Genomic DNA, 129,376 nt, shown 5'->3' with positions numbered 1-129,376 from the left:
GCATAGTTCCCTACAGTTTCTGATTATCTCAGAGCAAGGACTGCAGAAACTGTTTGTTTTTGTGTGCATATATATCGAAACACATTTGATCAAATCACAAGGTTCTTGTCTTGAGAGTTCAACTATATATACACTTCTGTCTGTATTGGTATACTTCTATATCTTGATATTGATGTTTGATAGTGACATGATAGTGAATTTTTGGATAACCCATTAAATATGTGGACAATCTGCTGTATATTATACTGTTACATAATATTTGAATAGCAAACACCACGCCTTACCTTTTCTATACTCTGCTTGCACTGCTGCCGCCTCTGCCTACCCCCTTGCTGTTGCCCCCTTCCCCTATCACTCTGCCTGCCCCCCTTCTCCCCACCACTCAGGCCAATCATCTGTACTCCTTTCTGCCACTCTGAAAGAAAGGATTATGACAAAGGTTACCAGGTCTCCTTACATTCTCAGCGCAGGAGTGCATGTACTCTTTGCAGTGGGCCGATTTGGACCTCGAATGGGCCCAATTCAGCCCATTTGGGCCCAAATTGGCCTACTGTGAAGCACGGGAACGCTCTCAGGGCAGCGTGATGATGTCATTCCTGGGAAATGATGTTGTCACACCACCTCAGGACATGCCAAGGAGGCCTGTTCCTGTGCCTTTCCCCCCACCAGCCAGGTTCGTGGTGGCAGAGGGATGGAGGGTGAAAGTGGGAGATCCCCCCACTACCACTGGGGGACTGGTATGGGCAGCTCCTGACTGAGGTATGGGCAGCTCCTGCCCTCTCCTGCTTTCCTGCAGCCAATGACTCTCACATGTGCTGGGAAGTGTGGATGTCACCAGGCCAGGAGAAGGAGCGTTAAGTGTGAGATAATTTTTCATTATGATCACCTCAGCCTGGAAAGAATCAAAGCAGTTATGTATGTTCTATGAGGACAAAGTTTTCTTAAGCTTGACCTCCTCTTCTAAGTAACAGTGTGATCCTAAAGAGACTTCCAAGTATATTGAAGTCAATGAGCTAAGGGTGTTACTGTTCTTAGGATTGCCTTGTATGGAGAAATGCTTTTTATTTGTAGGCTTGGACTGTGACAAAACTTCTCCCCATCAGTTTAAAAAGCTTACGTTTCCAAGTGTATGTGTTGGGGGGCAGAGTCTTGGAGGACTAAAATGCTTGCAAGGTTTCTTCCTGGAGCCTCCAAGAAAAACAACTCTGCCCAGCAGGTGGGCAAAGTGAGAGAATAAAACCTCCTAGCACAGGAAGGAGGGTCTTCTTGGCTGACTTGAGATGGAAGCTGAAGGAGCTGAGAGCTGGCCCCTTGGTGGCCATTGACCATGTGGCAGCTGGAGGCCTGAGCCATGAAAGGTATGGGGACACCTTAATAAACTGGAACTTTATAAGATAGAGAGCTGCCAAACAGAAGATCAAAGCTAGGCATGTACAGAAGGAGGGACAGAGGAACTGCAATTTTACCCATTCCTTTTTAAGTTCCCTTGCTTGCTTTGGTGGTGTGCTTAGAAGTATGAGTGTGAACATTTCCTTTTTTCCCCTTCAGTAAAACTTTTTAAAATTCTTAAATGCTGGTAGCTGTTCTCTGTTCAACATAGATTCCCACTGCTCAACCACACTATCTAAAACTGGCACCACTGGCAACTGGCTGATTCCCCAGAGGTGCACAAGTGCTGTAAGCTGTCCCTGTGATGACCAGCTGCTGGGCAGCAGGAGACAGGGCACAAGGCAGGGGAGTGGGAAAGCTCTTGTCCCTCCACACAGGCAATTCCCACAAAGGCCAAGTGGCTGTAGTGGGTGCAAGTGAGAAGGAGCAAAAGCCCCTATGAGGGTTGAAGGGGCACCATATGGGTAGCACATGCCAGGCAGAGACTTGGATTGCCACTGGTGAACCCCAGACACCCCAGAGGGCAAGAAAGAGCAGTGTACAGGGGTTGGTGGGGCGGTTCCACCACACCTTGTAAAACAACTCTTTTCAGCAAATTCCCCCACACTTTTTGCACTTGGTACTCACATCCCCAGGAAAAAGTCTGACATTCCATCGATTTGTGAAGGCCTTGGAAGATTAATTTTCATTTAACTCAGAATCCAGAAAGCGTTTTAGTTCCTTTGTGTTGTGTTTACTTTATACACCAGGGAAAATAGGGGCCAGATGGCGTTCTAGGTCCCCTTACCCTCCTAGCAGGAGAGGGGAACCTGGCACTCACTTTTGGAATGTTCTCACACACATGCTCCCAGGATGGTGACATCACTTCCAGCAGTGACGTCATCGTGCAGGCCCTGGGAATGCTCCCGTGCTTCATGCCAGGCTGATTTTTTAAAGAATTGGCCCATTTGGGGCCCAAAAGGGCCTGGCCTGAAGCATAGGAGCACTCCCAGGGCTTGCATGATGATGTCATTCCGGGGAGTGTCATCATTGCACTGCGCCAGGACTGCGCCATGGGAGGCATGTTCCCACACCTTTCCCTGCCCCCTGCCAGCCAGGTGAGTGGTGGCGGGGGTGGAGGCTGGAAGCAGGGTATCCTCTCCCCCTACCGGGGGACTGGCAACTCTAGAACCAGAACATCCTGATAGACCTTCATTTACATATTGTTTCCCAAAGGCCAAAAGACAAGGAGGCTGACTTTTGTCCATCAAATTACAGCCTGCTCTTGAAAGTTAAAAAATGTAGAAGAAAAACTATAAGAATTCATGCTATAATAACACTGACCAGTAGATGTCTCCTCTGAGACTTTTCCTTCACTGAAATCCAGAGGGAGAATCCTCACATTTTAGGCATTCTGTGTTCTAGAAAAAAAAGTCCTGTGAAAATTCACAAGTGGATATCATTTATTTCCAGAAAATTCTGATCTTGGAACCTGTAAAGCTGGCAGCATTGTTACTCTGATACAAAATCTATGAATCAAGACATGGGTTCCAGACCTGACTCACAGTTGTGCATTCAAGTGAGGACTCGCTTTTAGTCATCTCAGTTTCTCCATCCGGCTGCAAATGCTATGTGGGAGAGGGGATGGACATGTGGTCCCAGATGAAGGGCAAAAAGGGAACCCTAGATCTATTTCAAGTGGTAAAATGCCACAGGATGGAAGTCCAAAGCTCTTTCCTCCCTGTGGCCCATTAGCAGTTGAATGGAGAAATAGAGACATTTTTAATGGTGAGTCCTGGCTTGAATGTGAGTAGGACTGGGAACCTGTGTGCTGACTCTTGAATTTGTAATGTATTTTGGTCCTTTTCAGCTTCATATCAGGACGGAGTAGACTTGGAAATTCACACAATTCAGGAGCAAGCCAAGTGGAGCAACTACCATGGCACCAGCTGTACAGCACGGGCTATTCAGCTTAGACCTAGCTGGTGGCAGTGAGGTAGGAGACAAACAGCAAGAAGGTGCCCGTCATTGTTAATGCTAGCTGGGTGTCAAATAAGCAGCTCCAGTGGCATGAAGTTTCTCTGTTTGAGGACAGCCACTTTTAGGTTAGCAACGGAATGTCCTGGAAGATTAAAATGTTCTCTCACTAGTTTTTGAGTGCTGCGGTTTCTAATGTCAGATTTATGTCCATTTATTCTTTTGTGTACAGACTGACCTGTTTGTCCAATGTAGACGGTAGAAAGGTATTGCTGGCATCTGATTGAATATATAAAATTGGAAGATGAACAAGTGAATGAAACTGAGATGGTATAGCTGGTGGTGTTAGGTCCAGTGAGTGTGCTTTCAGAGTAAACATGGGGCCAGTTGGCATCTTGGTTTATTGCTAGCTCTGGTACCAGAGTCCATGTGGACAGGAGCCTAAAGAGCTGGGGGAAGGCTTCAGATGGGGAAAGCGCCCCTAGAAACAAGCTAGGAACAAATGAAGGTGAAGAGTTATGTTCTGGCCAAGCTATGGGTTGGTGATTATCTTCTGGAATTGACAATGTAAAAGAAATAAACCATTGTAAGTGCAAACTTCAGCATTCTTGTGTGTTGCCTCCTCTTTGTCCTCAAGGAGAAAAGATGTCTTCTTCCCAGGGGAACATGGCCCAGGGCCCTGGAGGCTTCACTATCTCCTAAAATAGAATGGTGCTGCAAGTAGCACTTTCATAATCATTAATCCTCCATGCCCACTGGGGTCTTATAAGCAGGAAACATTTCTGTTTTCAAAGTATGAATAAGCAGATAATAATAACTGTGCTTATACCTGACTCTTCCAGACAGATTAGTGCCCCACTTAGAGCAGTGAACAAAGTCAGTATTATTATTATCCCCTCAATAGTCTGGGTCCTGGAGCTAAGAGGAGTGGCTTATCCAAGGCACCTACTGAGCTCATAGCAGTAGTGGGATTCAAACTGGCAGAGTACTGATTTGCAACCCAACCACTTAACCACTATGCTACAGCAGCACCGGTTCATCAAGATAAACCTCAAGCGATGTGTCAGATTCAGTACTAGAAGCCAGAATCCATGACAGGTAGTGAAGTCATGCAAACTTGTAACTGTTTTGCATGGACAAATTCTTTTAATGGTTTCTGCATACTTGTATTTCAAACAGCAGTAACTTTAGCAATAAGTTCTGTGAGCATGGCCACAGGATCAGCTGCCATAGTTTCTCCTTTCTTTGCTCCCATGTGTATAAGAATTATGTCTGTTCAATCTTCCCTCGTGCTGCCAGAAGATAAGGAAAATGCAATCTTAAGAAGGCCACTCAACCCAGCTGTTCTTGCCTGGGATGCTTGACTCTTCAAAAGTCCATAGGAAAATGTTTTCATATAAACCTTGTATTTTACACGGTTTTGTTTATTCTTGGCCTCATTCTTGCTGTTCTTTTAACTGAGAGAAATAAGAAAGAACCCCTCACTGCAGAACTTGCATTTGTTTCCCATGAGTTGATCTCTGAATAGCTGTTGTACAGAGTTGGCACGTTTTTTGAGTTTTACTATTGCTCTGCTTCAATTGCGCAGTGTGTATAGTCTGTAAGAGAATGTTAAACCATATTTGGAAAGAAGTGAGTGGGTTGTTTATGTTGACTTGTAGCTTCTCAGTGGAATGAATTGCATTATATCTCAGAAGACTGGGGTCAGGAAGGATAAATAGTTGTCATTCATGGAATTACAAGCCGATTTCTACATCTGGAGAGTATCACACTAAAGGAAATGTCACAAATGTTAAAGTCATATTTGAGGGTTGTTTCTATCAGTTTAGCCAGTTATACCATATCATAAATACCAATGTATATATTTTACTGAGATGCAAAATGTGATTTAATTCTTTTTCATCTGACAGACCCACAGGATGGTTCATAAAGAAAAATGTTCAGTCTAACAGTGCAATCCTAAGCAGAGTTACACCCTCTAAGTTCATTGAAGTCAAGTGTGTAATTCTGTTTGAGAGTATACTGCAAAATGATGAATTGTTATATAGCCTACTCTGTACTAAGGGACATGTTAATTCTTTATAGGAACATCATGTGACTACATCAGTCCTCCCTGTATCTTCTTCAATCTTCTGTTCTTATATGAAGGCCTGGCTGCAACTATAATTCCTTCCTTCTTTTTTACTCCTTCTCGCTCCCTTAAAATTGCCTAATGCTTCTTTTACCTCCAACTTTCCTACCAATCCTCCTGCCTTCTTCCATGCCCTCCCTTTCTTCAAGTCTCATTCAAGGCCAGTTTCCTTAACAAATGGCAAAATCCAGCCAAAGTAAAGCAAAGTTGGAACAGCTGTGCATGTGAGCTTACCCCTTCTCAGGGCTTTTTTTCAGTTGGAATGCAGTGGAACAGAGTTCCGGAACCTCTTGAAAATGGTCACACGGCTGGTGGCCCCGCCCCCTGATCTCCAGAAGAGGGGAGTTTAGATTGCCCTCCACGCTGCTCCAGTGGCATGGAGGGCAATCTAAACTCCCCTCTGTCTGGAGATCAGGGGGCGGGGCCACCAGCCATGTGACCATTTTCACCAAGTGCGATTTAAACTTTTAAAAACTCCCCCCTTGTTCTAGCTGACCCAAAGTGACATCATTGGCCCTGGGAGCATGTGTGCACTTTGCGCGTGCACATGTGGTACCAGGGGCACCACCTCCTGCCAAGAGTTGCCCCCTGTACTGGCAACCCACTGAGTTCCACCATCTCTTTTCCCAGAAAAAAAGTCCTGCCCCTTCTTGAAATCAATGGGTAAAAAGCAGGAGTGGACTGGCCATTAATCTCACCATGACAATTCCTGGCAGGCCTCTGCCCTAGCGGCAAGGCTAAAGTGGTAATCAGTAATGGCAGCCAGCAGAGGCATCTAAAACAAAGTGTGTCTGGGGGCAACTACCCCAAGCACCCCAGACTTGCCACAGACCCCTTACCTGCAGACTGACGGCACCCCAGCAGCAGACGCAGAGAGCCTAGAGGAGCTGATGCAGCTCCAGCCAGTGGAGAGGGAGGGAGGAAAGGAGCCAGTTGGAGAAGCCAGCCAGGCACATGCTGCCCAGCCAAGCCTTAAAGGGCAAGAGGCACACATGCCTGACTGGGACACTGACGCCAGGACAAATGGGCTAGATGCCCCTGCCCAAGTCCTGGGGGGAACCAGCAGCCAAGTTTACTCCGGGGAACTGGCCAGAACCCAGGAGGCCAGGGTGGCTCCTCGTGAGCAGATGTTGCCAAGCTGCATTGCCTAGAAAGGCCCTGCCAGCCCCATCCTGCAGGAAAGAATAACCCAGGAGGCCAGAGTGGCTCCTCGTGAGCAGAGGCAGCCAAGCTGCATTGCCTGGAAAGGCCCGGCAAGCCCCATCCTGCAGGAAAGAATTACCCAGGAGGCCAGAGTGGCTCCTCGTGAGCAGATGTTGCCAAGCTGCATTGCCTAGAAAGGCCCTGCCAGCCCCATCCTGCAGGAAAGAATTACCCAGGAGGCCAGAGTGGCTCCTCGTGAGCAGAGGCAGCCAAGCTACATTGCCTGGAAATGCCCGGCAAGCCCCACCCTGCAGGAAAGGATAAGGGGGCAAGGAGGAATGAGAGGAGGGGCACCTGAGAGTGCCACCAGCTGGGTTACATCTAGCCCCACCCTGCAAGGAAGAATAGGAGAGCAGGGAGAGACTGGAATGAGAGAGGAAACACCTGAAGGCATACCCAGCTGGAGGGCATCAGGGCTCAGGCAGAGCCTGGGAGGAAGGGAGGGGGATAGGGTTGCCAGGTCCCTCAAGTCTCCCAGTGGGAGACTGGGATGCTAGCTCTTACCCTGTTGGATCTCATACCCTCTGGATCTCTCCACTGCGTGTGCAATGACATCACTTCTGGGAGTGATGTCATCATGCAGGGTCAAAAGGTGCCCCGTGTGACAACGTCACGCATGCCAGGGAGGGGCAGAGAGAGCAGGCAGCTCTCTCTCTCTCTCTTGCCGCCACTGCACCCCTTGTCCCTGCCGGCGCAGGCTGCACAGGGGCGGCCGCAGCAATAGAACGGGCCATGGCCACCACAGATTGCTCTCTTGCCGCCGCCACCGCCACGCCCTTGTCCCTGCTGGCGCGGGCTGCACAGAGGGGGGAGGGTGGCGGCAAGAGAGCAGGCTGCGGCAGCAGCTGCAGTGGTGGTGAGAGTGGCCTGCTCTTTCCACCACCGCTGCCCACTCTTGCAGTGCGGAAGCAGGCCCCGCACCCGGGGGTGCTGCACCACCCAGGGAAGGGGCACCCCAGGGAGTGCACCTGCCTGCTGGCCAGGTAAGTGGGTACAAGGGGGGAAAGGGCGGGATCAGGGGATCCCCCGCCCCAGGCGAGGGGATGGCAACCCTAGAGGGGGAAGTTGGGAGAAGCCCTATTAAAGGCAGGCTCAGTAGGGAGCTTGTGGTGGGGGTTGTGTAGGAGTGGTGATAGAGAGGTGGAGAGTGGTGAAGGAGTGGAGAGTTTAGGAGAGGATGCGAGCAAAGAGAGATGGACAGAGAGACAGAGAGAGAGAGAGAGGAGGACAAGGGTTGGAGGCAAGAAGCAGAGGCAGAAGGGTGCTCAACAGATTGAGCAGCCCTGCTAGTTATAAAGAGGGCGGTCCCTGGAAGTGCGCAGAGTTTCAGCACGTGAAAGAGTTTGTGGGAGAGTCGGAGAAATACCATCGTGGTAGGAGAAACCACGCCCCGTGAAGAAGTGCTCATGAAACAAGCTTGAGATACCCGGAGGCTTGTCGGGCGGGGAGGTCCCCCTCAGGGGGCTCCCGGTTGCTGTTCTCCACCTGCACATTCCATTCTCCTCCCAGTCTTCCAGCTCCTTTCCACTTTGTCCGGAGGGACTTTTCATCTGCCCCAGCAGTTTCAGCGGGAATCCTCAGTGTACTGACTGAAGACAGCTCATAAGAGAACTCTTGGGATTCTTCCCTTTTCTGAGGATACACATGCTACTCGGTGTTGTAACACCTTGCTGTGTGTGATTGATTGTGATGATATTATAGTGATTATGATGTTTTAGAATTTCACATGTTGTATTCACTCCTGTTTATTACTTTCAAATTCACTAAATTATTTTTGTGAACATTGTGTGAAGAATTTAGTTCACTGTATCAGTGCTCATTTGTGTTTTTTGGCAAGTTATAAAGAGGGAGCAAGTGTGATGTATACCTCCCCTCCTTCCACAGAGCCTGTGTTGTCCCTGTCTGTGCCTGGGAGCTGTAGTTCAGGCCCACTGGTGCTCTGCACAGCTGCACCCATGCCAAAGCCTGACAATGTGCAAGGAGAGAAAAAGAGACTAGCCAAGGGTATGGGCTCAGGGAGGGAAGGGCTGTCAAGGTCCCCTTTCAATGGCAGATTCTCCCACTGTTTCTCAGGGCTTCTTTGGCAGCTCCAGCCTAACCCAGGTTTCTTGGACAGAAACTTACTGCTTTTAAAGCAATCCCAAAATTGCTATTTCTCTAGTGAGTATGCTGTGTTTAGGACTGCGCCCGGCACTGGATGCATACATGGTGGTGGAAGGTGCCGTCAAGTCAGAGCTTCCTGCCCTGTAGGGTTTTCAAAAGAAGTGGTTTGCTATTGCCTGCCTCTGTGGACTTGGACTTCCTTGGTGGTCTTCCATCCAAGTACTTAACCATGGCCCATTCTGCTTCGTTTCTGAGATCTGAGAAGACTGAGCTGGCCTGGGCCATCCAGGTCAAGGCAATACATATTTATACAGAAGTATAGAATTCCCATTGCAGTCAATGGACTTTACTCCCTGGTAAGAGCACATAAATCATCTCCCTTGATGCGGCGAGAGAAGGATCATTCTTTATTCCTGGTGCAGTGGGTGAATTTAGAAGTGAAAGTAAGCCAATATCTTTCTCTTCCCCCTTTGCAAGAGAGAAAGAGAATCCGCGATGCAATTCTCCACTGAGAAGAGCGGTGGGAGGGATTCTCTCTCTCCTTTTCTCTCTTGCAAAAAGCTGCCCTGAATTTCCTGCCTCCTGTTACGTCCCCCCTCCCCCAACCCCCGTAAGCTCCTGGAGGAAAACTCATGCGGAGGCTTTTTGCAAGGACAGAGAGAGAATACCTCCCATTGCTTTTTCCCAGGTGGAGAATCACATCAAGCAGCTGTTCTTTGTAAGACTACACTACCCAGGGAACCTTGTGGGACCCAACACGTGAAGAACACGTGTTGAGCATCTCATTAGTTTGGCTCAGAGAGAGACAGACAGACAGACAGACTTCAAGACAAACTGACAGAACTTTTTCCCTCTGGTCCTCTCAGTAAAATTTGCAGATCACTTTGCCCCCTAGCTAACATCCAATCAGAACATACTTCACTAACCCATCCAGCCCTCTTTTTCTTACTTCAGAGGCCTACCTCCATTTATCCTCACAACAACAAAACGGTGAGGCATGTTAGGCTCAAAATGTGTGCCTGACCCAAGGTCACCCTGTGGCAGAGTGGAGATTTGAACCTGCATCTCCCAGATCCTCGTCTGGTATTCTAACCACCGCATCATGAATTCTGGTTCTTCTACAGTTTATGATATATTGTTGCATTATATGTTCTGCGGCTGATCCACACAGTTTATGACTTACCAAGCTAAATGCAACCCACCAGTCATGTTTTGGGTCTTCTAACTATTTGTCAGCACCAGGCAGGTGTCACTAAGTTCCTAATCGGGTTCATTCAGCTTGAGGAGTAACAAGCAGTACAGGGCCATATTTCAGAATAACTTCTTAAAATCTGTCAGACAAATAGAAATTTGAAGAACTGCAACAGACTGCATCATTTACTTTAAATAAAATGGCTTCTTTAAGTTAAGGCAATAAAATCCTTAGTGCTGCATCAAATAATAAATGTAAGCAGTCCAAGAGAAAGCAGGAAACATATGTATCCTCTTGCCATTGTAATGTTTTTCTGCTTTGGCCAGCACACCATACGTTCTCTGCCAAAAAATTGTTGAAAGAGTCTCGCTTCCCATACACTATATAATATATTGTTGTATGATACATTGTTTGGTTGTTAGAGGCCTAGAACTTTTTTTTTCATTTTAACATATTTCAAAGCCTTTTCAGAGATTCCAAGAAGTTGTGATCTAAATACTTTCTGAGTTAAAAGTTTTAACCACACTGCTAAAACATGGTAGTAAATCAGCTTTACCACCTCATTACATCTTTGGATAAATGCCAGTATGAAAAGATCCAGTTTTAGCAAGGTATTGCAGGGTTGCCCACAACCTGGAGAAAACAAAATCTTGTTTCTTTAATAGAGACTTAGACCTTTTCCGTATCGGTTATATAGCCCAGGTTTGATGCTGTTGGGAAGTTGTTTTTCTCCCATTTACTGCCAGCATTGTGGTGTATTCATGCATCTCCTGGGTTTTTCCTGATCTTTTAAAATGTTCTTTGCTGCAAAGTATTGTGAAAGATCACAGCAATGTCTGGATGATTGTAGTGTGGGCAGGAATGTCTGGATTTTCCTGGTCCCTCCCAACAGGTAAAACAGTGGCCATCCAAAACTTTATTCTGGGTGAGAAGGCTGACCTGGCATGTGTCACAGAGACCACTCATAATTATGTACTTGGTGATGCATCAGCGTAGGCCTGGTGGGCAGGCAGGCAGTGTTGCTGTAGTCTAGTGGTAATCTATCCCTATAGCTCGATGCCCTGTCTAGAGCTCTGCTTGATTTGAGAGTGAGTATCTAGTCTTGGGCATGAGAGAAAGATTGGGATTCTGTTGTGTACTGTGTACCCTGCTGCTCATCTCCTTGCCTGAGCTGGTGCAGGTGGTCTCCGGAGAGGTGTTTCAGACTCCTAGGCTGGATGTTCTGGGGGACTTCAGATGAGGCTACCTTTTGGGGAGCAGTTCAGGTTTTCATTCTCTCAGAGCCAAGCTACAAGTGACGCCTGACACAGGTTGGACACTTGTCAGCTTCCCTCAAGTTTTGATGGGAAATGCAGGCATCCTGGTCTTGCAGCAGTAATGGAGAGCCAAGCTATAAAACCAGGACGCCTACATTTCCCATCAAAACTTGAGGTAAGCTGACAAGTGTCCAACCTGTGAAAGGCGTCACTTGTAGCTTGGCTTTCAGTGAAAACAATGGGCCTGGATCAGGGAATAACAGGCCCAACACATTGTGCAGGTCACCCTCTTGATCTGTTCATTTGCTCTACATAGGAAGAAGATGATCTGAAGGTGGGGTGATTAAAGATGGTCCCCTTGTTATGGACAGATCACAACTTGCCGCGGTTTAGACTTCACAGGGGTACCAAAGCTCTGCAGTTGTGGGGAACCAATTAAGATGTTCTGCTCCCATAGTCTGATAGATCCAATGGAATTTTCCTGTTGATATGCTTGGCACTCCTGTCAATACCCTGGTTGACCTCTACAATGAGGAGAACCGGGGCAATTGACACAATCACTCCCAGGAGCTGTCTTACAAGCCTAAGAGCCCAGGCAACCCCTTGGTATATTGAAGGGTGGTGAATAATGAAAATACAGGGGAGATGACTAGAGTAATAGTAGAGAAGGACTTGGGATGACAAGGCATGGGCCTCAGTTCATTTTAAAGCCTACTCCATAGTGGTGATGATGGCAAAGAAAGAATGTTTCTCCACTGCCATTGTATCTGCACAGTGTAGACCTATGGAACTTTTCCGGGTGAGTTCTGGCATACAGGAAGTGATGGACTGCTCTTCAGCCCACTGCAATGATTTTGTCAAACACTTTGAATCTGTTCTGACTTGGACTCTGCCTTAGCAGTGATAGAATCAGATTGTCCCAGGGTGCCAGTTTGTCCAGTTGTGTAGTATACCTTTCAGCTTGTCTAGTGGACAAGATTCTCAGAAGTTTGAGACTACCACCTCATTGTATAACCCTTGCCCATTCTGGCTCTTTAAATTTGCTGGAAGGAGCTGGTGGACTAGCTCTGGGGGACAGTAAATGCCTCCCTGAGAGAGAGAGTGGTTGCCCCTGCCTTGAGTGAGCAGTGGTAAAGAAACTTACTCTGGACCCAGGAGAGTTGAATACCTACCCTCCAGTCTCAAAAGTACCATTCCTGAGCAAGGTGATTGAAGAAGTGGTGGCTGGGCAACTTCAGGGATTCCTGAATGAAGCGAATTGTTTGGATGTGTTCCAATCTGGTTTCAGGCATGGTCATGGGATGGAAATGGCCTTTGTTGCCCTGTTGGATGACCTGTGTTGGGAATGGACAGGGAGAATGTGACACTTTGAGTTCCTCTAGAAATCTCAGTGGACTTTGATACCATCAATCATGGTATCCTTCTTTTGGAGTTGGGACTGGGAGGCACTGTTTTGGGGAGGTTTTGATTCCACCTAGAAGGTGTGTTTTAGAGTGTGGTGCTGAGGGACTGTTGACACTTAACCTCTTGCCTATGAGGTTTCACAAGGTTCTATCTTGTCCCCATGCTTTTCAACATGTATGTAAAGCCACTGGGAGTGGTCATCACCGATATATGGGTGATACTCAACTCTGACACTTTCAGTAGACCTCAAAGAGGATATGGAGAACATGAACAGGTGCCTGGAGGCAAATTTGGGATGGATGAGTGCTATCAAGCTGAAACATATTCCCAACATAATGAAGGTAGTACTGGTAGGGAAGAATTGACCCAGGAATAGGGATATCTCCTGTTCTAGATGGGGTTGCACTCCCCCAAAGGTACAGATTAATAGCTTGAGAATGTTGCTGGACCAAGGCCTCCTATAGCAGCAGGTGGCAGCAGAGTCTGGGGTGCCTTTCACTAGCTGTAACTGGTGAGCCAGTTGTGGCCCATCCTGGGCAGGAAAGATCTTGACACTGTGTTATGTGCCCTGGTAACATCTAGATTAAATTACTGCAATGTGCTCAATGTTGGGCTGTTCTTGAAGACTTTGGTACAGATTGCTGCATCTGGAATGTTGACTGGAGTGGGTCATAGGGACCATATCACCCCAGTTTTGTTCCATCCGAGTTGTTTGTTATGGCAAGTTCTACAAATTATCACAACTCTATAGTAAAAATCTATGTTGATTCCTACAGCTACCATTGTCATTTCCAAGTTGTACCCAGAAGTGATGTGCTGGAGACGAGCCTGGAGCCCCCTTCTCCCCCCTTTTTTCTCCCACCACTATTTAGAGTAGTGATGGGCAACAGATAGAATAACCAGAAATTTGACTACCATATGCAGAAAAATGGTAAGCTTAGTTTTCATACATATTTTTATATAAAATTGGGTTTGGAATTAGAGGTGGATGTGATCCACTGATATGTATCTAATTCTATTTCCAAATGAATGACAGGTAGGGCTGTGCTCCAAGAAAGTTTCCCTTTCAATTTTGGTTCTGGGTGTTCTGGAATAATTTTGTTCCATTACTGGTTTGTTCAAGGTCAGCCAGTACTGGCTCAGAACTGATGTTTGTTTGTTTTTTTCATTTTCATGACATTCAGCCCATTTTGCATGCATTGGCTGCACATGTGCAAATGTATGCTGTTCTTTTCAAGAGAGGGTAGGGAAACGAGGTTGATCCAATGAGTTTCTCATCAAGTACATGAAAACTCAGACAACGATGGACCCCAAAGAAGGCGAGTGTTGGTGGGTGCACACAATGACGGGAAACTTACTGGCAAAGTGGCGCTAGCACAGCATGCCAACTTGACTCACAAGCATTCCGTTATCAACCAGTGCAGCAATTTTTAAAAAACATTGTTTCTTTATGACAGCAAAATCAACAAGTCTGCTGTTATGCCATGTTTCCCTGTGCCTTGTAGTTTAGTTTCCACAATTAGAAGTTATGGATGGATCCTCCTCACCCTAACCTGCTTTGCAGCAGCCCAGGACTCCCTGTTTAAACCCGCCGGATACATAAAAGTGCTCAGAAAGGGAGGGCTAGATGTTGTTTCTTCCTTCATGGGATGGGAAGTAAAGGGAAGATGCCCCCCCCCCCCATTTTTTACTTGCTTCCAGTCTCCCTTTACAACTAAAACTGTTAACCCAGGGTTGAATGAAAAGGAAAAATCACCAGAAGACAAGAAGAAAAAAGTCTGATCAGACTGGCCCTTCCACATGAAGTACTGATTTGGAAAGATGTGTGCATGTGCGAGTGTGCAATACACATGCCATCATTTAACGCTGGGTTAACAGTTTTAATCAGAAAATCCCCAAAGCCTGAAGGCTTTCTGGGCCAGATGAAATTCCTCCTAGTGCTCATCAACCCCCTATCTTTAGAGGCCTTTTTTAGTCACAGGGATATCCCTGGCACCTGAGTGAAGGACAGCAGCAGCAGAAGGCCACTGAATGGGTATGAACCAGCGCCACATACCTGGGACCCTCTGGCTCTCCTTTAATAATTGCTTTTCTTTCCAGTTTTCACACTAATCTGTGTAACATGAGCCTTTGCACCAGCCAGAGGCTCAGAGGATGAAGGAGACCCCTCCCTCCTCAAACCCATGTGTGCACACCCACATGGATATTGCCAGGCCAGCCTTTCATTGCATTGTGTGTAAAAGCCCACAAAGAGGGATGGCAATGGTGACGTTGGTACTGATGGCACCATGCCATTTGCTGCTCCCCTCCCCAGTGCAAAGCAAAGCAAACCTTTGAACCCTACAAGCACTCAAAGCCAATGCCATAACCCCATTGCCCAGGAAAAAGTGCATTCATGGGAGCCATGCACATCCCTTTCCCACCAACAGAGTCAATGCTAAGGACTCAGTCTCTCCCCTTTGGAACCAATTGGTTGCATGTGCAGACAGACTTGCCATTAAGGAAAACAAGATGCTGCCAGACGGCCCCTGACTGCCTGGCCTGCCTGTGTAGCCTCTGCACGGTAAGTACCAAAACAAAACTCACAAACTTTTTGGTGGTTGTCATGTATGCCAGCATCCATGCCACTGTTGTATTCTGCATCCATGCCCTTGTTGTGTTGTATGCCATTATTGTGTTCTGCAAGCATCCATGCCATTATGGTATTCTGCATTTTATACTGAGAGTGATAGAAGCATCCATGCCATCATTGTGTTGTGCATCTTACACTACTTCTTAAACTCATACTGATATAATGCCAAAGTTCAATACTGTATCTTATGCATTTTATATAAGTTATCTGAAGGTGTCTAGATTGCTAATACTAATTTCTAGAGGAGCAAGTGGACTCTTTGTTATCTCTAAGAAATATACACTTTTGCTTCTGAGTGGCCTTGGGCTGAAGCTGCAGCTGCATACTGAAATGTATCTTTTCACAGGAGGGAATGATTCCACTCTGTACTTTGTCTAGACTAAACTGTTTTGTTCCCATGTAACTTTTGGGTTTTCGCACCTGAATGCGAAAGGGGCAGGAGAACGTTGCCCTATATCAGCAGTCCTATTGTTTGACTAATTACTTCTGCCAACTTCTACCTATGAGTGCATACCTGAACTGAATAGATCTCTAAATAAAGTTTCTTCAACCAATGCACCTGCTTGCTTGCTGTGAGAGACTTAGGGATCTAACTGCCAGGGACTAACACCCTAGGACTGACAGTGTGTGTGGGGGGAGTCATTAACAGCCTCATTTCCTGGATTTGGTTGAGCATTCCAGAAGCTGCTTTAATGAGCTGAAACATTGAGTTATGTGTGTAATTTTGGCTCATTTTTCTTTTATGCACATCCCTAATGACGGGTTCTGATTTTGAATTAATTTATCCCAAATTATTCTGCATGCAGATTTCAAATAGGATTGCCAACTCTAGCTTGGAAAATTCCTGGAGATTTGAGGGTAGTACCTGTGGAGGGCAGAGTTTGGGCAGGGGAAGGTATTTAGTAGTTATGTGATGACATAGAGTCTGCCCTTCAAGGCAGCCAATTCCTCCAGGGAAAATGACCTCTAAAGTCTGCAGAGCAGCTTTAAGTGTGGAAGAACTCCTGGCCTCACCTTTATTTATTTATTTATTTATTGAGCTTTATCCTGCCCTCCCCATGAGAGGGCTGAGGGTGGGTTACAGAAGTAAAACACAAGTTACATTAAAATTCACAATAAAAACATAGAATCTCCATAAAACATCACCCTCAGACAGCAACCTTACAACCCACTCCAGCTAGTAATACACAGAGGGATGAGAGAAGAAGGGGAACAGGGCATTCAGTTTAAGTTGTCACTTATGTTGAGGTGTACAGATGGGGGTGGGGTGCCACAAGCGCCAGAAACCCTGGCGCCAGCAGTGGTCAGGATTCAGAGGTCTCCAAGCAGACTATGGCCTAGGTTTGCAAGGTTGCTGGTCATGGAGGTCAATCTCCTGCCCATATTTGCTCGACCCTTTTGCCTGCTCTCACAGCAGAAGAAAAGTGGGGGGAGGGGAGGGGTTGACATCATAGACTTGTCAACATCACTTCTAGGTACCATATCCATTGATGCTCTAGGAACGCCCACAAACTTAATGGTACTTAGAGATTAGGGGAATTCCTAGAGTATTGTGTGATGTGGTGACTTCACTTCTGAGTCTTATCACAGTATCACTTAACTCTTTTTCTCCACATGCCTTGCCCCCAAGTGTTCTTGGAACTCCCAGGCACAGGTATGACAACCCTACTATGGCACATGCAGCGGGATTCAAGGGACTGGTCTTTCCACCTCTGAGTGCAATTTGAGGTGAACTGTAGCAATTATACAGCAATTGCTGGCAAGTGGATTCTCCTACAAGGACAAGGCAATCTAGGAACAAGAATCACACACTGACGAAAGAAAGCTCAAGTGCTTACCAGTTCTCATGATCATCCAATAGCTGCCTGTTATTGCAGCCATAGAAAACTCATTTAAATGAGGGCAACCAGTAGCAAGCCTTGCTTTACTTGTCCCTCTCACCTTCTGAAAAGTTCAGCAGATGCCAAGGAAAATACTGACAAGTCTCATGGCACTCATGGGAAACATTGCTTGGGGAGCTGTAAACCACAGAATGATTTAAAGGAAACAGTGTTTGGTTTGACCTGTCTGTTGGTAAGCGCGAGCATGTCTTCTTTCCCCTACATAGTTCTGGATCCTGGGTCTCTTACAATCTCAACCCCATCTCTGATTGTATCTCTGGTCTTCCCCACCCCACTGCAGTGGTCTTCCCCAATTACTGCTCCCTTCCATATAAGCTACACTGTTGGGAATGGAATGGAAACGGTCCTTTTAGCTCCTGTTTGGGGATGACGGGCCTCATGCCTAACCACAGGAGCCAGGAGTTCCCAGTAGGCAGCCAACTGAAAGCCTGCCTGGCACCTGGATGCCTACCTGCCACATTGATTTCCTCTTTTATGGTGCTTGGAAGCTGCAGAGGAGGCTTCCCAGCAGCAATGACACTAGATGTGGCTGCCAAAGTGAGTAAAACCATGTCCAAATTCTCATCAGAAACACTAATCTTTATTATTTATTTAGTCCCAAAAGTTTGTCATGCCTTTCTGCTCTGATCAGGGCTACCAAGGTGGCAAACAGATTAAAAATATACAAACACAACATTAAAACACTTAAAGCCAAGTTAAAATACACATGCAGTGCAATAAAATACACATATAAAAAAACACCAATAGAAAGCCAGAAGAAACAAACAAAAAGTCTTTACCCACTGACAGAAAATAGCAACAGAATGGGATAGTCAGGCCTCTCTGGGGAAAGAGTTCCAGAGTTTTGGTGCCTCTCAGAAAGAAGGGGCACCTGAATTAGGGAATGATTGTAGCAGATAGGAAGGTTTGCAAGTGAGTAGGTGGTCCCAAGCCATTAAAGGCTTTTAAAGGTCAACACCAGCACCTAAAATTGTACCCAGAAACAGATTGGGAGCTATTGTAGATGGGACAAGGCTGGAATGATATGGTCCCTACAGCCCACTCCAGTCAACATGCTGGCCCCAGCATTCTCCACCAATTGATGTTTCTGCACACTGTTCAAGGGCATCCTCACTTAGAGGGCATTGCCATAATCTAATCTAAATGCAACCACAGTGGCCAGATCTTTTTTGCTCAAGAAAGACCACAGTTGACTAACCAGTCAAAGCAAGGAAAAGGCACTCCTGGCCACAGCTGCTATCTGCTTATCTAGCAATAGACTGGGTCCAAGAGCATCCTCAAACTATGGACCTGTTTCTTTGAGAGTAGCACAGCCCCATCCAGAACATCTGACATCTTATGTCCCAGGTCAGACCTTCCTCTCACCAATAACACTTACATCTTGTCAGAATTAAGCTTCATTTTATTAGGTTACATCCACTCAAAAACTGCCTCCAGGCACCTTTTCAAAGTTTCCACAACATATTTGGGATCAGCTGAAAGTGCAAGATAGAGCCAAATGTTATGCACATATTGGTGACAACCCAGACTACATCTTCAGATCATCTCATCCATTGGGTTTATGTAAATGTTGAAAAGCAGAGGAGACAAAATGGAGTCATATGGGACCCACAAGGCAAAGGCCAACACACTGAGCAGTGGTCCTCCAGCATCACCTTCTGAAACCTACCCTCCAGGTAGGACCAGAACTGGACCAGAAACACCACAAAATGGTGCTTCCCAGTCCCAGCCTGGAAAGATGGTCCAGAAGGCTACCACAATCAATGGTACTGAAAGCTGCTGAGAGGTACAGGAGAATCAACAGAGTTATACTCCCTCTGTCCATCTCCCAGTGCAGGTCATCCACTACGTTAAGCAAGGCTGTTTCAGTCCCATAACCAAGTGTGAAACCAGATCACCTTGCTCCAGGATGGAACATTTAACATTGGTCAATAGTTACTGAAGTTTCCTGGATCCAGGGTTCTTAAGTAGTGGACACTCCACGACTATAACAAACCTTTTGTGAGCATTTGGGAAGATGAGTTCCGACTCTTGCTCTAACACTAAAGGATTAGAGCAGAGAGGGGGAGCCAGTCCTCCTTCCCTTTAAATTTGAGGCCTTGGGTTGGCTAGCAGAGCACTGTACCGCATCCTCCAAATGTGGGGCAGAGCAGAACGGGTGACTGTGTCCGGGGTCTGGGTCCCAGCCCCCAGACTTGGTAGGAGGGAACAGCAGGTCAGCCGGGCTGACGGGCAAACAGAGGGGGCAGCCAGCAGACAGCAGGTCAACTGGTCAGCCAGCAGACAGCAGGTCAACTGGTCAGCCAGCTGACAGCAGGTCAACCGGTCTGACTGGCAGGCAGAGGGGGCAGCCGGGGGACAGCAGGTCAACCCCTCCCATGGGCAAATGGAGCCAGAACCTGCCGGTGCCAGGGGCAAGGGGCAAAAGCCCAGGGCCTCAGGAGGCAAGGGGAGACAGAGAGAGGCCAGCAAGTCCCACTCCCCTAGGGAAGGAAAGGGGACTAAGCAAGGCGGAAGGGGACAAGGGCAGAGGGATTGGGAGCCCAGCAGTCACCCACCCAAAGACCTTACCTGAGGAGGAAAAGCAGCAGCAGCCCCAACAACCCAAAGCCACGCCCCAGCTAGAAAATAGTAGCCTGGCCCAGGAGTTGCCAAAAGCCAAGCCACTCCAGGTGGGGCTATTGGAGGCACTCTGCAGGAAGCCCTGGGCAACCAGCCAAGGAGCCGCAGCTGGACCCACCTTCAGCCATCAGCTCAGCCAGGGAGGCCGGGCTGCTAGCCAGGGGACTGCAGCTGGACACGCCTTCAGCAATCAGCCAAGGCAGGGAGGCTGGGCAGCCAGGGAACAAGGCACAGCTGGTGCTGGTCAGTGGGGCCAGATCAGCTACCCCAGCTGCAACTGCTTGGTGCAGCCCAAGACCAGGCTGGAAGAGGGGTGGGGCAGTAGAAGGAAGCCCTATAAAAGCTGGCTGGGAAGAGCTCTGTGGTGGTGGGTGTGAGTGAGGAGTGATGATGTGGAGTGAGAGCAGTAAGATGCAGGGGTGGAGGCTTGGAGGAGAGTTCTGGAAGGAGGAGATGAAGGAGGACGCAGAGGGTAAGCAGGCCAGGTTGAGCAGGCCAGTGAGTGGACTGAGAGGGAGTCTGGGTGAGGTATACCGCTCCTCCTTCCACAGAGCAGGGTCCTGCAGAATCCCTGGCCCCCCTATGACATCAGGAGCAGACCACCCAGTGCCATGCCCAGCGTCAGCGGCGGCAAGCCCTGACAAGTTGGTGGCCTGTACGGGGAGAGACGTTCTGATGCAGTCACCAGTCAAGGGGTGGCCTCCCAAGGCCGCCGCTCCAGCGGAGCTTGGACCGTGGCTGGAGGAACCCCTGGATGGGATGTGGGGAAAGTTGGAGACAGCCTACCAAGCCGCTCCGGCAGAACTAGCACAGGCAGTGGACCCGCAGATGCAAGACGGCGCACTCATACAGCCCTTGCCAAGGGTTTGCGCCCTCGTTTGGGAAAGTAACCCACCACCTGGCAAGCAGGTGCTGAGTCTATGCGCCACCGTGAGGATAGGCCGGCTGATCCTACAAGCCCTGTTGGACTCCAGGAGTGCAGTCTCAGCAATTCGGCCCCAACTCCTCCCAGCTGCCGCCCCAGTGCACCGCTGGATCCCGGTGACGGATGTGATGGGCCGCACCCAGTTGTACCCTACGGCCCTAATCACGGTAGAGTACCTAGGGGTCTGCCACCAAATGGAAGTTGCCCGGGTAGCTCACCTACCCGTGCCAATGCTGCTGGGAAGAGATGCCCCGGGGTTTTTCAGGCTCCTCCAGCAGGCAGCGGAGAAATTGGGAAGAGACGCCCCAGGGATCGCCAGGCATCGGCTGGAGGCGGCAGGGGAATTGACAGACCCACAAGTTGCCACCGCTCTACATGTGGAGGAGGCCGACGACCCGGGAGAGGGTCCCTCCATCAGACCAGGGGCAGAACCACGGACTGAAGACCCAGCTGGACCCCCGGCAGACCGCCCATTCCGTGAGGCCCAAGGGGCAGATGAGTCCTTGCAGCGCTTACGAGAGACAGCCGCCCGTGAGGAGGAGCTAGTGCGGGATGAGCGGAGGTCTCATCGGCTTCCTCGCATCGAGAGGCAAGGGGGTGTGTGGGTCCGCCTTGCCCATGCCCCGAATGGCCAGGGAGAGGTCCGCCAACTACTTGTGCCAGCAGCCTATCGGGCGGAAGTCCTCCGCACGGCCCATGAGCACGCTTGGGCCGGGCACCTGGGGCACCACAAGACCCTGAGGAAGGTTCTTGAGCAGTTCTTCTGGCCCTCTGTGAATGCAGATGTAAAGGCCCACTGCCGCTCGTGTCCCACCTGCCAGCGGGTGGCAGCCCGCCGCCCGCCGAAGGCCCCCCTCTCCCCGCTGCCCGTCATGGAGACGCCCTTCCAACGCATCGCAATGGACTTCATCGGACCGCTGCCACGCACACCCCAGGGCCATCGCTTCGTCCTGGTGATTGTGGACTATGCCACGCGGTTCCCCGAGGTCATCCCGCTGAAGACCATGCAGACCCTGGGGATGGTACGGGCCCTGTCCAAGTTTTTCACGATGGTGGGGCTGCCAGACGAAATGTTGACGGATCGGGGGGGCCCGTTCCATGCCACAGCCATGCACCAGCTCTGCCGGAATTTGGGGATCCAGCAGGTGTTCACCTCGGCTTACCACCGTCAAACAGATGGTTTGGCAGAGCGGCTGAACCAGACCGTCAAAGAGGCCCTGAAGAAGATGACGCGGGACAAGCCTCACCAGTGGGACTTGTACATCGACCCGCTCATGTTCGCCCTCCGGGAGACCACGCAGGCCTCCACCGGCTTCAGCCCATTCGAGCTGCTATATGGGCGCAAGCCACGGGGGATGCTCTCCCGGCTGACGGAACGCTGGGGGCCCCGGGCCAGCAGCCCCGCGCCCCCCATACAGGGATACGTGAGCCGGCTCCGTGACCGGGTGCAACAGTCCCAAGCGGAGCCAAATCGCAGACTGACTCGCACCCAGTCAAGGCAAAAGGCCGCCTATGACTGGGGTGCGCGGATGAGGACTTTCCAGGCTGGAGAGAAGGTCCTCGTGCACCACTCGGTGTTCCCAAGAGAGGAAGGGGACCCATGGAGGGGTCCCTACCAGATTCGAAGGGTGCTGGGCCCCACCACCTATGAAGTCCAGTGTGGGGTCGGCCGGCGTTGGTGGAAGACCCTGCATGTGAACCTCCTAAAGCAGTGGCACGAGCACCCAAAAGAGGAGTGCGGCATGGCTGAGGACCCGCTAGAGCTCCCTGACAGTGTGCTGCCTTGGACCACTGATGCCCCGGAGTTCGAGCAGCCCAAGGTGGACCCTCAGCTCAACCCAGCTCAGAGGGCCCAGCTACAAGACCTCTGGGCCCGGATTCCCGGGGTCTTCTCCCGCAGGCTGGGCAGCACGAGCCTGATCCAACATGCCATTCCAACGGACCCGGGGCAGACAGCCCGGGCTACCTGGCGCCCCATCCCCAGGAAGCGGTGGGAGGCAGTGGAGAAGGAGACTGATGAGATGCTCAGGCTTGGGGTAATCGAGCCCTCGCGAAGTGCTTGGAGGAGCCCGATAGTCTTGGTGCCCAAGCCGGATGGGACCACCCGATTCTGCATTGACTATCGCGAACTGAATAAGGTGGCCCAGTTCGATGCATACCCCATGCCCCGAGCAGATGTGTTGGTAGACCACCTAGGGTCCGCCTGCTACCTGTCAGCCCTATACTTGACGAAGGGCTACTGGCAAGTGCCCGTGCGGCCAGCGGACCGGGAGAAGACAGCCTTTGCCACCCCACGAGGCCTCTTCCAGTTCAAGAAGATGCCGTTTGGTCTACACGGGGCGGCTGCCACATTTTTGCGGCTGGTGGACCAAGTGCTGGGAGAGTGCCGGGCGTATGCAATGGCGTACATAGATGACATCATCATCTTCAGCCCAGACTGGCCCACCCACCTCCAACACTTGGAAGCTGTCTTGAGGGCCCTCCAGCGAGCCGGACTACGGGCTAACCCAAAGAAGAGCCATCTGGGGTTCCAGGAACTCCAGTACCTGGGCTTTGTGGTCGGGGGAGGCCGAGTTCGCCCACCACCAGACAAGGTGGCCTCGATAGCCGATGCCCCACAGCCCCGGACCAAGAAGCAGGTCCGACGTTTCCTGGGACTACTGGGGTATTACGGGAGGTTCATCCCCCACTTCGCCTCCCGAGCCGCCCCCCTGACAGACTGCTTAAAGAAGGGGCTGCCCAACCAAGTCCAGTGGACCCCAGCGCTAGAAGCAGCTTTCAAGGACCTGCGGTCAGCCCTCTCTAATACCACAGCCCTGTGGAACCCGGACTTTGACCGACCCTTTACGCTGGCCACAGATGCTTCTGACACCGGCCTTGGGGCGGTCCTGACTCAGGAACGTGACGGAACTGACGTCCCCATCCTCTTCCTGAGTTGGAAGCTGCAGCCCGCGGAGAGGCGCTATGCAACAGTGGAGTGGGAGGCCCTAGCGGTCAAGGGGGCAGTGGGGGCCCTGCAATACTACCTGACCAATAATCCCTTTGTCCTACTAACGGACCACACACCCCTGCAGTGGCTCCACCGCATGAAGGCGCACAACCCCCGTGTGCTGCAGTGGTACCTCTCCCTCCTCCCCTTCTGGTTCACCATCAAGTACCGCAAGGGGGCGCAGCATGTGGGTGCGGACTTCATGTCCCGCATGTTCGAGTCTGACCCTGACCCCCACAACTCAAAGCTAAGTGGGGGTGTGTGTCCGGGGTCTGGGTCCCAGCCCCCAGACTTGGTAGGAGGGAACAGCAGGTCAGCCGGGCTGATGGGCAAACAGAGGGGGCAGCCAGCAGACAGCAGGTCAACTGGTCAGCCAGCAGACAGCAGGTCAACTGGTCAGCCAGCTGACAGCAGGTCAACCGGTCTGACTGGCAGGCAGAGGGGGCAGCCGGGGGACAGCAGGTCAACCCCTCCCATGGGCAAATGGAGCCAGAACCTGCCGGTGCCAGGGGCAAGGGGCAAAAGCCCAGGGCCTCAGGAGGCAGGGGGAGACAGAGAGAGGCCAGCGAGTCCCACTCCCCTAGGGAAGGAAAGGGGACTGAGCAAGGCGGAAGGGGGCAAGGGCAGAGGGATTGGGAGCCCAGCAGTCACCCACCCAAAGACCTTACCTGAGGAGGAGAAGCAGCAGCAGCCCCAACAACCCAAAGCCACGCCCCAGCTAGAATATAGTAGCCTGGCCCAGGAGTTGCCAAAAGCCAAGCCACTCCAGGTGGGGCTATTGGAGGCACTCTGCAGGAAGCCCTGGGCAACCAGCCAAGGAGCCGCAGCTGGACCCATCAGCCATCAGCTCAGCCAGGGAGGCTGGGCTGCTAGCCAGGGGACTACAGCTGGACACGCCTTCAGCAATCAGCCAAGGCAGGGAGGCTGGGCAGCCAGGGAACAAGGCACAGCTGGTGCTGGTCAGTGGGGCCAGATCAGCTACCCCAGCTGCAACTGCTTGGTGCAGCCCAAGACCAGGCTGGAAGAGGGGTGGGGCAGTAGAAGGAAGCCCTATAAAAGCTGGCTGGGAAGAGCTCTGTGGTGGTGGGTGTGAGTGAGGAGTGATGATGTGGAGTGAGAGCAGTAAGATGCAGGGGTGGAGGCTTGGAGGAGAGTTCTGGAAGGAGATGAAGGAGGACGCAGAGGGTAAGCAGGCCAGGTTGAGCAGGCCAGCGAGTGGACTGAGAGGGAGTCTGGGTGAGGGTATACCACCCCTCCTTCCACAGAGCAGGGTCCTGCAGAATCCCTGGCCCCCCTATGACGTCAGGAGCAGACCGCCCAGTGCCACGCCCAGCGGCAGCGGCGGCAAGCCCTGACAGACTTGTCCATACAATAGCTCCATTGACACCAGGAGCTATAAAGGGGCAAGACAATTCATTGCTGTTTCTGTGGGATACTGCCTTCTTCAAATGCCCAATTCACTATGAAGTGGGAAATCAATCCTGTGTGTTCAGTTCTGGGTGGCTCCTCTGCCAAGCTGTGAGCCTTCACAGGTACCCTATGCCACCCCTGGCCCTCCTTTGGATGGATATGATGGGAGTTACATCATGGTAGATAAGAATGGAGATATGTTATTGCATTCATGGGGGGACTATTATGTACCATTATTTTAAAGAACTTCAGCCAGATATTGCATAGATGAAATTACTATGTTTGAGTGACTCCTGGGGAACTACTGGCAAAGTTCAAACATCACATGTACCTTGATTAGTGTAACTGTGAATGCAGACAGCCCCATTGATTATGGTTAGTTAGGGTCAGTCAAATCAAGATTTGAAACCGTGGTTTGAAGTTGCTTCATTTCCTAGTTAGTCTTTGATTTCGCACAATATGTGAATGCAGTCATCCTAGTTTCATCCTTGTTTGATCCCTGGCACTGCCCTCTCTGGTTACAGAATAAATGCAAGGAACCTGGCATTTGTCAAGATAATCCACATTTGAATAATTTATCATTTGTGTCTGTGAGCTGCATTCTGGTTTCACAATTAACTATTGTTAAAATACACCATGGTTTCATGTTGTGTCTGAACTGAGCCTCTGAGCCTTGTCTCTTGGTAATCCTGGTTTCTATAAAATCCCAGTAGATGTACTGAGTCTATGAAAAGCTCAAAGGGAATATTTGTCCTCTGGCTGCAAACCTCTCACTTGCCTTTTTACAATCAGCTGGTTCATTAGAAGTCTGACACTCCCTGCAAAACCATGCAGCAACGTTCAAAAGAATTTGCCATCTTTAAGGGTATTCAAGAGGCAACCCGAAAAGGTATCAACTTTTCCTTGTTATTATGGAACTTCTGAATGCATGTGTGGGAGCGATAAAAAAAACTTTTACTAGTAACACCTTGTGAGAACTGAGGACACAAGGTCTAGCATAGACACACCTACTTCAGATGTAAGCATGTGTTCACACAGGGCAGTATATATATATATATATATATATATATATATATATATATATATATATATATATATATATATATATATATATATATATATATATATATATATATATATATATGGTGACCCCACCCCCACTCCATGTAGACAATGTCATTTGATAAGCGATCGTAGGATAAGTGGTCAAATTTCTGAAGCCGCCAAACTGTTATCCCAAGTGGCATAGTGGATGGAGTGTCATACTACAATTGGAGATACTCAACACTCAGGTTCAAATTTCCACTCTGCTGCCATGAAGCTCACTGGATGACTGCGGGTCAGTCAAACTATTTCAGCCTGCCCTAATCTACATGACAGGGTTGTTATGATGAACTGGGAACAACACCACGTGTGCTGACTTAAACTACCTGAAAGAAAGACGGGATAAAAATCTAATACATAAAACAAAATTGGCTATTCCAATCTCATGAGAGATGTGAGTTTCTTCATCTTCCGGCAGAGCCTCTTTGTTGATATCCCACTTTGGAGCCTGGCCCTGGCCTGTAGCCACTGAATTCATAAGAGAGATTGGAATGTTGCTGCTGCTGCTGCTGTGTGGAGTGAGCAGCAGGATCTGTGCATCAAACACAATTCCTCTTTCAATGAGCTGGTGCCCAGTTACACAGGGGCTTACGAAACTTGGCAAAGCAGCCATATTTCAGTCAAATAAATTAGAGCCAGGCCAGCTTTCTTTAAAACAAGATACATTTTCAGGCTTGCTTACAGATTTTTCCACCAGTTCTGAAATAAATGCATTCACATCGTTAAAATAGAAACTGTAAATGGTAATGTTTCCACTGTTGACCAGCATAGACCAGTTGGTGAGAGCTGCAAATGTACTTAACTATTGTTAGGTAATACAATATAGTTTGGCTGTCATTATTCTTGAACTTGTTGTTCCCTTTTAAACCTCCCAAATGCATTCAAAACATGTGAGTTCTACTTTTTAAACATCTTCCAAAAATGCACGGGTGGCTTAAAGACAGGATGTCTCAGAAGCAGCAGGATTTATTCATTTTATTCAGAAAAAGTCCTCCCTAGAGTTAGAAGGGGTGTTTATGTGTATAGATGTGCGGGTCATCTGATTGAATTGGAAGGACAGGACTTCTAGGCAAACAGACTTCTGTCCCCCTGGGATTATCTGATAGCAAACTAGGGCCAAAGTGGAATGCAAAAGTGAACAGATAAGATTTAGCCCTTAAGAGGAAGCTTGTTTGTGTGTCAAAAGTCTCCTACATCAATTAAAAATATGGTGTCTAACATAAAGTATTAGAAGAAATCTGCTCTTTTTTTTCATTTTCAGTTCCCCCCCCCCAACAAACTTAATTGGGTTTTATTAAATTAGTTATTTCAGCCGTTTGTATTAGTTCAGTTCTCACTTCCACATGCTTCAATGGGAGCGGTATATAAACAGTCATTGTTGTTGTTATTATTATTTTCTGTCTTCAACATTACAGTATGTAGTAACAAATGGGGTATTTGTGGATTTGCATGCGTCTACCCATTTATATGTAACAAAATTCACTGAAAGAGTATTTTTTCAACAAAAAATTGAGCATGCAGATGAAGGGAACTAAACTTTGCTCCATTTCACACCTTATCTCACTATACTCCAACATTTTTCTCCCAGCCTAGCTTATTGTAGCCAGGATGGAACCACAATGTTAGAAAAGAAATGCTGAAAGTGAGATAGGACATGGGAAGATGCAGAGTTGAGCTACTCTCTCTCTCACACACACACTCAGCTCAATAGATCTTGTCCATGTTTTTTTTAATGTGTAATCACCTCTAATTTGTTCATTCATTTAACTAACTAAAGCAGATTCCTAGTCTTTTCCCCTGTCGGGGCTTAAAAATGGGGGAGGGGGTCCTTTAATTTACTGTATTTACTCAAAAAACGACCATGAATGTAAAACAACTCCCTTTAAAATGTTATATACAATTTTTGCTCATTATTGAACATCATTATAACTTCTATACAAATGTAAGACAATCCCCCTTTTGTTGACATATATGTGAAAAAAACTAGTCTTTCATATGACATATGCAAGACAAGTGCATATTTAAAACCAGGGCTTTTTTTCTGGGAAAAGAGATGGTGGAACTCAGTGGGTTGCCCTAGGAGAAAATGGTCACATGGCTGGTGACCCCGCCCCCTGATCTCCAGACAGAGGGGAGTTGAGATTGCCCTCCATGCCGCTCAGCATTTGGGGATTGAATTAATGGCCGCTATTGCAGATGGTCATAAATTAACTGATATATTATTTTAAAGCTGCTATTCATGCATATTACAGTATTTATTTATGCTTAAGGGCACTTTTTTTGGGAAATACTTAAATATATATTAATGGTTATAACTGCTATATATGCACATTGACACTTTTCTAGATATACTTGAATTTATAATGTTTTATGTCTTATATAACTGGAGATCGTTGAGCTTCATTGCTGTGAGTTAAAGAGAATAACTTTACAATTTCAGAAAAGACCATAGAGTTTAGAAAACACACATAAAATTTTAGAACACGATCTGGTGATTTTCAAAGATGAAAATTTTTTAAAAACTTTTTGATTGAGGAGGTAGAGAATCACCCGAGAAAGTCTAATTTAAGGGTTAGCACTCTTAAGGAAGGAATGGAAGGAAAGAATTTGGTAGAATATCTCACAGAGCTCTTTACTGACTGTTTAGGCTCTGAGTACACCAAAGAGATAAAAATAGACTCTGCTTTCAGAGCCAATAGTAAAATAGCCACACGAAGAAACCTGCCCAGAGATATAATTGTTAAATTTGCAAATGAAAAGATTAAAAATAAGATTTCTAAGACATTCAGAATTAATCCTGAGTTAAAGATTCATGCCAAGTATTCTGATACCATCAGTTTATTGCAGAATCAAAAGGTAGTCAAGAAACTGAAGGAAGAAGTGGTTATATCTACTAGAGGTGTTGAAATTGTTTGGATGGGGTAATAATTTTTGTAGATTGATTGAGGTGCTGTACTCAAAACCTACTGCAAAAGTTCTGATAGGCAATGTATTACTCAATGGCCTTTCATTTACAGTTAGACAATGAATTATCACTTCTTTTATTCAACCTAGTTATTGAAATGTTGGCATTACAAATTCACCAACACAGGTACATTCAAGGAATCCAGTTAGGCAGTATAAAGACTCTTTTATATGCTGATGGAGGCATTCAGTGGAGGAACTTGTAATGGTTTTAGAATCATTTGGCTGGATATCTGACTATCAGATACAAAGTTAACACATTTAAATCAGTCCTACTGGGTATGCAAGTGGATCAAGAAACTAGGAAGGAAATAGTGATATTTATTGGTTCAGTTTGGATGAGAGAACAGATTAGATACTTGTGTGTGGGGGGGTCTCTTTTCTAACAATTTGAGTAAGCTGATAGAACAAAATATTACTCCATTTACAAAAAACAAAGAGTAAAGTATTAAAGCCTGGATCAAATTTAAGATCTCATGGTTGTGACAAGTTGCTGTTTTAAAAATGAAAATATTGCTAAGAATTCTGTTTCTTCTTACACCTTTGTCATTATTAGGTTCAATCATTACTGAATAAATTACTGTAATTAACTAAACTAATATGGAATAATTAAAAAACGTAGGATTCAAGCTAGAGTAATAAACCTTGGCAAGAGGAAGGAATCGCTGCTCTAAATGTATCAAAGTATTACTCTGCTTCTTGATGAGCTCAACTGGATCAGGAAACAGGAAGCCAAGGTACTTTGAAAGGTGGAGCAGCTAGGGAATGAAGTCCCACTAAATATCTGGATTTGGAGAGACAAATATATTTGATTAGACAAAAGAGAAAGTATGATTGGTTCTGCATCAGTATAGATTTGGGACAAATGCAAAGATGTACTGAAATTAAAGTATTTGATCTGTAAACCTGCACTATAAGGAAAGGAATTCATACACCATTTCGATATGGGAAGATTTAACACCTGGACTAAGGCAGGTTTGATAAGATCAATAGATTTTATACTTGAAAGGAGAATCCTGTTGTATGCTGAAGTCTCTAATAAAATGGAGGGAGGGAGGATCTCCAATTTCCTGTATTTACAGAGCAGAAATGCATTGTGGGGGAAATGAATATTTTTTGGCATTTTAGTGATTTCAAGAGAATATTGAATGAACCTGAGAAACAGAGGATATTGGCAACCCTATACAGATTATTACTGTATAGGGTGTATAAGGAAGAAGTGTATAAGGAAGAAGTATAGGGTGTATAAGGAAGAAGTGCTAGATTTATAAAGTAAAACTCCAGTTCTCCAGATTAGAGTCCTGCTACTCTTAGCCACTACACAAAACTGGCTCTCAGATCTCAGAAGTCATTTGGCTTGATTTATATAAAGAAAAACTCTTGTAACACATATTTAAAAGAAAATGCACTGAACCAATTGTACTGGTGGTATTTAATAGCAAATAGAATGGCAAAAATGAGTAAATCCAGTTCGAAGGGCTGCTGGAGATGTGAGGATAGCTGGGGAACATTCTTGCACATGTGGTGGAGTTGCCCAATTGCTATGTGTTACTGGCAGAGTACCTTGACATTTATGTTAGAGATGATAGAGTAGGCAATTTGAGTTGATCCAAATATTGCTGTGCTAGGAATATCCCCAAGATACTGGAATTTAGAGTTAAGGGACCTAATTAAGAATTTGCTGGTTGCAGCGCGTATGATCACAGAATCACAGAGTTGGAAGGAGCCATACAGATCTTCTAGTCCAACCTCCTGCCCAATGCAGGATGAGCCTAAAGCATCTCTGACAAATATTCATCCAGCCTCTTCTTGAAAACTGCCAGTGAAGGGGAGCTCACACCACCTCCCTAGGCAGCTGATTCTGCCTTTGAACTCCTCTGACTGTGAAAAAGATTTTCGTAATATCCATCCGGTACCTTTTGGCATGTAATTTAAGCACGTTGTTTCGGATCCTATCCGCTGCTGCCAACTGGAACAGCTCCTTGCCCTCCTCCAAATGACAGCCTTTCCTAGCAAAATATCTGAAAAATGCAACACACACACGCACACACCCCATGGTCTGGCTGCATAAAGTCTGGATTACTATGTTAACGTACAACATAATGGCAGACAAGCATTTATGGGGAGAGAGAGTAAAGATACAAGAAAAAATTATTAAGATTTGGAGGCCATTTGTAGTTTTCTGGAATAAAATCAAATTAAAGGTAATGTAGAAGAGGAAATTCTAGCGATTATTTGAAGGGCTTCAGTCTGCTTTACATACTGAGTACTTGATAGACTTTCTAGATGTAATGAGGTATGACTTGTCAATTTGTCCTGTAATCTTCATAGTCATATAGTAATATATTGTTCTGTAATATTTATGCAGTGTTATTATACCGTATATCTATCTTTTCTTATATGGAATTAAAAATAATAATAAAAGATCCATGTCTGTATGGATCTCTGTATGGGGCCTAACAGGTTTTCTAAAAGGTGGACTAGGAGGAGATTTGCTTCAGTTCTAGTATCCATCTTGAGTCTAATGGACTCTTGTTATCAGGCTGGAGTACCATGGTTCTGTGTTTGCAGCATAAGATTATCTCGTCTGAGAAAGTGCATCAACAAAAGTGAGCTGGTCACAGTTCACCTCAGACAAGGATCTGAGTTCTTTCTATGGCCAAATCCACACTACCTATTTGTTTCCACTGCTTTTTTGCAATTGGCGCGCTATTCATGCAGATACTCACACGCTTTCCCATTCTGCGTGTTCCCCGCCATCACTGCGCCACTATTGCGCCTTCCCTCCAAACCACGTGATATTCATGGAAATCCGTCTTCCCTTTTTTTTTAACAGTGCATAATGGTTGGTATACCGGTAAACCAACCGTAGTGAGCAGTGGTTTGCGCGGGAAAAGAAATGGTCACCGGAGCATGCGCATGTCACACGGGGACCGTTTCCCTATTGAGTTCCCCAATTTTCAAGAGTGCGAGGTGCTAAGCTGAGCAATCCTGTATTTCCCACAATGGTCGTCTCCAGTGAACGGCAGGTGCAGGAAACAAATTTATTCCTGAAGGCTTCGGAAGCAGGTGGGAGATTCTACCATGTGTGAAAGACAGAATGCATCATCACGTGGTGTGGCGTGGCTGGAGGCCATTCCTTAAGGCAATTCCTTAAATGTGAAAATCTCAGTTCAAATTTGCCCGGGATACAAACCAGCCAATTGTAATAAAGTGTTCTGTGATGAGAAAAAATGAGCCAATCAAAGATAAGGGGGAGGGTACATTGCCAGTTATCAAAAGTCAAGATATCGGTATACCGGATAATTGACCCTTTTTTTTAAAAAAAAAAAAGGGAAGTGACATGCGCTGTCAATTCTAACGGCAGAGGATGGAACCACCCATGGTAACGCTTTACTCGGTGGCGTGCGGAGAACTGATTGCGCCATGAAGACGCACCAGAAGGGTGGATGTGAGGATGCACAGCCTGGTAGCGGAATGAAGGTGATTGCCACGACAGCGCAAGATAAGCGGAAGATGAGTGAGTGTGGATTTGCCCTATCTCTCTTTGATGGGTACTCTGCATATTGAAGTGCCACGGGACTCTCTGGCCTAGTTCTCACAGATAAGGTAAACCTGTATCTGGATTGTATTACTTTTAGATTCAAAATGGAACACTCATATTTAAAAAGAAACAAATAGAGAGACCAGTGTGTTGTAGTGGTTAGCGTACTGGACTAGGATCTGAAAGATCCAGGTTCAGCCCCCCGCCCTTCTGCCATTGAAGCTTGCTGGGTGACCTTGGAGCAATCACATTCTCTCAGCCTAACCTGCCCTCACGGGGTTGTAGATGGTGAAGATAAAATGGAAGAGCTCCGAATGATGTAAGCCGTTTTGAGTCCCCATGGGGAGAAAAGTGGGGTATGAATGAAGTAAATAAAACAAAACAAACAAGCCCTTCTGCACACAGAAAACTTGATGTCAGGGAGAAGAGCTCTACCTTCAGCTCACAAGATCCAGAGGAGTTAGCCGTATTAGTCTGTAGTAGCAAAATAGTAAAAAGTCCATTAGCACCTTTAAGACTAACCGACTTGACTGTAGCTTAAGCTTTCGGGAACCACAGTTCTCTTCGTCAGATCCTATGTAGAGTTACTCCAGTCTAAGATTATTATTTCAGCAGGCTTAGACTGGAGTAACTCTGCACAGGATTGCACTATTTGTCTCACTAAATTCAGGAGTACCACAAGACTGCAGCAAACAGAAACATTTCAAGTATACCGTTAAAGTCACCTAGTAAAGAATAATGACAGATAAAAGAAAGTACTTGTTCCACTTTAGTAGTGGGGGTAGAAAAGTGCCATCAAGTCATAGAAGACATGGTGACACCTGCTGGGGGTTACTAACAGAGGTGGCTTGCCATTGCCTGCTTCTGCATAAAGACCCTCATCTTCTTTGGTGGTTCCCCATCCAATTACTAACCAAAGTTAACCCTGCTTACCTTCCAAGATCAGACAAGATAGGGCTAGCTTGGTATCCAGAACAGGGCAACACTTTAGTATATGACATTATCACAAGGTTGCTTTTTCAAATGATTAAACAGATATTATAACTACATATACAGACAGAAGCAGTAGATTTTTGAATGTCAAACGCTGGTCAAAAAAAAATAGGCACTCCTTGTGAGTGCTCAGATGCCTTCCACTGATCCTGGCTGACAGGATTGGATTGGACCTGTTGTGATCCAGAACAAAGTTGTTAAGTGATATAACATAAGGATCTTTTCTAAGAAAAAGTAAGCTTTTAAACAGAAAGTAAGTGTGGGATAATATATCTCCTAACTGCACTCTTGGGAAAGGGCGGGAAAGTTCGGTTGCAGAATGCTGTCTATTAGAAAACCATAGATGAGTGTGCTCTGCGTGAATTTTTGATGGATTTGGGATGTGGGGCGGGGGCAGGCAGAAGCCCGTCCTCTAATTGCGATAGGCTAGTTTTTCTTTAAACTTTCTGTTGATTGGCCGCCTCCCCACCCCAGCAAGGATCTCCCGCTCCTCTCTTTCCCACTAGAGTCCTGGCGGGGTTTAAAACTTCGGCGTGTTCGGTTTGCGGGCTCCTCCGCCGCCTCGTTCAGGAGCTGCCCAGAAAAGGGGTGTCTTTGGAGCGCAGGAAGAAGGGAACATGGTCAGCCTGAGGAACTTGAGTTTGTGGGCGCTGCTGGCGCTGGTTGTGCCGGGGGACTGTTTACCTCACGCGGGGTTCCTCTTCCCCTTCGGCTTGGAGCGAGGCGACGCTGAAGTGGAGCCCGGGGACGACGTGAGCTCCTCGCCCCTGGTGCTGAACACCCCGCTGCGCTTCTACGGGTCCAGCGTAAACTCCCTCTATGTAAGTGCGCTTGGAGCTATAGGAAGGGGAGATGCAGCGATCAGTAGAGCTGGGCTGACGAGGCCAGGGTGGGAAAAGTAGAGCGGGAGAGAAGGAGCTCTTCTGGGGCCTGGGATTCCCGCAGTTCAGGGCTGGAGGCAGAAAAAGGGAGCGAGGGGTGGCTGCTGTCATGCTGTCGAGAAGGGCATGCTGTTGAGAGGGAGATTGCTTGATTCCCTTGGAGCGAGCTGCCCCTTTTTCTCATTTCGGATTGCGTGGCTGGGGCCGATTGTGCATATGCCCGACGGCGCTGCCATTCCTCTAAGTATGTGATTAGGAATGCGTGTATCTGAAGGCAAAACCAAATCGCTGAAAACATGTTTTGGGGATAAGATCAAGACAAGCCTTTCTATGAAGTTTCAATTAAAGTAAAAGACACTCCGTTGTATCCATAGCAGGATGTTAGGAAACGAACACTGCTTTTTATATTGTGGGATGGTGGGAGGGTCTGACCTGGAAGGCTGATAAAAGGTACCGCAGAGGCACTATTTGACATTCAGCACGGAGTATGGGGTGAAGAAGTCCAGCAGCAGGTTAGAGAGATGGTTGTTGGGCGGGAAGAAAAACTATCCTGAACATTTTGGCAAGTAGAATAGAGTTTTACTAATTCCAAACAAAATAGAAAGCAGATGGTTGTCATCTTTTCCTGGACTTACATTCCGAACTGGAAGAGGCATTGTGACTGTGTAGTTTATGCCATGGCGCTATATGGCATGCAGATAAATTTACTAAAAGTATATTTGAGTACAAACCGTCATATTCTGCAGTGGTCTAAATAAACTCCTCTTCTAGCATTAACAGTGAAATCCTAAGGAGAAATCAGTGGGCTTAGACTGGAGTAACTCGGCTTAGGTTTTCACGGTAAATGAGCTAAGGACTTTAATCTTGTTTATGTGTGAGTGTGCGGATGAACTCTGGATTTATTTACTTACTCCAAACATGATTGTAGTAGTGGTAGGAAACAAGATTTTATGTTGCTATTTGCCTAGTTATTGGAAACATGCACCTTTTACAACACTGAAATTTTAAAAGCAAAAGGTAACTAGTGTTGTGTTTCTGTACAATGTTGCATTATTAAACAGGTCAAATGTTATAAGTCATTTGAATAGTATTTATTATTGGCACACTACATCAGGTATATTAGCACTGAGTGTAAAACCATCCTATTCTATGCTATGCACAGGGACATATGAATAACATTGTAAATTATTATTCTTTGTATTGTAAGTTCAACAGAAGTGTAGATCAAAAGACTACTGCAGTAGATAACTAGTCTTAAAAATATATTATAGGCAGTGTTGTAATGGTTAGTGTCAGGCTACGATCTGGGGACTCAAGTTGAAATCCCCGCTCTGCTATGAAGGTTGCTGGGTTACTTTGGGAATGTCACATGCTCTCAACCTAACCTACCTCACATGGTTTTTGTTGGGATAATAAAATTATTTAGGAGAGAATAATGTTGTAAGCCACTTTGGGCACCCAATAAGGAGAACAGTAGGGCATAAATATCCTAATAAATAAATAAATAAATAAATAAATAAATAAATAAATAAATAAATAAATGTTTGCTCTTGTGTTAGCTGACATTTGCTAAGTAACCAAAATGAAATAATCCATTGAATGTAGAATCCAATTTATGTTCTGTTATTGCATTGTTTGACTCTGATATATAATTATTTTGAGACACCGAAGTTTGGTTCCATCAAATTTAATAGCATGGTTGAGATTTCAAAAACGAAGTAAAAGTTGATAAAAACCAATTTAACTATGAGGCTAATGAGACAAAAGAACTTTCATGTGAAACCTTGCATGTGCTCAGGGTCTCATTTAAACTGCTGCAAACTGAGCAATGAACCTGTATATGCTTAGGTTACATGCAGTCTTGAAATCCTTTCTGCATGGGCCAATTTAACCAGTTCACTGCAGTGTGGTGTTTTTTTGTGACCATCTGCTCCCAATTTGCTTCCATGAGTAGTCATTCCAGCTACTATGCAGCTTTTCTGTGGCTTTCGTGGGGGCACTTACACCTCAATTTTTTTAAAAAAATACATTTTTCAGGCTGCTGTTTCTTCGTGCACCTTCTTTATCCTGTCTTTTAGCGTTCTGCCCCCTCCCATCCTCTGCCAGTCCACTTTATTGTGATTGACCATTGTTGTCTATCCAGACACTCCCACCCCTTCCTTTCCATTCCTCTCCCCTCCCATCTTTCCTCTGCATTTTCCTTTCCACTTGTTTTCCATTTAAAAAAAACTGTAGAATCAATGAGAGGGAGAAATCCAATAGATTGATCCAGCATTCCAGCGATGCAATTATTCATTGTTTATGCAGAAAGGGGGAAAAAAGGAAAGGGCTGGCACTGTGACTTCAGCAATGACAGCATTGGTGACGAAAGCGCCAGCACTCATCAATCCTGATGCATTTTGACGTGGTGCAGAGTAAAAAGAACGGCACCACACTGACTAAACATGAGAGGTGCGAAAGGGCCCAGACAAGCCGATTCCATGCCATTTGGCTTGACTTCTGAGATAGTGAGTAGTTGCATTCCCCGCTACAGTCACCACAAGGGCTACTGTAGCCCTTGGTTGGATTGCGAATCGGCATGCTGCTGGTTTGAATTCCCCTACTACCATGAGCTCAGCAGGTGACCTTGGGTAAGCCACTCCTCTCAGCCCCAGTTGTACTGTGAGGATAATAATAATGGTGACCTTGCTGAACGCTCTGAGCAGGGCACTAACCTGTCTTGAAGAGTGGCATATAAATGCAGTTGTTGATGTTGTTGTTACTGCTGATCTCTGGTGTGCAAGCAGCTTGATTTGCGGCCAGTGGTTTAAAGAATACCCTGATGGTGTCAGATGGGGAAGCATTTTGTGCCTTGGCACCATCACATTTAAACCAGGCCTAATTGTCACTTGCAGTGTGGGCCAAGCTTGTGTCATAAAAACACTGGAGTGGGCCAAAGTAATGAATAACTAGAACAGCAGCTTTAGGCTTCTGAACGGGGCCTTCTGCAGGTGCCACTTTGCACAGAGGCAAAATCAACAGCTACTTGTGCACATGCATTTTCTGTGGTGGCCCCCACCTTAAGGAACAGCCTACCTAAAGATGTTAGCAAAGCACCTAGTCTGCTGGCTTTCTGCAAACTATGCAAAGATGAATTATTTGAGAGGGTTTTTTACGCAGATAGGAGGGCTGTACTGTAAGGAAGCAATCTCAAAGAGATACATCAGGAAAGGGGTAGAGAATATAGACTTTACTACTATGTACTATAGTAGTTGCTGTTCTATGTTGCTGTGTGATCCTACTGTGTATTTTCTATGTTGTTTAATATATCAGTCTGAGAATTGCTTATGGTTTGTTTCAGCATTTCTTCAACTTTGTATTAGATTTCTGTTGGTTTTAATTCTTTGTAAATAGCATTTGTATACCCTATTACTTTACAACCCTGACCTGGATAGCCTAGGCAAGCTAAGCAGGGTTGGCCTTGGTTAGTAATTGGATGGGAGAACTCCAAAAAAGACCAAGGTTGCTATGCAGAGGCAGGCAATGGCAAACCACCTCTGTTAGTCTCCCAGCAGAGGTTGCCATAAATCAGCTATGACTTGATGGCACTGTCTCCACCACCACCATTACATTGTTTATAGAAGTGTCCTTGGAACTGACGGTAATGACTCACTGTGTAATCCATCTTGAGTCTCAGTGAGAAAGGCCATAAATAATGTAAATAAATAAAACTTACTTTGCAAACATTTAAAATTTACTTTGTAAACATAGTATTTACTATGTTCTTACAGGAATATATGACACTGCTTTATATTGAGTCATATAATTGGTTCATCTGTCCCATTACTGTGCTTTTTAATAACACCCTGAAGTAAAAGTCTTTCCTATCTGTACCATTGAAGGACATTTTAACTGGACATGCCAAGTATTGAATCTATGTGCAAAACATGTGCTCTGCTGTTTAACTTCGACAACTCCCCTACCTCTGTACAGTGTCCCCCTGGTATTAATTGCTCCCAGCTTTCTTTTATGTGGATGTGTTAATGTCCCTTGTGTGGTTTAAGTGTTGAGTATTCCCAGTTTGAAAAGTTGGGTTTCTTCTCCCAAACTCTAGAGCTGTTCAGCTGTTTTGTTTTCCTGCTTTCTGCTCCTCATTCTGCCTTTCACAAATTCCATTAGCTAACCGAGGCAGAACTGTGTATAGAGTGTGCATGGCATGTTTTCTTGTATCCCTTAAGTGTACTAAGTCATCTGTGTAATTCAGAAGGACTGATTCCTAAAAATATATCATGGTTACGTCCTGTCAGATTAAATGGAGGTATACCCTAAAAGGAAATGATGCACTCTGTCTCCCTCCTAATCTTTATATAAATTTATCTCTGTAATAAGACTGTCTTACTGAAATGTGGATATCTTCCTTTAGACTGCTGTTTAATTACATTTGCATTAAAATTATGATCAGTCATAATTCTCAAGATCTGACAGCCTTAAATACATTTTCTTAAGGGGACTAGTAAGCAGTCAATAGGTCATTCCTGCCCATAGAAGTCAATGGAAAATTATCAGTACTAATGAATCTGGATAACATCTTAAATCACTCCATTAAATTAACTTGGGTGGTTTCCATATGGGGATGGGCTTGTGTGGTTTCCCCACTGCGGCTGCAGCTGTTGATACAGCACAGCAGCAATGGATCTTCCACATGGCAGGATGGCCTACAATTTCCTTGCCCCAGTCCTCCAACAGTAGCTATGCCCCGTCCCCCAGGCCACCAGACTTTTCCCAGTTTTTTTAAAATTAGCAATGAAATAGTGTTATATTGCTACAATATTATAGCAATATATATAAAAGATTGTCTGAATTCTCAGCTTTCATTTTTTTTAAAGAAGTCTCTAGCCCCTTTCATTACAAGCCTCGGGTTTTGAAAAGTTTTTTGAGAGAATTTTTAGAGGGCCTTTTTTAGTTCTTTAAAATGAAAGCGAGGAATCAAAGATTCTGGTACAAATATGTATTAAATTTATATTGCTATAATCAATATACAGCTATATTTGTATAATCAATGGCTGATTTTTAAAAGGTTGTGGGGGAGCGCAGGGGGAACGTTAACCAAATCAGGCCTCAGCAGGGGCCTTCCCTTCCTTGTTGCTTCAGGCATGACTTAATTCCCGGTGTGACAACATGCACTCTGAAGCTCCTGAACCCATTCCGTGCACTCCCCCAGCCCCTGCCAGCCAGGTGAGTGGTGGCAAGGGGTGGAGACTGGGAGTGGGAATTCCTCTTCTCCCTCCAGGGGACTGGTAACCCTATGGTTTTCCTACTGCCTCCAACTTTTCCAGTGAGTTTTACCCTCTCATGAGGTGACCAAAGTACTATAGCCTCCATTTAGTCATTTTAGCTTCTAGGGAGATTTCAGGCTTGATTTGATCTAAAACCCACACACTTGTCTTTTTAACCATCCATGGTATCTGTAAAACTCTCCTCTGACACTACATTTCAAACGAATCAGCTTTCTTCCTATCAGCTTTCTTCATTGGCCTTTTTCATATGGGAAATTTACTCATCTCATTTTTAGCGTTCTCTTCTCATAGATAGGATTAGTTTTGGCCACCTACCTTTCCATAAGCCGCTTTTAATCACGGTGTGAGTGCCATCTTTTTTTGTCCACACCACCAAGAAATAAAAAGGGTTATGTGGTGAGGTGTGGACATCATCATTGGTGTCACTGGTGCTGTCACATCACTGTCACCCCTTATTTATTTTTGTGTATGCCAAATTGTGTTATTACATTATTTTGACTATCAAAGGCACCCAGCACTGTTAGCAGTGTGTGGGGGGGAATTAAAAAAAACCCTCCCTTTTGTGGTCAGCAGCCTGCTGGAGGGCAGCGCAGGCCCTCCTTCCTGAGTTGGAGAGGAGAGTGGGTCATGCTCTCCTTCTCCATTCCTGCATGAGTAGAAGGGAAGTCTCTCTTTGGTTCTTTCCCACCCTGGCAGAGCCTGGGAAGGAAGGAGGGCAGGCAGTGCAATTACATCATTTTCTGAAGTAATCTTTCTCCCGGAGAGTACTGGGGGGCCCTCTCCCCTGTGATCAGTAGTTTGTCAGAAACCATCTAGCAACCCTACCTGTCAGGAGTCTATAGGGATCTGGCAACCCTAGGCAGAGGGGAAATGTATTGGGAGGATGAGTTGGAAATTGAAAGAGAGCATCTTTAGCCATAGCCTCATTTAATTAAAGGAGGATCTCTCCACAGGTCTTATATGTTGAACTAAATCAGTGATCTCCAATGTGGTGCCTGTGGGCTTTTCCTTAATATGAAACATCACGTCCGGCTTTCTTCAGTGGAGCAGGAGGGGCTTCAGAAGATCACTGGAGGCCTCTTTTTCTCTGGGTGTACAAATGCCCATTCAGAAACAGTTGTGTGCATCATAGAAGGTGCTTGTCTTAGACTGAACTTTCCAACATATTGTGATTATCCCCCATGGTAGCCATTTTGTGATTGGTCCTTCCTCCAGTGGTAACATTTTGTGGAGTTGTCCAGTATTCTTTCTCAAAATTCCAACAGTGCCTATAGGATCTGGGGACTCCTGAGCTAGAGCAAGACCTTACAATAGAATATTGTACTATGATTGGATTGAAATATTTAGAATAACAATAAATAATTACCGAGGGGAGACAGGGGCTTTTTCCACTGCATAATGTAAGTGGAGAACTGTCTATTTCACTTTCTATCACTGGACCTAGGAGGCCTAGAGACGTGAAGGTTGTTTTTTTTAATGAAAGGTGGGAATCCATGCCAGCTAATGAACCAACAGGTACCAAGTATACCAGATTCTACATCATACCTGGCCAACAGGGCAATATGGCAACCTTAGTAATATGAAAATAATCTGTTTTGTTTGTTTAAAGATCTTATAAGATTTAATATATTTTTAAAAATTTCTGATATTGGTGCACTTAACTATAGGTTCTTACATTTAAGGATAAAGTATGTTTGAACTTTTGTAATGTTTACACAATTTAGGGAAACTTTGGTTAAGGATATGAGTTTTTGTTCTTTGGTATAGAGAGAGGCCAATCCAAGACTGGAAGGGCCTGCTGTATGTGTTACATTTACAACAGTACTTTTAAAATTTTTTAAATTATTTTACTTGAAAATAAAAAATAAGCCGCATACATGATAGAAATAAGCATATGACAATCATAGTGAGAAATCTACACGTAAGTACTCATAAAAGTTTTCCAAATATCTAATAATAAGTCTATCACAATTGTCAAATATATACCATACATTTGAATATAGATAGCTGTAACAAGTATAGCATTAAGTAACAGGTTTAGCATTTAGAGCCTTATCCCATTGCTTTCACAAAATTGGGCAATATAACTCCTTATTCGATTCCTTCCTAAGATCCTGCATATTATATTTATTAACCAGCATTATATATTTATAAACAAATATTGTAGGTTTCATTTTTGCATAGATTTAATGAGAGTTTTCAAAGGGGGAGGAGACTGAAACACTCAGTGCTGCAGAGTCATACTTAGATATGAACAAATGTTGGAATTGTAAATACTGCCATTCAACAAAAGTTGACAAATCATATCTAGAGTTCAACTGAGAAAATAACAAAAACTCATCATAACCTATCAGTTGATCCAAAGTAAAAATCCCCATATCTGCCCAAGCTTATCTGTAATTACAGGCCCACTGAGATCCACCTAGGAGCTATTTCCTATTACAGATTTCCATGCTATTCCAGACCAGAATCCACAACACCAGATAAACCGTATTGCTTGCCAATACTGTCTACTTACTCATATGTCTCAGGTCATGTTTACAAACATTTTTATACCAGAGCTTTGGACCAGCTGGGGATTTTTAGCATTGGCTTTTACACCAGAAAGCATATCTTTGGTTTGTGTCCATTTGGCATTCTGTGTAAAGGCCCCTAAACAGCCCAGCTGTGTCTGTTTGAGAAGAGTCTGAATGTTTGGTGAGTTGGCCTGGGAAAGAATGTCTGGACTGGCGATCTTATCTTGGTGAGGAAATGGCAAGGAGGCATTGTAAAGAGCAAAGATGGAAGCTGTTGCATTTTCTCTTGACATTTAGAATCAGACTCAGAGTACTCAGTCAGAATGTAAAGTTAAGATATCAGAATTTTGCCTGAACATTGTAGTTGGAGAATAGTATTTCTTACATTGAGTTTGAACTGACAGTTCATTCTAGCATCTCATGAACTTCTTGTATCTGTGGAATCAGGCTTTGTCTTGAAAATGTGTGTTATTCTGACAATCATGGGTACTGCCCAGCTTTGTATTTGGCAAATGGTATGCTTTCAGAGGGAGGAAAATTTGCAAGAGAGCTGGCAGTGAGTATACTTTGCATTCTGCATCTCCCCAGTCTACTTTTTCCTCATCGGAATTTATTTCTCATCTTGAAATCTGGCTAGGGTGTGTGTGTGTGTGGAATTGCCGGGGTGGGGAGCATTTAGCTAACCAGAAAGGCTAACCCCTTCACTCTCTCACTCCTGCCTGCTGGTGTCCCCTCCAAATGCCCCCTATCCAGGTATCTGGCTAAACATGGCATTGGAAAGCTGTTTGATAGTATGATACTCTGTTCCACCCTTAGAGCCTAACTAGACATTATAAGAGGTATGGAACTGTGCTCTTCGTCTGAGGTTTCAAGCAACACTAAACATGACACTGTGATTTTGTATGTTTTCCTCCCCTCTCTAAAGCCAGTGATCTGATGCAATAGAAGTGTTCTCACACAGAATATTGTGTAAAACTAGATATTACATGGAAAACAGATGGAGATACAAGGACTCCAGAGACTCCATGTTTCTTGTAATGTCTAGCTAGCTTGGTATTGTTCCAGGTACGCTCTATGGGTCTGCCAAATGTGGTGGCTGATTTCTCGGTACAAGTGCAGAGTGACAAGTTATTCATGATGGATTTAAGGTAGCTGTGGTCTGTATCCAATGGTTCATATACTTTGTGGGGTGGGACTTTCTTGCATCTCCCTCCTGCTGCAATCCACTGAGCCCCTCCCCTTCCTGAACTCCCAGGAATAGCACAAGGGGCAGTGTAGAGACGTTTGCAGTGGGAGGGGAAATCAGTGGAGATTGCCAGCTCCTTTTTCCACAAACAAACAAAAAATTTTCCTGAAGAACTCTGTGGGTTGAATCCATTCCAATGTGATTAATTACCTCAATAAGTAGTTTAAGATTGTCTGTGGTTATTGTAGGCTGTGGTATGGGTCTTTTTTCTTTCCTCTGTTCATTTCTTAATGCTGATCATGAGGTAAAAGTTAGAGCTGCTATGTGAAGGACATTCTGTGAGGTTTTGGCTGTGGATAATTAGCATGTTATCAGTGATGAACATAGGGTTATCAGTCCCCTGTCATCCAACCCCTGCCCCCACTTACCTGGCTGGCGGGGGGGGGGAGGGAACGTGCCTCCCAAATCAGGCTGCTGTGGAGTGCAGCAGTGCTCCTGTGCTCTGCAGCAGCCTGATCTGGGCTGAATCGGCCCAGATTGGGCTGCTGCAGAGCACGGGATGAGTTCCCCTCTTAATGGCTATGACAACTTTTATAATGATTACATTGTAATTATTTTGTTTTATAAGAAGCACATTATTAAACATTATTTGGAGTTAGCTATATGTTCCCTGATGTTCATGGAACATGTGGAAACAGATTTGATATGGTAAGAAAATGCTGTCTATTTTTTATTTCAAACTGAAAATGTTACAGAGCATTATAGTTTATACTTAGTAAGTGTTCATCTTGTACACTCTCTAGACTTGTGTAACTTTTTATTAATTTTTAATTAGGTTCTTACTAATGGCATCATTGCTGTGAGGGAACCACCAAGGGAAGAAGATTATCTTGGTCAATTTCCTCTCAGTTTTGGAGGCATTGCACCCTTTTATGCTGATTTAGATACCACAGGTGGACATGGGAAGATATTTTATAGGGAAGATTCATCTCCTGATGTCCTCCAGCTTGCTGCCAAGTATATTAAAAGAGGCTTTCCGGATACTACCTTTGACCCACACAGTGTTGTCATCGTTACGTGGGATTCCGTGGCTCCTTATGCAGGACCTGGAGAAAATACCAATTTGCAATTCAAGGTAGCCTAACAATAGAAAACATTAGAAGGCACAAATGTTGTGATCCATACTATTGTTAATGCCAGTGAACACTTTTCGTTTTGTGTGTAAACATTTTTGCATGCTGTATGTAATAAGTATCCATAAATATTTAAGTTGCTTTAAAAGAACAGCTAACTTTTCTTTTAGTAGTGGTGAAACCAGAGTGGAAATGAAGATGCATTTGTTTAGGTGTAGAACTGAGATTTTTAAAATCCCACAAATATTTATTAATTTATTTTAAACATTTCTATCCCGACGTCTTCCATAAGCGCTTGCATGGCCAGGGGCACTTTGGCCTTCTGTGTACTGAACAGCAGGACACCTTTGTATAGCAAACTACTTTTAAAAGTGGGAAGACTTTCAGAAGCAGTTTATGATATGACATAAGACCTGTTATCCAAAAATTCCCCTGTGTCATTGGACAAGCATAAAGTAATGCTCTTCATTTTACAGTATTTGATATTTGATATTCAGTGTTCAAAACACAATTTGTATGTGTTACTTCAGGTCATTTTTGTTTCTAAAAAATGCATTACCAACACATTCTGCAAAAAAGCATGAGCTTGTATTTATAATATTTATGAAGAATAATACAAAGAATAATTATTATATCTAATCTCGCTAAATTTCTTGTTAGTAAAAGAGATTTAAATCTTCCCCACAGAGAAACACATTCCAAGCTGTTTTAGCGTCTTCTGATTCCAGTTCCTATGCTGTTTTCCTTTATCCAGAAGATGGTTTGCAGTTCTATAGTACACATTCTAAAAATGATATGGAAATTATCCCTGCTACCGTTGGCTTTAGCCAACCCTCTACAAATTACTTCATATGGGTAAAAGCTGGGTCATACAATGTAATCGCTAATGAGGAAGAAGTAATTGGGAATCTGCACAGGTATTCATTTTTATAAACTATCTTTTATATGAAAAACTTTATGTGAATGATGTTAGTGATCTTCAAAATCTTAACTATTGGGATTAATCTGCACGAAGATTAAAAATATCTTGTATATTTTCTAAAATCATATTTCTTTAGTGTAATGTATGAAACAGTATTTTTATTGACTAATATATTTTTATTTTATTTGGGAAAAGTACTCAAAATGGTAAGATCTGCCAGCCTTGCTTGTCACTGATGATATACCATCATGATCATAAAAAGTGAGAAAAGTGATAAAGTAAATAAATAAATTACTTTACAGAACTAAAATAAGAGAGAGAGAAGAGAATGGAGGAGTGTGAATGTTAATTTCAGTATGAACAAATGTATTTGTTTATATAAAAAACCAATTCCATAGGTAGCAGTACTAGAAATCAGCACTGTACATGTTTCCATTAGAAAGCTGTTTGCATGAACAGATATACACATTGATCTGAGCAACGAGCCAGCACAGCTATTTTGTATTGGTAATTAATGATACAGATATAAAAATGAATTTCTTGTTTTCTAGGAGCAGTAATCTGGGAAAACAAGGAGTCTGGGCATTTGAGATTGGTAGCTCAGATAATATCAGATCACCTCAAATTACTCAAACTCCTATAGGTGCAGAGTATAATGACTATGATCAGTTCCCGGAAGTAACTACAGACCCTTCCATATCACACCTGGATTCCATTGAAATAAGTCAACAAGAAAAAACATATATTTCCAGCAGAGGAGATGAGCCGTATGTTAGTTACAATTTGCCTCAGATAGAAGTAGAGGATGATTTGCAGTCTCCGTACCAAGCTTTCACTGAGCATCCTCCAGTTAATCCTCCACTCGCAACAGGGAAAAACCTGCCTATTCAGTTTCCAGGCCAACAGTTTCCTCAGCAACATCCTCAGATTATAGATGTGGAAGAAGTTGATGAAACTGGAATTGGTAAGTACAGTCATCTGTAACTGGGAAGGTTATTTTAAGAACATAGGTTAAGTAATAGTGATAAAATATAAATATATCAAATATAAATCCAATAATGTTAACAATATTAACAGTAACAGTAATAACAGTAGCAATAATTTTTGATGTTAATGCCCTTACATACACACTTTCAGTTGCTAAAAAGAACAAAATTCCTAAGCTTCTGCACAAACTTCTTATTTATGTTCACCTCATAGGGTAGCTAGCATGTAGTACTAGTATCTGAGAGATCCAGGTTCAAATCGCCACTCAGTCATTGACTTCCTTCCTTCATATCCTGCCTTTCAGAGGGATGCCAAGAGCTACCATAGGGCCCCATACAAAGATTCCATCTGGGTCCTCCATACAACCCTGATCCAAACCAAATATAACAAAAGTAATAAAAGAACTGGCATATCTATCCATCTTTCAGTTTGTGGCAGTCATAACTCGTCAGAAATCTAGAAATCTCAAAATTGGCAACAATCTTCAGGATGATTGCGGGACTTCTAGTGTGAAAAATGAAAGGAATCAAAATATCCTGCACCAGGTTATCTCCAGACCCCCTCGCCCCCTGGTACTATTTGCAATGGAAGTTAAGGATCTCTGTGCCAGGCAGAACTCCTTAGAAATAATGTTATGTGTTTGAAATCTGGCCACCAACCTCAGGATGGTGATGTGAGTTGTAGTAACAAAAAATGAAAGGAATCAGAATATCTTGGATCAGGTTATCTTCATGATAGGCAACATGTAATAAGAGACCTTTTAAGCAGCTGTCATTTTTATTCATTATTTTGCCTCATTTATATCACATCTTTCTTCCTAATGGGTACCCAAAGTAACTTATATCATTCTCTTTGTTATTTTTTCCTCACAGCAGTCCTGTGAGGTAGGATCAGCAAAGGGTATGTGACTGGCTCAAGGTCACCCAGCAAGCTTCCATAGCAGAACAAGAAAGTGAACCTGGGTCTCTCAGATCCATCTCTCCAGCCCCTACACCACACTGGCTCTCTGGCTGTCAGTGAGCCTAGCTACCACACTGGCTGTCATATGTCTCTGATACATGAATCCCCAATATGCCTTGGAAGGTTTCTGGGTGACCCTCGGCCAGTCACACATTCTCAACCAGACCTACCTCAGGGTTGTTGTGAGGATAAATTAGAGAACAGAAGAATAAATGAAGCTGCTTTGGGTGCCCATTGAGAGAAAAGGGGGGTATGATATTGTAATGAATCTCCTTTTACCTACAGTCCCCCCCCCCAAAGATCATAGCTCTTACTGTTGTTTCATCAGGTATTGCTGCAACTCTCTTGGCAGGAGAAAGAACTGCTCATTCAGTATTCAAACTACTGTTTAATATTGCAAGTGCAGTAACAAGTGGCATCCCCTAATATTTCTATACACCTTCATGATTGTATAAAAGGGGCAGGAGCAGCGTAAGACTGATCCAGGAATACCAACATGGTGGTGTGATATTGACTAAAGCAATTGCTATTTGAAAGATATGCCGGTGAAGAAGTGATAACACGAAACGGGATGGGATAACATATGCTGGCAAACTCCGTAGGCATGGCATCCTGCATCTTTGTTGTTCTTTACAGCTTCTGATTATTAGCTTTGTAACTGTTAGATTAATTTGTTTTGAGTGCCTTAGTGCACCTGGATTAATGTATTGTCCTTACAGTATCTTTGTATGTTACTCACACCATTTGGATACATGTTTTTGGATACTGTTTTTGATCTTCATTGCTTATTATGGATGAAAATGTATTTATTGTGATTCATTGATGAAATTGAGCACTACTTGCACTTTATATAAAGTTTATTTAGTTATACTTTGTGATAGTTTTGACTGAATACTCCGGGAAAGGTGGTACTTTGGCTTTCAAGCCTCCTGCAATGGCAGCCTCATTTGACCGCCATTACGCTGAGTGTCAGTGGAAGAATTTTTTTAAGTGATATCAGCTATGTTATGACATCCGTTCCATGGCAAGCCAAGAGGTAGGGTAGCTCTAGGAAATGCAGGAAAAATAATGGTAAAATTATGGAGTTTCCAGTGATTTGTAAAGCTATTCTTTGTCAGTTCTGGGTTTTCACCAGAAGTGTGTCAGGACATAGCTGATATCTTGTCGAAGGCTTTCACGGCCGGAGAACGATGGTTGTTGTGGATTTTCCGGGCTGTATAGCCGTGGTCTTGGCATTGTAGTTCCTGACATTTCGCTAGCAGCGAGATCTCTCAGTGTCACCAAAAGACAGAGATCTCTCAGTGACACTGAGAGATCCCTGTCTTTTGGTGCTACACCTCTGTCTTTTGGTGCTACACCTCTGAAGATGCCAGCCACAGCTGCTGGTGAAATATCAGGAACTACAATGCCAAGACCACGGCTATACAGCCCAGAAAATCCACAACAACCATAGCTGATATCAATCACCCATTTCCCCACCAATACTTCCACTGGTTGCCCCCCCCCCCAAAATAAGAAATAAAGTAATCAATAAGAAATCTATTTCAGTTTAACCTTGCACTATACCTTTACCTATAAAAGCAGGGGCAAAATAGGTTACATATTGATGGTGGATGAGAAGTACTGGAATCATTGGGATAGATTTTACTAACATATTTTAAAAGATTGTTAGCTGTCATAAAACATAAAGCATAATACCTACAGTAGCAAAGATGTCCCACCACTACAGTAATAAGAATAACAATGCACTGCCTGAATAGCATTTAAAATGCAATTAAGTCTAATGATGTGTGTAACCACTAAAACAGATTAACGTTCCATTACTATGCATGTAAAGGGTGGAGGGGGGAGAAAACTTTTTACTAATTTGATAGACCATGGGAAAATATTACACAAACACTTTCTGTTGACAGTATTAACAAGTACATTCTAAGTTGCCAGCCAGGATAAGGATGAGAAGGAGATGAGAACATGACTTTAAAATAAGAAGTGAGAGGGAATTAGAAGGGGGGAGAGAGAAATGAAGGTAAATCATGAAAGGAGAGAGCAAAACAAAAGAAGGGTAAAGCGTGGAAAAGAGAGAGGGAAATTAAAGAGAAGAGAAAAATTTGCTACAACACACTAATAGGGTTCCCCTTTACAAGATCTACCAGGGCAGACAAAACTATATAGGTAGGTGGAATAAAAGGAAGACGGAGACAGTCTACTGGACAATATTGTTAGTGTGCTGCAGCCTGGAGATTACTGTAGCAGCTACTGTGCTTAATGGTCTTGCCTTGATCTAGTGCTTACTTGGTTGATGAGCTTAGTAGGATCTCATGATAGTAAGAGCTTGCCTAAGCCTTATTGTAGTAAAGTTTGCAGAAAGTTGAAGCAATCAGGTAGTCAGAGCTGCTGGTGTTTACTCTGCCTTTCCTGAACCCTTAGTGGATCCAGCGAAGAACTGCATTAAAAGTAAAATAAATTGAAATACATTCACTGATTGAAGCACAACTCTGACTTCACACACACACCCTCACCTCACCTCACCTCGGTGGCCCTAGCTTTTCTCCCCAATGGGGACCCTAAGCAGCTGACGTTGTTTTCTTGTCTTCCTTTTTTATCATCACAACTCTGTGAGACAGGTTAAGCTGTGTGATTGCCCAGGAAGGTAACTGAATGACTTTGAGACCAAGTGGGAATTTGAACCTGGGTCTCCTAATCCCAATACTCATGCAACTCAGTAGGTGATCTGGGAGCAGTTACTGTCCTTCAGCCAAACTCACCTCACAGAGTTGTTCTGTGGCTAAAATTCAGGAAGGGGTAACAATGTTATAAGCAATTTTGGGCTTCTCTTAGGAGAAAAAAAGCAGGGTTTAAATAAATAATCAAATAAGCAACATTATTTTGTATGTAAAATTTCTGAATCCACAAAATTCACATTTTGTATGCTTTGTAACTCTGCATGTACATAACTCTTAAAATGTTACAATCAAAAATTTCTTTGGCTGTTTATGCTCTGAGCTTTCACAGAGAGGGGAGAAAAGAAACAAAACAAATAAGAATAGATTTCTTTTCGTTGTTTATCTTCCCTCTCTACCCACCTCCCCTCCCACGTTTCCTCATGCCATGGAGCCAGCTCTTGTGATAACCACAGCAACAACTCTGTGAGCAGAGGGCCTTTGGTGGGTTTACCAGGGTTCTGGAAGAAGTTGCTGCTGCAGCTACTCCTAGGTTCTGTCTGGAAAGCATCCTCTTTAGCAAAGGATCTGCTGCTGCAGCAACTGCCCCTAGAGCACTTCATAAATCCAAATAAGTGGAGACACCCCTCTGTTTCTGGCTTGAGCAGATGGGTGGCATCAGAGATTAAGAGCCAAATGATATGTGACCTTCTGTCCCCCAAAAGGAATGTGTTAGGCTGAAAGGGGAGGGCATAAACGGGTAGAATTATCCTTAGAGTGTAGGTGTGCTCTCTGAGGCAATTCGGTCCCCTTCTACATACGCCAATCCTTTTAGTCCCTATCACAATTTGAAAATCCTGTTGGACTCAAATAGGGCTTCTGAGGCCAGTTTCCTGCCCCTTTCACTGATTTGGCTAGTCAGGCCTGGAATAGTGACTGAACAAAGTTTCCCTCCCTCTCAAACTATCCTCCCTAATGCTAGAAATATGTTCATTCCCAGATTTGCCCTCCTACATTACTTAATGTAGCCTGTATGTTTCTTGATTTACTTGGTCTGTGTCAAGGTTTACAATATATGCGGAAATACTGATAGTTACTCAAGTAATGTAGATTTAGCTAATATATACAAAAGAGTCAGAATTGTTGATTGTTATTTAAAACAACAAAACAAAATTCCCTCCCATGAGTTCCTGTGTACCACTAAAAAAACAGCTTGCATTTTTGGTGTTCTTTTAAAATCTAGTTCAGTTGGCATGGGCATTTTTTCTTAGTGTAGATAAGTCTTCTGATCCAAATACAAAACCAGTATTGGAGGATCGAAATATAGGGAATACTAGTGTTTATGGCCTTCTTGATACCAGGATCTAAAAAATACAGATTTTTTTTTAATGCACATCCTTAGTGCTTGTACCCTTTAGACTTTGAAAATGTTCTGTGCAATGACACATGATAAAACTTGGTAGATAGGGTTGCCAGGACCCTTACCCTCCTGGTGGTAGTGGGGGAACCAGGCACTCACCTGGAGTTGTTTTTGCGTGCATGCACACTCCTGATAGCAACTTGATAACATCACTTCTGGGAGTGACATCATTGCACACGTCCCGGGAGTGTTCCTGCGCTTTACACGGGGCAGATTCTTAAAGAATCAGCCTGTTTGGGGCCCAAATCAGCCCTGTGGAGAGTGTTGGAGCATTCCCAGGGTCTGCACAATGATGTCAGTCCTGGAAGTAACATCGTCGTGCTGTGCAGGACACATGCCCCAGGAGGCCCATTCCTCCCCCCTCCTGCCTGCCAGGTGAATGGTGGCAGGGGGGGTCGAGGGTGTGATCAGGGATCCCCTGCCCCCATGACCTTATTGGTAGATGTTATTACAATCAGGACATTCTATGCTATGTGAAGTAGCTTTCAGTTGTATGGTGGCCAGGGAACTACCTAGCACCCTTTCCCAAGTAAGCTACCAGAACCCCACTGGAAAGGCTATATAATTAGTACTATTGTTTAGATTTAGTTGGTCTTTCATGGCCATTTAATACAGTACTCTTATTAAAAACAGTTAGTACAAACTATATTCAATGACACAGGAGCAGTCTTCTCTACTTCTCTAGTAAATATATCTAGTCTATCCATAGAAGCACGCACAGGTGTTGAAAAAGCACCATGCTATTCATGAGTAACTAGACATTTGAAGTTCCCCGAAGACTGTACCAAGCAAGACACCAGTTTTCCATCCCCCCCTGCATGCCCCAAGCTATCATTCCAGCAGTAGGAATACACTCTCCTGTTCTAGTGCAACTACATTCTTTTCTTCTGAGGGTAGACTTGAGTGTTTTACAGATAGCTGGGAGAAGGGACTGGGAGAATAAAATACACTATGAGTGGTTTGGAATGCTTTGTGGCTGGGATACAGGCAGAGTTTTTGACTCCTCGTTAAAATGCATTGTTCTCAGAGGTGTTTTTTTCATTTTCTGCAGTGTTTCGTTACAATACAGATGTCCAACAAACCTGTGCAAACAACCGCCATCAATGTTCTGTTCATGCCGTTTGCAAGGACTATCCAAATGGCTTTTGTTGTAGCTGTATTGCTGGCTACAAAGGAAATGGCCGGCAGTGTGTAGCAGAAGGTAATTTAAAATTGTTTCAAAACTAAATATTCTAAAATATATCACATGTTTCTGTGATAATTAATTCAATTGTTGCCATGCTGGGGCAAACCAGGGGTTTAGCAAATACAATGCATTATCTCAAGCAACATGCAGAAGAGAGAACTTCTGTATAAACTTGGCAGAAATTAAAGAAAAGGCTGTTATCCTCAAGTAACTCCTTAACTTTTCCAGTAAGATACTTAAGGAGACCATGAACATATACATTTAATCCCTTTCACAGTTTGGTTAAGGTTGTGAAATTCACTGACTGCAATTTTTGACATTTTTTAATTACAGAATTGTGCAATTTAAGGTCTATCCAATTTGAAGGAGTTGAGGTTCAAGTAATTAGAATTATATGTCCATTTAAAATATTGAATAAATGCACATTATGAAATAAGTAGACCCCTATTAAAATACTAATTACCTTTGTTTAAAATAGGAAAGTTCCGATTTATCTGTTTATTCAAGATATTTATATGCCTGCTTTTCTCCCAGGCATCCTAGGACTCAAGATGGTTAACAACATTGTAAAAACAATATAAACCAGTTTAGTAAAACACATTCAAACAATCCATTAAAGTAATTAAAAGATTAACTTTTAAAGATGATATGAACAGCATAACTAGTGCTGGTATGTTCATAAGATAACAACTAGTGCTCAGTCTGGGTATACTGAAAGACAGATCTCTTCTCAAGGTTGAGTAAAGAGGAAAGGTAGCAGATAAATATTTTAATAAATAAATAAAATACATATTATTAACCAGATACTGGTTAAAATTAGCAATAATTAGCAATAGCAATGTGAAATGTTGAACTTACTTGTTTGGAAATGTATATGCTGCCTTTCCAGTGAATTACTTTAGGTACTAGAAAAGTAAAAGCACTACAAAAAAATCTAAAAAACAACAGAAAAATTATCAGTAATACAACAAGCTCTAAATACAGACTAGAAGCATAAAAAGACGTACAATAACATTCAGCAGACTAAGATAATGTTCATAAAGCAGTCACCAGATTAAAAGCAAACAGTTTAAAAAATGGAACCCACTCAGTTGAAAGTCTGGGAAAAAGGAAATGTTTTGGTCTGTTGCCGAACAGACAGTAAAGTGAGCACCAGGCTTGCACTCTACTTGGATAGAGTGGGGAATGGAAAATTTGTGTAGAAGTGAATGCAGATTTATACCCCGGGGAATGCACATGGATCCTTACGTTTTAGTTTGCCCATCTGTCAGAACTATGAAAGGTAGTTGTTATTTTTATAATCTTTTCTGCCATTCTTTTAAATAATTAGAGACATAATATATGAATGTTTTTGCATGTGACATTCACATCAAGCACATTGTGCAATTTGGTATATATTGATGAGCCTTAAATTATTTGCTTATAATGGAGGTAACACTTTGAAAAGACAGTCCTAACAGATCATGCAAACTCAGCTGACGAGCTTTGAAGCACTTTTAAATAACAAGAATAAAAAGGAAAGTAATATATTGAAGATGTATAGAATAATCCTTAATTCCACTAAACCAAAGAACTTTACATACAAAAAGAGTTGGCAACAAGATTGTAAAGTTGTTATCACTCCGGAACAATTGCAGCGAATATGGGGATCTCAGAATATGACTTCCCAGGTAATCAGTACAAGACTCCAAACCTTCAAAATTTTAACACACTGGTATCTTGCACATCAAAAAATATCCAAAATGTACCCAAATTGTTCACCTACCTGTTGGAACGGCTGTGGAGCTGTTGGTACATTTGCACTTTGCTGGTGGCAATGTCCGTCAGTCATGAAATTTTGGAATGAAGTTCTTGCCCAAATAAAAGAGATCACAAGTTATGACCTTCAATTTGATCCTCAAATTATCTTCCTTGACTCCTGGCATAAGAACATAAGAACATAAGCAAAGCCATGTTGGATCAGGCCAGTGGCCCATCCAGTCCAACATTCTGGCAGAATTCAAAAGTACCATCAATCAGGCGTGAATTAATTGGTAGCTTACTGGTGGTGGCTAAAATGTTGATAGCGTCAAGATGGAACCAGAAAAATATCCCAAATATAGATCAATGGTACGTTAAAGTCTGGGATCAATTCATATTGGAGAAATTAACATATGTCATACGTTAAATCATCTTTCTTTGAAAAATGGCGGCCCTTTGAATTTATTGCTAGCAAAGATATGTCTCCTCCTAATGATTTATACCAAACAGTTCTTGATAGTTAATTACTCTATCTCTTAGCATATATAGTACAAGCTGTTCAAATTGTATCTTATCTTTGTTGTTGTTACTTCATGATGTTAATGTTATGGTTCATTTCATTATTTCTTCTTCTGTAGTTGCAGTTACATGTTTATTAATAAAAATTTTAAAAAGAAAAAAGAAAAGACAGTCCTAATAAGATACATATTGACAAAACATGTTAACAATAATTGCTGTGCTGTAAATTTGCTGCATTTGCTTTTATTATGCTAGGCTCTCCCCAGCGAGTTAATGGGAAAGTCAAGGGACGAATCTTTGTAGGTAACAATCCAGCTCCAATTGTATTTGAGAGCACTGACCTCCACTCTTATGTTGTGATGAACCACGGACGTGCCTATACTGCTATCAGCACAATTCCAGAAGCGTTGGGTTTTTCCTTGCTTCCTCTTGCCTCAATTGGAGGAGTCATTGGATGGATGTTTGCCGTGGAACAGCAAGGATATAAAAATGGGTTCAGTATTACAGGTAAATTTTAAATTTGCTTTTTAAAAGTTGCTTAAGATTTGGGGAGGCGTGAGTCTGTAATAACAAGAACTTTACAGTTGTCCAGTTATAAGGGCACTTTTGAGTTTGTTTAGTCTGAGGATGTGGATAAGTTGCTTGGAAGTTTGAGCCCTACCATCTGTTTATATGACTCTTTCCCCTCCTGGTTACTTAATCCTGTGGGGGAGCGGCAGGTTAATGGCTGACTGGGTCTGGAAGACAGTAAATATGTCCTTGAGAGGGGAGGTGTTCAATCTTGCCTTAAAACTGACAATAGCGCATTCACTCCTAAAGAATTCACTCCTGACCAGGGGTTTGCGTAAGTATCATCCAGTCTTAAATTCTCAAGCAGTTTGAGCAAATGTACCATTCTCAAATGCGTGGTGGTTGTACACGTCCAAGGATTTTTTTGATTAAGCAATTTGTTTGCATCCTTTACAGTCTGTTTTTAGGCCAAATTATTTGTTGGATAACTGGGGGGAAGGGAGGTAGTGTTAACCCATTGATCCTCTAGGACCTCTAGGACCATGGCATCCTTCTGGAATGCCTTTTGGGGATAGGACTAGGGGGGCACCATTTTGTCATGATTTCAGTCCTTCCCAGAAGATAGGTTTCAGCTGGTGTTGTTGCAGTATCACTGATAAGCCCTCTGGGCCATGCTTTTTAACAACTTTGTGAAGTCGCTGAATTGGTGCGTGGAGGCAGTTTTTAGAAAGAAGAGGGCTAGTAAACTGAAACTTAATTCCTGAAAAACAGAGGTGCTACTGATGGGACCTGGAAGGTTATTACAACATTCCCTACATGGTGCTGAGTGTCCAGAAGCTACAAATGGTAAAGAATGATGTGGCCAGAATGCTGACTGGAGTAAGTCATAGTGGCCATATCACTCCAGTCTTTTTCCATCTACACTGGTTTCCAATTTGCCCAGAAGCCATTCTATTTTACATCATTCAGTATTGTCTTGCCATTTCTGTAGTCCCTCCATGGGCTTTAGTTGTTGTAGATTTTCTAGGCTGTATGGCCATGGCCTTGCCAAGACCACGGCCATACAGCCCACAAAATCTACAACAACTTATGTTCTCCGGCCATGAAAGCCTTCAACAACATATCCTCCACGGGCTGTTTACAAAAAAGCATTGCTGCCATTCTTTGTTAGACAGGGAATATTTACCTTGCAGAACTTGGGTCGATAAGAGAGGTAGGGAGTAGGTCTGTAGACAGAAGGTATTTTGGGGTTGGCTCAGGAAAGCAGAAATAACAGAAAAGGGGCAGATGGGCCACAGGGATAATAATGAGAAGAGCCCTTCTGCAGGGCTCATCATGATTCCACGGTATGGAATTGTAAAAGCCACTGTTGCTATGAACTCAGCGCTCACTGAAGTCCCATCCCTTTGCATGGTGGGCCAAGGAAAGTACGGGCATAGGACTCTCTTCAGGGCAAGAGCAGCCAGAGCATCACATTACCTTCCCATGGGAGTGAAAGTAAATAATTCTTCCTTCTGCTATATTGGCAGAAGGAATTGACAGAGTACACAGGCAGAAAATGCTGTCTAATCTAGGCCAGCAGAAAGCTTTTATTGAATTTATTGTTCACAATTTCTTTTTTTAAACAGTTGCTAATCAGTGGCATTGCTTCAAATGTGTTTTTGTTTACAAACCATAAGGAGCAGTTTTTAAATTCCCCAGATTAACATCTTTAGCTGATATTTAGTAACAACACTATTTAAAAAAATCGTTTTTTAATTGCAGCTGGGAAGGGAAGAAAATTATTTTGAAATCCATACTCTTTCTTGCTGAAACCAGTTGTTTGTCAAAATAACTTATTATGGGGAAAATGTGTGAAAATCTTTTCCATCTAACCATTGGTACATTCAGATAACAACAGCCCCCAAACATTTTTTTTTGCTAACTCTGTTTCAGCTCCAGCACTAATTTTGCAATATGTATCATGCAATGTATGAGGAGTTGCTGTTCTGGGGAACTTCCTTGTTTACAAGATGACACGATCCCTCTGCTTCTGTTAGGCCATAGCTGCCAATATCTACCTTTCATTGTACAGAATACCACTACCACTAAGGAAGACAATCCATTCGTTGTAGCTAAATTTTCTGCCTGCTGTTGCTTGGAGAACTTTACCTGTTCACCTCTTTTCCCAAAACAACTCCTTTGCTTGTTAAAATATTAAACTGTGTTTTGTGTCCTAACTACTCTGCTATGAATGTTAGTTCTAGATAGCTTACTAAATTTCAAAATTGTAAGTTCCCAATTTGATAGATATAGGGACTGGTGTGTTAGCATTCAGACCCCCTCCACACACTGCAACAGCATTTTGTGGATATGAAATATAAAAGTACACACCAATACAAGGAAGTGTGCCAACACAGCTATTATTATTATTGCAGCACAAGTAAATTATACAATCAATATAATCAATATAAACACAACAGTTTCGATTCCATTCAATACAATGTGGCTGCAAACTTGTTCCAATGGAATGAGAGAGTCAAGTCCCATATATTAACGGAACCTCTTTATCACAGGCTGCAAACGGTGCCAATTGAAGTTAATCGGTGGCGTCCAAGATTTATGAACTCCAAGGTGGCGACGAGCTATACCGGTCTATTCCTTTCGGCTCGTTTCAAACCCAGTTCTTCATCAGGCCACCAGTGTCCTACAATTTATATCACAAACTATCAGAAATCAGCCCAATATTGGCTGCCCCTGCGTTGCCGTCTGCCAGTTCATACTTACAGTTAATCAAAGTATTTCGTATCCAAACTCAAAAAGCATTCCGGTTAACATTCAGGTTTAGCATTTACAGATCCAGCTCCCGAGTTAGGTGCGGGGGGCGTAGATATCCACCATTAAATACAAGCCACTAGATCAATTATCAATTACCATACAATTAATTGATTTAAAGACATATCAGTACCAGATACATTTATTTCAAATGACTAATGTCTAAGTGGGACCTTAACAAGGGAAGGGGGGGGGAAAGAAAGACAAAGGAGAAAGAAAAACAGGAAAGAAGAGAGAAGGAGGAAGAAAGAAGAAAGAAAAACACAGTATAAAAAGAAAAAGGAGCCAGAAAAGGGGGAGAGAGCAAGGAGGGGGGGGGAAGGGAGGGGAAGAAAACGGAGAAAAAAAGCGAAAAGAGAGAAAGCCAAAAACCAGAAACAGGAGGAAAAGGAGCGGGGGAAGGAATGCCAGTTCATACTTACAGTTAATCAAAGTATTTCGTATCCAAACTCAAAAAGCATTCCAGTTCACATTCAAGTTTACATTTACAGATCCAGCTCCCGAGTTAGGTGCGGGGGGCGTGGACATCCACCATTAAATACAAGCCACTAGGTCAATTGTCAATTACCATACAATTAATTGATTTAAAATCATATCAGTACCAGATACATTCATTTCAAATGACTAATGTCTGAGTAGGACCTTAACAAGGGAAGGGGGGGGGAAGGAAAAACAAAAGAGAAAAAAACAGGAAAGAAAAGAGAAGGAAGAAGAAAGAAGAAGAGAAAACACAATATGAAAAGAAAAAGGAGCCAAAAAAGGGGGGGGGGAAGAAGGAGAGAGAAGAGGGGGGGAAGGAGGGGGAGAAAACGAGGAAAAAAAGGGACGAGAAAAGAGAAAGCCAAAGACCAGAAACGGGAGGAAAAAGGGAGCGGGGGGACGGACATGTATAGATCTGGAAGGAGGGAGATGCTTATATGTTTTTATGTTTTATGCATGAGGTTTAGAGGAACACCGAGTAGTCAATATCGTTATTCAAACCCTCTGGGAACATAGTATCTAACCTAAAGATCCATCTTATCTCTGCTTGGAGGAGCATACGTTTATTAAAACCAGGGCTCTTTACTACTTCTAAAACAGAGAATCTGAAACTTCTATCCCCTCCGTGTTTCTTTCGAAGATGTTGGTAAAGGGGTGTGTCTTCGCTATGGGTTTTAACCCTTGAGAGGTGTTCCTGAATGCGAAGGCGCACAGAGCGGCTAGTGCAGCCTACGTATGACATTGGACAACAGCATTGTAAGAGATACACTACATTGTGTGTATTGCAAGTAGAAAAGTCTCTTGGCTTTATTGGATACTGTATCTTGGGGAACTTCAGCGTGTTAAGATCTGCACTGAGGGCGCACACACTACAGTGGCCGCAAGGAAAGTGTCCAAGTGGTAAATTGGTTTGTTTGACTCGGTCCGCAAGGTCCGAGTGTACTAGAAGGTCTTTAAGACTCCTAGTTCGCCTATACCCAATGCGGGGCGGAGTTGAACAGCCCGGTATACCTGCCAGGACGCGCCAATATTTTCTGATGATTTTAACTATCGAATCCGCTAATGGGGAATAGTCAATGGCCCAGGGAATACACCGCCCATCAACCTCACGCTGTCTATAGGATAGTAACTGTGAGCGGGTGCTACGATCCGCTCTTTGTTTCGCACGGGAAATTACCCAAGTTGGATATCCACGCGCTTTAAAGTCATTAATCATCCTATTAGCTTTTTGTTGGTAATGGAATTGAAACGATGCATTCCTCCTGATGCGTAAAAATTGTCCCACCGGGATGTTCTTTTTAAGCGCCATCCTATGGTAAGAATTATACTGCAAGTATGCGGCTCTATCAGTGGGTTTCCGAAAGGGCTTAACACCCAGGGACGTGTCTGTCCTCTTGAAGACCACTACATCCAAAAAGGGGATGCTCTGATGGCTGCCTTGGTGTGTAAAGCGTATGTTTTCATCTAATCCATTTAACCAAGCCACAAAGTCCTCCACTACTGATGACGTGCGCATTATGCAAAAAATGTCGTCAATGAATCTTCTCATGCAAATCATCTGTTTAAAGAACGGGTTCATCTCTGGGTCATACAGGAATCTATTTTCTAAAGCTGCCATAAACAGGATTGCCACACTAGGGGCCGCGGGGCAACCCATCGCGCCCCCTTTTATTTGATAATAGTACTGGGTCTCAAAACGGAAGTAATTTTTCTCCATAATAAGGTCCAGGAGGTCCAACAAAAAGTAGGTAGGCGGAAAGGGGTTGTGTCTATTATTTAAAGTCTGTTCTATGACTGTTCTAGCTTCGCTATGGGGAATCGACGTGTAGAGAGATTGTACATCTAGGGTGAGTAAGTATGCCCCTGTAGGGACCACCATGTCTTCAACTAGGTTTATGAAGTCAGTAGTATCTTTAATAAAAGATTTGACCGACCTCACGGAAGGCTGCAGAAAACTATCTAAATAGATCGCTAGTGGTTCCAGGACTGAATTGCACGCCGAAATAATTGGGCGTCCTGGAGGTGGTCGAGTTTGTTTATGGATCTTGGGCAGGCAATAAAAAACCGGGACCCGTGGGACCCGATTTAATAATGCCTGATATAATGGTTGTTGTATGAAGTTATTCGCCAGCCCATTATCCAATAATATCCTTATGATCCTCTGAATTTCCAATGTGGGATCATGATCAATTGGGGTATAGTAATTGCGATCCGATAGTTGTCGCAAAACCTCCTGTCTATAATCATCCCTGTCCATTAGTACAATCCCTCCCCCTTTGTCTGCCGGTTTGATGATGATTCCCTCATCCTTTTGTAGGGACTGTAAAGCCGCCCATTCAGATTTAGTTAAATTATACCTTACTTTTTTTGGCTGGCTCTCCATCAGTGTTACTTCTTGGAGAACCAATTTTTCAAATGTTTCTAATTGAGTATCTAGTACTGGGGGTGTGAAAGTGGACCTGCTTTTAAGACCAGCGCATAAAGAGACCGAAGTAGTGTTGCCAAAAAACTTCTTTAATTTAAGTTGTCGGAATTATGTGTTTATGTGTTGTGTTGTGTTTATATTGATTATATTGATTGTATAATTTACTTGTGCTGCAATAATAATAATAGCTGTGTTGGCACACTTCCTTGTATTGGTGTGTACTTAACTATTGTGGAAGTGTAATCTTCTCCCTTTGCTTTGGATATGAAATATAAGCCCCTTGTTATAAGTCCTAGACACTGCCTGGCCCCAGTCACAGAGGATGCCAGCTGGCCTGGAGACTGGAAAGTTACCAAGCCAAGAATCATAGGGAAAATTACTGACTGACAGCCCTCATGCCCCGGAGAACAGCAGGGATAATGAGGCTTCCTGTGAGACACCTCCCCGCCTAGTCTCATCAACACTTTCCTCCACCTTTCCTCTCCCACTTACATAATCAGGCTGTTCAGCACATCTGATAGCCTTCCTGTCTGATACTTATCAGGTCATTAAGTAATTATTTTTACCATTAGACCATCTCAGATAGCAATATCAGACCCTTCCCATACCTGTCATACCTCCAGACTAGCCATTAAGCCATTGTTTTGGGGGGCAGAGACATCAATTTTGCTCCAGGATAGGTTTTGCCCTATAACTGGGCTGTACAGCTATGTGTTCAGTGTGTGTGTGCGTGTGTGTGTTTGTGCGTGTGTGTCTTGGTACCTACTCATGCACCGCAACTCCATTTGAGCTTTGTCTCTCTGTGAAACACTGGTCGTTTTGCTTCTCCTCAGTGGACCTCCTCTTCCTTCTCACCTTTCCCCTGAAACTGCTTTCTCATCTCCTCTCTGTTTTGTTAGTTAGCTCTATGTTTTTGCTGTGTATGTTTTCTGTGTGTTTCATTTTATTCCTCTGTTAACAAAGAAACTTTTCCAGCAGAACATCAGCCTGCTTATTTGAGAGTTCTCTAAGGGAATAATCCTGGTATACATAGCTGTAGAGTCCTAGTTACCCCCTCTTGCTGCATCTCCTTTAATGCTAATTACCTTGACTCACAAGGAAATCCCCCCATTAGGGTGATAGGTGGACCTTTTAAACTGGTATCTCTACACCAAACAGAACATTTATATATATATAGTATTAAAGAGAGTTCTGCTTTGTATGGTTAATGATGACCCAAACTGAACTATTCTGACACTTTTAGATACAAAATAAAATCAGTTTTAAAAAGAATGCAGTGGTTTAAATTTTTCGGTTTTGTAATGAGACTCTAATGTTCTTGTCCATTTACATTAACAGTAAATGGAGAGTCCATTTTAAAATCATTAGTCTGTCCTAGCAGACTAACTCCACAGCACTCCTGATGTAAGAGAAAGGAGTTGGGTTAAGCTACAGTTACAGTGACTACTACTTTTTTTGGAAATATTTTTTATTTTTTTCAAAACAAATAGGGGGTAAAGAAGGGAAAAGGGAACAAAAGTTTACATTTAAAAGAAAATTAAAGATACACATTACAAGGGCTGTCAAAAGGCAATAACCATATAACATTTAAACAGTGACCATTGATTAAGAGTTCTGCAGTACCAGAAATAAGCCTCCTTGGGTTATATGCAATATTCTATTTAAATAGGAAAAATCTATTTTATTTATTATAATATCTAATAGTCTTCAGTTTCAGGAAGCAGTTTGAGACACTCTTTAGTTTGGGGAAGCAGAAGCTAATTATAAATGCTTTAGCTGAGAGAAGCCTATTTTTTAAAATATGTACAGAAGAAATGGTTTGATTAATCCTGATTCTCAGGTGGTGAGTTTACAAGACAAGCTGAAGTTACATTCCTCAACAGTAATGACAAGCTGATCATCAAACAGAAGTTCAGTGGAATTGATGAACATGGACATCTCACTATCAGCACAGAACTTGAAGGCAGAGTGCCTGAGATCCCATTTGGTTCTTCTGTCCACATAGAACCCTATACGGAACTCTATCATTCTTCTAGTTCTGGTAAGTTAAAACTACTGTAGGTTTATGAACTCTCCTTACCTCTCTGAACATGCTTTCTTAACCTGGGACAAGTGTATATAACACATTGAACTCTCGATGAATCTCTCCGCCCAATGTGACACTATGTCTTCTATTAACTATATGAAGCCAGAGGCTGCATTTGGACAATGCAGTAACCATTATCAGCTTAATTAAACTATGGTTTTTACATTTCATCTAAACCCACCCTTTTATCAGCTTTTCATCAAATAATTGGTTCTCATCCATATTCTTTATTCACCAAGGGTATGATCATTTATAATAGAAAATAGAATAGGTTACTTGGTAACCTATTCTAGACATAGAAATAGAATAGGTTACTTGGTAACCTATTCTTGCCAAGTTCCGGAGCTAGGCAGGGCACCTAGACCCACAACCACTGCTCAGCTGGCCTGTTAGCTAAGCTTTGACGGCCCACTGGGAGCCATACAAAGTGCCTGCTTGCAACCCTGAAAACACAGCTGCTGCCCAGCTAGCTGATGAGTGGGTCCATGCCCATATGACTTGACAGTGGCCTAGCCAGGTCCAGGGCCAGACTACCTGTGAGAGCCTTTGACCACAGAAGGCATCAGAGGGTCTCTACCCCAAACAACAGAGGAGGTCAGAAAGCTTGCAGAGAATAGAACTGGGGTGTGTGTGTTGGAGATTACAGGGGCTGTGAGTCGCTATTTAAACTCCTACAAACGCAGAGCTGAGGAGGATGACCTTGAGGCCATTCATATTTCTCATCTAGCGGCTGCCAAGAGAGTAAGTGAGGAGAATAAACAAGACAACCCAACTGGGGGAGGGGGGCAGGATGAGTCTCAACCCCCTTCCCTACTCACCAGGAGCCTCTGCAGAATGGAGGAAGGGATAATTGTTCCCTCTGATGGAGAGGAGGAAGATGTGGGTGAGGAACAAACCCCTCCCCTCTCACACATAACCAGAAATCTTTGGTCAGCTTCCCTTTGGGCCATCTGCACCCGACCACCCTCATACATGCTTTTCAAGAAAAAGTAGATTTCCTTATATCATATTGAAATTAAAATCTGTCAGCATGGAGGTACATTACAAGAAAGCTCTGTTACCAGAGATGCTTCCATGTGACTTTTTCTTTCATTAATTACCATATCAAGTTGTTCTCAGATAACTCTGATTTTAGTACCAAGTGTGAATGCTTTGACCTTCCTGGACTTCTAAGTGATTGCCTTCTAACAAATTTGATCAGGTGGATGGAACATACAATGCCACAAGAAGAACTTACGTATAACTGTATGAACCAAGATCCCTACAGGGACTATGGGTTTGTCATTCATAAATTCCATGGAAGAAAGAAGGTTCATCTGTTTATGAGAAAAATTCCGTTGGGGTGATTCCTTTTAAAATTCAAATTGCTGCTCTTACTTGTTATTCAACTTACGTTTGAGAGCTGCTGTAGCATAGTGGTTAAGTGGCTAGACTGTGAATCAGCAGTCTGCTAGTTTAACTCCCACTACTGCCATGAACTATGCAGGTGGCCTTGGGTAAGCCACTCCTCTCAGCCCCAGCTCCTCAACTGTATCGTGGGGATAATAATAACACTGACTTTGTTCACTGCTCTGAGGATGGTACTAATCTGTCCAGAAGGGCAGTATTTGAGCACTGTTGTTGTGGTGGTGGTGGTGGTTGTTATGTCTGCATGTGCCAAAGTGATCTACACTATGTAGCTAAGCCTATGTTCTTAAAATAAAAAGTTAGCTTATAAGATCCGATAAACTTGACCAGATCTTTGGTTTATCTATGGTTTCAATGATCAACATTAAATAACTGCTATTGTAAAAATAGCTTAAGTTGTCCCATGACTGTCCTTATTTAAAACAATATAGTAACCTGTCAAATTATTTGTCTGTAATATTTTAATACTCTCATTTATATGTAACTGCAGAACACTGAATGAGTTCCCTTTGTATTGTTCTTAGTTTTTTTCATATTAATGAGGTTCTTTTTTTTTTGTTTCAGTTATCACATCATCATCTACTAGAGAGTACATTGTGACAGAACCAGAAAGAGATGGGGTCTCACCAACTCACACAATTCCTTACCAATGGCGACAGACAATCACATTTGATGAATGCATTTATGATGATTCTCATCATTCTGTTTCGGCCACGCAGCAGTTATCAGTGGATAGTGTCTTTGTCTTGTATAACAGAGATGAACAAATTTTGCGATATGCCATGAGCAATTCAATTGGTCCTGTCAATGGTATGTTCAGTGTCATTATTCTGGTTTAATTTCATTTATATTGTTTTCAAATTGGTTAGTATCCTGTTTATAGAATTTTGAGTTGCATGCAGGGGTCATTTCCTATAAAAAGAACTGCAGGAACTCATTAGCATAACTCATTAGCATAACTCATTAGCGTATGCCACACCCCCTGGCATCACTGGAAGTGTGTCAGAAGGCAACATCCACCCCCCCAGGCCCCTTTCCGCCCCCCCTCACAATGAAAGTAAAAGAGCAGAGCTGAATGAATGCAAGCAGCTTGCCTTGCTTTGCAGCCCAGCACCACTTGGCATTTACTAATTTTATCCCCCCCCCCGCCTCCGTCACAAATGAAAGTACGGAGCAGAGTAGAATGAATGCAAGCAGCTTGCCTTGCTTTGCAGCCCAGCACCACTTGGCATTTACTAATTTTCTCCCCCCGCCACCCCCGTCACAAATGAAAGTAAGGAGCAGAGTAGAATGAATGCAAACAGCTTGCCTTGCTTTGCAGCCCAGCACGGCTCGGCTTGCACTCGGAGAAAAAGGAATCACGTGGGCGGGGCCAAAACCCACGTGACCTCTTTTGAGACCTTCCAGAATGCCGTTCCGGTGCGTTCCGGCTCCAAATGAGCCCTGGTTGCATGAGAGAGCACAGACATGAATACAGCTGATGTTGCATATTCATAGTGGGCACAATGCATTAGTCAACGGTCATGCCTTCTGAGATATGTGATATCTGTCAAATATTATGTCATCAATTGAAAGAAATCATTGGGTTTGTTTTTCTAACAAGTTACAATAGTTTGGGATGGCTAATTATTTATCCTTAGGAATACATGCTTTGTCATTTCATCTTCACACCTGTGAGAGGTACAAACTTCTTTAAAAATATAACAGTAGAATTTTTAGCATTTTAAGCATTCCCTATTAGCTGCTTAGAGGCCACTCCTTTATCATGCATAATTTCCATAGCCTCTATGTCAGTTCTAGCAGAGACAAATGTAGTTTTAAAACAATATTTTTTGTGATTGTTGGAGGGCACACTGGATCTCTCAGCAGAAATAGTGAGATCATTTAATACAGTCTTATTTTAATATTTTCTGTGGCCTCTTGACAGGCGATTCAACTGATACAAACCGCAATCCTTGCTACACGGGCTCCCATGGCTGTGACACCAATGCAGTCTGTCGTCCAGGTACAGGCAGTCAGTTCAGCTGTGAATGTTCAGTGGGCTTCCAAGGAGACGGCCGTGTATGTTATGGTATGAAAATATCTTTCTGTAGAAAAAATGTTGACTTCTATAGAATCAGCTCTTTAGTATTGCCTTTGCGGTGGAATAACTAAAATATACCATGGCAGTTCTCATTTTCTGACATTCTGTTTTTCCCTTATACATTGCTTAACAGAAAGCAAACATTAAATGGATGACAGTACATGAATGCTGCATCAGGAGAGAAGCCACATGATGAAGCTGCATTAACGCTGTTCTCTCTTACCTTTGATAATAAAATGGTGAAGCGATCAATTAAAATAATCTGTAAACAACTCTTTTCAAAACATAAATGCATGTTTAGTTAAGGCAGCAATATGTTTGAAATACTACTGTTTTTCCTTTAAAATTATGAAAGGTTGAATGCAGCATATCAAATACATATGCATTTACAGTATCACAAGTGAATGAAATAGGCATAGACTCTAGGATATCTTATTTTGTATGCTCACACCCCCAAACACTGATTTGTGGAACTTTTGCATTTTCTCTGGTGCGGAGAATACCTATTCCCCTAGCCTTTGTTTCATCATTCCTAAGAAGCTACTTCTCAGTAGTTTTCTGATTAAATAATCCTTCCACACTATCTAATGCCACTCTTTTGAACTTGTATATCCAGACAGTACACACAGGCTAGCTGTTCCCCCAGAGACATAGTAAGTTATTCATTTTGCCTTTAATCAGAACATATTGCATATCTATACTATAAATTTAAAACATTCATATTCTGAGATTTCCTCTGCACCTCTACAAACGTATGGAATGCATAGTTTGCTTTGGTGTGTACAGAATTGCCCCAGCTGAGTTGAATAAGCCATACCAATGAACAGCTTACCATATGGTAACAGCTTTTTTTGTGGAGTGATTTAAAATAGCCTCCACGCGGCAGCTGTAGAGTGTGATCTTGTTGTGAGTTGTGGCTCAGATTAAATCTCTTCTATCCAGCACATACCAACAAAGCACTGTGTGGGCAAGGTATTGGTTTGGATATGGCAGATCTTGGATCCCATCTCTGTTCTATCATGAAACATACCAGGTAACTCTAGAATAAATTACTCTTACAGAAAATACAAGATGAGATGCAGAATCACATGTATCTTATTCAGATTTCTTACTAAACTAAAAGCAGTTTTGGGCAGCTGTGAGTTTAAGTGCAACAATGACTGGAGGGATGGATTTTTCAAGCTTTTGTTTTCAAATCTACTTTTGCAATTCTGAGGGAGAAAAAAGACTAGTAAGGAACTGTACCTCTTTCCCCATTGCTCGTAGGATTCCCATGAATCAGAAATGCTGTTCTGAGCTCCTTGGAATAATGCAAGATACAAATGAACCAGTATCAAAATGATGGCAAAGTTGTGTTCTTTATCCCATATGCCTTAGTGCAGTCATTTCCAGCCTGTGGGTCACGACCCAGAAGTGAGTTGTGAAGCCTCTGAAAGTGGGTCGCAAGCCAGCCCTCTCTAATGGCCACCCCAGTTCTTTGCATTGCTCTCTTTCTCTCCTCTTCTTCCATGCCAGCATCTCAAATTCCCACTTCCCCACTATCTGGAATAATAATGAATGGAGAAAGCTGTCTGGCAACTAGTAACTTGATGGGTATGCACAATTTCTTATGCAGAATAAAATTTCTGTAGGAAAATCACCATGTGTGAAGCAGCTCTTATTTAGTGATTAATCTGAACAAGGCGTTGACCTGTATTTTGGAAACTAAAATCTGACCCTAGAAACAGTATCTTCCATGTCTTACATAAGTTGTTTTTTTTCTTCTTCATTGCATATGCATGTTGATTGATAAAGAACCAAGTAAAATGTGTCCTGATGGTTGCTAGAATGAGTTTCTTAGAATCTTAAAGGAGAGTAGAGAGAGCAATAGAGGAGAAGACTGGTCAAAGGCTGGAATATACCCCTTGTGTGCAAAGGCTGTGTAATTTTGGATGCCAAAATTTTGGATGGAAAAAAAGGTGGTGGAACTTAGTGGTGGAACTCAGGACTGCACAATGACATCACTTTGCGTCAGCTGGAACAAGGGGGGAGTTTTTTAAAGTTTAAATCACCCTCGGTGAAAATGGTCACATGGCCGGTGGCCCCGCCCCTGATCTCCAGACAGAGGGGAGTTTAGATTGCCCTCCGTGCCATGTGATCATTTTCAAGAGGTGCCAGAACTCTGTTCCACCACGTTCCCACTGAAGAAAAGCCCAGCAGATCCCAGAGAGGCTGTAGAAACCACGAACAGGTGCCTGGAGGTGGTTTTGGAATAGATGAGGGCTAACAAACTGAAACAATACTGAAAAATGGAGGTGTTAATGGTGGTAGGAAGGCTTAACCCAGGAATTGGGATGTCTCCTGTTCTGGATGGGTTCACAATCCCCCTAAAGGAACAAGTGCTGATGGACCTAGGACTCCTGTTGAATAAACAGGTAGCGGCAGTGCCAGGGGTGCCTTTCAGCAGCTTTAGTTGGTGAGACAGCCGTGACCCCTCCTGGGCTGGAAAGAACTTGCTACTAAGAAGTGTGGCCTAGTAACATCTAGATTACATTACTGCAATGTGCTCTATATGGGGCTGCCCTTGAAGATTGCCTGGAAGCTACAATTGGTTCAGAAAGCTGTGGCAAGAATGTTGGTTGGATGGGTTGCCCAGAACATATCACTCCTTCCATATACACTGGCTCTCAGTTTGCTTCCATGCACAATTCAAGGTACTGGTATTGACTTTTAAAGTCCTGTGTGGTTTGGGATCATCTTCTGTCATACAAAACTATCCTCCCCTGGGAGATTTGTCTGTCTTCCTCTATCATTGTTTCCCAACAGTGAGTGAAGAGGTTTCTGTTTTGATTGCTGTATCCTCAGTGATTGCTATTGGCCCTTCTGCTTATTGTGTCTGCTTATATGTTTTCACGGAATTGTTTATTCTCTATATATATTATTTTAAATGCTGTTTAATTTTGAAATGTTTTGTTGTTTGCTGCCTCAGCGACCCTGTTTGGGTGGAAAGGCAGCATAGAAATGTTCTAAATAAATAAATATCATTCCTATCTTTAACAGCTGCATAAGCAACCCTGCTGAAATAACATTGTTTCACTGTGTAGATATAAATGAATGCCTGGAGCAGCCAACAGTGTGTGGCAGCAATGCAAACTGTAATAATTATCCAGGAACTTTCAGATGTGAATGTTTGGAAGGTTATCAGTTTTCAGATGATGGACGAACATGTGTGGGTGAGTTTATTTTCCAGACTTTTTAAATTATGTTTGGGATAATAGGATTCTCTAAAGAAACTATCAAAGTAGTGGTTTAATTCACTTATTTCAATAAACAATAAGGCTGAAAACAGTAATTAAGGTTTTTTTTTATTTTAATGCTTTCTTGATGAATATCAAGAATGTTAAGTCTGTTCTTAATTTAATGAAGGAAATGCTTAGGTTTCATAAAGAATTATTGTTGAACACACCCCATGTGCTTGAGCTACCCATTGTGACCTTTGTACTTTCGGACTTACCATTCAAAATATGCATCTGGCTCAAGTTAGCAAAAAGAAAAGGAGGGGCTATTCAAAAACCCAGAAAAAATACTAAAAAAATTACTATTAATAGTTATTTAATAGCAAGTTCCTGGTGTATATCACTGACCTTTAACAGAATTTGTAAAAACAATAAAGTAAATAAGTTCTTTGGAATGGAGAGTTCTAATTTAAATGCAGTTTGTTTTTTATATAAAAGACTGATGTTTCAATACCATAGGTTTTGTTTTCCTTTCTGAGCTAGGAACAAGTATTACACCCTTCCCTTGGAAAAGAATCAGTTCTGCGAGATTTAGGAATAGCTAGCTATTTTGTTTAATCAATTAGAATCATTCTTGCTATCTAAACAGCAGTAATGAAGGCTTCTGTTGGAATTTGCTAAAAATCTGGAAAGGGGAGAGATTTGTAGTTGGCATAAACCTTCTTAGTACAGGGAATCTGAACATCTCTGTAATAGAGTATGAGAGGGCCTCTGGAAACTTTACATAGTGGATGGGAGCCAATAAACTGAAGGTAAATCTTGACAAGACAGAAGTGCTGCTGGTGAGTGGAAGGTCTGAGCCTGGATTTAAGGTGCCACTCATTCTGGATGAGGTTGCACTCCCCTTGGAGGGACAGGCCTACAGTTGGAGGGTGCTTTATGGACCTAGGCCTACCACTGGATAAGCAGATGGCAGCTGTGGCCAGGCGTGCCTTTTACTAGCATTGACTAGTGAGCCAGCTGTGACTTTTCCTGGGCAGGGAACTTTTGGGTACTGGTGCATGCCCAGTCTGTTTCTAGGCACAATTCAAGGTGCTAATGCTCACTTTTAAAGCCCTATATGGTTTGGGACCAACATACCTGAAGGACTAGCTATTATCTTTTGAATCTGTTTGGGGTACCCCCAACTTCCAAGATTAGGTGTGTGTCTGAGAGAGGGCCTTCTCAGTAGTGGCACCAAAACTCTGGAGCTCTGTCCCCAGGGAGATTCGTCTGTCCCCTTCTGTTGCTATCTTCTGCCAGCGGGCAAAGATTTTTCTGCTTCTCTTAGCATTCCATCAGTGGTTGCGCCTTCCTCCCCAGTGTTTTAACTGCTGTTTTTATCTTTTGTATATGTATATATATAAAGTTCTGTTCTTAAATTGTTTTAATGATGTATTTATGTGTTAGTTTCAATGGCTTTTAAGATGAGATTTTAATTTGTACGTTTTAATTTGTTAGCCATCTTGATGGCCCTGTGAGGACAGAAAGGTGGAATAAAAATCCTGTAAATAAAATAAATAATAATTGCATAGGATCTACTGGATAAGTATATTAAATTTTTCTCTTCGTAGACCATAGTTGTTTCAATATCTGTTTGGAGGGAATTCGAGCGTAAGACTTTAGTTGGACATTTCTTGAATTTTTTTACTTTACTTTTCATAAACATAATTGGTTAGCTTATTCTTTAGCTAAGGTTATACAAGTTAATAATTGGAAATATGAGTGGGGTTTTTTGGAAGCTTATTGTATAACTTTTTTGTACGTAACTATTTGTATTGAAGAAATCCAAAGCCATCAGAGCTCAGGTCTCTTGCTGCTTAGGAAATCAATCAGTCCCATCTGGATACCTGAACGCTGGTATTGTAACACTTATGCAGGCAAGAATGGAGGGAGGGGTCTTACAAAGCTGTATTTATATATTGAAGTGTTTCTTGGGTCTTGAAGTATTTCTTGGGTCTTGAAACAATTTGTTCTTTCAGCAGTAACAAGAGCGTAAGATTGTAATAAGTGTATCCTGAAAAAAATGCCTACTTTAGGCCACTATTCCTCACTATTCCCCTCCCCTGTGAGGGTCCCTTTCGCTTGCCGCATGTGCCAGAAAAGGGAACAGCAAGTATCATTATTGGCAGCTGATTCCCACCTAAATTCAAGTAAAATTGCTTTTCCTACTAGTTGCCACAAGCAGCAGCAGCTGTTGGAGTATCATGGTGAGCACTCTGCTGCAAGGAAGAGAATTGCTGTTAAGTCAGATCAAACAAACAGGCAGTGCAGATGTAACCTGGTCCACTCAATGGACAGAAGCAGAGAAAGAAAGTTTCAATCAAAAGATCAGTGGTTGTTAGCGGATGGAAAGCAGCATAGAGAAGAGAACATGGTGAGCCATGGGTGGAGGGGAGGCACTGAAGACACAGAGTGAAAAAGTTTCTGACTGATTCTTTTTAAATGTTGTCTCAAATTTCCCTTTGACCAAAATGTTAAAGAAAGAATATAAGATTAAATCTTTTAATATTAGTACATGTCTTTCTAATTTAACAGCTATTGAACGTGTCGTGAATCATTGTGTGACAGGCACACACACTTGTGATATCCCTCAACGTGCCCGCTGCATATACACTGGTGGTTCTTCATACATCTGCACATGCCAGCCTGGCTTCTCTGGAGATGGACGCTCTTGTGTGGGTGGGTCATCATTGTTCATACTACTTTCCATATTGTGTTTGGAGGCCTTTTGCAATTCAGTTACATGAAACCAAATAATGTGGTTGGATCCCTTTTACAGCCGAACAGCTCACTTTACAGTTGTTAAGCTTTGCAGTGCTGTGCTGACATTTACATGGAAAGCTTGCCAGTCCAAATGCATCTTGTGAACTGGAAGAAATAGCCTGATAAATACTGAAAATGTCCACTTTTTTAAGATGTTCACAAGATGCATCTGGGAGTCCCAACATGGTCAACAAAAGTCATGACCTTCAGTATAATATTTGTAGAACAAATTATTACTGAAAATGCCAGATTAATGTTCAATATTATTTTGATAGGGAAATCTTTAATTCAAGATATATGTTGTCACATTGGTTCTCATGAGAGTGTCTCTGGCAGGGAGCTGAAGGGCTGATTTATTCTCCTGATGTACCATATCAAATAGGGCTGAACGTAACAAAATTCCCAAGCTGAGAATATACACTGGAAATCGCTGTTTTGAATCATGACCTTGGTTTTCTGAAACAGTAACGCAAATCCAAGATGCTTGGGAATTACAAAGCACCCTCCCCCCGAATACTGGATTTTTAAAGTTCCAATACTTACCAGCTAGCAGCATGAACATTTTTCTAAAATTCAACTGATTTCTAGGGCAATGGCATTTCTCCCCTTGCAAGGGAGGAGCATGGAGCACTCCCAGCCAATCCCAAGCTGCAGAGGCTGCATAGGCAGAGAGTTCTAGGGGATCAGTAATTGCCATATATGCTTTCTTTAATTTGGTTTCTGGCTATGGATATCTTGTCCCAGAAGCAGAGCTAAATTTTTGAATGGTGAATCATCCATATTCATTGTATAATTGAACTTGGATCATTACTTATGGTCAGGGCTGCCCCCCATATTGTGTAGATGTGGCCCTTCTCCTGTGGTAGCATATGAAAAAAGAAAATCGGTGCAGCTCTAGATCCTTATGTGGTACCTGCATATTAATTCTGCTGGGAGAGTAAGTAGCAGCTTCTTGGGCATGTAGTTTGCATTGGAAAGTCAGTGTAGGGGAAGAGAAAATATATCCCCTTCCTGAACTGTGGCTTTCATGGTTGTTTACACTTCCGAAAATTGCAGGACGTCTATTCACAGATCTCCTGACACATCTAGTTTGGCCTGAAGATTAGCATTGTATATCTTCCACCATTTATGTTACACGTACTGAAAGAAGTTGTTTATTTTGGTCTTTTGCTTTACAGATACAGATGAATGTCAGCTCAGTCGCTGTCACCCAGATGCTTTCTGTTATAATACTCCAGGATCCTTCAGCTGCCAGTGCAAAGCAGGTTATTATGGGGATGGCTTCCAGTGTGTGCCAAGAGGTAAGCTTTCAGATTAAATTTTCAAATTTAACTAGAGGGAAGCATTTGAGAGAGGACTTTGGGATTAAAATTAAATAAGTGGAGGTTGTGCAACAACTGTATGTTTAGTGTTGTGTGTCAATTATATTCTTTATCCAGATTCAATTATTTGGTCATGCAGCAAATTGTCTTTTTGCTTGCTCACTCTTACTAGATTATCAAGATTTTCACGACTTTTTAATTATAAAACATGTATTGATTTTCTTTCAGAACTCAGCTTACTAATCTAGCCTGTGCAGTTATGATGATAGCTAATATTAGTACCTTGAGTGAAGGTAAAGTGCACAAGTTCAAAGTAGCAAGTTCAAAGACAAGTAAGTGCACAAAGTCAGCATACGCAGATGACCTGCCACAGGCCAAAGACTCTTGGCCCATCCGCCTTCACTAGGAAGTCCTTTAGAACGATCTTCCATTTCCTGATCCAGAGAGATGGTGAAAGCAGTAAGCACCTTGTGGCTCACTTAGCCCTGCTTCACTGATCCCAGGTAGGGTATGTATATGCTGCGTGTGCAGAGGAAGTGGAGGAAGGAAAGCACAATAGCACATTTAGCAGGAGGTTGCACTGAAGCTAGCCCTCTAAGTGCATGTATCCATATATAACATGAAAGTATGTACCATGATATTTACAAACCTATATTATATTAATGCTTGCCTTGCTGCTGTTTGTTGTTTTTATACCATGTGTGTTAGTTTTTGTAGTCTATATGTATTGTTTATGTTGTTAATTTGGTAGGGTATTGGGGTTTTTATGCATGTTTGGTGGCTTAGTCAGTGACAGTTGGTGGATTGTTTGATTTTGGGAGGGTGGTGGGTTAGCACTATGATCATTGGTGAGGAGGCCGGCTTAGGGTTGGGGATCCCAGTGATCCAGGGATGTGGGAGGTACAGTGGTGGGAGCAGATTATGGAAGGGAAGGGCACTGAGACATGGTAGGGCTCGGTGCCCTTCCAATCTGCGTCCCATCCCAAGATATACTTGTTGTGGGCCTAGGATATTAAACCACTCTCCAACACTGGCGCTGTGCAATGCCAGGTCCATAAATAATAAGACCAAAACGCTGCAAGATTATCTTGCAGCATTGAATGTGGACCTGGCTTGCGTGACCGAGATCTGGGTGAGGGAGGGCGAGATGGTCACTTTGAAAGAACTAGCCTCCCCAGGTTATACAGTCCTCCACCAGTCCTGGACAAGTGGTCGGTGGGGAGGCGTGGCTTTGCTCATTCGGGAGCAGGGCTGTGCAAGCCCTGGTCGCTTCGGGTTTCCAGCTTCGGGTTTACCCGAACCGGGAAACAGCTTCGGGTAGCTGCTTCAGAGATACAGCTTCGTATAGCTTCGGGTTTGCCTCGGAAAGATTCGGGTGTCAACTTCACTTCCGGGTTTCGGGTGCCCTGTGGGGGGGTGGGAATTTCTTTCCGAGGCAAACCAAACTTGGTGGAGACCTTCTCCTAACTCTTCTCTAACAACCCCCCATGTTTTGGAAAGTTTGGACTTTAGGGGGCCATGTTATGGTCCCCCAAAGACGGTACCCCCATCCTCCTCCATTTGCTATTATTCCCTATGGAAAAAACAGACAAACTTTCTAGGTTGCTAGGGGTGGCATTTTGCAAGCAAAACGCACCCAACTTTCAGGGGCCCTTCTCCAACCTTTCCTCCCACCCCCACCAAGTCTCAACCTGCTCCCACTTTGGGGGGCATTTTATGGCCCCTCAAAGCAGGTACCCCTATCCTCGCCTTCTCCATTATTTCCTATGGGGAAAAAACGAAGAGGCTTGTGTGGCTAGGGGTGTCATTTTGCATGCAAAATGCTCCCAACCCTCAGGGGACCTCCTCCTACCTGTCCTCCCACCCCCCACCAAGGCTCAACCTGCTCCAACTTTGGGGGGCCATTTGGGGGGGGCTAACCCGAAACCCCCAACAGCCCCAAAGACGCCCTCCCCAACATTCCCACACTTTCCCCTTACCCCAAGAGCAGGCTGGCCAGCCATCTCCCATTGTTCCCTATGATGGGAACTTTCAAACTCTCTTTCCCAGGGCAATTATGCACATCCCAGGGGTGCTATAATGGAGGGCACACTCCTGAGTGCAAGATTGTCCCTGTGAAAGCACACTTGAACCACAGACACCCTCCCCAAAATTCCCCCACCACCTACAGAGAGGGCTGGCCAGCCAGCCCCATTGTTCCCTATGAGGGGAACTAACCTAATTCCAAAGAACAAAATCACAAACACACACTGAATAAAGTTTAAAATCTTTATTTTTCAACCTTCAAATACAGAAAAAAGGCACAGTAGTGTGACACAGCACACCATTCCCACACCCCACCCCAAGGGAACACAACTCACTACACACCAGAGAATCTGAAAAACACAGTTACATGCAAAAAATCTTTATTTCCTGTTGTGATTCAAGTTACACAGCAAGAACACAACACCAAGGGCATCGCAGCTGCCCCCCCACCCCAAAGGAACACAACTCACTACACACCAGAGAATCTGAAAAACACAGTTGCATGCAAAAAATCTTTATTTCCTGTTGTGATTCAAGTTACACAGCAAGAACACAACACCAAGGGCATCGCAGCCGCCCCCCCACCCCAAAGGAACACAACTCACTACACACCAGAGAATCTGAAAAACAGTTGCATGTAAAAAATCTTTATTTCCTGTTGTGATTCAAGTTACACAGCAAGAACACAACACCAAGGGCATCGCAGCCGCCCCCACCCCACCCCAAAGGAACACAACTCACTACACACCACAGAATCTGAAAAACACAGTTACATGCAAAAAATCTTTATTTCCTGTTGTGATTCAAGTTACACAGCAAGAACACAACACTGAGGGCATCGCAGCCACCCCCCCCACCCCAAAGGAACACAACTCACTACACACCAGGCAACACCCCTCCCCCCCAACCCTTAGAAATCTTAGCTTGGGGCAGACACACAGACACTCACACACAGAGACACACACACACCAGGAAACACCCCTCCCCCCCAACCCTCAAAAATCTTAGCTTGGGGCAGACACACAGACACTCACACACAGACACTCACACACACCAGGAAACACTACTCCCCCCCTCTAACCACACACACACGCCAAATGTAGAAAAAAATTATTTTTAAAAAAAAAATTCATTCCCACCCAGTCAAGCCCCTAATCCTCCCTCCCCTCCCCACACCCACCAAGACAATCTCCCCCAAGAAAACTTAAAATACTTTAAACAGGTACAAACCACCTCCCCCAACCAACAACAATAAAAATGAATCAAGAAAAATTCTGAAAAATGTAGAAAAAAATTAATTTAAAAAAAAAAATTCACTCCCACCCAGTCAAGCCCTTAATCCTCCCCTCCCCTCCCCACACCCACCAAGACAACTCCCCTGAGAAAACCCTGTGAGTCACTGACTCGCTCACCACTCGTGCAGTCCAGCGATGGTCAGGCGACAGGCAGGAATTCAATGGGGGAAGTCCTCCACAGCAAGACTGCAGAGACGAGATGCTCAACCAGCCACAGCAGCAGCAGGAGTCTCTCAAGTATCTCAGTCTAGGAAAGAGCAGAATGGAAACTGGTTATTAAATAAGTATATTAACTCTTTAAAAACTACTTCTAAATTCTAACCCCTCAGTCCCAAAGTGTGAAAGCCAGAGTAAAAAACTAGGCCAAAGCCTTGGCACACACCAGGGAAGCCAACCACTGTAGAAATGAAAGGCAGGCACAGTAAAAAAAACTTTAAACAGAGCAGCAGTGGGCCAGCTTCAAGTTAACCCCCCCACCACCACCTAGGCCAAAGCCTTGGCACACACCAGGACTTGGCATGAGTCTGCCCCTGGGAAGCCACTGTTAAATTTAAAAAATAAAAATAAAATGCAAACTTAAAACAAATCCTTTCCCAAATGCATTGCCCCCCATCCACCCCCTCCCCCAAAGATCAAAGAATCTTGTGAGTCAGTGGGACTCACTTACCAGTGAGATGCAGGGCCAGTCAGCAGCGCTCCACAGCAGTGTCCTCCTCTTCCAATTTCTGTCCAGGCAAGCCGCTCTGTCAATGTCAGGGTAAATTGGAAGATTCCTAAAGGGAAGTCTCCAATTTATAGCCCTGCGCTGCAGCATTTTAAAAAAGGCACTCTACTTTCAGAGAATCCCCATTGGCTGGGCAGGAAGGAGAATGCTACTGCAGGATTGGCCACTCCTAACCCCTCCTCCCCCTTGCACTCATTGCAAAGTCTGCAAACAGTGCAAAGAATCTCTCCAAATGTGCAGGTTTGCACTGTTTGCAGACTTTGCTTGCTGCTTGCATTGGCAATGGAGATCAAGCAGCAAGCAAAAACTCCCTCCACTTTTTCAGGAATGGGAGGGGGAAGGAGGAGGTTAGAGTGAGTCACTCACTACTCCTCCCCCTCCCCTCTCCAAAGCCGGAGCTGGAAGCCTTGAATAGGCTTCAAAACGTTGCCATTTTTTTTTTAAGCAGGGGAAGCTTTTTGCTTGCTGCTGCTGATCTCCATTGCCAGCTGCTTGCAATTACAAGCAGCCGGCAATGGAGATCAGCAGCAGCAAGCAAAAAGCTTCCCCTGCTTAAAAAAAAAATAACGGCGCTCGGAGCCCAAGCGACACGATTCGCTTCGGGTTACTTAGTTTCGGTATTTCTGAAGTGGGGCCATCTTGCTGGCCCCACTTCGGGAAATTCCAAAGCTACACGAAGCGGGTAGCTTCGGGTAACTTTACCCGAAGCAAAACCCGAAGCGACCAGCCCTATTCGGGAGTCTTTCTCCTTCAGACCACTCCCCACCCCAAAAATTACTGGCATTGATTGTGTGGGCCTAGTATTGGATGTCGAGGAGAGGTTGGCAATATGCGTGGTGTACTGACCGCCTACTGCACCTGCATCTTCCCTGTCTGGTCTGTTGGAGGCGGTGGCAGGCTGGGCCTTGGAATTCCTGAGACTTTTGGTTCTCGGGGATTTCAACGTCCATGCTGACGACGATGCCTCCACGCAGGCCATTGACCTGGTGTCCTCCATGGCAGCCCTAGGACTCTCCCAGTTTGTTTCGGCTCCCACGCATCAAGCAGGTCACACACTGGATTTGATTTTTGGGGCAGGGATGGTGGTGGTCCTGGATGCCTATGATGCAGTGCCATGGTCAGATCACTTTGTTCTGAAGGCTCGTCTGAGCATGCTGCTCCTTTGCCGGGTGGGCAGTGAGCGGATTTACTCTCGCCTGTGGAGACTTATGGATCCAATTGGTTTCCAGGGGGCTCTGCGGGATCCGATGCCCCCTGCCAATATGTTAGATGAGCTGTTGGATGATTGGCATGGTCGACTTTCTGAAGCCATCGACGTTATTGCCCGCTGCCATCCTCTCTGAGCCCACAAACAGGTAGCTCAGTTCACTGAGGAGCTTCGCCAGATGAAGCGGTCTCTGAGACGACTAGAGCGAGTGTGGAGGCAGGGGCGCGACAAAGAGGCAAAAACATCTTATAGGACGTTTATGAAAGCCTATGAGGTGGCAGTGAAAGCAGCAAAGAGGGATTTCTTTGCTGCTTCCATTGTGTCCGCTAGCTCACACCCAGCTCAATTATTTCGAACAGTTCGGTCCTTGGTCTCCCTCTCTCAGGGAGACCACCAAATTCTTAATTCGACTATTGGCTGCAAGGCTTTTGTGAGCTATTTTGCGGGCAAAATCTTGTCCCTTCGCCGTGGCCTGCCACCCACTGTTGATACAGTAAGGGAACTGGAGACCCCTTGGCTGTCTTATGGGTCTGTATTAGATCATTTCAGGCATTTCATTCGCAGGCATCTGGATCAAGGCGGGTCGGCGCTGCTTGTGTTACTCAATCTCACAGCAGCGTTTGACACGGTCGACTATGATTTGTTGGCCAGCCGCTTCGCCGACGTGGAGATTAGGGGGACAGCCTTACAGTGGCTGGTCTCCTTTCTCCAGGGTCGGGGACAGAGGGTGGCACTCGGGGGAGATCTATCGCCCCATCACCCTTTGGTGTGCGGGGTTCTGCAAGGGGCGATACTCTCTCCGATGTTATTTAACATCTACATGTGCCCCCTCACCCAGTTGGTGTGGAGGTTTGGGCTGGGTTGTCATCAATACGCGGATGACACCCAGCTTTTTCTGTTGATGGACGGCCAGCCAGACACGGCCCCAGACAATCTGGCCAGAGCTCTGGAGGATGTGATGGCATGGTTGAAACAGAGCAGGCTGAAACTGAACCCGATGAAGACGGAGGTCCTGCAGCTGGGACGGGGCTGCCAGATGTTGGGATCCAGCTCCCTGCCCTGGATGGGACACCACTGGCAAATTTGCCAGTGATGAAGAGTCTGGGTGTGCTCCTGGATGCCTCCCTGTCAATGGAGGCCCAGGTCACGGCGGTTGCCAAGTCTGCATTTTTCCATCTTCGTCAGTTCAGGCAACTTGCCCCCTACCTGACGCCCCAGGACCTGGCTACAGTGACCCATGCAACGGTCACCTCCAGGCTAGATTACTGTAACTCACTCTACGCTGGGCTACCCCTGGGCCTGATCCAGAAACTACAACTGGTCCAGAATGCAGCGGCGCGGGTCCTGACTGGAATATCTTAGAAGTCACATATCACACCTGTCCTGCGCCAGCTGCACTGGCTTCCGGTTGAATTCCAAATTAGGTTCAAGGTATTGGTTCTTAATTTTAAAGCCCTGAGCGGGTTGGGACCGGCATATCTTCAGGACCTCCTATCCCTGTATGTTCCCCGGAGACCGCTTTGATCAGTGGATAAATGTTTACTGGTGGTCCCCAGCCCTAAGGAAGCCCGCCTCGCTTCAACCAGGGCCAGGGCCTTTTCAGTCCTGGCCCCAGCTTGGTGGAACGCTCTGTCAATGGAGACCAGGGCCCAGCGGGACATATTATCATTCTGCCGGGCCTGTAAGACAGAGCTGTTCTGCCAGGCGTTCAGTGGTTGAAGGGGGCGGTGCCATATCGGCCTCCCACCTTTGGGGTGGGGGGGTTCTCCCCACCATTGCACGTGGTTAATTTATTTTATTATTGTTTTGTATGTTGATTTTAGTATTGTTGTTTTCTTGTTTTTATTGATTTTAACTTGTTCACCGCCAAGAGCCCCTGAGGATGGGCGGTATATAAATTGAAATATAAATAAATAAATACAAATAAATAATTCAAGAAAGGTGGCAAGTCTCTTCCAATTATTTATAAAGTTTCCTAAATGGAAAAAAAAACTTTGTTTTTAGTGGAAAAATAGTACCTATTGTTTTTTCCAATTATATTAGGTTTTCTGTTAGTATGTTCACTAATGTTTTTATTTGAATTAAATTTATGTTAATTACATAGGATATACCTTAGTTTTGGTCTAGAAAATAATTCACATATAGAATTGTCTTCCATGTGCTGAACTAAGGATTAAATTGGGTGTGCATCCTAGTTGGGTTATTCATATTTTGGGTGCAGTTCATAATTAAAATCATCCTCAAGGCAGTGTAATTCTGTTTAGGACTGCACTCTTAGGCTTGGATCCAACAAACTGAGTGAAACATGCTCCTTACAAGCTCTCCCTTCCTGCTACAGTTTCTTATTCACTCCCATGCTGCCTCTAAGGGTTGAAGTGGCATGAGATCTGGCATGGGTTAACACAGTAGGAAGAAGGAATCAGCAAAACTTGGGGATACTTCTCCTCAGCACATATGGAAGCATTACCAAAAGCACCTTATATACATAAAACCTGGATCTGTGCTATGGTAACATCAAGGCTTGACTATTATAATGCACTATACAGAGGTCCCCCATCTAACTAGGAGGCTCCAATTAGTGCAAAATGCTGCAGCTTGACTGTTATCAGGAGCGAGCAGGAGCAAGAACGTCACTCCCATTGGCTACAATGGATTGACAGTCAGTCCATTGGCTGCCTACCAGTTACCATCCTCAGTTCAAAGTATTGGTTATTACATAGAAAGCTCTACACAGCTCTGGTCAGGCATGCTTATGGGACTCCCTCCCTCTCTATGTTCCTCCATGGCAGCTTCGCTCATCTGAACAGGGTCTCTTGCAGGTGCCAGCCTGCACATGGGCAAAATCAACAGCAGCCCATACACAGGCTTTCTATGTGGTGGCCCCTACCCTGTGGAACGACCTGCCTGAGGAGGTCAGGAGAGCCCCCTCTCTCCTGGCTTTCCACAAGCGATGCAAAACCAAATGATTCAAAAAGGCTTTTTACCCAAATGGGAAGACTGTATTGTAGGGAAGGGGTCTCAGATACTTCCCTAATGAGTTAGGGACCATAGACTTCACCACTGTGTTGCCTTAAATATTATCTGTTGCTTTAAGTACGTACTCCTATGTACTACCTGTGCTTCATGTTGTCTAATGTCAGTCCTAGAATTGATTATGTTCTGTTTCAGTATTTCTTCTACTCTGTATTGGATTCTTGATAATACTATGTCTTTTTAAACTAGTATCAGTTCACCATATGATATTTTTTATGGAAATGTCCTTGATACTGTATGGAAATGTCCTTGATACTGATTGTACTAATTTCATACTTTGTAATCCGCCTTGAGTCTCAGTGAGAAAGGTGGACTGTAAATGACTTACATAAGTAAGTAAGTGAATGAATGAATGAATGAATGAATGAATGAATGAAAGGTAATCTTTGGAGCCAAGATTTCTGTCCTCCTTTTCTTCCCACTGTGGTCTCAAAGTAGCTTACAAAGAAACAGAAAAATATAATTTATGCACACAAACAAAATAAACAACACAAATCTGACTCTGTAGTATAATGTATTGGCTATAGTATACTGGGATAGAGGCCACTTGTAAAGGAGACATGATTGTAGTCTATCCTATTTATTATCTTACTCTTTCTGCTTTTGTGATCTGGTTATTCTTGGCTTGTTTATGACACATGATGCCATAAAAAGTCTGATATTTTTCCATAGTTCCTAACTTTTATGATCTTATCCCATTGCATTGTTAGTTGGATGTCTCATGTTATTTGGTTACATTGTTTTACACTGTGTAATCAGCCTTGAATCTCAGCAAGTAAAATAAATAAAACTCCTGATCTGATCCTCAGTCTGCTGGGTCAGCTCACTCACTGCAACAGGCTGCAAGCCAAAGAGAGAGAGAGCTCTCTAGCTCTTGTCTTTCAGCCCAGGGCAAAGGCTTGCAGCTCTGGCCCCACTGAATACCTGGAACAGAGGAAGAATGAAAGCATAGTCCACTCCCCATTCTGCTGACACAAAGATGTTCCCAATCCACTCCTCCTTACACACACACCCCATCTTTGTTATAACTTTTGTTACCATTTCAATTTCACGAAGCTTGGGTATTCAGGATGTTTGTGGTTCTGTACATCCAGTAATTATTTATTTTATGCAGCACACAGCAAATCCTCTTGAAGCAGCTGTAGAAATTGCCTGGAATTTTACATACGTTCCACACATAGTCATTTTATTAGCAAAAGAGTTACTGATGTAAGCACTGGCATTCCAGCAGCTATTAAGAATGGCTGTACTTCATTATACCCTCATGCTACTTTGTTTCAGTTCAAAAAGAAACAGATGTCCAAACCTTGTCACGCCTTCATCTCCCATAGGCTGTGTTTACCAAATAGAAACCACCCCAGACACTCTGGCTGGGTTCTTTGACCACTGAAAGTAACTTGCCAGAATTGTTAAAGCGTGTAATCTAGTTCACATGAGAAATGCTGTTACAACATTGGCAGTTTTTATGTCAGAAGCAAATGTAAATTAATTACAAGTGTCCGGGGTCTGAGCCCCAGCCCCCAGACTTGACAAGAGGGAACAGCAGGTCAACTGGGCTGACGGGCAAACAGAGGGGGCAGCCAGCAGCCAGCAGGTCAACCGGTCAGCCCGCAGGCAGTAGGTCAACCGGTCTGACTGGCAAGCAGAGGGGGCAGCCTGGGGACAGCAGGTCATCCCCTCCCACGGGCAAATGGAGCCAGAACCTGCCGGCGCCAGGGGCAAGAGGCAAAGGCCCAGGGCCTCAGGAGTCAGGGGGAGACAGAGAGAAGCCAGCGAGTCCCACTCCCCTGGGGAAGGAAAGGGGACTAAGCAAGGCAGAAGGGGGCAAGGGCAGAGGGATTGGGGGCCCAGCAGTCACCCACCCAAAGACCTTACCTAAAGAGGAGAAGCAGCAGCAGCCCCAACAGCCCAAAGCCACGCCCCAGCTAGAAAATAGTAGCCTGGCCCAGGAGTTGCCAGAAGCCAAGCCACTCCAGGTGGGGCTATTGGAGGCACTCTGCAGGAAGCCCTGGGCAACCAGCCAAGGAGCTGCAGCTGGACCCACCTTCAGCCATCAGCTCAGCCAGGGAGGCCGAGCTGCTAGCCAGGGGACTGCAGCTGGACAGGCCTTCAGCAATCAGCCAAGGCAGGGAGGCTGGGCAGCCAGGGAACAAGGCACAGCTGGTGCTGGTCAGTGGGGCCAGATCAGCTACCCCAGCTGCAACTGCTTGGTGCAGCCCAAGACTGGGCTGGAAGAGGGGTGGGGCAGTAGAAGGAAGCCCTATAAAAGCTGGCTGGGAAGAGCCCTGTGGTGGTGGATGTGAGTAAGGAGTGATAATGTGGAGTGAGAGCGGTGCAATGCAAGAGTGGAGGTTTGGAGGAGAGTTCTGGAAGGAGGGGATGAAGAAGGACACGGGGCAAGCAGGCCAGGTTGAGCAGGCCAGCGAGTGGACTGAGAGGGAGTCTGGGTGAGGTATACCGCCCCTCCTTTCACAGAGCAGGGTCCTGCAGCATCCCTGGCCCCCCTATGACGTCAGGAGCAGACCGCCCAATGCCACGCCCAGTGGCAGCGGCGGCAAGCCCTGACAAGTTGATGGCCCGTACGGGGAAAGCCGTTCCGACGCAGGCGCCAGTCGAAGGGATGTATCCCAATGCCGTAGCCCCAGCAGACCTCAGACTGTGGCTGGAGGAATGCTTGGACAGGATGTGGAGGAAGTTGGAGGCGGCCTTCCAAACACCTCAGGCAGAGCTAATGCAGGCCGTTGAGCAGCGGATGCAAGCCTGCACACCCACAGCCTCCTCGCCAGTGGTACGTGCGTTGGCTTGGGAAAGTAACCCACCACCTGGCAAGCAGGTGCTGAGTCTATGCGCCACCGTGAGGATAGGCCAGCTGATCCTACAAGCCCTGTTGGACTCCGGGAGTGCAGTCTCAGCAATTCGGCCCCAACTCCTCCCAGCTGCCACCCCAGTGCACCGCTGGATCCCGGTGACGGATGTGATGGGCCGCACCCAGCCGTACCCTACGGCCCTAATCACGGTAGAGTACCTAGGGGTCTGCCACCAAATGGAAGTTGCCCAGGTAGCTCACCTACCCGTGCCAATGCTGCTGGGAAGAGATGCCCCGGGGTTCTTCAGGCTCCTCCAGCAGGCAGCGAAGAAATCGGGAAGAGACGCCCCAGGGATCGCCAGGCCTCGGCGGGAGGCGGCACGGGAATTGACAGACCCACAAGTTGCCACCACTCTGCAAGTGGAGGAGGCCGACGACCCGGGGGAGGGTCCCTCCACCAGACCAGGGGCAGAACCACGGACTGAAGACCCAGCTGGACCCCCAGCAGATCGCCCATTCTGTGATGCCCAAGGGGCAGATGAGTCCTTGCAGCGCTTGCGAGAGACAGCCGCTCGTGAGGAGGAGCAGGTGCGGGATGAACGGAGGTCCCAACGGCTCCCTCGCATTGAGAAGCAAGGAGGGGTTTGGGTTCGCATAGCTCGTGCCCCGAATGGCCAGGGAGAGGTCCGCCAACTACTTGTGCCAGCAGGCTATCGGCCGGAGGTCCTCCGCACCGCCCATGAGCACGCTTGGGCCGGGCACCTGGGGCACCACAAGACCCTGAGGAAGATCCTCGAGCGTTTCTTCTGGCCCTCGGTGAATGCGGACGTGAAGGCATACTGCCGCTCATGCCCCACCTGCCAGAGGGTGGCAGCGAGACGCCCGCCAAAGGCCCCTCTATCCCCGCTGCCAGTGATGGGGGTGCCCTTCCAGCGGATAGCGATGGACTTTATCGGCCCACTGCCACGCACACCCCGGGGCTACCGTTTTGCCCTGGTGATCGTGGACTACGCCACACGTTTCCCGGAGGTCATTCCTTTGAAAACTATGCAGACCCCGGGGGTGGTCCGGGCGTTGTCCAAGCTGTTCGCAATGGTGGGGCTGCCCAGCGAAATCTTGACAGACCGGGGAGGGCCCTTCCGAGCAAAGGCCATGCGTCAGCTCTGTCAGAACTTGGGGGTCCGGCAGGTGTTCACCTCTGCCTACCACCCCCAAACAGATGGATTGGCAGAGCGCCTGAATCAGACTGTTAAGGAGGCCCTGAAAAAGATGACGCATGACAAACCTCACCAGTGGGACCTGTATATCGACCCCCTGATGTTTGCCCTCCGAGAGACCCCCCAGGCCTCCACTGGCTTTAGCCCATTTGAACTGCTGTATGGGCGAAAGCCACGAGGAATGCTCTCCCGCCTGGTGGAGCAATGGGGCCCCCAAGCCAGCCCCCCAGCCCCCCCAGTCCAGGAGTACGTGAGCCAACTCCGCGAGCGGGTGCAGCAGTTCCAAGCAGAAGCAGGCCGACGGCTGGCCCACGCCCAGACACACCAGAAGGCCGCGTACGACCGGGGTACGCGACAGAGAACCTTCCAGCTGGGGGAGAAGGTCCTCGTCCACCGCACAGTTTTTCCCAGGGAGGAGGGGGACCCCTGGCGAGGCCCCTATGTGGTGACAAAGGTACTAGGACCTACCACCTATGAGGTCCAGTGTGGGCCTCGTCGACGCCAGAGGAAGACGCTCCACGTGAACCTGCTGAAGAGGTGGTACGAGCGGGACAGCGAGGAGTGCCAGCTGGCAGAGGACCCCCTGGAACTCCCGTCCAGTGAGCTGCCGTGGACCACAGAAGGCCCAGAATTCGAGGAGCCCAAGGTGGACCCCCAGCTCGACCCAACTCAGCGGGCCCAGCTACAGGCTCTATGGGCCCGGGTACCAGGCGTCTTCTCCCGCAGACCAGGTAGCACCAGCCTGATACAGCATGCCATCCCAACCGAGCCAGGGCAGGCGGCTCGGGCTACGTGGCGACCCATCCCTAGAAAGCGGTGGGAGGCGGTGGAAAAGGAGACGGATGAGATGCTCCAGCTGGGGGTGATTGAGCCCTCACAGAGTGCCTGGAGGAGTCCAATAGTCTTGGTGCCCAAGCCGGACGGGACCACCCGCTTCTGCGTTGATTACCGAGAGCTGAATAAGGTGGCCAAGTTCGACGCCTATCCCATGCCCCGAGCAGATGTGCTGGTGGATCACCTGGGGTCCGCTCGCTACCTGTCAGCTCTCGATTTAACCAAGGGGTACTGGCAGGTGCCCGTGCGACCTGAAGATCGGGAGAAAACAGCCTTCGCCACTCCCCAAGGTCTTTTTCAATTTAAGAAAATGCCTTTCGGGCTCCATGGTGCAGCAGCCACGTTCCAGCGACTAGTGGACCAGGTGCTGGGCAAGTGCCGGGCATACGCTATGGCCTACATTGACGACATCATTGTCTTTAGCCCGGACTGGCCCACCCATCTCCAGCACCTGGAGTCAGTCTTGAGAGCCCTTCAACAGGCCGGACTGCGGGCCAACCCAAAGAAAAGCCACCTGGGGTTCCGGGAACTCCAATACCTGGGCTTTGTGGTCGGGGGAGGACGAGTCAGGCCACCACCGGACAAGGTGGCCTCAATAGCCGACGCCCCACAGCCCAAGACCAAGAAGCAGGTTCGGCGATTCCTAGGACTGCTGGGGTATTACGGGCGGTTCATCCCCCACTTTGCCTCCCGAGCGGCGCCCCTGACAGACAGCTTGAGGAAGGGGCTGCCCAACCAAGTCCGGTGGACCCCAGAACTAGAGGCAGCTTTTAAGGACCTGCGGTCAGCCCTCTCCAATGCCACTGCCCTATGGAACCCAGACTTTGACCGGCCCTTCACACTGGCCACGGACGCCTCGGACACCGGCCTCGGGGCCGTGCTGACCCAGGAGCGGGATGGCGTGGATGTCCCAATTCTATTCCTAAGCCGGAAGCTCCAGCCCGCCGAGAAGCGCTACGCCACGGTGGAGCGGGAGGCCCTAGCGGTCAAGTGGGTGGTTGGGGCCCTGCAGTACTACCTGGCCAACAACCCCTTTGTACTGCTGACAGACCATGCCCCCCTGCAGTGGCTCCATCGCATGAAGGCGCACAACCCCAGGGTGCTGCGGTGGTACCTCTCCCTCCTACCCTTCCAATTCACCGTCAAATACCGCCAGGGGGCGCGGCATGTGGACGCGGACTTCATGTCCCGCATGTTCGAGGCTGAACCGGACCCCCACAACTCAAAGCCAAGCGGGGAGGTGTGTCCGGGGTCTGAGCCCCAGCCCCCAGACTTGACAAGAGGGAACAGCAGGTCAACTGGGCTGACGGGCAAACAGAGGGGGCAGCCAGCAGCCAGCAGGTCAACCGGTCAGCCCGCAGGCAGTAGGTCAACCGGTCTGACTGGCAAGCAGAGGGGGCAGCCTGGGGACAGCAGGTCATCCCCTCCCACGGGCAAATGGAGCCAGAACCTGCCGGCGCCAGGGGCAAGAGGCAAAGGCCCAGGGCCTCAGGAGTCAGGGGGAGACAGAGAGAAGCCAGCGAGTCCCACTCCCCTGGGGAAGGAAAGGGGACTAAGCAAGGCAGAAGGGGGCAAGGGCAGAGGGATTGGGGGCCCAGCAGTCACCCACCCAAAGACCTTACCTAAAGAGGAGAAGCAGCAGCAGCCCCAACAGCCCAAAGCCACGCCCCAGCTAGAAAATAGTAGCCTGGCCCAGGAGTTGCCAGAAGCCAAGCCACTCCAGGTGGGGCTATTGGAGGCACTCTGCAGGAAGCCCTGGGCAACCAGCCAAGGAGCTGCAGCTGGACCCACCTTCAGCCATCAGCTCAGCCAGGGAGGCCGAGCTGCTAGCCAGGGGACTGCAGCTGGACAGGCCTTCAGCAATCAGCCAAGGCAGGGAGGCTGGGCAGCCAGGGAACAAGGCACAGCTGGTGCTGGTCAGTGGGGCCAGATCAGCTACCCCAGCTGCAACTGCTTGGTGCAGCCCAAGACTGGGCTGGAAGAGGGGTGGGGCAGTAGAAGGAAGCCCTATAAAAGCTGGCTGGGAAGAGCCCTGTGGTGGTGGATGTGAGTAAGGAGTGATAATGTGGAGTGAGAGCGGTGCAATGCAAGAGTGGAGGTTTGGAGGAGAGTTCTGGAAGGAGGGGATGAAGAAGGACACAGGGGGCAAGCAGGCCAGGTTGAGCAGGCCAGTGAGTGGACTGAGAGGGAGTCTGGGTGAGGTATACCGCCCCTCCTTTCACAGAGCAGGGTCCTGCAGCATCCCTGGCCCCCCTATGACGTCAGGAGCAGACCGCCCAATGCCACGCCCAGCGGCAGCGGCGGCAAGCCCTGACAACAAGAACAGCATCCTAACAGTGATGCACTGTAGTTTTCAGCTTTTAGAAACTATGAAAGCACATCAGTTAAGAAGCAAAGATTACTTACTTCTTGTGGTTCATTGAATTATCCAAGTATACAGAGAAATTAGTTGGTGTACATCTTACCATAACTGCATAAAGGCTGCTTTAAATCACTCCATGATGTAGCTTCACTAGACGGTGAGACTCTAACACATGGATGATTTTTCTCTATGCTAATATAAACAACAGCAAAAAAAATCTGTAAAATCTGCATGAATCTTTTTAAAGTTGGATTTCTGCAACATGACTTTTTTTGTATTTGCTATCTAGGCATTTGCTGCAACATTACAAGTGTCTGTATGCATTATAGCTTAGCTAAATTGTAGGTTCAAAAAAAATTCTAGCATCTCATTATACCATACTATAATATATACCATATACTATACTATGGTATAATGGTCTGGCTTTTTGGAAGCCTTCAAACTACCACTGAACACCCAAAAAATAATATGGTATTTCTCCATTTTGAAAAACCTGTCGTAACTAGAAGTGCCACGAAATTCTATCAGCCCCAGAACATTTTTCTCTGGCTTGGATTTTTTAATCGAGCCGAAGAAGTAGTCTTCCTCTCTTTTTTCCCAGCTCAATTTATCACCTGCTGCTGCTGCTGCAGAAGCAGACCAGGGATGCAGGCAAATGGCCTGCTGACCAACAGTCAGAGGAAGGGAGGAGTTTCTCTGCCTCCTTCCCATCTTCTTTCTCTCTTCTCTACCACCCCACAATGTCTTTGTCTGGCGTCCTGAAAGTTACAGCACCCAGAGCGCACCGGATGCCTTGGATGCTGCTGAAATAGCATCAAAGGTATGTATTAGGGGAGGGAGACAGGGAGCCTCTCTGTCTGCCCACGTTGCTGTCTGATGCCATTGCTTGCTTCTGCAGCAGCAGGAGTAGAATTTAAAACTGCAGTTTGTAGCCAGTTTGTAGAAACTGATTTGTTGTGATGTCTGAATTCATACATGACAGTTTGTGTTGCTGGGCTTCATTCAATATAGGGAGCATTTCTGCCTCCTGGGTATAAAGATAAAATTTCACAAATGTTGAAGGCATGGAGGAGGGGGCTTTTAAATCTTTTTTCCTGCAAAAAATCCCCAGAAATGTTGGGGGCAATTGAAATATGCACACAGTATTTAGTTTACTTAGTTACTTTTGTATCAAACCTAAACTAGTTTTACTGATTCAACAAAGGTATCATTTATAACTTACTTAGCATATAAAATTATACTATTTGGCATATTTATGAAATAGAAAATATAAATACCATTTTCCCTAAGAAAACTGCAAGTGTATGCTATATTTGAGAAAAAGTTGCGAAAGGTTGCACCTTATGCTTCCATAGCACATGTATCTTTAATTTGTGCCATGTGAAAGGTAAAAAATAAAAGATGAAGACAGAGAGCAAATTCTGTAGAAAACGAATGGATTATTTGGACGAAACTCAATCACAATAGGTTGGGCTACCAGCATGTCTGGATAATGTTCCATTTCAGTATTTTTTTTTACTCTGTATTGGATTCTTGCTAATACTGTGTCTTTTAAACTTGTATCTATTTACCCTATGGTTTACGGAAATGTCCTTGATACTGTATTGAAATGTACTGGATACTGATTGTACTAATCTCATACTGTGTAATCCACCTTCAGTCTCACAGAGAAAGGTGGACTATAAATGACATAAATAAAAATAAATAAATAAATAAATAAAACACTGAACTCTTTAATAATGTATTATTCAGGATAAGAGGTTTTTTTCAATGTTCCTCTAAAATTTTCAAGTTTATTGGGAAAAAAAGGTGAAGTCCTCAGACTTTTTCATGCTATTCATTTTGACTGTGCCTTAAGCGTTTTACTCATTCAAAAAAGAGAAATATTCCGTACGAGTTCTTTTTCAGTGATCCTCCAAATTTTCCTATTTTTTAAAATTGGAATGGGTGAATCTGGGCAGAGAGTTTCTCTCACTTTTTTCTGGGCACTCACTTCTCTACTCCTGGGAGGCAAAAGGCAAGAAGCAGACAATCCAGTGTTCATGCACAAACCAGGATCAGGGCTTCTTTTCTGGGAAAAGAGGTGGTGGAACTCTATTATCACATGTGCGTGCGTAAAGCACGTGTGCGCTCCCGGAAATGCATGATGACGTCACTTCCAGAAGTGCTGCCACTCCTGGAAGTGATGTCGCTCCCGGAACCCAGCACAATGCATTACAATGAGATAAATGTTAGTAAGCTTGGAAAATTACACTATTATAAGAAAGGGTTTGTTTCCTTTCTGTATTCTCTATAAAAAGTGAAATCTTCCATTCCCTTTCCCAAACATTTCATTTCTTTAGAATCATATTTTAAAATATGCAAGAAGGAGGGGGCCTCTAAAAATCCAAAACCCATCTCACAAATCTAAATTCTAACAGATTCCTTTTGCCAGTGTAGAAAAAAAAATCCAAAATTCTTTCTCAAAATCCCACAGAGTCTGAAATGCCTAATCTAATGAATATTGAATTTTCAAATTTTCAGGGAGAGTGTTGTTTTACTGGAACAATTCAAAATTAGATATTCAACTTTAGCTGCATTAGATTTATACTTAATTTAAAATGGTTTTTTTGTTGCCTGCCAACTCTACCCTACAAATGGCTAAGTAGTTGTGACTTGTGACACTGTGAAATGCTTATAAATATTCCAGTGTCCCAGACAAATATTCATAAAAACTTCCATAACACCCATATGTCCACTGCAATTTCAGTGATGTTAATCAGCTGAGGGTGGGGAGAACCCTTTGAGTTACAGCTATTAAGATATAAGAACACCTATATGCTGATGAATATATTGATGAAAGCCTTCTGTGACTTGGACACAGCTACCCATTCCTAGCATAAAACTGGAATAACCATAACTGATATTTTAACTAATACAAATAACCATAACTGATATATTTAACTAACACAGAACCAATCTGCATTCAAAAGCTGTGGGAACCATAACAATGTGAACTTCAGTCAACTAAAAGAATGAAAGCAACACACACACACACACAGCCCCACCCCAGCCCCCAAAAAGAAAGCAGAATGAACTCAAAGCAGCACACACACACAGCTCCCCCTCCCCCCCCCCATGAAAAGAAAGCAGAATGAATTCAAAGCAGCTAAGCCTCCTCAGCAGAGCTACTGCTGGGCCCCCGTCTCTCTCTCTCTCTCTCTCTCTCTCTCTCCCCCTCCCCCTCCCTCTCAAGAAAGCAGAATGAACTCAAAGCAGCTAAACCTCCTCTGCAGAGCCCGCAGGGCCGAAGGTGGAAGAAATCATGTGGGCAGATTCTGGAGCTTCCCCCTCAATAAAAGCCCTGGATGTGTTATTCATGTCTGGAAGACTAACTAGAGATTGTTGTCTATGTCATGGCTATGTTTGTTTAAAATATACCTTTTATGTCAAGAGTATATCTTTGAGATGACTTACAGAAATATAAATTAATAAAATTAAAACATCACAATTTAAACAGCATAAAATAGAAGCAAGAAGCAGCAATTTTAAAGGCACAAAATAGCAGCATGGAATTTAAACAGCTAAAATTGAGCAGATACATACTGTTAAAGCAGAATCAGAAATATCATGTTTGAGAGAACGATTTTAAAAAATAAGTTTCCTCCTAAAAACAAGTATTACTAGAAGCATAAAAGCAGTACAACGTGTTAAAAACCACATAAGAGAGCATAGAAAATAAATGGAATAAAATATCCACAACCTTCCCCCCTTCCCTTTGTTTTATTCACAGAAGTAGAAAAGACAAAATGTCAGCGTGAACAGGAACAAGTTTTAACTTTTGGTCCAGGAGGACCCAGACCAATTGGCCAGTTTATTCCTCAGTGTGATGTTTATGGGAATTATTTGCCAACTCAGTGCCATTCTAGCAGTGGATATTGCTGGTGTGTAGACAGAGATGGTAATGAGATTGATGGCACAAGAACTGGACCAGGAATCCGACCTCCATGTAAGTTGTTCCTAAACTGTTACATTGTTGAAACAGTAGTTCGATTCAGTAGGCACTTGGTTTATGGGCATATTCCTCCCGTACAATCCAGTTCTGTGTTTTCATGTGTGTGTGGCAGGCTGGTGCCAGCTATCCTACCAGGAATGGCCCAAGAAATGCCAGGCTACGAGAGTCAGACCCAAGCAGCCCCCTTACCAAGTGGCTACATGACTTGGAAGAGAACCGTAAGAGAAGCCTGCCATAGCCAAGGTTGGCTCCCAGACAATCAGCAAGGCAAGCAAGGTGACCTCACTGGGAGGACCACCATTGTTGAGTGTCAGGCTGGGGCAGCGCAAGCTCCATTCCCAGAGCATGAAAGCCTCAGGCAATGGGCTAATTCCAGTAGCGTAGCCAAGGTCCAGTCCTAAGTCCAAAAGCCAGTGGTAACCTGGTCCAAAGGTCAGTTATTGGCAAGTTCAAGGGCTAGACAAAGGCAGAATCAGAGCACATGAACAAGGTAGGCTCCAAGGCAAGAGTCAGGGGATGGCAACTTGTTGTTTCCACACTTGATAGTCTCTCTTGGCTAGGTTTTATAGCCAGGCACCAGAGGGCTGGGCTTATAGCCAGCTGCTTGGGAGTGATCCTGGGGCTACTCCTTGTCGCTATCAGTAAGCAGCTGGTGTCTGGCCAGGAGGCATGCACTTTGCCATCTCTCCTGCAGACTTGCTCTTTTCTGTCATCTCCAGTGCTCCAGGGGTGCGGGCTAGGAACAACCAACTGGGATTCACCTGTTGCCTTGGGGCTCAGTAGCTCTGCCTCAGCTGCTTCCTGTTAGTCCTGATGAACCTGCAGCTTATCAGCTTGCTTGCTGGTGTCTTGTTTAGGGCTAGCTACCCAGGGCTCCTCTTCTCCTGAGGAGTCCTCTCGAACATTTCTGTGCCTTGACTGGCCCATGACAGTGATGGAGGGGACATGCCCCACTAATGAATGCAGTGATGCTGCAGCTGCAGATGGGCTTCTTACCATTGAGGATTCACCTGCTGGTTCTGTGGCATCCACTGTGCTCCAGGAGGAGCTGGATCCTCATACAGTAGCTCTCTGGCCCCAGACAGTCTCAGCTAGGATGTGGTGAGGGAGGAGATGAGCTGGTCAATGAGAGTGTTACTGAGAAGGAAGCATTGTAGTCAGGCTTAATGGGGAGGGGAGCAGAGCAGGTACTAGCAGAGGCAGAAAGGGAATCCCAGACCAGGGAAAGTCCAGGGAAAGCCAGACCAGGGCCGTTTTCACAAGTTGTTAATATTGCGCAACATCGTGCAACACTCATGGAATGGTAGCATCTTCATGGCACGATTTCTGACATCACCCCATCATGATTCCATTTTCGTGGCATGATGGCGTCAGAAATCGCACCATAAAGATGCTAGCGTTCCATGAGTGTTACGTGATGTTGCGTGACGTTAACCATGTGTGAAAATGGCCCAGGAGGTGAAGAGACAGAAAAGGAAATAAAGGCCAGCTTGGTCATGGAGGAGGAGGAAAGAGAAGAGGAGGGGGCTGCTGTCAGTCCTGTCGGGGGACCCAGCACAGACTTGGGGGAGCAGCTCATTACAGAACCAAAGTAGGGGCTAGATTGGGTGCACTGGAACAAAACTAAGTAAATCGTGTTGGCATCACACCTCACTCTTTTGTTACTTCCTAGCATGTATCCCCTACATGATGTTGCTTTACTCCCCCAAGAGCCCCACAATGCATTTATGCTTATACATTGCCCATTTTGTTAAGCTATTTTTGAAGAACCGATCAAGTGTAATAGTAGCTGTTACAGCCTTGCTCAAAATCTTAAAAAATTCTTACCGAACTCTCTCTGAATATGGAGAGAGCCCTGTCCATCTGTGGGTGGCTCTGTATCCTTGCGCTGTTGATAAGCATAAGACCACAAAGCTCAGTATTAGAAGGTATTGTAGATATATGGTAGAGCATTTTCCATGGGATAAAATTGTTCTTTCTAGAGCTTTATCTCTTCAGGAAAGAAACACAGCAAACAAGTCTCCTACTGCTATCCAAATGCATACATTTTAAGTCTGATTTCACTGCAAGAAACTTGCAGTGCAATCCTTAACATCAAAACCCTAAGCCTGTTGACGTCAATGGACTTACATTGACTTACTTAGTTAAGATTGCACTGTTAAATGCATATTTATGCTTTCAACTGAAACCAATGGGACTTTTCTTTAGCTATGTTTGAACTGGTTCCATTATATTTTAGAGTAATGTTGCTTTGCAGATGCATTTTTCCCCATGTTTTTTCCACAATCTGAGTTCTTTTTTTTCTTTTTTGTCATTTGACAACAAGGTCTGAGCACAGTTTCTCCACCTGTTGTAGTTGGACCCTCTGTAAAACCAGATACAATTCCTCTGCCTCCAGGAACACACTTACTCATTGCTCAGAGTGGAAAGATTGACCATGTCCCTCTAGAGGGGAACACTATGAAGAAATCAGATGCAAAAGCTTTGTTGTATGTGCCCGTAAGTATACACTGAACCAGTACCAACCACTTGCATTAATGAACATGGAAGCTTTCATTGGAGGAAATACATTGTAAATAATCCTATTTCAAGAGCACATTTACTGTAAATTTGGTAGCCCTGAAATTGATTTACTTGCTTTTAAGGAAAACAATAAAGATTTTGAAATCTTGGGAGTTAAGATCTTTATTTACAGTAAAAGGGGCATCAGATGAAAAAAAGTTTACATTGAATAACATTTTTTTTAAAAAAACCTTGCTTCTAAGATAGCCTTTCAGACCTATCATAAACAAATGTTTGCTAATTTTTATTAACTTCCTTAGCATGTCAAAATCCTCTATAAAACTTGCAGTGCTTTAAACAGTGCTTCAGTTCTAGCTGCTCATATGAGAAGGCTATAAACTTTTATACTTTTTAAAGACTCTTCCGCTAAGCTTCAACTTTCCTTAACGATTTTTCCCTCATATAAATTTTATAATCAGTTTTGTTTATTTCTTTTACTCTGGATAGTCTCCCTACACCCTTCAGTTATTTTATTTATCTGTGCCTGGACTTAGTGGATGGTTTTATGTCCCACACTCTAGTTTGTTTCAGATGTAATGCTACGCAACTCAGACTTGAAGGAGTTTCTGGCTTAGACTCACGTTCCCTCTTTCTTCTTGCCTTCCTTCTTGTGTGACCAGCTAATATTTCTGGTTTCATGGCAAACTGTAGCTTGCCACCATTGAAACCAGTAAACTGTTTTGTGCTTGCCCTGAAAACAAGGATTGCAAACACTGGGTTGCAAACAGTAGCCATGGCATGGTGTTGTATATGAGCCAAGCCAGTTCTTTTCTCCCATTGTCAGATGAAGACTTTTCCTGTACGGTGACTTCCTCACGCTTTTCATCTTGTCACTTGCCTCTGAGTCTTAACGGCATATCTGATGTCTTGAAATTGGTACTCTGGCTTGGATCCAGTGAAGCATTTCTCTACAAGAATTATTTCTGTCCACGAAACACAGCTTTCTTGCCTCCCCCTTTCTGCTGCGGTCTAAAATGCTGTTCTTGAGGAGTTCCCCAGGAGCATCATGTGCAGGGAGAATATTTTGTGCTACAGAAGAAAGAAAAACACATCATGCAGCCCAATAGTGGTGCAAATAATACCTTGGGCCCTTTTGGGTAAGGAAAATGGTGTATGGGAGGGAGACTGAAACCCCTTCTCCCCTGCACAATGGTCTTTATCCAATTCAGGGCACTGTGGCACTTGGGAAATTAGACCCTCACCTGACTAAGGGGAAGAAGAGTCAGGTCAGGCTAACTTAAAACCAGCTCGTTAAAAAATATGTGTAATGGCTGTTAGATCTTTTTTTTTTTTTTTTTGAAAAATTTTTTATTGGGTTAGAACATTTTTATTTTTACATTACAATCAATTTTCCCCTAATTTTTCGTTTCTAACCCCCTCCCTTTCCCCCCCTTTTGTTGACTTCCAACAGCTTTCCCACCCTCTGTCCCTTTTCCCTTACTTCTATTAAATTCCTCTGTCTAAAACAGATATACATTCTCCATTATATTAAGCAGTGCATCATTAACTCCTTTAATTATTATACACCCAAACTATACGTCTTTAGATAAACAATTTATCCCATTTTCCAATTTTGAATAATTCTATATAAACCTATATATCATAAACCATAAAAATTTCCCACATTTAAATCAAACAATTTGATTTGTTCTCTATATATTACTCATTTCAACTTTTTATGGTAATTCTATATAACTCCTCAGATACTCAATCAATTTAACTCTTCTATACATTCAGTTTGGTGCATATAAATCTTGTCAAAGAGAGAAAATATTGTTAGTTAGTCAATCCTCATGTTTAAACCTTATCATTAATTATTCTCTATCAGTTGACCTATACATATCTATATATATCTCAATCAATTAATCTAACTGCTTATAAATTCACATTTCTCTTCCTCCCCCGGTAAAGTCACCCCTCTCTTTTATACTTTTATTATATTTCAGTAGTTCTCAAACTGCCACAGTTTTCCTCCCACCTCCCATTTCTTCTCCAGGTATTGTTTCAGCTTCTCCCAGTCTGTGTTGAACTGCCCTGAGTCCAGATCTCTCAGTTTTCTTGTCATCTTGTCCATTTCAGCCATATACAGCAATTTGTAGATCCAATCTTCAATAGTTGGTACTTCTTGTACTTTCCATTTCTGCGCATACAAAAGTCTAGCTGCTGCAGTCATATAAAAAATCAACGTCCTATGATGGGCTGGAATTCCCTCCATTCCCAAGTTTAGCAGCAGGAGTTCTGGGTTCTTATTTATTTGAAACTGTAAAATTTCACTCATTTCTCTTATTATTTCCCCCCAGAACTGCCTAGCTACCTCACACGACCACCACATATGATAGAGGGAGCCCTCATGTTTCTTACATTTCCAGCATTTATTAGAAGTATTCAAATTCCCTAGCGCAATCTTCTTTGGTGTCATGTACCAACGATAGATCATTTTGAAAATGTTCTCTTTAATATTGATACATGTCGTTGTCTTCATTGTAGTTTTCCACAAGTATTCCCATGCCTCCATTGTTATTTCTTTGTTGAAATTTATAGCCCATTTCACCATCTGTGTTTTAACTATCTCGTCCTCAGTATACCATTTCAGCAATACTTGGTATACCTTGGATATTCTTTTCTTGTCTTCTTTAAGAAGGGTCTGCTCTAGTTCCGAGTTCTTTGTTCGTATGCCCCCTTTTGCAAAGTCTGAGTTGTATAAGTCTCTAATCTGTCTATACTGAAACCAATCATAGTTAGGTGATAGTTCCTCTTGCGTCTTTATTCTAAGTTTAGATACTTCAATCTTAGTTATTTCTTTGTACGTTAAACATTGTTGTTCATTATCCACAGCTCTCGGATCTATCACCTCATATGGAACCACCCACAAGGGGGTTCCTTCTTGTAGGTAAGTTCTATACTTCTTCCAGATTGTAAATAGACTTCTCCTTACAAAATGATGCAGGAACATCGAGTTGACCTTTACTTTGTCATGCCATAGGTATGCGTGCCATCCAAAAATTTTTTTATATCCCTCTAGGGCTAATAGTTTCTTATTCTTTAATGTCATCCACTCTTTTAGCCAAACTAGGCAGATTGCATCATGGTAAAGTCTCAGATTGGGCAGTTGCATTCCGCCTCTCTCCTTTGCATCTTGTAAAACTTTTACTTTCACTCGAGGCTTCTTGCCTGCCCAAACAAAATCTGATATTTTCCTCTGCCATTTTTCAAATTGTTTAGAGTCTCTGATGATTGGTATTGTCTGTAACAAAAACATTACTCTTGGTAACACATTCATCTTAACTGCTGCAATCCTGCCCAACCATGACAGGTTCAATCTATTCCATTTGATCAAGTCTCTCTCTATCTGAGTCCATAATTTTTCATAATTATTCTTGAACAAGTCTATATTTTTTGCAGTCAGCTCAACTCCCAAGTATTTCACCTTACTAGTTACTTCACAATCCGTTGTTTCCATTAACAATTGTTGTTTCTGCTTAGTCATGTTTTTGCATAATATCTTTGACTTCTTTTTGTTAATGAAGAAACCTGCCAAATCTCCAAACTCCTTGATCTTGTCTATCACTTTTGGCATGTTCTCCAGTGGGTCTTCTACAATTAACATTATGTCGTCTGCAAATGCTCTGACCTTATATGAATAGTCCTTTATTTTTATTCCTCGTATTTCCTCATCTTGTCGAATTTGTATCATCAGAATCTCCAATACTAAAATGAACAACAATGGAGATAACGGGCAACCTTGTCTTGTTCCTTTACTAATCGTCAATTTTTTGGTCAATTCATCATTCACTACAATTGCTGCAGTCTGGTCTCTATAGATTTCCTTGATTGCTCTGACGAATCTTTCTCCCAGTTGTAGCTTTTCCATAGTGGCAAACATAAAGTCCCAGTTTAAATTGTCAAACGCTTTTTCAGCGTCTACAAAGAAGAAACCAACCTCTTTGTCACAACGCTTGTCGTAGTATTCAATAGCATTGATCACTGTCCTTAAGTTGTCTCTTATTTGTCTGTCTGGCAAAAAGCCTGCTTGTTCCTCCTCTATGACTTCCGAGAGCCACCCCTTCAATCTCTCCGCCAATATCTTCGCAAAAATTTTATAGTCATTATTGAGTAGTGATATAGGCCTATAATTTTTCACGCTAGTCAGATCTTGGCCCTCTTTTGGGATCAATGATATATTCGCTTCGCTCCAAGTGTCTGGAATTCTTTGATCCCTAAAAACTCCGTTCATCACCTCTTTTAGGAATGGTGCCAGTTCATTGGCCATTGTCTTATAAAATTTAGCCGTAAGTCCATCTGGCCCTGGCGCCTTTCCTAGATTTGCGGATTGTATTGCCATATTTATTTCCTCATCAGTTACTTCACTGTTCAACTTATTTCTCCAAGCTTCCGAGATCACTGGAAGTTTGGTTTTCTCCAAATATGATGCTATTGATTCTTTATTTACTTCTTTTTTATTATACAGCTTAGCGTAAAATTTATAAAAGGCTCTGCTAATGGTAGTCTGCTCCAAATACGTTTTGTTTTCTTCACAAATTTTATTTATTATTTTCTTTTCCCTTTTCTTCTTTAATTGCCATGCCAAATATTTCCCAGGTTTATTAGCACCCTCAAAAACTTTTTGATTCAGTCTTTTAAGGTTCCACTCCAATTCTTTGTTACTCATTGCTGTTAACTGTTCTTGAAGAATTTTGATTTCCTGATGTATTTTCTTTTTCCCTGGTCTCTTTTTTAACTGTACTTCTTTGGCCTTTATTTTCTCCTCAATCTCTTGTCTTTTCTCCTCTTTCTTTTTCCTTGCTCTACCATTTAAGTCCATTAGTATGCCCCTTACAACCGCCTTGTACGCGTCCCAAACTTTACTGGTTGGTACTTCTTTATTCACGTTGTATTGTATAAAAAACTTAGTCTCTCTTCTCAGTGTTTCCATATTCTCACTTTCCTGTAACAGGTCCTCATTTATTCTCCAGGCTTTCCTTTTTCTCCTTTTTCCAAATTTCCACATAATTGGATTGTGATCTGAGCCTACCATCGGCATTATTTCTACCTCCTTAGTCCATAGCGCTAAGTCCTTTGAGGCCCAGATCATATCAATTCTTGATAATGTAAGATGCCTTGCAGAATAAAAAGTAAACTGTTTGGTTTTAGGATATTCTCTCCTCCATACGTCTTCGAGAGTCTCTTGTTGAATCAACTCAAAAAAAAGCTTTGGCAATAGTCCTCTTTTCTTTTGTGCTTTTGTAGTCTTTTTTCTAATTCCAAGTCTGTCACTCCATTGAAATCTCCAGCAAGAATTATCTGGTCATATACAAGATCGTCTAGGTGCTTCCTTAAGTCCTCAAAGAAGCTTTCCTTTGCACCGTTAGGTGCATAAAGTCCGACTACCAACACTCTCTTTAAGTTCCAATTACATTCCACTGCTACAAATCTAGCTTCCACATCTCTCATAACAAATTTTGGCTGCAGCTCCTCTTTTATATACAACACCACTCCTCTTTTTTTCTTGTTGGAAGCCGCTACAAATTCTTTGCCCAATTTTCCAGATTTTAAATATTTTACATCCTGTTTTCTAATGTGGGTCTCCTGCAAACAAACAATATCACATTTTTGTTTTAGTAGCCAATGAAAAATATTTTTTCTCTTATTCGGTGAGTTTAGTCCATTTACATTCCAAGATAATACTTTACACTCCATATTCATGGTTTTGTTGGTAAGTCTTTTTCATTGTCCTTGATAAATCTCTCCATCTCCCGCTCAGATCTGATACGTTTTTTTGCCCCTCCAAACTCAAAGGACACTCCTTCCGGTAACTCCCATCTGTATCTGATATTCATGTCCTTCAAAGTCTGAATTAGCACTCTATATTTTTTCCTGTCCAATAACACTGATCTGGGCAGTTCCTTCATTATAATAATCGTCTTGCCATCAATCTCCAATGGATCTTGAAATTGTTTGGTCACAATCCTCTCTTTCATATTTCTAGTTGTAAACTGCACAATCACATCCCTTGGTAGTTTCCTCTGGGTTGCAATTCTCGAGTTCACACGATACGCCACATCTAGGATAGCCACAATTTCCTCCTCCTCCTTCCCCAGGTAATCAGCCAACACCTCAGTCATCTGTTCTTGCGCTGACTTCCCTTCCACTTCTGGCAGACCGCGAAAACGAAGCTGCTTCTCCATGTGTTTAGTTTCTGCAACTGACATCCTCCCCTTCACCAATCTCATCTCTGTTTGTTGCGTGTCTATTAAATTCTCCATCGCGTCTTCTACTGTTTTAACTCTCTGCTGCGTTCCTTGTAATTCACTGCTAATCGTTTCCACACCTTTTTTCACTTCTGACAGCTCCGACTTTACTGTCTGTGTAACTTCCTTGACCTCTTTAATAAGCTCCAATTTCGTGTCCTTAAGTTCTTTCATCATGTCTATAAGTTTTTTGTCCAAGTTTTCTATTGCCGATTGCCACTCTTTTTTCGACATCGTGGGGCTTGCTTTAGCTCGCTCCCACGAATCTGCTCTCTTCCTCAGCTCCGTGGCGTATAATTAAACGTTTTCCTTTTTTTTTTTTTTAAATGTCCCAATCTTTGCCAAAATTAATTTTTTATATCCAAAATGTCGGGCGTCTTTTCTCTATGGTTTCTCTATGTTATTATAATCCAAGATGGCCTACTTCCTCTTCCGCTGAAGCCACGACCCTTCCACTTTCAAAGATGGCGATTCCCCACTTCCTGTCCTTTGGCAAGGGCCGCTTCCCTCCAGCCACTCTATTGTTGTTACGCACTTCCTGTCTCCCGTCTTCCCACAGCAGGTCTCGCGATGGTGTCTTTTTCCCACAGCTCCAAAACCACAGGTATTCAAAACAATAGTCCGATTTTTGTAATAACTTCTTTAAACTTAGTCTCTTTTAAAATACAACTCCTGCCGAGTCTTCACCTCCTTTTCGCTAGTCTGTTGCAGTTTAAAAGTCTACTTTCTTTCCTCTCTGTTTTTGTCAATCTGTCCCGTTTCAAGAGATAGCGATCTTTACCTTCTCTCCAGCTTTCTCGGGTTGTAATCGCTGTTTCGATCTTAAATTCTCCTCTCGACTTCCCTCCCCGATCGAAGCTTGGGTATGTAGGTCTTATGCCAGCCGAATTGGCCCCAAAATTGCCGCAGAGATTATAGCCGACCCGTCGCAAGGTGGGACCTCAAGGATCGGGGGGGAGACTCCTTGTGTAGAGCCCCCCCTCGTCCGAGATCTAACTCACCCTAGGGTCTTGAGCGTTCTTTGCCTGCTCCCCGCCTGAGAGCAGTCGGCCGCGGGTTATTTTCACCCCTCCGGCCGGTTAAAACGGCAATCCGGTCAGCTCCACAAATGGAGCTGCGTTAGACCTCCATGAATCCCAAACCGGAAGTCCCGGCTGTTAGATCTTTTTTAGTTCATTTTCTCAACTCTTTCACGTTCCCTGAAAGTAATATAGGCATTTTAACTATCTTAATGCTGAACCAGTTCTAGGAGTAGGAGTTTAATTAGTTCTGAGTCTTGTGATTATGTTCCAGGATAAAGTTGTCATTGGAGTTGCCTATGACTGCGTAGAGAAAATAGTTTACTGGACAGACATCAGCAGCCCTTCCATTAGCAGAGCAAGCCTTGGAGGAGGCGAACCAACATCTGTCATAAAAACAGGTAAGATGGTATAGATTTCTTCCTCATAGTAAAACTTCCAGTATCTAAGTTCCTCAGAAAGAACCTTATAGCCATGCCTTCTGCAGTGAGATGAAAGGTACATGAACAAGCAGGAAGGTGTTGGAACACTACTTTTCTCTTATAAACACAGAGCAGCAGATCTTTGCTTTTTTAATTGTTCATTTAAAGCATGGTATGCTGTGCCTGGTTTTGGCATGTTGTTGGAAATTGGTTTGAGCTTCCTTAAATGAAGGGAAAGTTGGGACAGAAATATTTTTCTGAATAGTGTTTTGCACAAGGCATTTTTATTGTTTATAACCAACTGTCAAAAATTACTGTGTCTGGTGTTTGATCAAACAGACAAGGAACATATGATTTAAAATAGAATTTAGATTAAAAGTACTACTATGCCTGCAGTATAGTCCTTTGAAACCATTAAAGTTGGTGGATTTAGAAGTATATAATTTTGCTTAGGGTTACATTGTAAATCATATCTGTAACAGGGAAGAGCAATGGACTGAATTTATGGAGAATTTAATAACTGTCAAAGATAACCAATATACCATATGGGTTATACATTTTTCAGGTAACAGAACAAAATACAGGCTGTGGATACTACTAAATTCAGAGTAACTATCAAAAGATAGCTTTCAAAAATTGGTCTTTTCAAAAATTGTATAGGTAATAATGTATTATATATTCTATAATATGTTTAGTTTTCCATTGCCCACAGATACACATTGATCTACTAGAATTTTGGAATATTTTCCAACTAAATAGGCTGTTGGGAGGGATGGAGACAATACCATGCCCCCTCCTTCTCAGCCTCCCCCAGGTCAAGCCTGGCATCCACCAAGCCCAGGGGGGTGACTGAGGCACATAAAGAGCTGCACATGAGCCAGCTGGTCAATGGCAGCTGGCCTTTTAAGAGTCAGACACCCACTAACAACTGGCCCTTTGACAGACAGCTGTCAAACCATCAGTTGCTGGGAAGCTCCACCTTGGATCAGAGAAGGGGGTATAAAATGCGGCAGAAATAGCTCAGGAGGCACTATTTGTTCCTCATAGGATGGGCCACACCCCATAGGCTTCCATGTAGAGGAAGGCCACTGGGTATATCCCATGCCTGGCTTAAGGCCTTCAGAAGGCTTGAGAGAGGACAGATCAGCGCTGGCTCTTAGCCCAGAAGAGAGTAGAGCTAGGGAAGAGGAGATGAATTAGGGTGGTACCCAACCCCTGCCTCTCTGTCTGAGGCCAAAGGAAGACACTTCAGCAAATTAGGTCCTGATGCATGATGAGTGGGGATGGGATTCCTACATAGGCTGTTATAGTCTGAAATTTAGCCATGCTTAGAAGGGTATAACTCTGTTTAGGATTGCACTGTCAGTCCATAGATTAAATTTTGTCTTCCTAAGAGCCAAGGTTCTAAATTTGCCAGTCTTTCCATGGATATACCATAAGATGATAACTTTCCCATTGCCTGATCTACTTGTTCAAGCATATATTTTGGGGGAGTCTGTTTGCTGGCATCTAATGAAGCTTTATCTAGTACAAAAACATACATGTAAATGTATGCGACAATGGAGGGAACCCAGTTCTCTCTGCGCTGAGTGAAGCAGCTGCAGTTTTTCTAAGGAAGATTTAAGAGAGCTGTCAGAAACTGATCTTGGATTACCTCCAGGCCATTTGGTTTTTCTGTGCTCCATAGTCTGGCACCAATTTTAGTGTTGCATTGATACAAAAGGAGCCTGAAGTGCAGCTTTGTTAGGTGAATTTATGAACCCATTCGTGTTCTTATGAATGCTAGTAACCATAATATGGTGGCTTCTCAGTAGATATTGGAAGTAGCAGACCATGGTTGTGGTATATTATTTCTCATTAGATACAGTCAGATATGAAACCTAGTATAGAAGTATGGAGATATGATTATGCAGGGCTTTTTTTCAGCTGAGATGCGGGGGAATGGAGTTCCAGAACCTCTTGAAAATGGTCACATGGCTAGTGGCCCTGCCCCCTGATCTCCAGACAGAGGGGAGAGCAATCTAAACTCCCCTCTGTCTGGAGATCAGGGGGCGGGGCCACCAGCCATGTGACCGTTTTCTCTGAGGGCAACCCACTGAGTTCCACCACCTCTTTTCCCAGAAAAAAGCCCTGCGATTATGTATTTGTTTGCTTATAAAATGTATAGATAGCTGCTTCCGTTAAATAGTCCATAAAATAGTGTACAGTAAAGCCAAATGAAAGCAATCAGAAGCAATAAACCTGATAAAAATAGTCCTAGGCATGGAAGAAGGAACAGACAGATAAAATTAAACTTCAGTAAAATTACCATAGCAAAAAATACATTGGTGACCAAAATCCCAGGAAATTATTAAAGTCTTGATAGTGTAATTCTTAACAAGTTTACTCAGAATCCTACTTAAGTCTGTCCTGTGGCACTTACATCTAGGAAAGTGTTTTTAGGGTTGCACTATAAATATGCTCGGTGTGGGACTGCCCTCAAAGATGGTTCTGAAAATGCAGTTCGTGCAAATGCTGAAACAAGGGTTCTGACAGAGACAAAGAGCCAGTTTGGTGTAGTGGTTAAGAGCATGGGATTCTAATCTGGAGAACCGGGTTTGATTCCCCACTCCTCCACTTGAAGCCAGCTGGGTGACCTTGGGTCAGTCCCAGCTTCTTGGAGCTCTCTCAGTCCCACCTACCTCACAGGGTGATTGCTATGGGGATAATAATCACATACTTTGTAAACCGCTCTGAGTGGGTGTTAAGTTGTCCTGAAGGGCGGTCTATAAATTGAATATTGTTGTTGTTATTTCAGCTGCACTAGCTTCCAGTTTGTTTCAGATTCTGTTGAAGATACAGGCTTTGGGGTGTATTTAACCTCCAAGTAGCCATCCTCCAAGGGCCACTTAGGTGGAGGAAGGGTCTTTAGATTGTAGGAAGACTTCAAGCTGGAGCCAAAGGAAAGATTGGGGCATAGATTGTAGGAAGACTTCAAGCCGGAGCCAAAGGAAAGATTGGGGCATAAATATTTTAATAAATAAAGATACTTTGCTCAGAAGAGTGGTAAGATAGGGGCAGGGATCCACACCATTCCCTGTTAAAGCCCTAATAGCTTGGGGCTGGAGTGCTTGAAGAACTACCTCCACCCATATCAAGCTGCCCAGGCTCTGAGACTGATGGCCGGTGCTTGTGGGAACACTTCTCTACAGGAGAGCTAAAAAATCTGCTGCCCCCCTGAAATTTGAAATCCCTCTGAAAGACAGGCTGGTGCCATCCATACAGGGCTTCTTGTTTCTGGGGGAGGGGGGCTGGACAAAAACCTTCCTAGAGTGGAATTCTTGGGTAAGTACAAGCTTTATTTGGTTACCTATAGGTTATTACAAACATTACAAGGTAAAGCACAAAAAAGGACTATAAATGGCAAAAATACAAGAATATATAAACCTCATTGGATTAAACCACATTATTATTTTTTCCCCCACATCTGAGTAGGGCTAAACTTTAAATTGCCTAAATTGCGCTTTTGTTCCTAATAACAAAAATGTATCACATTGCTTCAGCTTGTGAGTTATTTTTGTGCTGCTAATTATTTATTAATGTTAATGCTCTCAGGGTTCATAGCTAGATTATTCTGCAAGGCTGCACTTTGTCCTGTGTTCTCCTCCAGCTCTTATCTATCTTTCTCCAGCTGCATGTCCATGAAATGTATGAACTTTCCAAACTTCACAGCTGCAAAGACTACTCTACAGAGACAACTGCATAAATTGGATCGGTTATACATGTCTTTATAAGCCTGCCTCTTACCAAGTTCCAAGCCTCCTATTCTTTCCAGATGCTCTTGCCAGTGAGACCAGTAATTTCAGTAGAATTACAGAAGAGTAATGTTGAGCTAGAGAAAAGGATGTTCACAATTTCTATTTTATTGTATGAATTCTATAACATCTTAATGTGGTCTGGGTTTTTCTCTGGTTAATTGTCAACCTGTCTGGAAAGAAATTTACACTAGGCCACCAAGCTGCTTTAAATCTCCTGACTGACAGCTCAAACCTGGAAGATAACCAAGAGTCAGTAATTTTCTTTTCCTGAAGTATCTGAAATCTAGTCAAAAATATTTGCAAGCATTTGAAATGAAGACTGCTTTCAGTACGCTGATGACAGGAAGAGCAATTCCTCATACTGTAATGAACAGAAATGCCTGTTGTCTGTCAACTTTGGTGAGAAGGGGAAGGGGATATTTTTGGAGTATGATAGGAAAAAGTTCATTGGCATTTGCTCGAATTCATTTGTGCAGTTCTTCTGCAAACTTGCGACTTAGTATACCGATAGTTGACACTGTTGAATGGCTCCTTCTTAGGGTTACCAGCCTCCAGGTGGTAACTAGAGACCATACAGACATGTGAAAACTTATTATTGACAAGTAAATCAAGCTTTAAATTTCAGAACCAGCAATGCTGTTCTTACTTAACAGGAGGAGGTTTAGGGTAGATAGTCATCATGCAAAAGAGATTTAAGTTTGGAACAATTCTGAGAACTGTATGTGCATAGTTTTTCTTGGATAGCGACCAGGTCTAAAAACAACAGGAAATAGCAGATAATGACCTACTATCCTGGCCTCGGGGGTTTCTCTGCTCAAATACAGAGAGGAACAAATGCCTAAAAATAAATGATATAGGTTCAAATGCATGTTATGGTTTCTTCTCATTGGAAAAACAAAACTTAAATGCATTCAGAACAGAGCTTTTTTTCTTTTAAAATGGACACACTGTTCAACTGAAGCCACGGTTGCAAATACAACTCTGTTTCAACTGAATGCTACACAAATTCTGATTTAATTTTTTTAAAAGTCTGTGTAACCTTCAATGAACATCATGACCATGCAAAAGTCTGGCACCACATTCCATATATTTTTCACTTCAAAGGAGAGCAAGGAATTTTTTTTCTTCAGTGATGTGTATATTTATTTATGCTTATATAGCTTTACCCCCAATCAAATTCTATGGTTACAAGCCTCATTTCTAAGCAGATTAACTGGGCCAAAAATGGATCTGATCAGCTCCACCCTGACCATTTTGATTATGTATTATACTGACATTCGAGAGTGTTTTGATATTGTGAAGGCCAATGGCCATATACAATAAAACAAATCTGAATCTGAGCTCCGCCCATATAGTTATGAGGTCCGCATCTTAGATTTAAGGCAAAAATTCTACGTGGCATATTAGGTATGTTGTAAAATTTCAGCATAATGCAAAACTCTGGGTATGGAGCAGGTCGTAGCATTGCTAGCTCCAGGTTGGGAAATTCATGGAGATTTTTTGGGGGTGGAGGGAGCTTGGAGGGGTGGAGTTTGGGGAGGGGAGGGACTTCAGCAAGGTATAATGCCATAGTATTCACTTTCCAAAGTAAACATTTTCTCCAGGGGAACTGATCGATGTGACCTGGAGATCAGTTTTTACATGTCTGTATGGTCATTAATATCTGAAGATAAGCATTTTTCTGCTTTTTTGATGACAGGAATACTTAGACATTTTTGAGTTAGACTCGAATCTTGGTACAGTACAGGGTGTTTTGTTTTTGAAGATGATATGTTGTTAGGTAACCATTTGTTTGGTCTCTAAAATCCATTCTTCCTGTTGGGTTTGTCCCATGTATATAAGCAAATCTAGGCATCTACTGTACATCTATTTCATATTACAAGCAGAACTTTAATAACTTCAGTTTGCTCACATGTGGTTTCAGGTTAACAGAACCCCTCCACCACCAATTTTTCATGGGCTTGGTCAGGCAGGCAGCTGAGTAGTGTGGCATGGTATGGCAGATGGTAGTGGAGGCCAACACAGTCCAGATTCATATGAGCCACATGCCAAAAACAGAAACTAAAAGTGCATGTAGGCTGATAGCTTTAGATAATAAAAATGGCACAAGCCACAAACTACAAGGCACATAAAATATGTATACATGTTGTGCTGTGTATATACTGATTTGAAGACACTAATCTCTTTTTACAACAGAAGAATATTAAGATATAGTACTAGTCCATGACTAGTCAGCAGTTCCATGGTAGAAAATCTTTAAATTGGTATAATAAAAATAGTAAGAGTTTCCAAACTTAGCAAGAGCGCTTTTCTTTCCTGTGCAAGGAAGCCTTGCTTTTCCTAAAAGCATAAAAGAGCGCTGGGCATCTGAGTATATACAGAGTGCCTTTCATATAAACTCATACAGCCTCCCCCTCCCTTTGAATAGATTAAAGCCCATGTACTTCCCAATTTAGAAATTAAGTACTGATTCCAACTTCAAGTTCCAGCAAGCTGAAACAGAGAAACATACATTCTGTTCCCTGTAATAACTATATGCTCATAATTTGTTCCTTGCTTTCCTTTTATTACATATATAATGTGATCTCCTTGTATCTAATAGTCAATGGGGCCTGTCATGCAGATCAAAAATCTCTACAAGTATGCAGCCAGGGATAGAATATATGCTTCTGCAAATCCAGTTTTGTAGAAAAGTACAAAAACTGAGGATTAAAAAAAACTGAACATCACAGTAAAGAAATATAGACCACAATGAAAAGCTACCTTATACTGAATACCAGTGGTCCACCAAGGGCAGATGGTCAACTCTGCCTGGCAGCAGCTCTCCAGGGTCTCAGGCAGAAGTCTTTCCCATCACCTTCTGCTTGGTCCTTTTAACTGGAGACACAAGTGATTGAACCTCTGACCTTCTGCAAGCAAATCAGAGGTTGTTCCACTGAGTTACAGCCCTTATCCTCCAGTGGGTTGCAGTATGCTTTTCAATCTGATCTTGGTTGATTGTGTTCATAGTAAGGTGCTCAGTCCTTAAACCTTATCCAAGATTTCCTAATTACAGCTGTTCTGCTGATGAACTTATTTCCACAAATGAGAACAATGGTCAAACTAATGGTTTAAATGAACTAATATTTCAGATATACTTTGCTTTTTTCACCCCACCCCCACCCCCAGATTTGGAAAGTCCTGAAGGATTAGCTCTTGATCATCTAGGACGCACCATCTTTTGGACAGATTCTCAGCTGGACAGAATAGAAGTTGCAAAGCTAGATGGCAGTCAGCGCCGAGTGCTGTTTGACACTGACCTTGTGAACCCCAGAGCCATTGTAGCAGATCCTATGAGAGGGTAGGTTAGCACCTATGAATGTTCTCTTAATTCAGAAAATGGTTGCTGGTAAGTTTGTTTCAGTGCCTTTTATCAGAATCTTTTCACATGCCTGTGTTACCTGTTAGCAGTAGGAATTATACTGGTTGTCAGAAACAGATTTTGGGTTTCCAGAAAAAATTTTTTAATAGTTAAAATATTAATTTGATAATTATGTCCATTCAGAGGGCTCTTCTAGTGTTCACAGTCACATTTATTTGATGTTAAAGAGTATTTTTCCTCAATTTATAATGACAAAAACATTGATTATTTGGGAATGGGAGTTGGATAATGGAAATTCTAGGCCATGGTCCAGAGAGAGAGACTACAAAGCTGCTTCTTAAATGTCTCAGTTTTAAAGGTCAGCTGCAGGATTGGTGCAAGGATTTGAGAGATCTTTATTTTACACACCAGTTTGATGTAGTGGTTAAGAGCGCCAGGACTCAAATCTGGAGAACCGGGTTTGATTCCCCACTCCTCCACTTGAAGCCAGCTGGGTGACCTTGGGTCAGTCACAGCTCTCTCGGAGCTCTCAGCTCCACCTACCTCACAGGGTGATTGTTGTGGGGATAATAATAACACAATGTATTGTCGAAGGCTTTCACGGCCAGAGAACGATGGTTGTTGTGGGTTTTCCGGGCTGTATTGCCGTGGTCTTGGCCTTGTAGTTCCTGACGTTTCGCCAGCAGCTGTGGCTGGCATCTTCAGAGGTGTAGCACCAAAAGACAGAGATCTCTCAGTGTCACAGTTTCAATCTGACAGTGACACTGAGAGATCTCTGTCTTTTGGTGCTACACCTCTGAAGATGCCAGCCACAGCTGCTGCCGAAACGTCAGGAACTACAATGCCAAAACCACGGCAATACAGCCCGGAAAACCCACAACAACCAATAATAACACACTTTGTAAACTGCTCTGAGCGGGCATTAAGTTGTCCTGAAGGATGGTATATAAATCAAATGTTGTTGTTACTATTATTTATAGGAAAATAGTGTGCATTCACTAGCAGAAGCTGCTTTCTCATTGCTCATGCGCAGTTGCCAAACTGCCTTTTAAATTCTCTGTGGGTGTCAGGTATGAAAGTAAATGTCATAGTACTGTCACAGGTCCCACTCTCTTCCTCAAGTTCCCCTCTTAGGGGTATGCCCAGGAGGGAAGAAGTTATTAGCCATCCTTGCCCTCCTTGTTGTCTTCCTCAGCCTTTGAGCACTTGTGCAGGCCAAGACGCAACCACAAACACTCATACTCTTTTCATCTTAGGTCTGTCAGATTCCAGCATCCACTGAGAGATGCTGATCTAATGAAGCTGCAGTTCTGTTTATTAACTTTAGAAATGCCCCCCCCCAAGGTACCCTAGACAGCTAACAATACATACAAATGTGCCATCAAGTCACAACCAACTTACGGGTGACCCCAGCAAGAGGCTTTCAAGGCAAGTGAAACACATAGGTAGTTTACCATTGCCTTCCTCTGCAGAGTCTTCCTTGATAGTCTCTTATCCAAGTAGTGACACATCTTAGCTTCTGAGATCTAATAAGATTATGCCATCTTCCCTTCCCAGCTAACAATATTTGACAACAGTACCTGACAAAATGATAAATATCCCTGACACAAATGCCTAGCATTTCCCAATTCCTCATCTCCTTTATCCCCTTCATGAACGCCTGGTACAGAGGCAAGGCCTGACAGCCCACCTGAACTCCCCAGAGTGCTGTTGGTTGAGTGTGAGTCAGCACTTGTGATCCTTTGCAGAACAAAGGCAAATACATGCAATTTTTTTAAAGCAAACCCCAACATCTGAAGAAGTGAGCTGTGACTCACGAAACAGTAGAGCTGTGACTCTACTACAAATTTTGTTAGTCTTATAGGTGCTACTGGACTCTTCCTCTTTTCTACTGCTACAGACAAACTAACATGGCTACCCATCTTGATCTGCCTGACATCACAAAAGAAGCCACTTTCTGAGGGGATGGAGGCTGCAAGGCTTGACATCAGCCCTGACTTTCCAGTTGTCAAGACTGATGCAGCCTGTTTTCCCTTCAAATGACTTATTATTCCCCACAAGCACACACTTGCTGGCTAGCTAGTCTATATCTTGAGACATCCTCCACACTGCAAGAGCAGGTGCAGGAGATGATGCCAAGTGAGTTCAACCCTGTCAGCCTTCTCTGGAGTGTCCAGGCAGGAAGCCCAATGTATCTCCTTGTGGAGGGTTTCAGGCTGGATCAGGCCTGGTCACTCACCCCTGGATCTCTTTATCAGCCACAATGGGTCTGTAAGGGGAAAAGGTGTGGGAAGGCTCCCACATCCTCTTCTTCAAATTGCCACAATCAGGTCTCTATGACTCTCTATGGGCAAATACTGGTTCAGACCCACTGCCTGACCTGGGAGAGATCACCACAGGCTCCAATAGGTAAATAGAACCTGGGGAGGCCAATGCACTGTGGAGTCAAGGGGCTGTCTGTTTCTTTCCTGCTCCTCTTCCCCTAGTGAAGCTGGAAGAGAGAGGGACGGAATGGCCTAATCTGGCCAAGTGGGGTCTGAAAGCCACCATGAGATGGACTGGACCACTCAGAGGCAGGCTTGCCATGAGCATGCTCCAGAAAGGGGTCTAATTTACCTGACACTTCTTACCAGATGAAGGTGTTTCATCTCCTCTCTGATCCAGCTGCTGGTACTCATCCTGAGGGGCATGTCTATGGTTGATGATCCACTTTATTACTACTGTGCCATATAAACATATACTAGGTTATTTTACTTTTGCTGTGTCTTCTGTGCTAGGAGAGAAAATCTGAAGAGAAAAAATAAAATGAGGATGCTCTGCCCTCTGGAACATAGCCCTGGCTTTCTGGGGCTGAAAAAAGCTCAGCCATTGAGTCCAGTCCCTTGTTCCAGTTCTTATTCCTTTTCACATTAAAATAATAATAACATTCGATTTATATACTGCCCTTCAGGATAACACCCACTCAGAGCGATTTACGAAGTATGTCATTATTATCCCCACAACAAAACACCCTGTGAGGTGGGTGGGGCTGAGAGAGCTTCTAGAAGCTGTGACTGACCCAAGGTCACCCAGCTGGCTTCAAGTGGAGGAGTGGGGAATCAAGCCCAGTTCTCCAGATTAGAGTCCCGCGCTCTTAACCACTACACCAAACCTACCTACATAATCCCAACCACGAGGCACCACAAGAAAAGAGCAAGTAAATAGTGAACAAGGCCTCTGACAGTTTCAGATAACCGTATAGAGTGAATCATGACTTCTCGTGCAAAAGAACCCCCACCAACAACATACACACTATCCCTCCAAGATCATGGGTCTGTATGTTCAAAATTAATTCCCATCCTCAAATACGATAATTAGGGTGGAGTCACACATTTCAAAATCCATGTGGCAGAAATGTGGCCACCACAGGTACTTTGGATCAGACAGTACTAGGAACTCAATTCCAAGTTAGGCAGGGGCCCAGTTCAGATTGGGACTGCAGCACATGGGGAGGAGGAGCTTAATCCTTCATGCTCATTACATTTTCCTGACCTGACACAGCCAAAGAACTTCAGGCACATATCTATTAACAGCCCATATAAGTCTACCATATGAACTTCGTATCATGAATCAGCGGGACACATTATGTACTGGTTCCTTGTTTTTAAAATGTGCTATAACTTTTATGCATATATTGCTTCCTTTTTTTTCAAAATCTAAATATTCTAATTACGTTTTCAATGAAGCCACTATTATACCTGTTTAGATAGCAGTGTATCATAGGCTCATCTAAGCAAAACAATTGTGATTCGATACTTAGAATGAAATCCTAATCAGAGTTACTCCAGTCTAAGCCCACTGATTTCAGTGGGTTTAGACTGGAGTAACTCTGATTAGGATTTCACTGTTAGTTTAACAAATTGTTCCTAAATGTTTAATTGTGAGGATGTAACGAATAGACCCATATATCAGTGAAATGTCCACCATGCATAAAATTGTACATCTGCACACAGCTTTTGTTTATGGAGAAGATTCTTGTTTGGTTATGGGATGAATAATACGTAATAAATAGTAGTAAACTATTTGTTGTAAACTATTAGTCAACTGAAATGCCACTGTCTAGCATTAATGTTTGTATGCAGAAAATAATATGGGAAGCAGCACAGTATGAACTTCTGGGATGCTGGCCTAAGTAAAGTAGATGCAGCTGAGTTTGCTGTGGGAGGAAATGGAATTACATTAAGGAGAGAGAATTTGTAAACATAAAAAAAAATTAAGATCTAGTCTCAGTGTGAACTTCAAGGTAATGAATATACCATCTTGAAGATGACAGATGCTTAATTTATTTAATCCCCAATGTGGGGATACGTGAGACTGCCTTGTAGTGGCTTGTCTCCTTTCTCCACGGTCAGGGATAGAGTGTGGCACTTGGGGAGCAATTGTCATCCCGCCACCCTTTGGTGTATGGTGTCCTGCAAGGGGGAATACTTTCCCCACTGCTGTTTAACATCTATATGTGCCCCCTTGCTCAGTTGGTGGGAAGTTTCGGACTTGGGTGTCATCAGTATGCAGATGACACCCAGTTATATCTGATGATGGACAGCCAGCCTGATTCGGCCCCGGATATTCAGGAGCATGTTTTTGAAGCCTTGACTGATTGGTTGAAACAGAATCGACTGAAATTAAACCCTATGAAGATAGAGGTCCTGTACTTGAGTCACGGGTGTTTAGGTACTGGACTCCAGCTCCCAACCCTCAATGGGGTGCCACTTGCACCAGTTCTGACAGTTAGGAGCCTGAGGGTGATCCTGGATGCCTCCTTGAAAATGGAGGCACAGATTGCAGCGGTTGCCAGGACCTCTTTTTCCCACCTACAATGGACCAGGCAGCTTGTCCCTTACCTTTTGACCCACGACTTAACTACAGTGATCCAGGCAATGGTCACCTCTAGGCTGGACTACTGTAACTCGCTCTATGCGGGGCTTGTCCTGAGTTTGATCCGGAGATTACAACTGGTTCAAAATGCAGCAGCGCACGTTGTTGTGGGAGTGCCAAGTACAGCGCATATAACACCTATACTGTGCCAGCTTCATTGACAGGCAGGCATTGGGGTCGAGACATTGTTGGTCGCCCTCACAGACGATCTCCGCAGACATCTGGATCAGGGCGGATCAGCACTGCTGATTTTGCTGGATCTGTCAGCAGCGTTTGATACGGTCGATCATGAGCTTTTGACCCACCGCCTTGCCGATGTGGGGATTCAGGGGACAGCACTGCAGCACTGCAGTGGCTGGTCTCCTTTCTCCACGATCGGGGACAGAGGGTGGCGCTCGGGGAGAGGGTGTCATCTCGTAGGCCACTGGTTTGTGGTGTGCCACAGGGAGCGATACTCTCTCCATTATTATTTAATATCTATATGCGCCCCCTCGCCCAGCTGGTGCGGAGTTTCGGGCTTGGGTGTCACCAATACGCGGATGACACCCAGCTTTATCTGTTGTTGGACGGGCAGCCTGGATCGGCCCCTGATGCCCTGGAGCGTGCTTTTGAGGCTGTGGCTGTGGCTGGTTGGTTGGTTGAGACAAAGTCGGCTGAAATTGAATCCCACGAAGACGGAGGTCCTGTATGTGGGTCGTGGGGAGATGGCTTTGGGACCCCAGCTTCCTACACTTGATGGGGCAGCACTTACACTGGCCCCGAGGGTTAGGAGCCTGGGGGTGATTCTGGATTCCTCCTTGAAGATGGAGGACCAGATCACTGCAGTTGCCAGGTCTTCCTTTTATTATCTTCGGCAGGCCAGGCAGCTTGCCCCTTATTTGTCTCCCCGTGACATGACTACAGTGGTCCAAGCAATGGTCACCTCTAGGTTGGATTACTGTAACGCGCTCTACGCTGGGCTTCCCATGGGCCTGATCCGGCGGTTACAGCTGGTACAGAATGCAGCAGCGCGGGTCATTGCTGGAGCACCGGTGTGGGAGCATATTACACCGGTGCTACGCCAGCTGCATTGGCTGCCAGTGGAGTACCGAATCAGGTTCAAGGTTTTGGTGTTAACCTACAAAGCCCTACGCGGACTGGGACCGACGTATCTGAGGGACCGTCTCTCACCTTATGAGCCCCGGAGGACTCTCTGCTCTGGCGGAAAACATCTTTTAAGTGTCCCTGGCCCTAGGGAGGCCCGCCTGGCGTCGACCAGGGCCAGGGCCTTTTCAGTCCTGGCCCCGACCTGGTGGAATGCTCTGTCTTGCAAGACAAGGGCCCGGCAAGATTTGCTTGCATTTCGCCGGGCCTGTAAGACAGAGCTATTCCGCCAGGCATATGGCTAACGCCAGGCAGTGCCCGCCCCCCCCCCCGTGAAGGGGAGGTTAAACCATCACCCCTATGCAAACACAGAGGCATGTATGAACCACTGGGCAGCATGAATTGTTATATTTAATGTTTTTAAATGTTTTTAAATGTATTATTTAATGTTTTTAAATGTTTTTAAACATGTTTGTATTTGTTATCCGCCCTGAGCCTGCGAAAGCAGGGAGGGCGGAATATAAATATAATAAATTAAATTAAATTAAATTAAATTGGTTGCCTGTGGAGTACCAGATCAGATTCAAGGTTTTGGTATAAACCTATAAAGCCCTATGTGGACTGGGACCAGTGTATCTGCGGGACCGCCTCTCCCCATATGTGCCCCAGAGGACGCTCCAGTTGGACCACCAACTATTGGTGGTCCATGGTACCAGGGAGGCCCATCTGGCCTCAACCAGACCCAGGGCTTTTTGGGTCCTGGCTCCAGCCTGGTGGAATAATTAAAACAAAATGAATACCAGCTCAGTTAATTTCAGAGGTTATTCATTTATTTTCTTTAACTAATCAGTTTTTTCTTGACATATTTACTGATGCAATGGTGTCTTCCTTTTAACACTGTTTTTATTTGCATACCCAGAAATCTTTACTGGACAGACTGGAACAGAGAGGCTCCTAAAATTGAAGCTTCATACATGGATGGTACCAATAGAAGGATTCTTGTTAAAGATGACTTGGGGCTGCCAAATGGACTGACATTTGATACTTATGCGTCACTGTTATGCTGGGTAGATGCAGGTAAAACCTTACACAGATTTAAAATTAACTAAAAGTCTCTCTACACAAGGCATCTTACACAGGGATGCTCAAGTGTAGGGAGATGCAATGTTAGCCGGGAAGTGTAGTTTTAAAAGACCCAGAGCCAGTGGAGATTGCTCTTCAATTGGTTTGTTAATTTCATCTTCGCCTCAGAAGGCTCTGTCAATTTCACCGCTCTACAGGAGGGTAGTTTAAAAAGACAGAGCCAGTAGAGATCCCTTCTCAGAGAGTATGTTAATTTCATTTTGCCTCCCTGAAGGTGAGGTGAAATTGACAGAGCCTTCTGGGAAGCAAAGATGAAATTAACAAACCCTCTGAGGAGTGATCTCCACCAGCTCTGGATATTTTTAAACTATGCTTTCTGGTTAACATTGCATCTCCCTACACTTGAGCGTCCCCATGTAAGATGTCTTGTGTAGAGAGACTCGATATGTATGAATTATTAACTCTCAAAATGCTAGGTAGGCCTTCCAGGAAACTTATCTATGATTTCAGTATCACTTTCAGTGTAAAGAATATCACTTCCCTTAATCTCTTCACAGCCTCAAATCACTTACTGTCCTAGCACATTATTAGGATGGGAAAGTGGGTTAAGTGTTTTCTCTGTTCTATTTCCTGGAAGAAATCACCACCACCACTACCACCTGTCGCAAGCGGCTATTACACACAGTAAGGAAAAAAGAGTTTTCTCCCCTACCACTGCTGCCAATAGCTTCTTCAGAAAGGGAAGAGATTTGCACAAGGAAATGACATAGGAGGAAGGATGCCCCAGTGTCATGACTAAAACCCAATTTTCCTTTATTCACTGTTGATCACCTCCAGGCACAACTGCTTTTAAATGAAATTAAAGATGTTAGAAATCCAATCACATATCTCTTGCATCTTGTCTAGTTAAGCCCTAAAGAGAAAGTAACACAAAGATAAGTGAAAAGGAGCTTTCAGTCTCCATTAGTTTTAACTACATATATCCTTTTTGCCAAGGCTCAAGTCAGTTTTTCATACTTCTGAATAATTGCTAGAAAGTAGCAATGATAATGCACATGGGCAAAATCACAAAAGCGCCTTATCAGATAGAAAGGCTGTTACAATGTGATTGTTGTGCTGTGTCATATTAATTAGTTGGAAAAAATTAGCCTTAAGTAACATTTGAGCAGCAGTTATAGTAGAAATGTTTGTGAAAATTATAAGCAAATTATGTCCGTTTACAACTAAAATGTGCACATTTAGATGTGTCTGGCTGACTTTTGCTATATTTCAAATTAGATTCTCAGTTGTGCTCACCTTCCTTCATTAGCGTGACTCAAGCATGTCTTTCTTGATTTGGGGAGTGTCGTGACTCTGGTATCCTCTTTTTCTGTATCAAAGAATATGATTAGGGTTAAACATTAGGCATAGAGTTAAATATTCTCTTCCCCTAGTTTTTCAGTCCCCAAGACTACACCTACAGACTTAAAGGGTTTGAAGAGAATTAAAACTCTTTGCCTTGCTTTTAAAGCAGGCGCTGTTCCTGCGAGCCCCACTCCCCCATATTCAGGTTAGGTTCAGGCAAGTTTTTCATGTGTCTTTTGCAGCTGGCTTGGTACTCTGAAGCTGGACATCTACTGCTCAGGGTTGTCTTACAGTATGAAAGAAATGTTCTTCAGCGCATCACTGGTGAATTATAATTCTTCCATAGTGACGCTTCTCCAATTATCTGGCATTGGTTTCATGGCTTGAAAAGCTTTTGATAGCTAACACCTAATGGAGTCAGCTACTGTACCTAGCTACTATTTGATGGTTGCAATCAATATTTTAAGCCATAGGAATTTATATTTATTCTTTGAGGGAAGCCTGGAGGACTGTGCTGTTCATTTGAAAATGTATCTTCTAAGTCACATGGTTTTCACATTCTGGAATATTATGTAATATAGATGTATTATGAAGCTCATTCTTTTGTCTCTGTCAGTAAATGATTCTTCATGTAGCCAGGCTTGTATTTTTTCTTAATACTGAATATACAAAATGACTGCCACCTGCAGATTCTGAGGGGCTTCAGCTATTTCTAAAACATTGTGTTAGATCAAACCCGAATTTTTTCCCAATTTCCTCCTGCTGTTGTAGACACCCAAAAGCATTCCCTGTGCTGTTTCCAGAGGCCCATGATGCTCAGGAGCAGCATTTCAGGTGGTGTGGTGGAGTTCATTAATTCTTTTTGGGGACAACTCATTGAATATAAATATAACTTCCTAATGTCTGTATATGAACCCACACACCAGCTTTGGCTCTCTCATGTCCTGCTTTTGACAATGACTAACTTCCACCGTGTGTGGATGTCTTCTGCAAGATCTTGTTCCTTTCAGGCTTTGCCATTATACTGTGCAACAGCCTACTTGAGGAGGTTCAGAGAACATCCTTAATGACATCCCACACACTATGAACGCAGCTCTTTTTGGTAGGGTAACTACAGGTTAATATGCATATAGAATTATTATGTTATATGGTACAACTTTTAAAATTCATTCTTTGATAAAAGTGGATATATTGGGATTAATAGTAAAAAGTTATGGAGGAAATTTTCTGGGGGCTATCCAGGGGGCTAGGGGAAGCATTTTTCAAGCAAACTCCACCAAATACATAGGGGAACCTACTCCTGACTGTTCTCTAAAGACCCCCCCCCCCAAATTTCAGAAAGATTGTACTCCAGGGAATTGCCTAGGTGAGTTTTTTGTGAGGTGAACATAGTTAGGGATGTGTGAGACATAGAAGAATATTACAGAAAGGTGTAATTCTACACGTAATTCTCTTTTCTTGCATCATTGTGCCTTTTTCCTACAAAAGGACTATTTGTCACATACAAAGACTAAATTTTTCTAGGTACCAAAAGGGTTGAATGTATGAACCCCAATCAGCTCGGTCGCCGAAAGATCCTTGAAGGAATCCAGTATCCTTTCAGCATTACAAGCTATGGAAAGAATTTATTTTACACAGACTGGAAAAGGTATGATAGTCTGAATTAAAAATATTTGTGCTCTGCATTTTAAGCCCCCCAGTTTGGTTTGTAATTAGAAACGATTTGTCATTTTGGCAGTTTGTGTGTTGTTTTCTATTACAACGCTCCCCTCTAGACCAGAAACTCAAGTAAACTTTCTGAGAATGTATTTTTATTAACTTATGGGGTTCCCCCCCTAAATCTGGGAGGAGTTTATTGGAAGGTAATCGCCTGCCTTACTGGCAGCACTCATTCAAATGAATAATACAGAGATTTTTAATCTGAAGCCTTACTTACTGGTTAATATGCAATCATCATAAAAAAATAATCTCTAGCTGAGCAAAATTCTTTGAGCATAGCTCTGAACAGGATTTAGACATATTCCTGTAGTTTAAAAACAAATGTTTCATTTAAACACTTCTTAAATGTCAATGGTTGCCTTTAGTGCTGCAATGTGCATGTGTAGCAGTGGGCTGCTTTAAGCATGTTACTCTGCAGTTAAAAGCCTCATGCAGCAGCAGTGGGTTTCTCAAGCCTTCGAAAAATGCATTTATATCCATTTCCATGCAAAATTCTTCATCCAAGGAAGGATACTTTTAAGTATGTATGGGCCTTAGAGGATTGTTGTGGTCCTGTTTTTAAATCTAGTACTGGGAATGACCCAAAGGATCCTTTAGATCAGTTTTGAATGTTAAGTCAGTATGTTTCATGTCTGCATTTTCAAGATGAGGTACATTAATCTGTCACTAAAAACAAGCCACAGTTGCTGAATTCTCAAAATAAAAACGGTACAGAGTCATACAGTAAATTGTTATGCAGAACCTGGTTATCCAGAATGCTCAGTTAACCAGCATTCTCAGAGGACAAATTTTTTCCCTCCCACCTTCAGGTGCAAACATGTCCCCACTCCTGCCTCTCTATCTGGCCAGCATGATGCTTCTGGCCATAGCTGGACTTCTGATAGCCAGCGCTGCCAACTGACATCTTCCTTGGGTGCCACCTCTTCCCTCAACCTTTCTTGAGCTGATGGGAACCAACTCTGTTGAAGAGCTAGGCAGCTGGACCCCCTTGTCTGTCTGCTGCATAGGCACTCTGGAGAATGGCACAATATTTTTAAAAATCTGTCTTTCCACTCCTAGTTTTTTCATTTCTTTCTTTTTTCTCCTCCCCCACATTTTTGCTGTTCTACATGGTGTAGAGATGCTGTAGTAGCAGTAGATCGCACCATCTCAAAAGAGAACGATGACTTTCAGCCCCACAAGCGCAGTCGTCTTTATGGAATAACTACAGCCTTTGCTCAGTGTCCACAAGGTAATTCCAACTACATAATCCGAGTTTATAAATGAAGAATTGCTTGTGTCATACGATCAGCACAACGAACAAATTATTTCTGGTTATCTAGAATAATAGGGTTTTCTTTGTTACCGTAATATCTGACAGCTCCAGGGAAAAACTTGAATTTTACAAGCAGAATGTCACTTTCTCTGGTAGAGAAGGAAATTTTTAACAATTGCCCCTTCCCACTGCAGATCCCCTCCCTTCCTGGTGTCTCTTGACTGCTGGTGACAGTGGGGGGGGGGGAACAGCTCATTCCATGGACAGAGCACAACTCACAGTACTTTGGATCCCACCCTTACATCGTGCAAAGAAATAACAGAACAATTCCTAACTTTGGCTTTTGGCTGAAATCCAGAATCTATGAGATGACTATAGTGAATTGTTTACAACTGTTCAATATGTTTCTTGTTGTCTCAAGTGTTGCAAAACTGCTGTAAAGCTATCATAAACTATATTGCTGGATAATAGAGAATCACCAGAAGTGTAACATGTTTTTCAGTCATTTCTGCTCAGGATAACAATTGGGAGTCAATTCAAATCAAATTGGTGTTCCAGGGACAGATTTCTTCTCTTGACTGAGCAATTAAAAATACTAAATAATAGTTGCATATTATTTGTTTGCAATTGTTTCCTTGCTACATGGATGTTAGAATTTCAGCAAAGGAACCTGAAGTGTTCCTTGGATTAAGATGGATGTCAAAACCTTCAAAAAACTTTTGATTTGTCCTTAGATAGCTGCCAGCTGTAGTCTGGGATCAGAACTTGAGAAATATCTTGACAGTCCCCAGTGCCCATCTTTCAACTCAGTTGATTTCCAGACAAAAGATTTTAATGGGGGGGGGGGGTTAATGGTATGCTGGCTGAAATCATTCACAAAAGATCTGTGTGAAGAGTTTTCCCTTAAATAAAATAGATACATCTCAGATGTTCTCTTCAAAAACACTGCAGCAGTGGTATTTCTATTCAAAGAAAAAACCTTTCTTAGTTATGGTTGTTGTGGGTTTTCCGGGCTGTATTGCCGTGGTCTTGGCATTGTAGTTCCTGACGTTTCGCCAGCAGCTGTGGCTGGCATCTTCAGAGGTGTAGCACCAAAAGACAGAGATCTCTCAGTGTCACAGTGTGGAAAAGATGTTGGCAGGTCATTTATATCTACTCAGGAGGGGTGGGGTTGAGCCGAGTCATCCTGTAAGAGTTTCCCAGGGTGTGGAATGCTAATGGCGGGAGGCTTCACTGTATCCTGAGGAGGTTCTTTTGCATATGGATTGGTGCTTGATGTGCTAATCTTCTCTGCAGGGCTATTGTCAGGTGTAGAGTGTTTTGTTAGCCTGGTGTTTTTCAGAACTGGAAACCATGCTCTGTTCATTCTTAAGGTTTCTTCTTTCCTGTTGAAGTTTTGCTTATGCTTGTGAATTTCAATGGCTTCCCTGTGCAGTCTGACAAAGTAGTTGGAAGTGTTGTCCAGTATTTTGGTGTCCTGGAATAAGATACTGTGCCCTGTTTGAATTAGGCTATGTTCAGCCACTGCTGATTTTTCAGGTTGTCCAAGTCTGCAGTGTCTTTCATGTTCTTTTATTCTTGTCTGGATGCTTTCCAGTTCTGAAAAACACCAGGCTAACAAAACACTGTACACCTGACAATAGCCCTGCAGAGAAGATTAGCACATCAAGCACCAATCCATATGCAAAAGAACCTCCTCAGGATACAGTGAAGCCTCCCGCCATTAGCATTCCACACCCTGGGAAACTCTTACAGGATGACTCAGCTCAACCCCACCCCTCCTGAGTAGATATAAATGACCTGCCAACATCTTTTCCACACTGTGACACTGAGAGATCTCTGTCTTTCGGTGCTACACCTCTGAAGATGCCAGCCATAGCTGCTGGCGAAACGTCAGGAACTACAATGCCAAGACCACGCCAATACAGCCTGGAAAACCCACAACAACCATCGTTCTCCGGCCATGAAAGCTTTCTTAGTTATATTCATAAGCATACTGTGTTCAAGATCAGAATCCTAGCTGCTTAGTTTATTGTTTCTGGCTTGATTAAGTCAGTGCTGAGTAGAAGTCTGTTTGCTCCAGTCTAGTGTCTAAGAGTAGAACTGTACATTATGGAAGACTTGAGTTACCTCAAGGACTGGAATCTCTGTCAAGTTCCTCCACCAGCTGCTCTAATGTGTAATACTATGTAATATTATTATTGCCATGTAATACATGGTATTGTAACATCATCACATGCATTTCCATACTGTGTCTCCTTGTCATCTGGTGACAGGGAAAAGCATAGAACAACATAGGATAACTATGTGGCTTACAGAGGTGGAGAATTCAGCACAGTGACAGCCTCACATCTCCCACAATGTCAGTTCCATTCTTACTCTATGGTCAGGTCCTGCAAACCTTTGTTGTAAATACAAAACAGTAGGGGACAGTGTTCAATTAGTCATGCCAATTGTACTCCTCTTGCCATAGAGCTGGGAAGACTCAATATGTTTTGCTGCCCAAGTGACCATAAGAAAAAACAGACCAACGTCCCCGTATATCGAACCAATAGCAAAAGTTCACAGTTTATACACCATTTATCTGCCTAAGAAATTAGGTGTCCATAATTATGTAACAAAAATAATACCAATAAGGAACAAAGGAGCTAGACAAAATAATTGGCTCCTCACAATATACTGGAGCCTACACAATGATTGCTATAGTTGCTAAACAAGTCCAGACCAGAGCTTATAATACACTGTAACTCCTGGTCATGAATATGAAAAGAGTCCATATGATGATGATAATAAGCCGGTAATTTTCCCAACAGGATTCCGGGTATCTTCCTGTTTCATAAGTTTCTTGATCACGGGAATTAACTGCAAAAAATCACATACATGATATAGCAATCTCTATATTCTCATCAACCATTGCATTCTTGCCCCCAAAGATACTCACTCCTTTACAGCTTGACAAAAGTTCCTGACCACATTCCCTGCTTGGTCAACAGCTGTTAACAAGTATCCTAATTACTGAGTATTTAAGGATCCTATGCAATGGAGTCTTAAAGCTCCCCAACACCTTAGTCACAATAAGCATGTAGTCCTTATCCCATTAGCATGTGCAAACAAGTCAAACAAAGCCCGAGTAATCAATACATGAATTGAGCCCTAATGGCCCTAGACAATTCAACTCAAAGGTCCAAAAGGCTTCTCTTCTCCTGAGTTCTTTATTTAGATCCTTAGATCTGTCTGTCTTAAGTACCTCCAGGACCAAATATCTAAATTCCCTTTCATTCCTGTGATGCTCAATGAAATGTGCGGTGAGGGGTGCTTCCCTCTGATCATTTCTAATACGAGAAATGTGTTCTTGAATGCGTATTTTGACAGGTCTACTGGTACTGCCAACGTAAATACGTGGACAGGTACATTCAAGGATATATACCACCCCACTAGTGCTGCATGCGGAAAAATGTCTAAGGGAAATTTCCCTACCTGAGGAGGTCACCTTGAAAGTAGACCCTACAGCTCACGCCACATTTCATTGAGCATCACAGGAAAAAAACCCTCCTGAATCTGCCACTGGGGTTGCTTTTTCAGTCTGAAAAGAGAACTCATTAACCCCTTCTTTCCTTGAAGAGTTTCCCTCAGTTGCTTTTTATCCTCACTGGGAAAACTTACAAGTACCTGTATTTTTCCCTACCAGGAGGGGAGAGTCTTTTCAAATGAACACAGAAGAAAACGTAACATGTAGTTTAACCTTCAGATAACTCAGCTTGGTTTATGTGGTGCCATGTCATTTCTGACAGCCAAAAGTGAACAGAATTAAGTCCATTGTTACTACGTGGGAAAGACTTTTTGGATCCCAGCTGAGAAATCCTATTTGTGGGAAAGGAATGCACATTTCTCAGTCCTGTTTCAGTGCAAAGTATTGATTTGTACCTTCATTCTGCTTAGAGGCACTCCCAAAGTTCATATTTCTGGGCTTGGAATGGGAAGCCTGGTGCCTCATAATGCTGACTCTTAATCTGAAGGCAAGCATAATAAAATATTGAGAGTTCTTCTCTAGCTCAGATGTAATCAGCCAGAAAAGAACAACAACTCCTTCACATCCTAAACTGGTCTCCCTGGTCTCACAATACTCCATTCCTCAAATGCTGTTTTGGCATTGTCAAAGGGGCTAGGGGCCTGGAGGATTTCCACCAGCTCAGAGATTGTTGAAATATCATTCAGTGTTCCAAGGAGAAGATGGAGGAGATGGCTTACGTGCAGTGTGCAAGTCAGTAGCTTGTTGGCTTGAGGGCCTAAAGGTAAATGCAAGCACTGAGTCATTACTGACCCATGGGGGGATGTCACATCATGACATTTTCTTGGCAGACATTTTTTTACAGGGTGGTTTGCCATTGCCTTCCCCAGTTATCTACACTTTACCCCCAGGAAACTGGGTGCGTAGAGGGCCTAGCAGACAAGTTCAGAACTGAAAAAAAAAGTAGTTTTCTGAGAGCTCTCTAATTTCACTCCTACTTTACGAGACCCTTTCTGGTTTGATCCTGTGGAAGCTTTCCCAGTACTTTAGGAACCTATTTTTTAAAGCGTCTGATGTTTGACTGCTGCTAGTTAGGAGACAATAGACATTAAACAAAAACTAACACTGGCATCTTTAATGTATTTTTTCAATTTCTGTGTATGTTTTATTGCCTTTTATATATCTAACTTTTTTCCTCCTATAGGACATAACTATTGTTCAGTGAATAATGGAGGTTGCACTCATCTATGCTTGGCTACCCCAGGAGGCCGCTCTTGCCGGTGCCCGGACAACACTATTGATGTGGATTGTATAGAAAGAAACTGAGAGCTACAGCCTGGAATGTGTGCAGGCCACCTTTGGCAATGTACTGTAAATAAATGGTTACATGGGCAGTCCCATGCAAGGAAAGATTCTGATAAGAACTCTATGCTGCCAGGGGTTAGCAAGCCACAAAGCACACAAATTGGATCAGTAATGGCTAGATATTGGAATGTTGGCACATCTGTGCAACCCACTCCTCACATACTTCCCTCCTCTTTTAAACATGAGTCTGGTGACCAGCTGTAGTTGTGAATATTAGACAGCCGTCTCTAATATTGTCATACAAAAGCATGAGAACCTAGGGTCTTTAAACACCTACATTTACTTTGTGTGTGTAGGAGTATTTTAACAATTCTCTTCCAAAATAATTTTTGTAGCCTACTAGCAGTGTAGCTGGCTAGTAAGCTTATCTAAACATTAGATAGAGAAACTTGGGGTGATGGGCTGGAAATATCAAAGGTAAGGTGCTATTTGAAGTAACACTCTACAGCCAGCACCTGAAACAAAGAGGATCACCTATTTTTATGGGCCCTTGATCCAAAGGCCTAAGAGTGGTGCTGGCAAGAACAATTATTGAAATGTATTATTAGAAAAGAGTGGTGCAGTTTGGTACTAAAAACCATTGGCTTGTCCATACTGATAGATATGTTGTCTTAATACCACTTTAGTGGGTATTTCAAAATTTCACTGGCTTTTTCTAAAGTAGTTTATTTGAGAAACAAGCAAGTTTATCATTGGTTAATTTTATGGGTCTAGTTCTACTTATTTCATTAGAACAACACCAAGATAAGTGATCCCTGAATCATTTGTCCTTTTGGTATGATAGTCTGGATTTTTACAAAACAATATAAATTAAAACTTTTTAAAGTGACTTTTTACAAATAGATCCTGTCTAGTAATCTTTGGTAGTTTTTATTGTCTCTGCTTGTGATACTACTTTATTTTCTAAGTTTAAGAACAACTCCTTTTGAATGTTGTTTTTCTACTTTTGCTGTAATTTTGATGTACCTTTCTTTTACATATGCTATGAACAACCATAAAGTCTCAATAGCCCATCAGATAGCCAAAATATTTCTAGGCATAGATCTTTGCACCATAGCTTGCTGGATATATTAAGGCCCAGCTTTTGTGCCAATTGCTAAGAAGCACAATGCACATGCACTGGAATTAGCAAAGTACGTTGTATAAACAGGATGTAGGTTAAAGCTGATCAGCAATCACAAATTCTTCAGCTAAGTGGGTTTCAGGAGCATTACGCTAGCCCTGCTTTTCTAGTAGAGAGGTACTTCGTCAGCATAAAAAAATGAAAATCATAGTGATTACACAACTGTTTCTGAGTACCCCTCTTTAGTGAAGTGATATAGGACAACTAAAGTCCAGAAGCCAACCAGGTTACAGTCTTATTAAGCAGTTCCAATTCTGAGCCTTCAGCTCTGTGACAATGTTTTAAATTTTTATATTTATCATTAAAATATCAAATGCTATATTAAATGTTTTAATGTTTGTATAACTTTTATAATGTTAATGCATTTAATTTTACACTTTATTAGACATGCCTCAAACTATAGATACCAAAAACTGTGCTGAAACAATCCAAAGGTGCTTTTAATAACTTCCTCCAGAGTTACTTCAGTTTCAGGTTACAACATAGAAGTTTACACACTGTACAGCTAATCACAGTACTGCCAATAAAATAATTGTTTTTGTAAAAGCAGTGTGTAATGATTTTAAGTAAATGTGTGTATGTGTCTTTAAATGCTTGATGTGCTATAGATGAAGAGTGGGGGTGAAAGAGAGGGATGAGTGAGTGATATGATTGGTTGATGACTGAGTGTGCGGGCGGAGTGAATGCAGTTTTAGACTGAGAGTGGAGAAAAAAGATTCAGTCAGGGCAAGGGAGGCAAGCTGTGCAGCCTTAATAGTTTTAAGCAATTCTGAGAGAAATATGACCTATATGGAAACCTGAACTGTGTGTTTGTGAAAGAACATT

The 129,376-nt window shown here is 43.8% G+C and overlaps 1 protein-coding gene across 1 annotated transcript; it reads left to right on the top strand.

Moving 5' to 3' along the window:
* Nucleotides 1–34,260: 34,260 nt before the first annotated feature.
* NID1 (nidogen 1) lies at nucleotides 34,261–129,097 on the top strand. The gene is made up of 20 exons (XM_054975120.1): nucleotides 34,261–34,539; nucleotides 44,413–44,712; nucleotides 45,398–45,627; nucleotides 46,184–46,596; nucleotides 52,711–52,860; nucleotides 55,360–55,611; nucleotides 63,174–63,374; nucleotides 65,391–65,636; nucleotides 66,754–66,897; nucleotides 69,993–70,121; nucleotides 72,702–72,845; nucleotides 74,108–74,230; nucleotides 93,527–93,742; nucleotides 96,075–96,247; nucleotides 103,852–103,978; nucleotides 110,965–111,136; nucleotides 118,074–118,231; nucleotides 121,106–121,229; nucleotides 122,419–122,531; nucleotides 127,268–129,097. Exons 1-20 carry the CDS (start codon nucleotides 34,336–34,338, stop codon nucleotides 127,387–127,389), a joined length of 3,741 nt encoding a protein of 1,246 aa, XP_054831095.1. The 5' UTR covers nucleotides 34,261–34,335; the 3' UTR covers nucleotides 127,390–129,097.
* The last annotated feature ends 279 nt before the right edge of the window (nucleotides 129,098–129,376 follow it).

Source organism: Eublepharis macularius, chromosome 1, assembly GCF_028583425.1.
Source record: "Eublepharis macularius isolate TG4126 chromosome 1, MPM_Emac_v1.0, whole genome shotgun sequence".
In the NCBI taxonomy this organism is placed as follows: Eukaryota; Metazoa; Chordata; class Lepidosauria; order Squamata; family Eublepharidae; genus Eublepharis; species Eublepharis macularius.
This window is presented reverse-complemented; position numbering and strand designations above follow the sequence as displayed.

Excerpts from the sequence above, each read along its gene's own strand:
- NID1 (XM_054975120.1), top strand. The coding sequence starts at position 34,336 with ATGGTCAGCCTGAGGAACTTGAGTTTGTGGGCGCTGCTGGCGCTGGTT. Across the intron at positions 74,231-93,526 it reads CTTCCAGTGTGTGCCAAGAG|AAGTAGAAAAGACAAAATGT; the intron begins GTAAGCTTTCAG and ends TTTTATTCACAG. Across the intron at positions 93,743-96,074 it reads ACCAGGAATCCGACCTCCAT|GTCTGAGCACAGTTTCTCCA; the intron begins GTAAGTTGTTCC and ends TTTGACAACAAG.